Here is a 114860-nt window from a genome sequence, read left to right on the forward strand (position 1 = left end):
AAAATCGTTACAACTCCACGCTTAGGGCTTGGCTTTCAAAAATTGCTATAACTGTCTTGGTTTATTTCTCGTGTTAGATGTATTGAAAATGAAAGAGCCTAAACTTGAGTACAGGGTCTCCATAAGGGCACTCACTTTACCACATGTTGCCTAAACATCTCCGAGTCATAGCATCTTCAAAAAGTGTCAAAATGTTATTATTCATTCACTAAATTTACTTAAGAGTACACTATACACTTCGATAGCTCAAACTTTAGCACCACTGCGGAATCAACAGCACGAACTATGACCAGTCAGATGTAAACGGCGAGGCGGCGGGGTAACGGTGAGCTGCCAGACCCGCCCCGTGTTTACTGACCAGCAGCAGAGACTTGGCTTCACCCTCGAGACTGCATAAATATTCACCATTTATTACATACGCCGTAAGAGTTTCGCCGTGTGTAATTAACTACTTACGAGACCATCTTGTGGTGATGTAAGCTTAGACTGTGTTATTACGTTTACCGTCATCTTAAAGCAGACTGTCGAGGTTTTGTAAGTAAATGATAACACGGAAATCTAATATACCCTCAGCTGATGAAGTAGATGTCTGAAATACACTGATTTACGTAGTATAGTGAAAACCACCTAAAACGAATCCTGAATCAATACAACTCCCATGTCCCGTGATTGATAGTAATACACAACTAGGTAGGTTACAGACAGGATAAAGTAACCCCAAGTAAACAAAATAGTAAAGGATCATATATGGCTCATTCCTAGTCGATTTAGTTAGACGTGAACCTGGATTGATACTGTGTACTGAGCACCTAAATTTAACCTGTAGAACAAATGGGCTTCCAAACTACTATTCTTAAATCTTGTCCGTCTAGAACCGAATTGTAAAGTACCTCATGTTATCCTAACCCTTCTTCCTCCTTTGGTAAACAAACTATTTACCACTAGACATGTTTACAGGTGGGGGGGGGGTTGTAGCTTATAGTCATCATTGAGGTCGTTAGAGTATTGCTTGCGTCCTCACCCCACGTCGCCTCATCTAGAATTGGTTGTGGTTTAATAATACTGATTCACCCGATCGTCCAGATTGATATTGATTTTATTCAATGAAAAAAGGAAGAGAGAACGCGCCCCTCGGACAAGGCCATCAAGGCGACACTACCACGAATTATATCGGGAAGGACACCCTCAAGGACACGGTGTGCAAGGGTCAGTTTCTCTACACAGGCGAGCGACTCGTGGATCTTAGAAGGGAGATTCCTGCGAACTGTAGAATACGTCAGGGTGTACAGCGCAACATCACAGAGGTCATCAGGGGTGAGGGGAAGGCGGTGTGTCTCGGGAGATAAGGTGGCGTGAGGGAGGGGCAGGTGACGTATGCCTGGGTTATCCACTCCTTCTTCACCACCACACTCACCGCCTACACTTACACACAATAACTCACATCAGTAATTGATTGACCATGATCATCTTGCACTTGGCTAAGAAAATAAAACCAGGTAAGAACGTCTTCAAACTTACCTATAAATCAGCTCTTGTGAAGTAAATGTATGAATAAATAAATGTTAATAATCTATTATAGAAATATATCAACGTCATGTAAGTTTAGATTGTGAAATATAAATGCGAATTATATCATGCAATAATTTTTTTTATATAATCTTAGAATTATCCCGCGTCAACCCTTTAGGTAAATAACACGTTTTAATAGAGTAATTGAGTGAAAACTCTTCTTACCAAGGTGAGCGTTCTTATCAGTTAATGACAGTTCCGTGTTTTGGGAAGTAATGTTACCACAACACCTGTACCAGTGTCAATCGTGGCAGGTAGAGGTGTTCCAACATGATGTACAGGTGTGTTCTGTGACCACGTACTACAGTAGAACCGCAGCACATGTAGAGGTGTAGCAGGGGACCACCAACATGGTCATCCCGCCTCTAGCCATCTGGTAAATGAACGTGTAGAACGAACAGTTTTTGATTTCATCGTGTAAATGACAGATAGCTCCAGTTTTTGCGGGTAGTTGTATCATATTCTGGCATAGGGGTGTGGTCATGGCCAGGAGGCTGACGTCACACCAGGATTCAGTTGCTGTCATCTGACCGGCCTGAAGATAAAGTCTGTCTCTGTGCAATAATTTTACTAACTTAAGCATTTCCTCTTGACTCCACCCGTCAACAAAGTCAAATACTAACGTCATAGAGGAAGTATCTCTGTTTGATCATGTTGTTATGGAGAGAGAGAGAGAGAGAGAGAGAGAGAGAGAGAGAGAGAGAGAGAGAGAGGGGTATATCCTAAGCTATATTTTTATTTAAGGCCCTGTGCAAACTCTTTCCTCCTCTCTTTAGCATCAATACAGAGTCAGTTATGTATCAATTTCAGTAGACTGTGGAAGAATTGTGCACACCCTTTATTGGTCAATCACAGTCAGGTGTTATTTAATTACTTCTGCACAGGAATTAATATACACACCTCAATGTACCTGAAAATTTATTTTATTTTGTACAGTGATTTAATGTATAAATTCACATTTAACATTTTTGGGATTACATACGAAGGAACGTTTACAGTAAATAATTTATATATATAAAATAAATTGGAAAAAAACAAAGAAAAAATGGAAAGGTTTGAACACGCTAAAGGCTATGTCGTGTGGAGGAGAGAAGTATGTACATAGAGACGAACACTACGGCACCACGGCTGACACACCCAGTGGAGGTCACATCCATCTACAGCCAGGGGAACACCACCAGCTACAGTCTACAGCCAGGGGAACACCACCAGCTACAGTCTACAGCCAGGGGAACACCACCAGCTATAGTCTACAGCCACGGGAACACCACCAGCTACAGTCTATAGCCACGGGAACACCACCAGCTACAGTCTACAGCCACGGGAACACCACCAGCTACAGTCTACAGCCAGGGGAACACCACCAGCTACAGACAGCCAGGAACACCACCAGCTACAGTCTACAGCCACGGGAACACCACCAGCTACAGTCTACATCCACGGGAACACCACCAGCTACAGTCTACAGCCAGGGTAACACCACCAGCTACAGTCTACAGCCACGGGAACACCACCAGCTACAGTCTACAGCCACGGGAACACCACCAGCTACAGTCTATAGCCACGGGAACACCACCAGCTACAGTCTACATCCACGGGAACACCACCAGCTACAGTCTACAGCCAGGGTAACACCACCAGCTACAGTCTACAGCCACGGGAACACCATCAGCTACAGTCTACAGCCAGGGTAACACCACTAGCTACAGTCTACAGCCTGGGGAACACCACCAGCTACAGTCTACAGCCAGGGGAACACCATCAGCTACAGTCTACAGCCAGGGGAACACCACAAGCATCTGTCATCACTTGGGAACCATCATTTTAACTACCAGTAGAGAGACAAGGTTTGAGCTATCTGTGGACGGGCGGTTTTATTTTATATTATATGAAAGTAGAAGTTGTGGGCGTCCGTGAGAGATAGAAAGAAAGGAATTGACAGCAGACCAACTTATAATCGTTCATCTGACAGTCTCTTCTGGCCAGGTATTCACTGTAGGGTAAGCTATCAGTGTATAGAGCACAGGGTATTGTCCAAAGTTTACTATCATCACAACAGGGTTCAAGCTTCCTTACTTTGATGATATCGCCAGGGATCTTGAATAGCCTCAAGAGACAGAGCTAAGAAGAGTTCAACACCATCGTATGAGATAATACAGAAAAAAAAGATAGATTAACTTTTTTAGGTAGATAAGAAAAAAAAAACTGGCTCACTTATATATACTGTACAGTAATTGATATTCCGAAGAGAGTTGCGTTGTGAAGTTTATTACGTACATTTTCTATGGCATATCTACAGAGGCATGAGCTTTTGAGACTATAATTTCGTATTGGTGATTTAAATGTGGTGGTGAAGGAAGATTGGAGGGAAGAAACACAGAGAGACCAAACTCTGGTATTGTGAGTGGCTGATGAGGGCGCCTGACGCTCACACTTGAGGTGGTGTTGACGGGGTCTGAGTATAATCCTGGGATTTTTTCTCAAGTGTGGCGACAGTTGACCTCACCAGGAAGATACAAACACTGGGAACATTATATAATACATAAACATCTTGTAATATGTACTGTATACAAAATTATGCACCGAGAAAATTTTTATTATAAAATATTTTCATACAAAATGGAAACTTAATTGTTAAGAAGAGTAACTATACATAGGTCTATATACATTTAACGAACATTCTAAGACCTTGAGAACACGAGAGCTCAAGAGAGTAGGTTATTGGAGGTGGGGTTGCCTGACCGAACTGGATTTCCAGTCATACACGGCCCTTGGGTTAACACTGGCCACTGATGGTTGCTGCAGCCATCACTTCTGTTCCCTCTGCTGGCCTGCAAGGTACTGACTGGATGTAGGTATCCCAGGCAGCCTTGAAGTGGCTGTGTTAGGAAGCCCCGAAGTGGCCTTCCCGGGAAAATAGATGAGGCTGTACACTAACACTATATAAATCACCACAAGCTGGACGCTTCCAGTTTGTACTTGAAGTTTATTTATGATAGAAAACATCTACAGTACATTGGCTTTTTCATTTTCTGTTATTGAACAGATCAAATATTGTTCATAAATTGTACGTCAGAATATTTACTATAATAAGTTTATAAAAATGTTTGTGTTTATTATGTCATTTATTGATTTTTATTTTAGTTGCCTGATAGTTGTTATGATGTCACCACTTGCACAGACTCACGTTAACTTATATTTTTTTCTTATCATAAGCAACAACACATACGAGTTTCTTCTCAGGTATCGTGAACTCGCCCCGAGAAATTTTATTACAAGTATTCACTCACAAAGATTTTCTTGAAGTCGGGTTCTTGGCGTGGCGCGGGAACAGGGAGTGGCGAGTGTGTACGGTCGCCAGAGTCCGTGTAAGGAACAGCTGGTTTGGATGATGCTCGGTCAAGCACACGGAACAGCTCCTCTACAGACAACACTGACGGGTCTTGGATGGTGATTATTCCGTTTCTCCTTCGTGTTTTATCCATAACAGCCACTTGCATGCCGTTAGTGCCTGTTCCGCTGTTTACCACTGTGCCGCTGTGGTTGCTTAGGGTGGCGGGAGTAACTGTTGGGTTCTTCCTGGCCCTCTGTTGCATTCCCTTGGCACGCTGGATCTTGTGTTGGCGTTTGACTCTGCTACCCGTTGTTTCTGGTGCTCGCCGTTTCTGGTAAACTTCGTGCAAGGCGCTTTCGCTCTTGCCTTCGCCTACCCCACCGTTCTCGACGGCTGCCAGAACTGATAAGTCGCCCTCAGATCGCGACACTTCTACAGAGTAATGGAGACTGGTACCGGCCTCGTCCTCAGCCAGGTAGAGGCGGTATAGACTCAGCATGGATTCACTCTTAACAGGAAGAATGAACATCATTTCTTCTTCCTTTTCTGGGTTGGGATCAAGTCGGTCTAAGTCATTCATAGACAGCGAAGAGGAACGATGCTTGCGAGAGAGAGTTCCGTCACCTGTCTTCTCTGTGTCTTCCTTGCTCAAGCGAAGATCCAAGCTGTCTACCGGGCCACGATCTCGGAAGTAATCTTTTTTTAATTCCAGTGTGTCGCATTCGAATCCAGTGTTGTAAAACCCAATTTCAGGCGAGTCTTCATTGTCATCTTTCTTGCTGTCTTTACTGTTGTTAGCGTTATTCTCGACAGTAGCGGTGACCTGGGAACATGAGGATCTAAAGGATGAGGCCGTAGAGTAGGTCGTCGAGGATTCTGTGTTGGTAGAGAAATGGTAAGCGTCCTCGGGGGCGGAAAGGTGGGCCTCGGGCGGCAACTGTGCTGGCGGTCGGTTAGCAACTGACATAGAGCAGGAGTCTACCATGGTGTTACTCTCAGTCGTGTAGCGCACGGGTTCAGGTGTGACGGTGGCTCGAGGGTCGTGGAACTCGAAGTCATCGTTGGCCACAGTGGTGACAGAAGAGCAGCGCTGGTCATCTCCGAGGAAGCCATCGCTGAGGGATGACATTGAGCCAAAAGTTTCAGAGAGTGTGGCGTAGATGTGGTCTTCCTTCAGGGAACTGTCCACACTACCGACCTGTGGAGAAGGAGGTATTCCTTGATTAACGTTAGCGCGTTTATAGGTAAATAGGAAACAAAACCTGACGACCACTGAAGGTGATATACAGTATATTGTACCGCTAGGGTTTCTATGTCACACAAAGGCCATAACCGTGGCACATGTTTACTTGCAAAAATGTAAATGATGAAAAGTTTTAAAAAAGTTCTTAAAATTACAGTTGGTACATGGTGTCACTGTTGGTCCCCATTGAAATTGGCGGTGCATATTTTTGTTTCAAAATTGCTTGAATATTATGGCAGGTTTGACTATGTGAACACTATGACTGTGCCTAAAACAAGTAAATCTTAAGAACTAGCAGATGGGTGGTACCTTAGAGAGCGGGTCGGAGTAGATGGGGTCCTGGCTGCTTGTGGCAGCCGAACCCAGGGACTCTGTAGGTTCCCGCGGGAAGTATGGCGGGCCGTAAGGGTCCCTCATGCGTGCCGGCGCCCCTGTCCCCACAAGGCCGCGGATCTCTTGCGATGATACCCCCATCTTCAGTCCCACTCCACCACCTGTATGCCAGGAAGAGATACACAGATTAGATAACAGCAGAAAAGAAGAGCGTACCTAATACACCATTACTGTATAAAGCCGCCGTAGTATGTCATCTTTGCTCCAAGACAAATGAGGTTTTGTAAGCCATGTATTGCAGCAGCACTGTCTGGACCCAGCAATAAGTGACCATGATAGAGGCTGGGATGTTTACTGCCTGGTGCCCCTTTGCTGCCTGACCCCGGCCTCCGGGCCACCACTGATTGTGACCAAGCTGAAGCAACAGTCAGTCAATTACGTGACACTGCCGTGGCTAAATCATACTCCTTTTAACGTTGCGTTCTCTTCGCATTACATCACCGTCTAATTATCACAAGATAATATCATTCCTGGTCCTAAATTTCTGACAAGGTATAAGCAAGAGAAATAACAATTTACTTTCTCACTCGTGCGGTAATTGCATTAGATTTTACTTATTATTGTAAATAAACACTGAGTTTACATATGAACCGCTACCCAGGGGCTTCAGGGATGCTGTCTGAGGTTAAGGGTGGAGCGGTAGGGTCGAGGAAGTAAGTCAGGGTTTGTGCACCAAGTGGCCCCTCAGTTTACTTTCTCCAAAGTGTCAAGTGACATTGTAATATGTGTGATGGAGCTTGAAAACCCCACACTACGGTGCCAGAATATTTCTTAATGCATGTTATCACATCATTTTTACAGATGTAGTTGCCATAACAACATCAACACAAATAATTTAATAAGCGACCTTAATTTAAGCATGACCTGGCCTCCCGTGACTTCCGTAAGCATGACCTGGCCTCACGTGACTTAGTTAAGCATGACCTGGCCTCCAGTCACTTCCTTAAGCATGACCTGGCCTCCCGTGACTTCTTTAAGCATGACCTGGCCTCCCGTGACTTCTCTGAGCATGACCTGGCCTCCCGTGACTTCTCTGAGCATGACCTGGCCTCCCGTCACTTCCCTAAGCAGGACTTGGCCTCCCATGAAGGGCACGAGAACTCTGGACTGACCTCGCCGGTAGGAGGGCAGGATCTGGGAAGGGTTGTCGACGTTCATGTTAAGCAGAGAGGAGAAGAGCGAGCCGTTCGTCAGGGGGAACGACTTGACTTCCTCCTTCGGGAACAATCGGAAGGGACCATCGCCGTCTGTAGGAGGCAAGAAAGTAACGTTAGTGGACAGGGGCGTGGGAACAGTGAAGGAATGTGAAGTAGACAATGTTGAGTATATGTAAGAATTAACTAAATATTAAGCAAAAAGTAAAATAATAACTAGAATGATCTTGAAAATTTGAAATATAATTGGTAATGAAAATTGAAATATCTAAAAAATATACAACAAATCATAAAAATAATGGAAATTGGATAAGAAAATACTAATTAAAATAACAGGTATAATACATGGTAGCTATTAATAGTATTGTATAATTACGTCAAGATGTGAACTACGAAAAAAAAAAAGATAATTGTAATGGCAACAAAAACTGTCTCCTGGGAATCATGGCTCGTGGTTGTAAAAAAGAGTGACAGGAATGAAACGTGTACAGAAACATGTTAATTTTGAGGAAGAAGGTGAGGAATATGAGAGGAAGATGGTGAGGAATATGAGAGGAAAATGGTGAGGAATATGAGAGGAAGATGGTGAGGAATATGGGAAGAAGATGGTGAGGAATATGAGAGGAAGATGGTGAGGAATATGAGAGGAAGATGGTGAGGAATATGAGAGGAAGATGGTGAGGAATATGAGAGGAAGATGGTGAGGAATATGGGAAGAAGATGACTGGCGAACAATATGAGGGAAGCTTATCTGAGGTTATCAATGTCACCTGTATCTCTCTCGACCAATCAGAAACCAGCAAAAGGCATTAAATCACCAGACCGTATCCATATGCTAATCACTTTTGAGGAATCATGTGACGAGTCTCGATGTCAAATTTGAAGTCAGTTGGGTAAGAGAGTCAGTTGAATATTCCTGACTGGACGGTTGAATTCTTGTACAGGTACCTATACGGCCCTCTCTCTCTTGCTCTACTGACCCAGGATGATAAGAATGACGTATAATGGACACACCGGTTAAAGACATTTGCGAAGCGTAAATAAAAACGAGTAACACAAACAATAATAATAAGTAATTCGTAGGTATTGAAAAGTATAGTGGACTTTTAAAGATGAAACACAAACGATACATTTCAGTACTTTTAAAATCGTGTATAACAATGGAGATTACACAGAATAATTCCTTCATTAACTAGTTTTGGATTTTAGGTTCCAGTCTCACTTACCTACAGTACAAGACTCAAAAAGATGCCACAAGTGCCCAGGATATGTTTTTTTTTTCTTCTTCTTCAGTACCTGTAAATCAATCCGCCAATTCAGATGCCTCTCTCATGTCTGGGACTCTAGTGGAATTTCCTCTTTGTTTCGTCATATTGTTTCAAATTATTCTATTTCTCTCATATCACTATTTTTCCGAACTCTCTCTCTCTCTGCTTCTACGTTACTTAACACATTTTCTCTACTTGACAAAACAAGATTAAGTAAATTAGTCGCTTGGTATAGGTTCATATATATATATATACTATAATGTATTTGAGGAATCAGCTTCAAAGTTTTTCTAATAAACTCTCCTGGTTCTAAAATTCCTGCTAGATTTGTCCACATTCTTTTATTGAAGTTTGTCACCTCTGCAATGCGAAGTTTCTGTATGTAGTTACCTTAATGATCTCAACATCCCTAAATAAGTGTCACCTGTCGTCCACACCTATCTGATTGTTGACGACTTGTATTACTAGTACCTCCAGCGTTACAGACAGACAGACAGACACAGACAGACAGACAGACAGACAGACTTTTTTATGCATTATTTTAACTATACATCCCTCCTTACGTAACACATGAATGCGTTCACCATTTTACAATAGGTCATGGTCACTCCTTTACCACCTTCCCACTTTGACTTACCTTCTGTGGTGATATTGTTGCACCACAAACCCCCCCCCTCAATACTCCTCCATGTGGCTTACCTCACACCGCACCAACACAACCCCTCACTCGCCAGTAGATAAAATCATTGCCCTCCACCCCCCTTCCATCCCTCCTTCGTGCCCTCCACCCCACTCTCCATCCCTCCTACGTGCCCTCCTCGCCCCACTCCATCCCTCATACGTGTCCTCCTCCCCCCTCTCCATCCCTCATACGTGTCCTCCTCCCCCCTCTCCATCCCTCCTTCGTGCCCTCCACTCCCTCTCCATCCCTCCTACGTGCCCTCCTCCCCTCCTTCCATCCCTCCTACGTGCCCTCCACTCCCTCTCCATCCCCCCCTCCATTCCTCCTACATGCCCTCTAACATCTGGGAGGGTCATGCCCAGAACTTAGCGTAACGACTAAACAAGTTACATGCTAAATGATGTCGACCAGAAACACCCGTAGAATACCAAGCAGCAGCGAGTGACAGTTTGATGTGTGGTTGACTGTCGCTACCACCTGTACTGTACCGCCAGCCTGGGAAGACACCTTTAGTCTTTTATTTTTCTTTCTTTTTTTTCGCGTCACACCAGCACCACATCCCTTATCACACCAGCTCCACATCCCTTATCACACCAGCTCCACATCCCTTATCACACACCAGCTCCACATCCCTTATTACACACCAGCTCCACATCCCTTATCACACCAGCACCACATCCCTGACAGTGGTACTATCTTGCCACATCAGTTTCACCGTGTATACCAACAGCGCACGTTACCAATAGAACCAAGTCCCACAGAATCTTGAATTGTATGCATATATTTACTTCCTACATGACGAGCTAAGAGAGAACTCACTCAGTCTGAACCTCTGAAGCTGAATACAAAAGTTGGAGATCGATTTTTGTTGATTGCCAAGTCAGGTAGTTTAGTTAAGCTTGTGCTACATTACTGGACTGTCTCAATCTATTACCGTAATGTGTGTGTGTGTGTGTGTGTGTGTTCGGGAGGGGGGGGTGGCGGGTGTGGGGTAGGAGTGGGGGCAGATAGGGGTGAGGGGGGAGGGGTGGGCCAGCAGTTTCGCCGCCTCATCTTGCACAACTTCTCCACTAGACCAGATGCCAGTGTTCCTGCTGCCCGAACAACGCCAGTCTCACGAGGGCCGCTCACGACACCAACAGTAATGACAGGTTTTCGCTGCCGGTGTACCAGGTCAAAAATCCGCCGAGGAAACCCGACAGGAAGAGAATGTACAGACAGACAGACGGACGGAGGTGGACGGTGAAGGGGGAAGAATGTTGGAAGAGGTTGCTGTGCTAATTTGATAATGACAGTACAGCAACGAATGATGATCAATACGATAACCATAACAACCACGATAACGACCGTAAAAGTTACAATATTCTACAGGAGTTGGAGGATTGGCAATGTCAAGTGTACTTAGTATGGGGAAGGAAGGTGATGTTGGTGGGAAGGGAGAGAATAATGATGATGGGACGGGGAAAATAATAAGTGGGGAGGGAATATAGTGCTTGCAGAGGGAAGGAATAAGGTGATGGAATGGAGAAATGGTGTTGGGAAAGAGGAAGGAAGGTATCTAGGGCTGGGAAAGGGAGGTTACAGTAATGGGAGAGGGGAGGGAAGGAGGAGTAGGAAAGGCTTGTAATGTTGACGGAATGGAAGGTGCACGTAAGGAGTAGCAGCTTGAGAGAAGGAGGGAAGGAAGGCTGCGACACGTTAGAAGGTTAGCGTGTGGTGGTGTCAGAGAGGCGCCCCGTGGTAAAGGGAAGTCTTAGCAGTGGCCTCTTTTTATTTCGGGTGTGGTGGGCGGTTGGGAGTGAGAGTTGGAGGGGGGGGGGAATAGGGAGAGGTTGTGTGAAGGCGAGGGAGGGTGGGAGGGGGGGTATTGGAGTGACATGATTGGAAGTTGGAGTGACTTGGAGTGTGGCTGGGAGTCACCACCACTTCGGTAATACCTGAAGGATGCCGCTCGTGGTTCATCCCCCCCCCTCCCCCCATACGTAACAGATGAAAGAACATTTGAATATTCTTGGAAATATTCACAAATTCTTCCTTCATTTGGTATAGTGTATTTGAAATCTTCTTTTATGCACAACTTTATCGTTTTATTGAACTTGCCGTGGCTAAATTTTTTCTTATACCAAATCTTCCAACATCTTATTTGTTTTACGTATTCCGATTTTTTTTTTCGTACAATTTTGCTACTTTTGAAGTGTGCTCTGTTAATGTTTACATACATATTATTTATTCTTTACACTCTTCACTGACCATTGTGGGACAAGGTTACTCATTTTACTAATGCTATTTTTAAAAGAATTTACGTAAAAGTGTTTAATATGGAATCTAAATAAAACTTTACGAGTTAACGCAGTGCTGCAGTGTTTATTAATGGAAACTCATTAAACCTGATATAGCTGTATGGTACTCAGGAGTGCGGTATGTAATAAGATATTAATATTATCAGCAGCAAGCCCTAACGAGGCACACTGGTGATCCAGCCGTGAGGTTACCAACAGTGTGATCTATGTAGCCGACCCGCGTGCATGTAGCATGTTAATGGGCAGCACTCAGGCAGGTGAAGGTGAACTGCCCACTCAATACCTTCCTGATTTTGAATTCCTGAGCTACAGCGTCGCAGCAGGAAGCCGGCCGCCTCCCTGACTTCCAGGATGGGAGTACACGGAGACTGGAACCGTCCAGGCGAGGCTATCCTTGCCCCGCCATGCCGCCTACTGCTGGGGCCACTCTCCTTCGTAAGCCATATTTCATCGACATAATTATGTTGATCGTATATCATTGCTACTCTGTCACCGCTTGGCATAATAATGAGTATATAAACTAAAACTGCAATATCATAGGACTGGAAAATATTGTTGCCGCTTTGAGAATATCTTCAGTACAGAAAACAATACTGAACTGTTTAACAGACCCGACCAACTTTTGCCTTCAGTCTTCAATAAAGTGATGAGATTAAATGTGTTTAACCGTTTATTAGATGGTCTGTGGCTAAAGAAAAGTATTATTCATAAAACAAAACTAAACAACGTATCCATCTTGAACCACAACCGCTGCTGGGACATAAAATATGGTTATTGTGTTCTCGACCAGCGTACAGTATATACGGAGACGCGGGCCAACAGTCACACTATCTACATTAATCACACATTTCACTTCTTTAAAAAAAAATCCCTCCAGATGAGATGCGTCATGGTGGAACAATAGAGAATAATCTGTGTTACGAGACGAGCCGCGGCGGGGCCCAAGGTGAGGAGGGTGTGCTGGGAGTGGTCATTCTTGTTGGGCTATATGGCTGGCCCGGGCGTTACGCGTTAGGGTATGGTTGGTTGGTAACACATTCTTCAGTGCTCTTGCTCGTGGCCATTACACTCTGGGGAACTGGGGTAAGACTTGGTAATAATAAGGGCTAGTCTACAGTTGAGTTTTTCGTAATAATAATAATAATGAATAAATACCTTTTTCTCAGGAACATATAATTTATGGTCATACCCCAGGTATCCATAGATCGAGTAATGCGATGATGGTGACTCACTAATTTACACCGAGTATTGTATCAAGTGTATTAGAAAGTTACCAGAAGCACTAACGACCATTAACACTTATATGGCCAAGACAGTATTGCCAGCTAGTCAAGTGTCAGTGTTGCCAGGGTAAACAGTCCCCTCAGTCAGCCATAGTGTACAGGACGAGGGTGTAGCCGCTGTCTCGTCTTTCCCGAATGTTATTTAAAATGCATGATACATATTATGTTTGCCTATTTTTGCTTTAGCTCAGGTTGACCTCGGAGTAAACACACACACACACACACACACACACACACACACACACATATATATATCTCTGACATCTAGCCACGTGGGAGGTAGTCAATAATATGCTTATCATGTCTCAGTCAGCTGTCATGTAAACAATGCGAGATCCATTACATTTAGTGTGTGTACATATACTACTGGGCTTATGTGTAGGTATATTAGTGCTTTTATGTGTGTGTGTGTGTGTGTGTGTGTGTGTGTGTTGTAGGAGCAGCACATACCAGCCACACCTCCCGGACACACTCCCCGCCCAGCACCCATGAGGCGCCACACTGGGGCTCTCCATCCTTTCTTGGCTCCTTCATCCCTCCTTCCCTTCCTGGCTCCTTCATCCTTCCTTCCCTTCCTGGCTCCTTCATCCCTCCTTCCCTTCCTGGCTCCTTCATCCCTCCTTCCCTTCCTGGCTCCTTCATCCCTCCTTCCCTTCCTGGCTCCTTCATCCCCTTCCCTTCCTGGCTCCTTCATCCCTCCTTCCCTTCCTGGCTCCTTCATCCCTCCTTCCCTTCCTGGCTCCTTCATCCCTCCTTCCCTTCCTGGCTCCTTCATCCCTCCTTCCCTTCCTGGCGCCTTTATGAATTTAGGGAAAAAAAAATCACACGGAAAAAAGTCAAAGTATTAACTGGAGACAGGTTGGTCTCTGGTCTTGCTAAAAAAACACATTCAAAACCTAATCTAACCCAACTTAACGTAACCCAACCTAACCCAGCCCAACCTAACCTAACCTAACTTGTGGGGTAATTAAATTAGGGTGACTTTTTTTTTTACGAGATGATATTGTAATTGTTTTCTGGGACTTTATTTCCATTCACCTCCTTTCTTGTCTTACCTCCCCCTCCTCCCTCGTTCTTATTTTGGTTTCATTTTTTTCCTGCCTCCCAGTTCTCTCTCTTATCTCTACCTCCCGCCTCTTCTTCCCACCTCTCCGTCCCATCTCTCCCCCTCGCCCCTCCCTCCCGCCTCTCCCTATCAGTGTCACCAGACAACACACCATCAATGTCACCATCACCAGACAATGGCCACATCTTCGCTCTAAAGAACCGAGGCAAAAATGTGGGCCACACGACGTGCTTGTTTGTGCGAGGGATCAGTGATGTTTTTTATTTATTTTTTATTTATCCTGAAAAATAAATGAGTGGTGCAATGGGAGTTAATGGCATTATAGTTTTGGATATACTGACCGTCATACTTGTGGGGTAGAGGCTTGTCTCTGGAGCAGGAGGAGCCGGCCGCTTCGCTGAAGGTGGCGTCGACGAGGCCCAACACTATCGGGAGAAGGAGGCCCTCGGCCAGGGAGAGCCAGAGAGCTATGTTCTCGATGGGCCAACTCGGTAGAAACGACGACAGAAACGTCCCCACCACCGTCAGCCCCTGCGGCAGAAAGAATTTTTTTTGTAATAATTGGTAATTTATTGTTAGATTATATACAGGTATGGATTACAAGTACAGTACACAAGTCCATATAAGAGGATACTTGGTTTATCAAGCTCAGTATTATAAGGCATCAGGAAATAGCTGTACAGTACCATTTCGGTTACTTTACACGTCACAGACTGACAAAGTTTTATTTCACAGTATATTTGATATGGGTATAAATAAAAACACATTGTAACTTATTTTTACAAATGTTTATTCATTGTCTGACTAGAAATTAGCCAAACATATAAAATTTCCGTAATTTCCGTATTTCCGGAAGATTGACGTCACGGCGTCCGTAAACGTCATCAGCAGACGACGTAGAAGACGAATTTCCTTAAAACGGTAGCCCTGGTGTGAGCCCAGGAGCCGAGGAGTGTAGTATACAACGCGAGTGTAAGCACAAAACGCCGTGAGTCAGAGACCCTCGAGTGTGCTTAATTACTGTACAAGACCAACCCAAAGTGATTATTCGCTTATCAGTGTCAGTCAACAGCTGGTGTGCTCACGGTAAACAAACATTCTCACTTAACTCACAAACTTTTAAAAAAAATTCTCCGATCGGTTAGAGTGAGGAAACTTCATTGGTAGACTCCAGGGGGCTATTATATATTTGAAACCCGTTGGACCATTAAACATTAAATAATATAAGTATCGGTATATTGTTCTGAAATCATCAAGAGTGTCCATGATAGGTATAACTCACCATGAGACAGTGTAGGTGTTGATGAAGGAGCTTATATTATTAACCATTGTGGCAGAGTGTACAGTGGTGTTGAATTCTGTTGTATCTCCCACGACTTGTTTTGATTTGAAGGCAGCAAGTTGTGGGCACGATGGGGTGAGTACAGAGTAGTCGTGTCCTCACCTCCTGTACCCATTATAATGACGTCAACGAACACATTAACTCTAAATTACTCTAGTCAGTGTTGGTATAGCCGCTCAGGTAGTCCCCATATTAAGCCACTGCTGCCCCACCCGATAACCCAACACCTTCCTTGTCCCCCCCTCCCTCTCCCAGTCTCTTCCCCCTCCCGCCCGCCACTAGCTCTGGAACCCTCACTCACCACCCTGTTACTTCTCTTTATTTTCCTATAGACAATATAATACCTCACTAGACCCACTGCCATAACGTTTAAGATTACCAGTATCGCGTTAACACACCAAATTCACTGTCGCGAAGTCTGGTGAAACGACAACCGAATTCCCATCAGGCAACAGAGCTACAGCCAAAGTAAATAGAACCTTTAGAGTCCCAACCACGATTGCTAGGCCTGCCAGAATCGCAGCCTTGGTTTGCCCAGTACCACCAAACTCACACACTTAGCAGCCAGGACAGTGGGAGTAGCAGGTGAAGTAACCAGAGCTAACCGAGACAAAACCACGTTACAATAATTTTCAAAGCCTAATTACTAGGAAAGGTATCATTGTTGTCGAAGTAGCTAGGGGCACCAAAGCCGCAACCGCAGTAGCCAGGGGCGCCACAGCCGCAGCCTCAGCAGCTATGGGCACCAAAGCCGTAACCTCAGTAGTTAGGGGCACCAGAGCCGCAGCTACAGTAGCCAGGGGAACCACAACCGAAGTTACAGTAGCTAGGAGCACCAGAACCGCATACCACGAGTTAGGACCCACCATGATGTATCGCCTCCAATTTAATTTATTCAAGAGCCTGACAATGAGTTCTAATGAAGAACCATTTTAGGCTCAAGTATGTGATCACCTGGGGAGGAGGAGGTGATAGCGAGAGAACGTACCAAGGGGATAAAGGAAGCAGAGTAAAAAGGGAATATAGATATGAAATTTAGGTGGTGAATTATCCTATATATACACTTACTTAATATTATCGTGCTAGTACATGTGATATTACCAATGTTTATATATAAATTAACCCTGTGTAAGTTTCATATAGTCATAACCTAAACTAATGTATATTTTTATGGAAGTGATTAATTAGCACTTCAACCCACCCTGACTCCATGTTACCTGCCGTGTTCCCAGTGCTCCCGTCTTCCCTCGAAGGCGTTGAGGTGTGTTAGGCTATCACGAAGGTGTGCTTGGCCGAGAGCGGTGTTAATTTAATGTGGTAACGTTCTAACACTATTTACAGGTGGTCTGTCACTGGTGGCCGCGACCAGCCCAGCCCACTGCCTCACCCACCTACTTGTCCAACGCCCAGATACAACTTTGAACTCAACTTGTCGCCCCCTCCTACACGTCATCGTTAACCAGGTGAGAACAGATAGAATGTGACGAGCTAATAGGGTTGATAGGTGTAATCTTTTAGTATTCCTGATAGAGTTTTAATGCGGAGGTGTGGATTAACATTATCTACGCCCTATTAGTAAAGGCTGTGAATTAATGATGAAGGATGAACTACTCACCGCGCAGTGCTGGTTAACTAGGTCTTGATGTGTCTGGTGGCCAGTGCTGTTCTCCCGACACACACACACACACACACACGCTGTCGGGACGCGCAGTTGCTATTGTACCGTAAAGGGGAATTACTCAAGATGACTGACGACATTCCCATGATTACCTTCCTGCGTGCATTATTACCACCCAACCTTTAAAACTAATATGATTATCAACCTTCTCGAACCCGTGATGTGGTATAGCTCCGTTCTCCCGCGAGTCCTGAGTAATCTTGTGATAGTAAAATGTGTCTTGGTTGAATATTAATGGAGCGTCGCCTCGGGTGGGAAGTGATATAATTTTTTTTTTAGGTGTTTGTGTGTACCCCAGTCTGCTATGTTGACCAGCCGTTACCATGGTCCAGTATAGTCCGCTGAACCTCTCCTCGACAGTCTACAAATTGTTGACCACCTGATGCAAGATGTTTATAAGCTGTGGAGTCATTAGTTACCGTGTCTCGAGGTTCCCAACACTCGATTAACAGATATCACAACAGCCCCGACTCTCACCTGAGCTTCTCTTGTAAACAGTTGTTGTGTTTGAAATTGATTGAAGTGATTCTATTTATTTAAGTTAATTTTGGGCAATCAATAATGACAGTTGTGGTTTAATGTGAATTCAGGAAAAAAAGTAAGTTTTTAACGACGCTTCTAAGGTCGACCAGGAAAAAACAGCATCTGGTGATAATATTTCATGATAAGAGTAATACTTGAGGTTAAATATTTTACTAAATATTACTTGAAGTTGTTGTAACATGTTGCAAAGTAACTGAAAGCCTTTATTAATAACCTGAAGGACGTAATCAGTCCTAAAATTAATTGATTCTCCTTTTTTTCAAATATTCTTTTGCTTAACGTCAGTCACAGACACACACAATATACTCAGGAATAAAGTTGATCTCCTTATAGGTCTTCTACCACGAGACACAAGTCAGGGTGAAAAGCTGAAAGTCTCCTGTTATTTATTTTCGAGGGATGCTAAAATAATTTCCCGAGAAGTTGTCAAAATCTAACGCTAGTCACAGTGGAAATGTCCTCCCCCTTCACTCTATCAGTTGACCCCACAGCCCGGGATTCCCAAACTATCAGCCATGACATGACGATCTCTGAGCTACTGGTGGCAGGGTAGTGGAGGAGCGGCGGCGGCACGTAAAAATTGCAATGCATTTCCTGGTGAACGTGAGGTCATGAGGGTCTTGTCTTGGGGTGAGGTGGCGACGCCCCACACACCCAGCATGAGCAGGGTCACCACACCACAACACAACACTACATTAATTACGTGGTGGTTTTGTTGGTGGTTGTGTTGGTGGCTTGCCGGGGGTTAGGACTCAGGCGGAAAGTCCATGTTAACACTTAGGCCATCGCAGTGTTGTTGAATGTAAGATGTTTTGTCGGCAGACGCCTTAATCTATGAAGCTTCAGTCCCGGTCCTTTTAACATGAATGCTTCTAAATCTAATATATATCCTGGCCCATTAAGGTAAAGCACCCGGAGGCGTGACGTCTGGTGGACTGTCATACTGAGGTTGGTGAGCCCGAGTCTTGAACCAAATGTTAAATGGGAGGAGAAGCTGTTGGTGTGAGGGCCAACACGTGCTGTACGATATACTGTACATGTACTGAAAGATGCAGCACACACGAACAAGCTCACACCTACAGTAAGCACAGTTATAAAGTACAAGAAATCTTAATAATACTGCTCAGCATTATGATGTCAGGCGACAAAAATGAGAAATTATGAGCATTAAAATGTCCACCAGATGTAGGTGTATTGTGGATTACTCCATAATTATGGTGTATTAAGAAGTGCAGCCCGGAAGACTTAACTGTTATTATGACGTCTTTCCCTCTTTGTGCTGTCGTGCTGCAGTTTTCTCCCCGAAGTGGTAACCGGAGCGGGAGTCTATATTGCCAAGATCCAAATTGCAGGTACGAGTATTCCCAAATAGTAGTTTAGGAAGGCTAGATTGAGTTGTTTCGAGTGTTGAGGTTGGGGGAATTAAATCCTTTTTTAATGATTAATTCCAAACGTTTAGACAAAGTGTTTAAAGTAGAGACGTGAAGACATTTTAGTTGAATCTAGCTAATATCTTTTTCTGTTTCTTCTTGTGTTAAAAAGTTCTGTTTGGCAAAGATTCGAGATGAGTGACTAATGATCTGTCCATGGTGGCTACAGTACTTTTATCACATCACTGTATGGTCTCTGCCGTGTCGTCTGATATGAGATAGAGTTGTTGTGGTGGAAGGTCAGACGCCCCAGCTAGCACTATACAACGAGCACCACAACTTTGCATTCTGGGGGAGTAACTATAGGCCCATTCACCCAAGAAGGTCACAGCCGCCCATGCCTTACCGCCCACGCCATGACTGTTCAGCGAGGTGTATACTCAACACGTGTATTAACACCCAACTTACACCACCACCGTGACAACTTTTACATTCTTGCGGCCTCGTGAACCACTAGTCTCGAGTCGTACTTATCATAAGGCTCGAGACATTAGGAAAACCTGCTCGATCCTCAGCCTCCTGTATAATCACTGGTTTATTATCATTGTAATTTTGCCAAGAATTCACCGTTTATGTTCCAGGAATTTAGGTTACACGCGATTTTTGTAGGAGTATTCAAGGGATGATTACCTGGTGGAGCAAGAGGGTGGTGTGGGGAGGCCCTGGTTGACCTACAGTACCACAAGAGGAAGGAACAACACACAAACTAGAACCCGAGAGAATATAAAACGGTAATGTTTCCTTGTTACCGTGTGTATGGTTGTGTCCTTAACTTTCTCACAACATAGGAATTGTTAGAAGAGAAATGATGATACTGCCGTTATTTTTTGTTAATGGAAGTTACCACATTAGTTCCTGTTAAAGTGGGCGATACACGTTAAGAAAAATCAAAACGTTATGTATACTACCAGAGTAGGAATCGTCGTCAGCCAGTCTTCCGTTTATATATTAAAAAGAATTAAGTTATTTTTGAGTTGAGGATAAAAAGATACACTTACTTATATAATGTTGTCTTCACGCTACTAACTGCTGGTGTTTTGGGCATATTAAACTAATACTATAAATTCCTCCTCCCGCTCCCCCAGCCAGGTCATCCCCCCCCCTCCCTACGTCACCCAACTCTACACCCCTTGTGAGAACACTATGGCAGCCATTAGCATTACACTCACCCCCCACCCCCCCAGACCCACGACGTGCTCACCAACACATCAAAAGGGACACAAACTGAATGAAGAATTCCCTTTGAGAAATATTTTCCTTTTGTATGACTTAAATGTTTGAGTTCTACTGAGTTTTCTTGGTAGTTAATCGTTTGTTTAACCACGCTCTAAATACCCTGGGAAGGTTATGATATGATCCTCGTTCAAGTGAAATTTAAAATTCTCATGACGAGGCCTACCATGATGGACATCCTGGGGGGGGGGCTCATTATATATTCCTTAATCAAAAAATCAAAATAAAAGTAACTATCTCAGCCGCCGACCGAGGTCCACACACACGCTAGGAGTGTCTGTGACCCCAAGAATTGCGTACATTTACCAACATAATCGTTGCTAAATTGCTTGACTGTGGTGCACTGATTACTTTAATTACAGCACAATTTGTGGTATACCTTGTATCACTTTATCAGTGTAACTATGCTCCACCACCTCCCTGACCACCCTTCACGAGCGTCCCTCCTTAACTACCTCCAGGCTCCAGTCATTCACACAGACGCCCGAGCACCGTGGCCCTCCCTCTCACGCCACACCCGCCCTTCCTCACCCAGGCGATAAGGTCCATTCTGCCGGTGCTGCCAGGGGTGGAGGCTGTAATGGATCCCTGGCCGCAGACACTATCATATTCTGTCACGGTGTTTCTTGTGGTTCCCCAACCCTCATGGAAGCCGCTGGGTGTGGGTGGCTGAGGTTGTGGGGGGGGGGGTTGTGAGGAGGTGTAGGGAGGAGGGGTTTAGGAGCTGGAATTGTTGTAGGTAGTTAAAGAGTGAGGGCGGGCACGGGGTAAGTGACTGTTTGATGGTTATGCACAGTACATAGAAGACGGCTTTGTGAACTTGGAGTAATATTATGGGGAGACGGTCACGAGGAAGGGGGTGGGGGAGAGAATCGTAAATAATGTTGGTGAATAATGGGTAGTAAACAATAGATGGGGTTTGGGAAGGGAGGTGGTGAGAGGAGTTGCCGAAAAAGAGAGTAGTATCGATGGCAGTTAATGTGGAACGGGTTATGGTGAGGAAGGCTCAGGTTTAGGGGTGGTTGGAGAGGGTGGAGGTAATGAAAAGGGAGTGCTGTGGGTGGGTGGGTGGGTGGGTGGGAGGGAGAGGGAGGCTACGTGAAAGAGCAGGTTTTTCTGGACAGGAGGTGGCTGTGTAGGAGACAGTAAGACGCGTGGAGAATATGGGTGTGCTAAGTCCAGAGGATGTTGTATTTTGTGACTGAGGGGCGTCGAGGACAATTAGTTTCAGTATAGGTCGTGTTGGGTCGTTGGCTCTGTGGCAATATGAACAAGTACTGACTGTTTTAATTTTCTTGGTAGATTGATGCATTAACGTGTTTCCATTTTGTTATCTTTCTTTTTTTTTGTCTTTTTACCATCCTGGGTCTTGGTGGCCATCTTGGATTCAGCATCTTAAATATCACCCTTTCATCAGCTTGTGAAGGATTCTTATGATTTGGAGGTTAAAGTATTTCCAAGGTAGATAATTTTCTTATTACATCAATATTATTAATTTTATCTAAGCTGGCCGCCATAGAGGATACAGAGCACCCAACATAAGTGTTATTTACTGACAAAGATAATCTGTTGGATTATTTTCCGAGAATATATTCCTGTCTCTCAGCCACTGTTGATGCCTCACGTCGACATTGTGGTTTTATCACAGTAATTCTACTGGAGTCGAAAAATAACCAGCGTGACTTAACTGGTTCATTGAACTTCATAGATGACGATGACGGGATGTTGATTGATAATCCTTTTTCTGATGAGTCAGTTTATATATAATAGATGTGATCTGAATGGCAACCTGAAGATGTGAAGAAAACTGGTGTGTAATGTTTCCATGAGGACTGGTGAACAATATCTTCACTCTCGGGAGATAAACTTGGGGACTGCCCGCGTGGTACTTGTTGGGTGGAGACATTTACTTGTTAAACATCTCCAGGAAAAGAAAGAAAATTATCCACGCTATGAACAAACCTCATTAGTATCCCCGAGAATGTATGATTTATTTAATACAATAACCGAATAAGATAGTGACGATGTATAAAGCTTATATGGAGGTGTTGGTGGAGCAGTGAACATTGTGGCAGCCAGTGGAGGATCAGGGCCGAGGCTGCTTGATCCACCAGAGCGTGGATGGTCAAACCGGTCTTGGCTAAGGATCCGCCAGTTCCTGAAGAGGTTGTAAACCTGAATACAGTAAATGTGGTGGTGGCAGCAGCCGCCGGAGAGACGCTCCAAGAAAAGCCGACAATATTGTTGTGCCCTAAAGCTAGTCAGTGAGAAGCAACCAACAACTTCTTCGGTAGAGCGGTAGAGTAGAATTATTTATTACGAAAAATAACGAAACTGGAGAACGTCCCAGCTGATGAAGATTTTAAGCAGCTTGTAGTGTTGAAGCCGACAATCACTCCCTATTAATAATGTCCTCGAATTTTATTTTTATCACTAAATATTGTCTTATATGAAAAATCCAAATATTCACTAACAATAAAACAGGAATTAAAGTGGATTTCTTATAATATAATCAGACAAAAGGCAGAAATTAAACCTTTGTCGTTAACATTGTGGACCATGTGACACTTGTGACAGTGACCGCCATTGATGACCTCACTGTTCACTGTTATGAATTATGCTCTCCTCATCGCTCATACACACCATGTTACCTGGCCTAGACCTGCTCCCACACTTAATCTTACCATAATCAGCTCAGGTGGTCAATATTTATGTGCGTGTTTGAGCATCAGTAGAGTTAACAAGCGTACTGCACTGCCAATTACTTCAGAATAGCAACCTTATTAATTTTATGGTTATTTTTAGGCGTGAGATTGTTGGGGAGGGAAGATCAGGTAATGACTCTTGGTAATGATGACAAATGGTATGGCATGGGCGGCTACACACACACACACACACACACACACACACACACACACACACACACACACACACACCATATCTTTTATCTGCTATAAATTTGTCTCAGTCTGGTGGAGGAGTGTGTGTCCTCGTGGTCTCCTTCCTGGGTAGTGAGCGGGTCATGTCAGCTGTACCGGTAATCACACCCAAACAGTTACCTTAATGATGCACTCCCACACTCACTCTGTATGACTGCATTAAATTTTGGCATAAAGGAGAGTAAAAAGAGAAGATTCATTATATTTAAGGGTTTATGTTTATGAGTTATATAAATAATATTATTAGTAGAACACATCATCAGCAAGAATAGCGTTACAGTATTCTATCTTTTTATAATTCTGTCTATGATATTTTCTATACCATCTAGCACGTTTGGATAGAGATAAGAATGAATACAGTGAAGGGTGACGCTCTGGAGCTTCACGTATGGTTTAGTTCACTCTTGACATGATCGTAAAGTACAGACACGGAGAACACTTCACTCTGGTGGCTGTGATGTAGTGGTGAATGTGAGGTTCAGCAGACATGCAATAGAGGGAGGGAATAAAAACATAATTCAAAGGGACTTAACTGCTGGAGCAACATATGAGAACTGTAGTCGCTGTCAACCAACACATATAGGAACAAGAGAACGTTACTGTGGGGAGGTTTTACACGAGCTACCGGAGTCACACAGTAAATGGGAGAGAGCTGCCTGCCATGACGCCCTACCCCAGCCTTCATATGCTTCGAGGGCTATTTTTTGTGTACCTTTTTCTGGCAGTATAATCACCACCTCATAATATATATATACTCTTGTAGATTGACTGGATAAATAAGGTTCCCAAAGACGGGTTCTGAAATTAGTTGAAGAGGAAGTGAAAGGAGGTGATGGGGACAGGAGAGAGACAACAGGTGGTGCTCACGTCGTAAGGTGATACTACTCTGAGGATCACGCTATTGAAGGTTAGGTTAAGTTAGTTCTTTATCTGAATGTTACAGCAGTACTATGTTGGCTGGCCCAGATCACCGACTATTTGCACAACTCTTCGCTTACTGTCTCTGTGTTAAAGTGAGTCACTGGGATCAGGGAGTAGAAGTGTTAGTATTTCTAGTTGAGGTAGCGCGTTGTGGGCAATAACAGCGTCATCACCAACTAAGTCTACTGGCACTATTGCAAGATAAAATGGGCGGGAGGCCTTAAACCAGTAAGGGAGAGCAACCCACGGCTTTCTATATAGGCTTCGAGTTGATCAAACTTCTCGGCAGCTGCTGTTGTATGGCCTCGCACGTCAAATTTAATCATCCGTATTTATGGGTTCCGTGAGCGACCCATCAGACTCTCTATACAATCAGTGGCTCAGTCATTCAACTTGGTCTTTGTTGATTAAAAAAAACACGCCTGATTTTTCTCGGTAACACCACACCACACCATACCATATATTTACGGCACTTGGAAAGGTTTTAAATGGGCGTTTGATGTTGTAATGTTATTTTAATGAGGTTATTGTAGGTGTGCTGGTGGCGTGACCCAGTGGTTCAGGAGTCAGGGTGGAGACCTCATGGATTCCGGGATATACTATACACGCCCTCCATCACCGCCTATATATATATTATGGTCATCTCGTCCTCCCAGTCATACACTCTTCTGCGCCACTCTACAAAGATCACTCCATATCCAGCCTAAGAAATAACATTGTTTGTCTGTATAACTTGACAAGATGGTTCAAATTTGATTCTTAAAAAAAAATCCTTAAGAAACTTGATAGTAAAGTCAGTTTGGGTAGTAACTGTATGCCTATAGTGTGTTGTGTAGAGCCATGAGTTACAGTCCCTACTCTGGCACTGTCATAGACTAGAGGAACCCATGATGGATTTCATATGTCATGATAAATATCCGGCGAGTTTGACAGAGATGACATACACACTAACGACAAATAGTATACGTCCAATAATGGGAAAAATGATAAGTGAATTAGGCAGGGAGGAGAGAAACTTGTGCGTGTACCCCGGGTCATCACCACCAGGAGGGAAGGTTGTTGGTGGCTGTGTTTACTGTATGGGAGAGATGCATCGCCCTACACCGTGAGAGTGAAAAGCAGATCTGGTGAAACTGAAGTGCCTTAGAAGGGCATCGTGTGGAGTGTTGATCTTGAGGACCCACGTACCCAAGCGGGCAGGCCCGGGATAAGGTCAAGGGGTTCTCTGTGCACCCAGATGAGCTCGAAGTATGGTTCACCCAGCTCAAGTGGTGGGTGGATGGCGGCAGGGAAGTGGATGGCAAGGCCTGACAGAGTATTGGGTGATGGGTGGGCTCAGTAATGAAGAGGAAGCAGTAGATGGAGGTGGTGCCTGCGGCTTCACGCCCACACTCTCTCATACTTATCGTTAACTCGACTTTCTCAGTGTTACTCGGTGGTTAAAACGTTCTACTTTATGACTCCCACTGAATTAATTAGCCGCTCACTCCACTGACAAGGGTCGTGCTTGGCGATGAAGAGGCCAATAAGTCGCCACATCTGTCTGTCTGGCTATAAGTCGACGCTTGTTTGGTTCGTGGTGGAGTGACGATTGTATTCCAGTTAACAAAAGTTAGTATCACAAAGAACAAAACCTCCTGTCATTTCCAGAGTCACCACCTCACTCCTACCAACACTAGACGACAGTAGCAACCTGCCAACAATATATACCGTACTCTGGGCTTATCATCACTAAACACAGCATCCACCCCTGCCAACACTGGTCACGGCACCCTATCCTCTGCAAACTTTTCTCACAAGGCCATGTCCACCCTGTGCGCGGCCCCCTCAGTAAGGCTGGACAATTTTACACCTGGAGAAGAACGACAGGGTAAACCTTGTCTACAACAACAACCAGACAACACTCTGACACCTGAACACTCCCCCCCTCTCCTCCTCCTCCGTCCACCACACACACTGTCACAGTGCCTCGCTCTGTATGGCCGCTGGCAAACTCTGAAACCCGTATCCGTATGTATGTTTATATAAACGAGTTTTCTTATTGCGAGAAAAAGATGTTGGAGGTGAGATGCACAAGGTTATCGGGTCTCGACTCTTGCTCTCACTGCTTCACCCCACTCCACCCTTCCTCACCCTCCTACACGCTGGTGCTTTCATCGCTCTCTGACGCGGTGTTTACACTCTTGTCGATGTCATCACGTGCCACACCTATTGTGATCATTACCACCATCACCACAGATGTTGTTACTGTTCTCCTCCTCCTCACCATCACCACCACATGCTCACCACCTAAACACAGCTCTTGTCACTGTCATCACCACCACCATCATCTTCACCACCACATTTTCACCATAGCTCTTACCACTGTCACCACCACCACCACTACCGCAGCCCCAACAAAGAAGGAGCATTCCACAGGAAACATGACCCAAGAGCCTTCACGTAGCGGCCAGGTTTCTCTTCCTATCTCCAGTCACAACATACGCACCACCACCGTCACCATTATCATCATCACCACCACCACATCCTCACCACTTAAACACAGCTCTTGTCGTTTTCACCACCACCATCACCCCAGTCCCCCACCTCCACCCCCACTCATGCTTCTATCCTCCATTTTACACACACACACACACACACACACACACACACACACACACACACACTACCAACCCTACCACCACCTGTGCCCCCGTGGAGATAATATACCTGGATGCCTCAGTGCCACACCTCGACACTGAGAGCTAAAACACCACTTCTCTCGCCTGGGATCCTTAAGTGGCATGGAGTCTTTACGCTAATAGTCGCGAGTCTTTTGTTGTGGAGTGATTAGCAGCTGATTCGAAGATGTTAGTGAAACAGCCATTAAACTGATAATAACTTATTGTGTGATCATATTACCTAATGTTAACTCCGCCGCAGATTGTGTTGTTGGAGTCACGCCCTCCCATTATGTTGTTGGTGTGAGACTAACATCTTCTACCACTGTTGCTTCAGGCTCCATGCCCTCCACCACCCTGTTGCTTCAGGCTCCATGCCCTCCACCACCCTGTTGCTTCAGGCTCCATGCCCTCCACCACCCTGTTGCTTCAGGCTCCATGCCCTCCACCACCCTGTTGCTTCAAGCTCCTTGCCCTCCACCACCCTGTTGCTTCAGGCTCCATGCCCTCCACCACCCTGTTGCTTCAGGCTCCATGCCCTCCACCACCCTGTTGCTTCAGGCTCTACGCCTCGGGCCAGACAACCCTCGCTTCCGTAGCCAGTAACAAAGACTTAATTGTAAGCAAGTGTGGTGCCTCAGGGCCCCGCCGTCTGTCGCCCCCTGAGCTGCAGGAGCCCGCCTGGCCCACCACGGGTCTGTGTTAGTGGGTCGTTCATCCCGATGGGGTACACCTCTGAGTGTAGCTTACTGCGCTGTGGGTCCTGAGCATGACCACACGAGGTCCTGGGTATAAGCATGACCACATGGAGTCCTGGATGTAAGACTGATCACACGGGGTCCTGGGTGTACGCAATGCTTAAAAGGGACTTTCTGTAGGTGGGAGCACGGTGGGTGGGGCCCAGGCAAGACGTGCTAGGTTACCTGGCAGTGGGCGGCGATGGGCGTACGACAACCACAAAGGGAGTGGAAGGGACTGCTTTCTCTGATAGGTCTGGGGTTCCCCTAGGTGCAGGCGGCAGGTACCCACCCACAGTGTTCATCTATACAAACATGCATGTGACCTTTACCATTCATTTTATGCTCGACGAGATGTGATCACGACCATTTTATATGTAGCGCTACATATATCTGAGGTCAACTTGTTAGCTAGTGACCGCTTGGGCTCGGCGAATCGCCAGACACCTAAAGTAATCCCTCTTAGGGTGGTCCACTACACTTTCTGTTTGTGGTGTAAAAGAGGGAACTGATTCTTAGATGCAGGTCTAGTTTCTCATTAAATCCTATAATTATCAACGGTAGCGACCATACTTTGACGTTTGTCCCTGTGTCCGTCCTACTCATTGAGTTTTGAGGGATACGTTCAAAGTGTTAACACCTCATTATTTCCAAATTTGGTGTCGTGTTCCTTTCACTTGGGGATGTGGTACAGACATGCCCGGTATGATATGGTCAAGTCTCTTCACCCTAGCTGTAGATAGTCTGTCTGTGGGCATACAGTATGTAGGTGGGTTGACTATGTTCTCTGTCAGCAACGTCACGTTTTAAATGAGGGCCGTATTGTTTTTATGGTCTTTTATCGTCTATTCAATTCAAGTTGGCAACAAAAATAGGTTCATTGTCATGCTAGCAGATCCCTTTCCGTTATCATGACAATAGGGCTGACCTGGAGGATATTGTACAGGTCGATAAGGATGGGTGTGATATATCTACCTCTCACTTCACAGTTACACAACAAAGACTTAACTTTGCCTCTCCCTTAGATAAATGTTCAAACTCTGGAAAACAATCACATTCCTGTATAATTGACGTATATCTTCTTGCAATTAATATTCTCGATAATGTAAACTGTAATTAATAAAGTGATTTCACCCGACTGGAGATTATTTTAAGACCGTCACGCATGACTAGACCAGTTAGAATGTTCCTTGTGCAATTCCTCCTCAACAGCTGGGTGGTTGTCGGCTGCCCCACCTTCAGCTTTTAACTGCTCCATCTGGTGTGAGTACTCATTTAGGTCTTGTATTTTTACTCTTAATGCTCTTTAAATTTTCCGTAAGTTATCTTCACACCAGAACTATAACGAATCTAAACCACCAGAGGACAGTCTTTTGGCAACACCCCGGATGATATTAAAACAAAAAAAGTCACACGGGATTAATAAAAACATGGCCAAAGGACTTCACCCCACACACAGCCATCACCGTGTATCGTGGAGGACGGCGCTGGCTGCCTCTAGCAAACAACACACTTCATGTCTTATCACGAGATGAAAAAATACTATAATCTTGACTGAGAGGCCGCACTTACCGCCGATGGACCACCGCATCAAACAACACTAGATTGCCCGCTATCACCGCCGCCGCTGTGATGGCTCCCTCCGTGGCGAAGAGATGCAATCACCCGGTATTATTTCTAATTACTCTGATATTCCCCGGGGCAGCTGAGTCAAACACTGCTGGGACTTGATTCAGAAAGGGAAGTGTGAAGCAGCGGCCAGTAGAGCGGGGAGGTGTGTGTGTGTGTGTGTGTTAGTGTGTGTGTGTGTGTGTGTGTGTGTGTGTGTGTGTGTGTGTGTGTGTGTGTAATGAGGGTGTGTGTGTGTGTGTGTGTGTGTGTGTGTGTGTGTGTGTGTGTGTGTGTACGAGTGTGGTGTGTACTGAGGGTGTGTGTGTGTGTGTACTGAGGGTGTGGGTAGAGACTGGTGGTGGTAGCGACTGTGTTCGTCGCTCACTCGATGACTGCCTTATTTTGTTAGACTGTGTAACTGGCGCTAACTACCAATTATCAATCAAAATTACAGACAATTGAAGCTAGTGTGTGGAGGTGGAGAGAGCGTTCATCCATGGGGGTGTGGTGGTAATGGGAGGGTGTGGTGGTAATGGGGGTGTGGTGTGGGGGTGTGGTGTGCTGGGGTTATCACCAGCCTCGAGACGATTACACCACAGATATTAGACAGCTGGGAAGCTCAAACACATAAGTCTTGATATTATTGGTTGAGTATTGTTTCCTCCCGGTGCAGTCAGTCCTTCATAGCGTATGGCATCTGACGAAATGTATTTTTACTTTAACGACTAACACGTGACACAGCCCCCATGTGTACGGTAGCCATCACAGATTGGACACACGCATGATACTCTGTACACGAGGACGTGTAGGGCTTGCGTGTCCAAGAGTATTGTGAGGTGGACTGATTCCATTACAATGTGCAGAAGATTTTGATTGAACTTTTTTTTTTATTTGAAGCTAGTGTTAACCACGTCAGAGACATCAAGAACGTCACCAAATATACTGCTTGCTGGATGCACGAAACACTTCGGGTACGCCAAACACTCCAGGTACGCCAAACACTCCAGGTGCGCCAAACACTTCAGGTTCGGCAAACACACTGGGTATAATCAAACACTCCAGGTACAGAAAGTATCCCACGCACATTAAGTACCTTGGGTATACCAAATACACAAGGTACACCAGCTGTAGCACACCAGCACGAGAGGCACACTAGGAGCATCAACTACACCAGGAAGTTCGTACAGGTGAGAGGCAGAGGAGGAGGGGGGATGGTGGAGTCATTAACGCCGTAAGTTGCACCGTAACACCTGAGACGAGGGGTCCCGGATGAACGCTTTCGGGGAGAAAGGAAGTAAGTACCGGGGAGAAAGTCAAGGTCAGCTCGGGTACCTCGGGTCACGCCCCAACTGGGTCACCGTCGCCCCTCACCACCAACAACACTTTCTACACCACTGGTCCGTCTTATGGGCGGTGAGACTGAAGGTAGTGGTGGTGGAAGTGGAGGTGGTCTGTTTGGTGGTATTTTAAATCCTTATTTCTTTAGGTAATTAAGGATAATTCTATGGTTGTAAATAATATGAAATGAGGTTCCGTGAGCGTTGGGTGTTGTGGACTTGTATTTTGATGGTTTTTGGTAGGGTGATGTTGGTGGCAGTGTGAGGGAGGTGAGGCTGGTGTGGAAGAGGACATGAGGGCGCCGTAAAAGATGCGGTTGTCCGCCGCTGCCAACACAATAGCTTCCATCATAGACCAAGATGCTCACCTGGTCAGTTTTTACCCTGGGATCTTTCTGGCGATTCTGTGTAAATCTCGATCTACCGGGTGCACTGTCTCTCCTTGTGTCGCCATCTTCTCCGGGAATACATATGCCAGTTTAAAGATTCCTTGCCTGTGACGTTTAGCTTTAGCATGTTCAATTATAGAAAAGATGTTTCTTCTTAAAAATCTTTATTTTCGTTAGAGTAATCGATGGATTGTCGATCTGTTTGTTAGTTGGCTTCATTTACCTCTTAGAACCTCACAACGTAGTAGTCACATCCATTACATGTATATAGCATTACTTGTACATAACCGCAGTTGTTGGTTCAAGTAAACAAAGAGAGTTATAAGATATGTCGACTTTTGCACAGAATCTTCAGAAGGCTGGCACGTGAAAAATTGGTCAACTGCACACTCCTCTACACACCCACGACAACACAGGTGGTGGGTAACAGACGTGTGTAGGAGCCGCTGATGCGTGTCCCCGTCTGTACTGGAAAATACCGTCTATATAGTGAAATAAAACCAGGAACGATTTTTTTTTTTGCGGGATTGGGAGGGGTCGAAATTTGTGTGTGATTTAGTGGCAAAATCTGGTTCTGGTTGTGTAGGAGAGATTGTGGGTCTGGTCCCTTAGAGTTGTTGTAGGTCCATAGACACCGGTGACCCTTGCTGGAAACTAAGTCGTAGTGTCTTGTGTATAGAATAAAGTGTTTAGTCACGAAAATAAAGCTGTGGCTGGTTTTCTATAAACAAACATAAATTAAAGAAAGAAAGGGAGCAAAAACCTGCATTAAGTTAGTGTAGAGAACAAAGGGTCGCCCGGTGTGGCCACAAACAGCAGCTCGTTCAGTGGGAGAAAGGGGCAATATAGTTTAAACAACAAACACAAAGTTTACACAGAAAACATTTAACTTGGTGTGATGGACCAGGTAGATAAGCCACTGTTGATACGCGTGAAGGGAGTGGAAATAAAAAGGGAGTCGTGTAGGAAGAAGACGAAGATGATAACAACAACAGCGATAAAAAACGACAAGGAGGCAACGAGGAGGACAACACCTTGTTAGTGGCCGGTGTGTCCGGGTCATTGTTAGGTGGCCCTCAGGCTCCAGCAGGGCGGTGGTCCCGGGATGGGCGGGTGCAGGACAGCCTCCTGGCGATGGAATGTGACTTGTGGAAATACACAACACGTGTGAGCGGCTGTCTTAGAGCCTGTTATCCTTCGCGAACTAAGTAAATAAACACGGAGTGTTTAACACTCCAATGTTACAGGCACAGCTAAAAAATACTTCCCCTACACCCTCATCTTCCTTCTGCTGTCTGTGTTGTGACTATCAAGAAGGAGCTGTCTATAAGGATGACTATGCGGTTGTTTACCTGAGCTATAACCCGCCCCTGACACACCCACTGCTGCCCACGCTCAAGTACTTACTAAATGACAAGTATGACAACATAAGCTGGCATGCACACTTCCTGGCACCTACTGACCATCTGCCTTACACCACAGATTTTTAGTGCAGCGAATGTTTCCTCACCTGACTCGAGAGTTTTAAAACATTTTATTACCACACTTCCCCACCAACAGCGAGGTATTGTATATGGTTGTTGCAGAGATACCCCCCCCCCCCTCCCTTCCGCACTCCGTCATAAACCCGAGGACTGAATGTTTGGTAGTTGAGGCAGGGTGCGGCGTGACCATCCAAGGAGAGGTGGAGTCCCGTGGTAAACAAGGTCTCACCCCCTACCCTGATACACTAGTTACGGCTACACCTACAGTAGACGGATATTTCACTAGTGTTCTTATATCTGGAGCATAAAATAATCTGAGTAGCTTTGATGAAGTCTATCAAGATCATTCATAATATATCATCTGTTGAGTTTGTGTTTGACCGATCGCCACAGAAATTGCTATCGAAGTGGCACTACACCGACAGTGAAGTAAACTTGTGCGAAGTCTCCACAGAAGTTTGGGACTGTTGCTGCTAGAACGAGAAAACGATATAAATCTCACCGTGCTTTTGGTGCGGCACTGTCGAATTAGGGCCTAGCAGGCAGCGTGGCGCCCACTCCACCACCCCTCCTACATTACATCTGACAGGTATCACGTCGCCTAATTTATTGTTGGCATTTGGCATCCCGTGTGTCGACATCTGCCAGCCAATGAATGTGTGAGGCAGCACAATGATATGGTAACGGGTTGGTGGGTCGGCTGTTGCTCCCTGTACCAGCACCATTAACAACGTAACAACTAAATTTATGAACGAGCCAAGATATCCTTGGGATAGGTTGACGCCTCATCACTGACGTTGTAAAAACTACTTAATGAGCTGTATCACTACTGGCTGAGCGTCGACTTCTTGTGTGACTGAGACGTCAAGCCGATTTAATCCTCTGAACCTATCTTAAGTATGTAAGACGTGCAGTGTGGCCCTCAGACTGGTTGTTGTATCATATAACAGCCATGTCAGACGAGCTATCGGGTAACAATACACAACTTGCTGATACGTCCCGCACACATAACAAAATAAAGATGAATGAACCGTGTTTAAATAGATATGCTGTATAGGAATTAAGGCAGCCACAGAAGCATCGAGTTGCGTAATCTTCATACTATTCGTCGCTCGTATACAGTTGACGTGAGGTGTATAGAAATGGGTTTTGCCAGTCCGTCCGAATTTTTGTTTCGAAGTACAACTAAGAATGTTTTTCAAATATAATAATAAAAATTTGTACACAGATTAAGTAATTGGTTAGAAGATGCGTTTCGTTTTTAAGGATTTAAAGTCTAAGTTCAGTAGTATTTATATATATAACTCAGGTAGGAGGATATACAGTATATGATTATGTCTTCCTATATGCTGAGGATATGTGTTATAGCCATGGTCGTTATATCACCGAATTCAGTCCATTGCGTTAATTTCAGTCCAAGTCGCAGCAGACATCATTCTTCTTCATACCATTCTTATTGAGTGCAAGTTTCATTTAGTTTAACAGGTGTGGGTGTAGGATGCAGGTGGGAGTGTGGGACAGGTGTGGGGGTGGAGCCAGCCAGGTCTTACAGTTAGTTTGGGCGGCAGAAAGGTAAATGACATGATGGGTGCTAGTGAGGAGCCTCTTGTGCTGCTACACCCGATCACTAATTGCTGCACTAAAGTACTAACTCTGCTGTAATGATAGTTACGTAGCGTAAGTAGAGTTAATAGTTTAGTAAAAGAAGTAGCAGATGACCACCAGTAACATCAGTGGATCAGCAGTGGCAAGTCCGTCAGAAGGACAGCTGATTAATCTAAATATAACGACGTAGCAGCTGCGTCACAAAAAAGTAAATTGTATCAACAACAGCGACCAAGACAACAACAGCACGAGTCACTACAGTATCATCGGCATCAGTACGACCACAAACCAGCTCTGGCAACATCACGTTCTTAACGGCTCTCAGTTTCCATGCTCTCGGAGAACTTTGTCAGGACGGAGAACCTGTAGGTGAGGGTCGGTTAGTCGGGGTGCCGGAGGAGTAGTGAGGGGGTAACTGGTGTGAGGGTCGTTGTAGTAGGTAGTGACAAGTGATGCTAGGCTGTGTGGGAGGTGGTGGGGGCGGTGAAGTCCTAGCACATACCAGCTGGAGCACTAGACGTTGCCCACCTTCCTCCTGGTCCACCTTCCTCCTGGTCCACCTTCCTCCTGGTCCACCTTCCTCCTGGTCCATCTCCATCTATTCCACCTTCCTCCTGACTCATCTGGCCCACCATCCTCCTATCCACCTACCACCTGGCCAACTCCTACCTGGCCTACCTACCAACTGGCCAACTCCTACCTGGTCCGCCTACCAACTGGCCAACTCCTACCTGGTCCACCTACCACCTGGTCCACCTTACACCTTTGGCACACGCACTGGCTTGAGGAACCGGTTAATTCACTCCAGGTGAGTAAGTGTGTGTTTGTGAGGGGGCAGGGTACCAGTGTTGTGTGTGTGTGTGTGTGTGTGTGTGTGTGTGTGTGAAGTGGAGTTAAGAGTTGAGGGAAGAGGGTAGGGTATGGGTAGGAGATAGGGTATAGGGTAGGGGTAAAGGGAGACGTGACAGGGTAGGAGATGAAGTTAAGGGGTAAGGGTAGGAGATGGATTTAAGGGAAAGGGGGACACATGAACTTGGCACAGGGTAGGAAGCTTTCTACTTCCCACCCACACAGCCGACCGTTCACCTCACTCAATCAGCTGCTCAACTCGCGCCGCTCCGCTTCCACTTGGCCCAGTCCACCTCCACCTGGCCCCGTCCACCTCCACCTGGCCCCGTCCACCTCCACCTGACCCCGTCCACCTCCAACCTGGCCCCCTTCACCTCCACCCTGCCCCCCCCCCCTCCACCCTGCCCCGTCACTCCAACCTGGCCCATCCACCCCTGGCCCCATCCACCTCCAACCTGGCCCCATCCACCTCCAACCTGGCCCCATCCACCTCGACCTGGCCCCGTCCGCCTCTCCCCCTCCACCTAACCAGCTCCGCCTCCACCTGGATCGGGTCACCTTCACTCCACCCATTCTATTTTAACTCCACCCCTTTACCCAGCCTAATCCACTAAACCTGACCCAGTCCATTTCCACCTCTCCACCCGGTCACGCCTGTTTCCATCCACTCAGTCATCCACCTATCCCTACCTGGCATTAAAGAATTGGAGAAGAAAGTGGAGGGTAACTGGCAGTGAGTGTGAAGAAAATCGTGAGTGACCAACAGAAGAAAAAAATGAGAATAAGTCGGAGAGGTAAAGTTCGTGTAGAAGAAAAGAACCATTGTATTTACGTCAGGAGGAGGAAGAGACTGAAATGAAGGAAGAGGACATAGTAAAAGAAGAGAATTCAGTGGAGGAGAAGGTTGTGTTGGAGAGTGAAGAGAATAAAGTGTATAGGAAGCGACAAGAGGAGTGACGCTAGAGAACCAAACAGCGTGAAGGCGGGTGTGACAGTAATCTTCACCGTCCGGGATACTAAACCAGATTTGTTGTGGCAGTACAACACCCCCTCCCTTGGCTAGTGGCGCCTCTCTCGTCACCACAATACTCCTGGGACACCGCTGCTACCCAAGGACAGCTGTACCCCTTGACCCTCTCTACTCCACACTCCTGGGACACCGCTGCTACCCAAGGACAGCTGTACCCCTCCACCCTCCTTACTCCACACTCCAGGGACACCGCTGCTACCCAAGGACAGCTGTACCCCTTGACCCTCTCTACTCCACACTTCTGGGACACCGCTGCTACCCAAGTACAGCTGTACCCCTCCACCCTCCCTACTCCACACTCCAGGGACACCACCTACACACAAGGAAAGGTTCGCATATTCATAAAGGTGATACAAATGAGCTCGCCTCAACACGGCACAACGATAGTAATCACGAGAGCCATATATGTGTCAGGGGAGTCGAGGCACAAGGATGACCCTATACCTTCCGCACCCTCCTCCTCTACCGTACTGGGAGCAACACAGTAAGCTCGGACGACTGATGGGTGGAAAAGGAAATTAGAGATGGATAGTAAACAAATAAAGAAATATTATAGAACATGTTATAGACGTGGGTGAAGATAAACGAGGCCACAAGTTTATGTTGCTTCAGGTAAGATATACAGCTTCAGGGAATAATAATAATAATAATAATAATAATAATAATAATAAAAGCAGCAGAAGCAGTGAGAATGTGAGGAATGAGGAGAAGGAAGCAGCCAGAACACACAAGGAAGAAGGAAGAACATAGAAGCGAACAACAACAAGAACACAATACCAGGAGGGGGCAGGAAGACGCCACCACACCCCATAAAAGAAGTTCACCAACAATATATTTATATATAAGTAAAAACAGACAACAAAAGGCTGTTGTGGGCTGCGCTGACTTTATTCACCGGCCATAAAGAGCCAGAGAGTCACGCGGAGGTCAACACGGCCCTGGAGGTGCTTGTGGCCCTCCTTGTTTATTTTATTGTGGGGGAGGGGGGGTGGGGTCATCCTCCTTTCTACTAGGTCATTTCTCCTCTTTTTTTGGGTCACTATTCCTCTGTTTCTTTGGTTGTTATTTTTTATTCTCCTACTGGTGTTCTCACAGTCGGGAAAATCCTATAGGTCACCACGCCATCGATCTTTCTCATAGGTCACCACGCCCCTCGACCTTTCTCGTAGGTCACCACGCCCCTCGACCCCTCTCCTAGGTCACCATGCCCTCGACCCCTCTCCTAGGTCACCACGCCCTCATCCCTCTCCTAGGTCACCCGCCCCTCATCCCTCTCCTAGGTCACCCGCCCTCTCATCTCCCTAGGTCACCACGCCCCTCATCCTCTCCTAGGTCACCCCCTCGACCCCCTCTCCTTAGGTCACCACGCCCCTCATCCCTCTCCCCTAGGTCACCACGCCCCTCGACCCCCCCCTCTCATAGGTCACCATGCCCCTCATCACTCTCATGGGTCACCATGCCCTTCATCCCTCTCCCTAGGTCACCATGCCCCTCATCCCTCTCCTGGGTCACCACGCCCCTCGACCCCTCTCATGGGTCACCATGCCCCTCACCCCTCCTGGGTCACCACGCCCCCCTATCAGTGTCACACCTCCACCCCACCCCCCCTTTAGACCTACCAAGCGCACGACTCCTATTGTGTTATTCTTCACAACTTCCCCCACCCCCCCTCGTCTTTCCTCCATTATTCGTCTCCCCCACCGCACCCATTCATACTCCCCATTCCCCCACCCACCTCCTCTTTTCCCCTCTCCAAGACCTACTGGCTCCAATCCTTATAAACCCCTACCCAATCCCTCCCACACAACCCCTACCATCATACCCCTCCCATCCCCTCCATATAACCCTACCCACCCTAACCCCTACCCCCCCTCCATATAACCCTACCCATCCCTCCATATAACCCCTACCCACCCCCTTACCCTGGCCTAGGCTCTGTTATTGCAACAAAGATACTCTTAGCAAGGCTACTTTCTCTCCCTACCCAGAATAACGACCTACCTTCTCTCACGACTGATCTCACGCCCTCCCTTACGACTTGCCTCCCACGCCACCTCTCTAACTTACCTATCTTAACCCTAATAATCCTAACCTATTCAATTATATGTACTAACTTAACCTAACTCAGCTTGACCTTATCCACGGTTTCAGTAAGTAAACTCAAGGGCCAGTTCAGGTTCAGTTAGGGAATTTGACCCATATGTATACGCCTGATCACGATTGACTACAACACAACCCGTTTTTATTGAGCATTATCTTGACATTAAGGCACCATTAACCCATAAAGGATTAACTTCTTTGTCAACAACACCTTATCTGTTTATTGAGTTACGCCATCTGATAATTACACTTTACGTTAAGCAATCTCTCGCTCACACCTTCTCTGGTCAGAAAGGTGTGGTATGGGCGTGCAGGAACGTGTACGTATTCAGGGCGTTTAAAGATGTTTACATACTCGGGGCATGGGGAGGTGTGTACGTACCCAGGTCGTGCGTAGCTGGTGAGGGGAAGAGGGTTAAACTGAGGGAGGGGCACGGGGATGGAAATTCCCTAGCTCAGTGGTGTACTGGCCAAGGCCTCTCTACTCACGCCCTTCCCCCACCTCTTCCCCCCTTCCCATGACCCATTACCCACCACCTTCCCATTCCCCCGTGACCCTTTACCCATTACTACCACTCACCAACCAACAGTCATCACAACCAGTTTCAATATACAGTCAAGATAAGAATCCACAATCAGGCTAAATAGAGTGAGTATAAGCAGCCCTAGTTTAATTTGTATGTGGTCAGGTCAGTATCTATGCAGTCAAGGGAGAACTCACAGTCAAATTTCAATATTCAGTACAGAGCTAAATAACACCAGCCACTGAGCAGCCGTAGTCAGTCTTAGTTCACACTCAAAATTTAGGAGCCACAGTCACCCAGTCATAACTAGGTTACCACAGTCATCCACTTTAACAGGGCTGTCACACTCACCTACTGTTAATCACTTAGCCACATTTGCCCACTGTCACCTACAAGGACAGAGAGTCTCGGCCACTATGACTCGGCAGGGAAGTGTGGTCCTTGCACCAGGTGACATGCCAGCTATTGTGACCCGTGTTGTGGTTGGCTGCAGCCACAACAACCACAAAGGGTTGAGTCCTTCACCAGTTAATGGCACCACCAAATAATCTTGTTGCTTGTTAGTGCTGGGAAATACCACACCAGATCTATTTATGGCGGTTGAAGTTTGATTATTGCGTTACATAATGCTTGTTTTGCTGTGGTTATCTGAGTGATGACTGTAAGTGTTCCACCTTCAAGATGTCCGCGACGCTTGACAATAATTTGATTAGATTTTTATTCGCCCACACCTGGAGGAGAGGTGATGACGTTCGTTGTCCGTCCGTCCATATTTTCCTGTATCTCTTAACTCCTCAAGAACCAGACAGGCTCCCCTCACCAAACTTGGTAATCCTAATCATCAGCAAGTGGAGGTTGTGTTGTGGTCAAGAGATATTATTTTGGTTCAATTTTGTTATAGTTATGATCTCTTTTCTTTATCTAGTTAAAAAGTGTAACATCTTTTATACTCTTGTGTTAGGTATATAAAAATCAGTTAGATTTATTAGTTCTATACTCAAGAGAAATGATCATTGACAGGGAGTGTAGGTGCGGTGAGGGTATTATACATCTTGTCGCGTACGGTAGTGTTAAATGTTCTCAAAAATCAACAAATAAACTTCATGTATTATATTTTTAAGACATAAGGAAAAATACAATCGATTTGCTTATGATATACAGTATAAAGTGTTGTACAAAAATTATCGTGTATCTTTCATAAACAAACATTTAGCAGAGGGGCGTATGTTAACCTTGTAAAGCGGCACTCTTGATATGTAAATAATGTATGCTAATTTCATCAACATTATTTGTTTGTATAAATTCTCCAACGAGCACCCCAGCAAGCAGACTGTGGCCACGAGTGTTCGCCCTGGGCTGTGTGGGTGTTGGGGTGACGTCGTAATTAGGCGATTCACTAATGATAGGTTGTAGGCGTGGGTGGACGGTGGAGCTGATTACAGGTATTGGCGACAGGTGAGGGCAGACTTGGCGTGGTTCAAGTTTTTGGGTTTAGGAGCTTGGAGAGAGGCAGAAACTGGAGACTCACCAACGCTCCAGCATAACGCCTCCTCTCCCTCCCTCATCACCACCACACCTCTCCCTCCCTCATCACCACCACACCTCTCCCTCATCACCACACCTCCAACACCAACTTCCCAGATTGTTATCATGGCGACAAAGTGACGCCACGAGTTCGCTAAACGAGAATTATAAGCTGGGGAGGAATTTCTCTCGATTTGCGACACTTCTTCGGTGACCATAACGTTGACGACATGGTGATTCAACCTCGCTCTACCATTATCTCTCGCTCTCGCTCTCGTCCTCTATTTTCACACATCATCTCTCGCTATACTTCTTTCGGTGGCACTCTTCTGGTTGCACGCCTATTGGCACTCTCCTTCAGGCACTCTCCTCGCCTTGTGGTACCGAGTGTTGGCTCCACCCTCAGAACTCCTCTGGTGTAACTCATGGTCAGATTCATCGTGCGTATCATTGAACTTGATATAAACTCTTAAACTTTTTTTTTTACAATTAAAGATATGAATGACCCCGAAGTAGGAGATAACCACCATGACAGTCATAAGAAGATGATAATAAACTTTGATGGTCAGCCTCAGGAATAGAATAAGTGAGTTTGGTGGCAGGGATTAGACCATGGCAGTAGTGCATGACAGTAGATGACGCCCACCACACAACAAGCATTTCCTACCTCATATCACCTCCCGGGACACCGAACACGCCATCTTGACTACCTTCCTCACTCACCTGCAAAGAAATAATACCAATGTGATCTATCACAATATATCTGGGAATTTTGAATATGTATATATGCAAAGCAGAAAATATAAACAAGTATCATACGGCGCATAGTTTGTGTGGCAGATGTTGGAAGGCGACAGTTGAGGCCTCCAGCCCTGCGGCACAGCATCAAGACAGCCAAGTAGTGGCCTCCTCCCCCACCCCCGACAGTGAGGTACTACTTCAGAAGATCGACTAGGTCACATCCTCTACTAAATCCCCTTCCCTTCCACTACCATCAGTACTCCGCCCTCCCCTTATACACGCCGCCCTGGCACCTCACCCAACTCCCCTACCCCGCCTTCACCTCTCACTCTCTTCTGCCCTCCCACCTACCTTCTCCGGCACCCTCACTTTTTTTTTACCACCCTTCCTTTACTGCCACCCTCAGTGCCGTGTTTCATCCCTTCTCCAGTTCCCTTGTTTGACCATTACCCTCTCGTAACCTCTTTCTCAGATCTCCTCGTCCTAATGCACATGGTAATGTCGCCTTACCCTCCCAGGCCAACTCCTCTGTCTGTAGAGCTTGACAGATGATCGCGGCGCGTTACGACAGATTGTATCCTGACTAGGGATGACGTGGACAGGAGGAGGGAGACAAGAGGTAGACTGTGGTTAACGAGTACAGACGATGCAGGATAACAAAATTAAACTGGGCAGGGGAGGTTAGGTATACTTGCTGCAGAAATGTCTGGTTGTTTAAGTCATAACAGAAGTCGACCTTGAGCGACAACCTTCATACCAACCACTAATGAGACGCCTTTGTAATAATTACTTCTCCCAGTTCCCCGCCATCACCGCACCTGCGTCAGCTACAGCAGTCAGGTGTTTTGTTGCTCTTCCAGGAGGAGAGGGTGAGGGTGAGACACTGTCAAGATAACGTGTTCTCGTGTGAGTGGCCGTGACCTGATGTTGAGGGCACAAGCTGGTGGGATTCTTGCCAGAACTTGGTAATCAAAGCAGCAAGAGACGTGGAAGGACAAGTTAAGGTCATACAGTTAAATGTTTCAAGGTTAGCATGATAAGAAGCTGCCATCTGTGTCGTATTATTTCTACAGCATTCCTAAGGGGCACTGTTTATAATGCTACCAGGAGGGGGGGGGGAACTAATCCATCACACATATTCTGGAAAGACCAACTCCCAGCGTTATCGTTTTTGTTAATTAACTTGGCGTATCACAAGTTACTGCAGTCTCTCGCCGCAGTACCGCAGTTACCGTATAGGAGGCGTCGGGTGGCGGCGCAGGAATACGTGATGTGTATAGCAAGTGGCGAGTGTCAGATGAATGTGCAGGAGGAGGGGCGACGTGGGTATACAAGTGGATCCTAGGAACATAAACGTCAAACTTGTCCATAACCAGGTCTAGCGAGCGGCGGGTGCAGGGTGAGGGAGGCGCCACATAAGGGGATGCTTGAGAGAACCAGCAGGACCACAAAATGTGTCGCATCTGGCCATCACCGGCAGGAGCGGGGTCTCCAGTCAGTGTCATCTCCTGCATAATGGTGGGGAGATGCTCGCCACATTCCAGTGTTGCAACATTAATGCAGAACAAGTCGGGGTGAGGTTGTGTAATGCCCACCGTCACTTATCACAGCATACAATAATTCTCATCAGTTGTTCTATATTTCTTATCAATAGTGAAGAACGTGTTAGTTGTTACTTAAGAATGTACGCGTGTTATATTAGGAACAAAAAGATGAGAGAGAGAGAGAGGTTATTATAATATTGCAACATAAAATAATAGCTGAGGAGAGTAAAGGGAAGGGGATGGGGAGAAAGGAAAGAAAACAATGTGGAAGATGGAGGAAAAGGGAACTAGAAGTTAGGGGAAATAAACAGGAAGAAGAAGGATAGGGAGGGAGATAGAGAGTATCAGATGAGTAGGGTAGGGAGAGATGAGGGAGGTGGTGTCATCCCTCTCCCCACTTGGTAAGGCTGGGTGTGTTGCCACCATGTAAGGTTGGTGTTCGTTAAACGTGGTGCGGCGGGTACTGTGGTCGGTACCTACCAGTACCCCACACCTGGTCTACCTGCCAGTACCTCACACCTGGTCTACCTGCCAGTACCTCACACCTGGTCTACCTGCCAGTACCTCACACCTGGTCTACCTGCCAGTAATCCACACCTGCTCTACCTGCCAGTACCCATACCTGGTCTACCTGCCAGTACCTATACCTGGCCTACCTGCCAGTACCCACACCTGGTCTACCTGCCAGTACCCCTACCTGGTCTACCTGCCAGTACCCATACCTGGTCTACCTGCCAGTACCTATACCTGGTCTACCTGCCAGTACCCCACACCTGCTGCACCCGCCAGTACCTCACACCTGCTGTACCCGCCAGTACCCCTCACCTTTTACCTCACGACAGTCACCAGCCTCCCACCCTCCCCCGCCAACACCACCATTCACAACAAGTGGAGAACCCAGCCAACCAACACCTTCATTCAGCTCACGCCAAAGAATGCTGACTCGAAGCGTTTTTCTTATCATTTTTTCTGCATCATGACTACTCAGCCACTAATCTTGCGCCGAGTTAATCTCCCGTGAATTTGTGTTTGCAGGAAGAACATTGAGAGAAGATTTTATTGTTTCATTCATCGTGATTATTGTGCAATTTTTGTGAGTAATGACCATGACTTGATTTACCTGGAACGGCACATCTTTGGTAAACTTGCGTGCTTGGTGAGTTGTGTATGAGCCAAGTTAACTTACTGCCTGGGTTGTGCGTTGATGTTGTAAGGAGGTTGTGGTGTGTAGTTACGTAAACAAGAAATGATTGAGAGAGCGGGTAAAGGGTGGCCAGTCATGCTCGGTCACCTTTGTGTCACAGTTTACCCAGCTGGCTCCCTTCACTCCATGTATGGGAGGGAGGTCAACTTGAGAGGCCATGAACCTCCATGCCGAAGTATTCACTGTACAAAATAACCATCTGACATATACGACGAGGAAGAGCAGCACGCGGCGAGACCCTCACGGGCTGGTCGTCCCTGGCCAGATGGTTAACAGAAGTGCGTCTGCGGCAGCGGCCGAGTTCACATTCCAGCAGCAAAATGCCAGTTGTCGGATATGGGCAACGCAGACCCGCGTATTCTCAACTGACATCACGTCTTACGCTCCCCGAGGGAGTCTTCCCCGGCCCGGCTATAGCCTAGCCCTTAAGGTACACGCACACAAATGTGACTCTTGCCTGCCCTCCCTTCCCACTTCCCTAAAGGAATTCCCGATTATAATCACCCTTACCTTCCCGGGACAGAGGGACTAATTTCCCAATGAGTGAGGGCAGTAAGGACCTTGAAGATCCTTGGGGGCCACGGAGAACAGGTTTTGTGATTCTAGTGATTTTTATCTCCTCTCTCCACCCACCCATTCCTCATGATCTCCCGGTCTCCGCTCCTATAATGAGGGCCATAACAGGGGTGCCATCTACACCTTTCTCAACACTACCAGCACAAAGCAACTGGTCAGAAATAATCATCCACTGCTCTAACGGACGCTACTATACACCACCAATCTGCCGCAGTCTACAGAATAGTCGAAAAAAATGCATCTACGGAGAACAGCGACGTCAGCTTGATCGTATTGTCTGATAAAAGAAAACATTTATATGACAACTTTTAATTCCTCCAGATTTTTTTTTTATGTGTAGTGAAACTAAAGTTGAATAGTTAAATTTCTTTCTAATTTTTTCAAAGGGTCAAAGATGCACCTTGTTTATTAGTGATGTTTATATATTTATCTCATACTTTACTACTTCTTGAGAAACTATACATTAGCTCTCCTCAGCTATGGTAATTTATCTATACTCAGCAGCACTTTATTCAGACCACTTCAGCAGAGAGATGAAGTGACAATAACTACATCAGTTGAGGGTGTGAAGACCATCCGTTATTTAGAATCTGTAATCACTTCACTACACACATAGTAAAGGTTACACTACATATCATAAAAAAACTCATTATTTTTTACTTCCTGCTTCAGCCCCACACACCATTTTACTGTGTGTGAGCACGAGTTATGGCGCTCCAGTGATGACAGAATGGCGTTATGTGGGTGTGACAGTAGGCCATTACCACACCTCCCCACCCTGGCCACCTCCCTCATTACCACATAAGTCACAAGTGTAGCCATCCCTCTTGGTCACACCTCTGTTTCAGTCCCCTGGGTGAACCTACACATATGAGAACAAATATTGCCACTTCCTGCGGACAAAGCTGACAGTTATGTTTTTATATCACACTGTATCACAAAGGAAAATGACGATGTTATATTTAATGGAATTTGTGTAATGTGAGAGAGCATCGTTTGCTGTGTATCCGAAGTAAACCATATTAAATTGTCTTCACTAGGCCCGTGGTAGATACAAACAAGAATTCATCTGCCATAGTTCATTATCTGGCGCGAGACTTTCATCATTAAGCTGTTATCACCTCGCTTATCGCTGAGGCGTTTTCGACTCCGGTAATCCTCGCACCATCACTAACTGCTGCTGACACCACGCATCACCACCACCACCACCGCTACCACACTCTCTGGCGTCCCTGACAGTAGGACAATAGCGGTATATACTGTAAAGTGGTAGAGTGTATATGGACGTGGTAGTTAGTATAGCTTAAGTTCACCAGCCTTCCTATGCTAACAGAACGGAACATATCAAACATACAGAGACACCCAGTGCCTCTCTCAACGTAGGTAAACATGAAGATGGCTGTTGGTGGTAATCAATAAAGGTCCGTCTCCACATCTTGCAGGCGCACCTCAGTATGGATAACAAGTCGTGGGAGATCATTCACCTGCCGTGGCGTGGCGGTATAATAGGTGGGTAGGCGCGGAGGATTGTTAGGCACGCCTCATACCCAGAATCCTCTACTCCACGCTTCAGAAAGGTGCCTCAAAATCATTACCTTCTGTTAGTTATTTTGCAGTCTGTACATCAATACCCGTGTTCATCAGACTTTTCTGCCTTGTAACCTGTGCTTAGGATACTGTAGCTCCTATCCTGTGTCCCAGATATTCTCCCCCATATTTTGAACCCCGTACGGCGAATCCGAACCCGTGCTCAAAACCCTCTACAGTTACTGGCAGTATTCTAGAGCAAATGTGTGCTCAGGCGTGTGATCTTACCGTACACTGTACAGTTCCGACTTCCGTTTTGACAGAGGTTCAGGAGAGTCGCTTTGCTCTTATGAACTTAGTATGACACCCGTATCCCCTACCTCCACCCCTTCCTATGTTCCCCTTCACAATTCATCTTGTATTCTATGGCTGCCTACATGAATAATGCAGTAGGATGGGTCCTTCCTCACACCTTGGCATAGCCTCGCCGGACCACACAATAGACCTAGTGTTTAGATTACCATAACCTGCTGCCGACGCCCCCCTTCACTACTAGCCTTAATATTACTATGGTAAATACTGTAATAGTGTTCCGCCCACTGACATCACCTCTACACTGCCTGCTCGCCCACCACCACTACACCACACACAAACACGAGGATTAAGTATATCATAAAACAGGAGGCCATTGATGATTATATACGTAACAGCTGATTTTTACTTATTTCAAGTTTTTCTTATTTGAAAATATGTCAAAATAAAAGACTAATATAGCTACTAAGATCAATACAAGATAAAGTAACCAGGATTCTCTCAAACAGTATCATGAGTGGCTCGAGGCTTCAAGGTCCATTCACCACAGGTCTTGAGTCAATCTACATGAGTGTGTTAAAGAGGGTGAAAGCTGTGGGAGGACGGGCAGCTAGTCTCCTAAAATCTTCCCTGGGCAACACTTCCTGGCTGACACACGGGCCACACTCCAACTTTCCCTCACCTGTCACTCCACTTCTCGGTGGCCGTTGGTGTTCCCCACACTTTCGCTCACGTGTGTCGTTCACACACCTCACAACAAAATATTGCTTTATGATGTAGACCACAAAAATTCTCTGTAAATATCACAGTTCCCTAGACTGTACCGTGAGCGTCAGACAGGCTACAGTACTTCTGTTGGCCTGACCAGATCTTGTTACCTTACCCAAATTTCCTTTTTCTCAAACCTGGCCACTCTTTTTCCTTGGCTCGTGTTCCATTTTCTCAGACAAGATCCTCATGTTTTCCTGACTAAATTTCCGTATTTTCCGGAACAAAAATATTCAATGTTCCTGATTAAACGCCTAAAATTACCAACACGTACAGTTCAACACAGAAATTCGTGGTACACTGGAGGTGAAGGATGCACAGCCCGTCCCACCCTTACTTAACGGCGGGTCACTGTCCTGACCCACCCATCGCACAACGTTGAATCTGGCATAATAAAAAAAAAAAATATTGATTGTGCAAACAGCAGGACATCAAATAAATGTTTTTACCCCCTTTATGATGAGGGTAATCCTTGAATTGATTACATAACAAACTGTAGGATTCCTCGCCAGGGTTATAGCTGTGGTCAACATGCCGTTACGTCAGTAGCACACGAGTTCCTCCAACGTGTTGTCACCACCACCGCCGCTGAGAGTGACCGTAAACTCCACCGACCAAGTATGAATCGGAGAGACGATAACATGGTACTTAAGAGGTTGTATTATCATCCTTCGCGACAGTGGCTTCTCCATACAGGCCATCGCACGTGACCTTGGTTTGTTCCCCACTTTGTTTATATTGTGAGTTAGATGGGTAACCGACGACTCATTTACCGTAGCATGTTGTTAAGTTATCACACTTGCTTATTGTATTATGAGACATAAACGGAAGCCCTCTATATAGGGTTTGGTTCATCTCGTATACAGGATAGCAACATCACTCATCTTCTTCATCCATCAGTAGACACATCGCTCCCTAGTAACACTCCAGTCCATTTGCCGAGTCTAAACTGACATAAACAATTGTTAAACTGCTCCAGGTAGTTGGTGTGTTGGGGTCGTAGGCCAGACACTGACCCGCCGACCGGCTTTGCATCCTCCACCTTGGGTGTACCACGATCTTCTGTGTCAAACTGTGCACTCACAATTTAACACTGTCACACAGTATTTACAAAACAGAAAATACAATGCATGCTTTCACATGTGACAGTTTGGGGCCACTGCTGATAGTGGAGGAAGATACACTACCAGGGCTCAGTGCAGGAGGTCAGTTGGCAGCAGCATCTAACCAGCAAACATTCTTGACCTTCGCCCACTGACACCCCTGTAAAAGGTTTTCCTTCTCTGCTCATGACTTGTCGGGACTCAGGCTGCGCACATACTCTGGTGTGGCTCCTGATCGGGTGTCAAGGCGGATGGCTACTGGAGCACTGCTTTATAAGAAACTAGTCGAGTTTCCCGTAGAGTACTGCCGTGTGGCCTGTGAGTGTTGGCGCGGGCATGAAAAAAGAGGGGCAGGCAGCGCCCGGCAGGATTCTTGGCGAGAAAGTTGTTTAGTGCGGCTGCGCCTCCTGCTGGTGCTTCACCCACGCGGAACACCCACCCGTATGCCCAGTACATCCTTATTGCCTCACTCTAGACAAAGCTGCAGTTACCTCGTCTTAAGCCACACTGAGAAAAATCTCAACACAACAGACGTCCTCACTTCTAACAGTAATGCTAAATATGCAAATTGAATGTGACAAAAGTCTTGGGGTCACCGCCGTAAGTATATCACGCGATGCGAAAAACTTGTTGCATATGTAGCTGGGCGGAGAGAAAGCTGAGCGTAGGTCAGGCCATGAAGGACAAGAGCAACAGCCGCCTGACCCCGACAACTCTCACAAGAAGAAATTCGCCCCAGAGATTGGCCTCTGGCCTAAATGGGTCCCTCGCCCGGAACAGAAGCCAGCCCATGGGAACCTACCACCTGTTCGTCCCACGACATTGGGGTCGAACACCGTCTTAATCACCAGACTGGCGGGATGAGTCGTCGCTGGGTTCCGGAGAGAGACTTATTATTACCCTCGGCACCAGCTAACGTGTTTTACCAACCACAAAAGACTCCGGTGATTCCTGTACATGCTAATGGCCAACTGAACTGAACCAGTCCAATATAATGCAGTCACTGGCTTGATGGGTAAAAAGACAAAACGTAAACAATTCACATTTGCGAGAGAAAGTAGTTCCGTTGTGAGGGAAAGATGTAGGGGTGAACATCATGTGGGTGTGCATGACGGTGTAGGGGTGAACATCATGTGGGTGTGCATGACGGTGTAGGGGTGAACATCATGTGGGTGTGCATGACGGTGTAGGGGTGACCATCATGTGTAGTGCATGATGTAGGGGTGACCATCATGTGGGTGTGACGGTGCAGGAGGTGAATATCATGTTGGTGTGACGGTGTAGGTGTAGTAAGCATCATGTGGATGTGACGGTGTAGGGGTAAGCATCATGTGGGTGTGACGGTGTAGGGGTAGGGATGTAGGGGTAAGCATCATGTGGGTGTGACGGTGTAGGGGTAAGCATCATGTGGATGTGGCGGTGTAGGGGTAAGCATCATGTGGGTGTGGTGGTGTAGGGGTAAGCATCATGTGGGTGTGGTGGTGGCATTACATAGCACCAGGGAGAATTTTCACTACTCATCCGTCACAACATGAGGGGGGATTTTACTGCTGGAGAGGAGAGGGAGGGAAGCATTCGGTAACACGACTTCTGTAGAAGAATATGACCTTTCGGTAACCTGGTGATTGGGGTGGAGGGCCTTGGCTCTACCGGGGTCGTAGGGCAACTTGGTGGGAATTCCTGACGAAGGTTGTTGAACGACGTTGTGGTATCAGGAGGCGGGAGGGTAGGGGGATGTAATGGTACCAGGAGGGTAGGGGGATGTAATGGTACCAGGAGGTAGAGGGAGGTAATGGTACCAGGAGGTAGAGGGAGGTAATGGTAGGGGTGATCTGGGGGACTAGACATAATTGGGCTGGGGAGGGAGAGGGACTTAGTGGGACCCGGAGAGAGAGGTTGACTGGGACAAGATAGAATCGAGACGTCGCTCGCACGGATGGTATACAGTGAGGCTGAGGTGGTCTGGACGGAACCAGGACAGGGCGGTGCTGGGAGACTGGGTGCACACTTTCCCATCTCCGAGCCGCCACCCACGACCTTCACGGTAAAAAACAAGACAAATTCAACGTGAACGTGCAAAGTGGGACTAAATAGCCTTATGTCCTCCAGCTGCTAATCATGTAAGCAACCGAGAAGGATGGTGGATCAGAGGCCACTTTATTGACTCTCCGTGTGTGTGTGTGTGTGTGTGTGTGTGTGTGTGTGTGTGTGTGTGTGTGTGTGTGTGTGTGTGTGTGTGTGTGTGTGTGTGTGTGTGTGTGTGTGTGTGTGTGTGTGTGTGTGTGTGTGTGTGTGTGTGTGTGTGTGTGTGTGTGTGTGTGTGTGTGTGTGTGTGTGTGTGTGTGTGTGTGTGTGTGTGTGTGTGTGTGTGTGTGTGTGTGTGTGTGTGTGTGTGTGTGTGTGTGTGTGTGTGTGTGTGTGTGTGTGTGTGTGTGTGTGTGTGTGTGTGTGTGTGTGTGTGTGTGTGTGTGTGTGTGTGTGTGTGTGTGTGTGTGTGTGTGTGTGTGTGTGTGTGTGTGTGTGTGTGTGTGTGTGTGTGTGTGTGTGTGTGTGTGTGTGTGTGTGTGTGTGTGTGTGTGTGTGTGTGTGTGTGTGTGTGTGTGTGTGTGTGTGTGTGTGTGTGTGTGTGTGTGTGTGTGTGTGTGTGTGTGTGTGTGTGTGTGTGTGTGTGTGTGTGTGTGTGTGTGTGTGTGTGTGTGTGTGTGTGTGTGTGTGTGTGTGTGTGTGTGTGTGTGTGTGTGTGTGTGTGTGTGTGTGTGTGTGTGTGTGTGTGTGTGTGTGTGTGTGTGTGTGTGTGTGTGTGTGTGTGTGTGTGTGTGTGTGTGTGTGTGTGTGTGTGTGTGTGTGTGTGTGTGTGTGTGTGTGTGTGTGTGTGTGTGTGTGTGTGTGTGTGTGTGTGTGTGTGTGTGTGTGTGTGTGTGTGTGTGTGTGTGTGTGTGTGTGTGTGTGTGTGTGTGTGTGTGTGTGTGTGTGTGTGTGTGTGTGTGTGTGTGTGTGTGTGTGTGTGTGTGTGAAGAAATTCGTATATGTTTTTCTGTCTTGCCTTCAGTTCATTAATCACTGATCAACACCATTGGCAACACACCAGTATTGTGGCCCCGTCATCCTTGGGCCCGCAAGCCATGCTACAAAACAAAGACTTCAGGTAATTTCATGGCTCTTATCCTGAGAGAGGGAGTTGACGTGGCTCATATCACGTGACGTGTTAACAGGCAGTTACAAGATCTGAATTTGTTTAGAACAGAAAATTCTGAATAAAGTTCTTAAAATTTATGAATGTCTGAAAACCAGTTATTCAAATTGCATTTTGGGAAATTGCCTACTTAAGTCTCAGGATTCTTTCTTATGTGTTTACGGAAGCTAAGTGTCTGTTCTGACCCTTATTAAGTAAACTTGAAGAGGTCTGCCTCAACGCTACTGATAATTGTGTCTTCGCCAAGAAAAGAGGAAAAAAAGGAAACGAATTGTGTGTGTAATAGTAAAACCTTTTATTTTACTGAAGTGAGGTCCTGAAGGTTACTCTACAACACCAGAAGATTGTTTTTTATCATATTCGGTTAATTCTTCAGTTCTAAAATCTTCCTCACACAGAAAGTTGACAAGAAACTGTGCCCAGTATAACGACCACGACTGACGTCTCGTCTCAGTTGCGTGTTGAGAGGCCATGTCCTGCCAGCGGGCGGTGCTTTGGTGCACTTAATGTGTGCAGGTGACTAGACCCTGTAAGACCTAGCGCCAAGTGGTCTGGTGTTTTTTCAACGTCCAGGGACTTTAGATAGGAGTTCCTCTAGTACAGGAGACAGTCTCGTATAGGTACACCAGGTGGCGTCCTCAGCAGAAGAAGGGACAGTTTACCGTCCAGGGAGGTGCGTTTCGTGCTCAAAACAAATTGATGGTGGAATAGCCAAGCTTAGGTGCACGAGGTACAAGAACCAACTGGCCAATTACAGGTTTGTGTGTCGTGTTCTTGCCATCAGAATTTTAAATTCAGTTTGTGTAGACTCCCGTACCACTGCCACTACTCTTCTACCCTCACACAGTACACACACACACACACACACACACACCTGTGTCAGAGACACCAAATCGAGTTTAACCCTCCCATGATAGCCTATAGCCATGATTTGCCAGACTTCTCTTCCTGATTTATAAACTTCCTTTATAAAATTTGTAGAGCGATATCTTATAAATGCCGACTGCAACATCACCATCTGCATGACCTACCTGCTTCAATATCACCACCTGCAGTAACAGGTCATGGTCACATAACAAGAGTGGAGGCTACAGAGGCCACACCAATTCACCTTTCTACTGTCGAAGTCCAGCTGGCGGGCGTCAGAGTTGGCCACCATCATACCAGCCTTGGCACCTCACGTACACCGCGGTTCCTCTCTAAGTCATTCCCCATCTCGTTATTATCTTTCCATTTATAGTTAATAACCAAGATTTTTTTTCTTTCATTGTCGGGGAAGCTCTGTCAGTCAGCGTCTCCATTGCCCCCCTGTCATTATCTCGCTGTAGGTGTGACTGTTTGTAACCCTGTTGTTGTGTTTCTCCCCCTCAGGCAACCAATGAACTCCTAAGCTTGTGGTGTTTACCTTGACCATAAGACGACTGTGTTTTATCATAATCGTAAATACACGACACGGGCCATGCATTGTGGGAGCTGCACCGCCCTCCTATGATTATCACTCAACTCCAACCAGCACTCGAAACTTGTATGACCATTACAGATAAACAACTTTCGACCTGAAGCTAGAACTAACGCCGCCAGCAGAACCCATTAGGTTACAGCAGAAGGAATGTTACCGTGAGAACGTGAACCATGACTGGTTAAGAGACATTCCACGGCTTGGTATGTTGATAGCGTCGTATTGGAAATGTATAATAACATTAATGATAATAACTAACAGTAATAATGATGATGGGAGGTTGTTTCTGAAGCTTGGGGGTCGTATATCATTGGATCTCAGGTCACATTGTAAAATGTACACCTGTTAGTTTGTTACTCTATGCAACACACGTACTGTTATACGTGACTCACATTCCAGGGGTGTTGAGTAGGTAGGTATGTACTGTATCACCCCGAACAGACGCCAGCATGAACCACGACCACCACGATACCTCCCTCTCTCTCTCTCTCTCTCTCTTACCTCAACCACTACCACCTTCACGCGTGTTTCTACTCTCTCTCTCTTCCCCTACTCCTCACCTTCATTTATTTGTCTTTACTTCTTCCACCATTTATCTCACGTTTCCTCCATTACTATTTGATTTGATTTACTGACTCCTTATTGATACCGTCTTGGTAGTGTATTGGTTAACAAGTCAGTGTGCTGCTCTTTTGTCCTGTGTTCGATACCATGGAACACCATTAACACACCATCACATACTACAACTATCACCACATAGTATACCTCATGTCCACCTACCACCCACCACCACGTCCCTTTTTTACTGTCTTCCACCGCCATCAACATTTCACGTGTCTTTCTTTCGCCTCCTTCCCCACCACTGATTTAAATTCCGGCACCAAGCCATTAGTAAGACAGTGTACAGCACCGACCTTCACGTATCATAACATCAAAAAATTTTCTCCGCAGCAACACACGGTAAAAACACTTGATGGGGAGGTGGTGGTGGGGGGGGGAGAGAGATATGGCGGCACGGATATTTACAAAACACCACAGCTACTAGTGTCAGTGACCAGGAAAACTATATATCTTGAGGTGTCGTGAAAATTACAGGTGTGAGGGAAGTTGTGGTGTTTACCTGTGTAGTGTGGAGCGCGGCGCGGCTAGTCTTCCTCAGCTGCTCATCACGCCAGCGGCCACAAGATGGTTCTCATCAACTCCTCGCTGATTGCTGAGCTTATCACACAGTATCTAGATATTATTTATAATCTGTATTCTTAACTGAGATATTTGTATTGTGTTGAAGCTTAGTAAAACATCTTAGCACAACATGGAAAAAGAAGAAGAAAATTTTGGCAAGAGAAATCTCACTATTCCGACGGCCTTGTCCCCTCCCGGAGATCCACCACGGCGCCTAACGTTCGTTATTACAATAGACGGATGGAGTAGCTGAAGCGATGTAAGAGATAGCGGGAGACGCAGACTTGCGAGCAGCTGTCGACATAACTAAATCACCCCCATCGTCGCTGGCCAACTAGTGGCACAATCCCGCCCAATGAAACACCACTTAACCTTGACTTCGTGACGGCCCACACCACTGACTCTGAATTATTTATCGGTGTCTACGTACACTTTCTCTCGGTGGTGCTGTGATTCTCTCCATCACCCATGTACATACACCTTCCCCACCCCTTGAGACCATAGTGGTGGTACCATAAACATGACTTTGGTGCGAGGTAAAGGGTTTTCAGCTCACATTTCCCAACTTATGGCATTAACGGTAGTGGTACTTGGCCCATGACAGCAGCTAGTGTCAGTAGAGTCTTGGAGGGCAGGTTGGGGTATGTGTTGTGGGTACATAGTTAACTTCGGGAAGCAACCCAATCTGATCACCATCCCTGACACTCTGCTGAAATAACTGAACTACCTTGCTCAATTATCTTACTCCAGGTCCCAGTATTATTGTAACTGTCGAGTGTTTAGGTGTCATTATATACAGAAAAATTCTCACTGTATAGCGTCAAGGTAATGTATGAAGTAGGAAATGAAAGAACGGATAATGAAGAGATCAGTGAAAGAAAGGAAAGACCTGAGGATGAGACAGCATTCATTGGAGGTTAAAGTCCCGGTCGTCGAAAGTACGTGTTAACAATAATTATCAAACCACAGAACACAATAAAGGAAATGGCGAACTATAAGAGGCGTAGGATGGGGTACAATATATTCCTTATCACCATCAACATCACCTGTACACCCTGGCGGTCTTCAGTCATGTGAAGAAGTTGTCGTGACGCTGCGAGGTCATCTGTCAACCTCTCAAGGCCAAAATGGTGGTCAACGATGGTCAGTAAAGATAACGTTGTCAACATATATTTCCCTCAATGTTATTTCTCTCAATGTGAAAAAAGAAAGTGTTGGTAGAACTCTTTAAATGAGGTTTGGGGGTAAAGAAACAAGATTAAGAGAGTTCTGGGCTGAGTGGAGGCGTCTTAAAACTGTTGAGGAAGAAGAGATCAAGCTTACCAGGACGAGGAATACAAAATTAACTCGTGAATGGAGAAAATTTGAATCGATGACAAGAAAACAAAAGACTAACAACAGCTGATTCCCTAAAAAAAGAAAAGAAAAGAAGATTGAGGCGTTCCTGAGACAATGAGGGAAAATTTAGAGTTAATGATGAGAAATTGGAACGAAGAAAAGGAGGAGACAGCAACGGACATTAGCGGTGCCTGAAGTCAAACACTTGGTGGTCTGGAAGTTAGGCTGGAGGGAGCGTGTGTGGATACGGTCTTGGGGTATTGGGGGAGAAGATGGGAGGAGCCTGGAGCATGAAACGGAGAAAAGTCGAGTAAATATATTATTGGGTCTTGAGGCTTAAAATGGAGGAAACGTAGACTGAGGTACGTGACGGCTGTAACATGAAACACAAAGCTAATGAGTGGTGGAGGGGAAACATGGCAGAAAGAGTGGAGTAAATAATATATTTTTGAGTCGTGGGTTGAGACGTGAAAGTATTTGTACTGTATATGGTCTGGAACATAGCGCGCTGGGCCGTTAAGGTGGGGGTAGAGAGTTCCTTAAGAGATTAACTACAGCTAAACAAGAGATGAAAACCTTATAATAAAGAAAATAATGAAGAGACAAGACTCAAGGTGAAAGGTCGAAACTAGTGCCAAGACTGAATGAGTCAGAATAAAACGAAAATGTATATAAACACGAGGAAGGAGATTCAGGACAAGGAATACAAGGCTTGGGATTGTTGTTGTGGACACGGGGAAGCAAGTTATACGCCAGGTGTGTGTGTGTGTGGGGAGGTGAGGGTCGCTCAGGACGGCACTCCACCCCTCGCGTGACAAGGGTGAGGCCTGTGCTGTCTTACAAGGTTATGGTCAAAGTGTTACCTCGTTGCAGCCTCTTGACAACTCTGCCTACCCTCACTTTTTTATCATTCGATGTACCAAACAACTAATAGTTTTAAGGAACAGATTCGTATGTGTCTCATTATAAGTTATGCCCCAAACACCCTCAGAAAGCTAACACCTTGCATTTCTTATAGATAGTATGAAATGTCCCCCGTGTCATATTGAACGTGTAGTCCTCGCTAACACTATATTATACAAGTATAACTTCAAAATATCAGCCTCAAAATAAGTGTTTTTGTTAGTGTTAAGAGCAGTAAATTTATCATCGGTAGATACAAACACATAGACACTCAAGATGATCAACATCACACCAGTAAGCCCAGGTACTCACAGACGTAGAGCCCGGTACTGTACAACTCACCTGTGAGGGAGAGAAAACACGGGTCATTAGTTTGACGTGAGCGCGGCGGAAGTGAAAGTTAAGCTTCACAAACTGATCCTCGGCGTTAGATGATGACCAAGGCAGGAGATGTAAGAACCACACGTCATCCCTCTCTCCTGATCTAACACTGTTAATCATTACGGGTAAATTAACAAATAAAAAGATCAGATTTCAGGAAACAGAACACCAGGTGATTAAATCTCAATTACTTTCTTTTGAAGTTGAATGACAAAGCATATAATTTGGCAATATTAATTGGGCGAGTTAGTATTATTTGTCCAACTGCCTGGATTCTCCAGGCTCTATTAAGCTGCCTGTACTCTCTCAGCTTACCAATGTGAAGAAAACATCCACAGCGGCTCGACGGATCATGAACACCGGCAGGTTTTTGACAATTACCTGACGAGTTTCCGAGACCAGTCTCAGGTCCTGTATCAACCCGACGGATACACTACGTCAGTCCACTAGGTCGTACACCAGCCCGACGGAAGCACTACGTCAGTCCACCAGATCCTACAGGAGTTCGGCGAATATTCTCACTGTTGGTACCAGCCCGACGAGTTATCATCAACAGTCTCGATAACTCGCCAACTTGAACCCGACGGGTTTTCAACATCTGCCCGATCGATCTCCGTCAGCCACCCAACAAACCCTCAAGTTGGATATCCAGAACAGGTTTGGTGGATCTTCAGCGCCTCACAGTGATGAAATTGTTGCACCGGCCTCGACGGCTCCCTGGCATTTGCGTGACGGTTATCTAGTTAGTACTTAACGGCTGTTTAGTAACGACCAGACCTCACTGTGGTTAAAGCCACCAGGCCAGCCGCCTCCACCAGGGCAGCCCCGGGAAGAGCGTGATCCTAAGGTAAACTTACACGTCTGACAGGTCCTTCAGGCAAGCCTCAGGTAAACAGGGGTTGGGAACGTGAGCCCAAGTCTCACCCCTTGGAACTGCACATTGCCCCGAGCTAATTTACTTATCCTGATGAGGGAGCAAGGAATCCCCCTGGCCAAACACACGCCTGCCACTGCTTTGTCCGACAAGTCTTCGTTCTCTTTGATAAATTTTAAGTTTTACAGCAACCACTGCTCCATCACTGCCTCACAGATTCCTCCATCACCACTGGGAGGGAACACCGCCACCATTATCAAGACCAAAACTGGTATGCTCATCTCCAGAGTCAACCAGACGATCTTCCGTAATGTCCATTACCCGCACCCATCCTGTCAGTCTACCCGCTAAACTCATCCTCCGAGACCGGTCTTACGGATTTCTGGTACACTTAGCTCTCTCGCTCACCGTCAACCTCGAGAAACTACCCTTCATCTCAATTACCATGTCACACCCTCCACCCCCCCCTCATCAGTAACTTCGTCATTAACAGCCTTCAGACGTCGGCGATATCTGATGAAATAACTCAGATGGCCGCCAGTGTGTCACGATAATCTTCTCCATTCCCGCCACTGATAAAAAAAAAGTAATGATGAACTTTCGCTGTTTGGGGACGTGTCACCATCGTCTTAAATTACCGGGAATGTCACATTATTCTGGTCGTTATTATATACGCCGTAACTTGAACTACCAGCGTCATCATATTTACCCACTGCCACCATCATCGTCGTCAGCCTTTGTTATCATCGTCATCCATCTTGAGTTTTTGAGTATCTTTATGATAGAGGTATAGTCTTTATAACAGCTGTATACTATAATCACCAATCTCCTTAAGATAATTATAGCCACAGGCATTATATCATTAACGCACTTAATAACTTTTAATAGACCTATCAGCGATCACGGATAAATCATCTATGGACGTCAACCAATGATTACCGGGCTATAGGGGTCGGAACCAATGACTGAGGAGTTAATAGATTCCTCAGCTATGATTGGAGCATTCTCGATATCTCATCCAATGACGGAGGAGCTTACAGTTGACCATCTCAGCTAATGACTGGGACGCTGATTGAGTTACAGCCAATAACTGGTGGGGGTAACATCACCTTCATCAGCGACTAATGTACAGATGGTATAACCTAACTGTTCACGAACCTTCAAGGGTTATCAAATACAGCATATACATTAACTGTGTATGTATAAAGAATATATATATCAAGTGTACCAAGTATAATTGACTTTGCGTGTGGGGGACCATGTATGTGTGTGTGAATGTGTATGAATGTGCGTGTAACTGAGTGTATTTTTGTGTGTGAATGAGTGTGTGTATTACTGTGATTGAGAGTCTGCGTTTCTTGAGTTGGATTGTATATATTTGTGCATTCATGCCGTGTACAGGGAAGATCTGAAGTCACCCAACAAGTGAACTAAAAAATAAATGAGGGTTGTTGCTCTACTTTTTGTTCTCACTGTGTAGAGTGTACAGGTGTGTTGGATCACTGTGGAGGATACAGGTGTGTAGAATGTACAGGTGTGTTGGATCACTGTGTAGGATACAGGTGTGTAGAGTGTACAGGTGTGTTGGATCACTGTGTAGGATACAGGTGTGTAGAGTGTACAGGTGTGTTGGATCAGGGTTTCATAGGCTGTACATAGTGTCGCTTTATATCGTTCCGGATAAACATGGATGTTTTCCCCGCCTGTAAGTGCACTGTAGCCACCACACAACATAGCAGGGGGGCACTAGACACAACATAGTAGCAGGGGCGGCCAGGGGCGTGAAAGCGGAGGAAGTGATGGCACCATTCCCGTGTACTGGGGAAACTCTGGTACTCGTCTCCGTTTTTAGGGAGGAGGTCCGCCCTAAATGGGTTCTTGAACCTTGGCAGAAAGGTGGGCGGGTAATGACGGGGCTCCTGCTGGTGGGATTTTCTGCAGGAGGGTCGGCGGGTCGTGCTACAGGGCGGGTTAATGCCACACACACACACACACACACACACACAGATAACACCTGCGCTGGACTGTTACCGAGATAGCGTGAACACATGAGGTCATAATAACCTTTGTACCAAGGTTGTACCGGGTTGTTACATGAAGTTAAGAAAGAAAATGTTAACACACGTTAATATTTGTATCTGGGAAAAACAACAACATGAGCTAAGATAACACACATGTGCTTGACTGTAACCTGCACCAAACACGTGATATCTTAGTAACGTACATGTGTGTGTGTGAGAGAGGTTGTACTACCACACGAGAGGGGCAGATGAGAAAGCCACGAGACATACCCGGGTGTAAGATGATCCATGACGTGTAGATGTGGCAGGACTGGTGTCTCGGGTGTGTTACTGACGTGGCCTACGAACACTCTGGGGTTCGCTTGGTCCACCTCATCACACACAGGTTCCTCTAAGCTACGTTTTGGTTGGCTGTATGAAAACTAGTGTACAGGAACGACGTTTATATACAGTGTTTTACTACGGTTAACCTGGAGAGTAACACACAGGGTAAGGAGAAAGTTTGGGAACGTGTTTGATTTCTTTTTCTCTAAATCCCTGAAGCTCTTCCTCTTGGACAGGTAGATCCAGGTTCTCAAAACATGAATTAGACTTTTCCCTGTAAGTGGAGGTGAGAGAGCCAGTGGACGACTCACTTGGCACACAGTACAAGATGGCGGCTACTGTACTTACGACAATATATTAACGCTGGTTGCGTCCTTTGGTCCTCATTTTGGCGAGACATAATTTTTATACGAATCTTGGTGACTCACGACTCTTGTATTGACTTGTGACTGATTATGGCGGAAACGTTATTGTATTACAGTCAGGGAAGTGAAGGAACTCGAGGGTAGTGCCGGCCATGATGACTCTTGGCTTAAGAAAAAAGGCATTGTTTATAGTGTGTGTAGCCACTTTGCCCCTAAAGGGTTGTCAGACATCTGGGACCCACTTCCACTTCTTAACTGTAGTGAACACAAGAACTAAAGCGTTATCCACCAACCTAAAATAAATGACAAAGTTACTTTGAACATAAAAGACCAAGCGGTGTTTACAGACACTCGATCCTCGTAATATAAAATAAAAACGTGTATTTTGGAGACGAGTGTTTCCTTACTGAATAGATTTCGTGTAGGTTACCTCACCTTCTCTCCTCTCACAGCTGGTTATGAGGTATGGTCTACAAATATAATAATAATGGTAATAGTAATAAATATTAATATTATTTTATTTATACGTTTATCAGACTCCACTGAAAGGTAACATGTCCTCACACAATACGAGGACAAAGTGCACTAAGTTATATCTTTTATGAATAATGAAATTATTTTTTGTGTATAAATTGTTATGATTACATTTTTTAAACCAATATATTCCGGCATCACTTTATAACAAAAGATATACCGGAGAAAGTTATTTCTACAGAGTCGTATTAAATGACGAGTACAGTATTTCAATATCCACACCTTAGATTATAGCTCAGGACACGGTGAACATAAGGACCAGAGGAAAGAAACCCTTCAGACATAACCTTTTATCTTCCCCAGCACGACTTACTCTGGCTTGTTCCTGGTGATGAATTACACCCACAGATATAATCTCTTAAAGTTTTTTGACGCGTACGAGTTCCCTCCGGCAGCAGGCAGGACACTCCTCCCTTCTGCCGTTTATAATGAGCACTCGGCTTATAAGTTGGTCGGTGAGCACCATTTTGGTCTCCAGAAAAAAGCCACAGCTGTTTGGTGTGACGGTCCCCGGACAGCGGCTGTCATCGAGGCTGGGATTGAGCTTCAAAAAGTGAGGCGATTGTTATCAAGGTATGTGACCGATATGATGCGCCCCGCCGCCCGCTCTTTTACCTCAGGCCGCTAGCTGGGGGTAAATACTCACTAGTTTTAACGGTATGCAGCTAAATGGTGCGTGGCTTCATCGTTCTGTGTGTGTGTGTAGGAGGTAGGCAAGAAGGCGTGTGGAGGATGAGATAAGTATTCTGAGGGTAAAGAAGCGCGTGCAGGGCGTGGGAGGGCCTGTGGGGGATAAGTGGCAGGTATGCCGCGGGCACGAGGGCGGGCGTGCGTGCGGTGTGGGCGGCACACTGCGTGGCCTTGGGATTAAAAGATCTGCGCAGAAGGTTTCCGGAGAAGAATGAAAGATAGAGAGACGGCAAGTAATGATGGTGAACAAGAAATAATGTCAGAGGCGGAGACTGTGGGGTTGAGAGGGGGCGGCTGGGTCCATCACGTGTGAATCGACAAAACTTGTCATCACGCCCAAATGTGGGGACGGCGCCGCCCACGCCAACTTTCACTAGACTAAAGACGAGGAAGAAATTCTAGAGACGGCACCATCTTCCGGGATTACCATTGGTCCGCCAGTTTTATGGGTGGGAATATTTTGGGGCAGCAAATAGTGTGTCAGTAATACTAATAGTTTGGGTTTATTATTAAGAAAGAAAACCAAGGAAGGCAAAACAAACCTTCGTTGAGAAACAATTTATCGTTGTAAAACAAAAAATAATACTAAGACTTACATCAATCAGCTTTATCTCAGCATATGGTAACATAGTTTCCTTACGAAAACGTTGTAGTAATTCTAAATATACATGACCACACACTGACACCTCCTATTAACCAAATCGTATATCACAAAATATTATCTTCCCCTCCCTCGTAAAATCCGCGACCAACAAATTATTTACAACCTGGAGAAAAGATAATTTGCATTGCGTACCAGTTTCCGTCAAAATTACATACTGTACAGTGTATATGTAAAAAAAGTCATGTACAGGCGTGTTAGTCCTCGTTCACCTGCCGCCAGCCAGAAGCACCCAGGTGACGCGGTACTACAGACCTTGTTATGTGTACAGAGGTAAACACGAGAGGACCATGGCCGTGTTGGTGCTCCAGAAGGTCACTTGAAGCAGCGGGTACATCCCACACAGTAGACCACGAGGACGACAAGAGACATATCAATAATTTATACAAACTCTGAGAAACAGAACAGGATTATTATGTAAGAATAAGAAAAAGAAGAAAACTGGAAGAGGAAAGGTTAATTGACGTGTGGTTGATGGTCCAGCATACTGCCCCGATCACAGCAGAGGACCACAACCACTACCACTACACCTTATACAAGATCTGGTACGCTCAGCCTGGGGATAAGACCAACCTTTTACACCGTGCATTCGACCACCTCAGTATAGCGGTAAAAGGAACATTATCAGCAGCAGGAACAGCAGTAGATCAGAGGCGGGGATACGCTACAGACAGAATAAGCGACATTAGCTTCCGGCCGAGACGAACTAGACGACGCTAACCCCCCCTTGAACGGTTTGGTCACGTTACGCTTCTACGGTGACACTAGCCACCTCTACTACCTCGCTGTCTGTTACTGTCACCGTGTCATCTTCCGTATGTCATCTTTAACTTCTAAGAATACCGTAATAGTAAGATCTACCTGTATAATTATCTGGCTCACTCTGACCTCCCGAGATGATCGTTTTTATTTATTTATTTTTTAATCTTTCAAGTCTCTTCAGTTCTTTCTTCAGAATTACAGTGCTGGACTTGAATCACATCTTGAAGTGCATCATATTTTTTTTTTTTTCAAATTATTATTTAGTTTAGTTTCCTATTTTACCTTAAGTTTTATTACGTTTTTAGTCTTAAAGTTTATTTTTCCTCGGGACTGTATTATGAAGACTGTTACTAACAGGATCATGAACTGGACTACAATGTTGTCCTCTGTCTTAGGGCGGTGAGGGTGAGGCTCGTTACGCCACTTCCTCTTACTTCAGGACCACTGCCAGTCACTCATGCCCCCCCACCACATAAATAACTGACTGTACATATACACACATACGTCTACACACCCGTACATACCCTGATATAAAGATAACCCCCATCTTCACACACACACACACACACACACACACACACACACACACACACATCAGAACTCACGTTATAGCTGCCACGATTTATCAACACGACTATGACTGTGTACCGCTAGAACCACACACACTGTGATGAGTGGTCCCCCTCACCACCACCACCACCACTCACAACACATTTCAATAGTATGTATCACTTACAACACACCAGTCACCTCACCAGTCATTTCACCAGTCTTCTCACCATATATGTATCCAGTCATAAAATACAAACGCCATCCATCACAACACTTGCCCCCACCTCAGCAACACACTGCCGTTTGCTCCCCCATTTTTGACCAATCTGGACCGGAGGCGTCAGCTGTTGTGTGTGATAGCGAGAATGCAGCTCACGTCAAGGAAGGCAGTTATTTATACGGGTAACCGGCAGACATCAACACATTCCAGAGACCAGTGTTTGGCGATGTTAAGCCATGATTTGTGAGACAGCCTCGAAGGAAGTGTTGTTTTTTTTCTTCTTGGGACACCTGCTGGCATGTGGACATTTGTGAAGATTTGTTGCTGATGAAGACCTGTTTGTAGCGCAGAAATATTGCCGATGAAAGGTTTGTCTTAAGACTTAATGCGTCGTCAAGTGTCATTTATCAAGAGAGTACTGTAGTCTTCCGCCATCAACAGCACATCGTCAATGCTACTGACAACCTCATGCTATTGCTAGTTAACAACACCGCTGGCTAGTGACAACACCTCAAACCACTGACAACACCACCAGGCGGATACACTCTTGGTCAAACTTTACACTAGCAGGAATTCCCAGTCGGGCAGCGCGACACAACGCCACCAGCATTAAGGGCTAGTTCCCCCTTTGGTGAACCTGGAAGCCACAGCTTAACCGACGCTATAGCACACACACCTGTATTGACCACACCAGTACCAAATGGACCACCATCAGCCTACATGACTTTGAATTTACGGAAACGGGAGAAAATGGTCCCTCAAACTATGTGGCCAGAGGGTCGGACGCTACCTTGTGTCCCGGGAAGATATGATCCTTAATGACTTATTGCGGTAAAGTCGTAGTGGTGATAATGCATCCACGTAAATCGGAAGCCCTGTAGTATCCCTGGGTAATTTTAGGCTTTGTCTTGTGTTTGGGGGTAAGTGAAGGTATGAGGAGGGAGAGGGGGGCCACCTGTGTCCCCCAAAGCTGGGTGACCATAAGCTGTGGTGTGGGTTATCCGGGAGTAATGTCATCATGTCTATTTGGTAATGAAGGTGAGAACAAAATATTAAACTTGGTGAAGAAAGTGAGGCGAAAAATATTAAAGAAAGTGAAGAAAATATTAAACATGACGAGTAAAGAAGGTGAAGATGAAAGATTATGTGTCGAGAGGTGGTGAGAGGTCAAGTGGGGAAACTGTTTCGAGTTTATGCATGAGAGAAGAAAGCATTGAGGCAGAGCAAAGACGTCAAGCATTACTCAGCAAGGCCAGAGGAGGAGGAGGAGGAGGAGGTAAATGACAGATAAGAAGAACCAGTGAATGGAACAAGGTGTGGCAGCTGGCGTCCTGGGGGTGCGAAACGGCTTTGAGATTTCCCTGTCTGGGCATCTTGTCTCGTTAGCTTAAAAAAAAAAAGAACTTCCAATTCTTCCTACGTAAAGTAAATCGAATGTTAGTTAATGATTGTAAATTAGGGAGTGAAGATGATTAGTAGTTTTTTAGTAGTTTTTAATGACATGGGATGAAATATTAAGAGATTGAACCATATCATTTATTCAGTGTGTGTGTGTGTGTGTGTGTGTGTCCCCAGCTGCTGTTGTGGATGGTGTTTTTAATTACTGTGATTTTTAGTCTATTTTTCATAATAAAGTAGGATTTTCTCCATCATCATCATCATCATCATCATCAGTGCTCTCATTATTATTATCATCATCATTAATAGAATCTCCCTTTACGACCGCCATTCAGTTACTTTGATACACTTAATCACTGCTATCATAGGTGTTATTATCATCATGAATACTACCATCATTATCATCATTAACACCAACACCATCATTATCACCCTACTATCACCACCCCATCCAGCCCACCCCGCCTACACCTTTATCGCAGGAATGAGGTGGAGGAACACTGCCACTCACCCACTCACTCACTCGCCCCCTGGCTGAGCGAGTGTACAGGTGTTGGGGTGACAAGGGCTGGAGGTACACTCAAGCCACCTACAAATTATCAAGTTCCGGTAATTCTTTTTTTTCCCCTTTAGAATCTGTCGACCTTTTCACCTTTTACGAGTAACCAAGTTGCCCAAGTGACTTCAGGAGATGTTCGCTGGCAAGACACACACACACACTCACACACAAACACGTCAACAAGCAAGCAAGTCGCCAAACATTTCCAGGTTCCAGTGATTCCAGTCTTTTATGTTAACCTCAACGTTGTCAAAGGACCTTCAAACATTCCAATGGACACGAAAGTCTCCAGTATAACCCCAAACGTTTCCCAGTAAACACAAAACTTCTAATGGAACCCAAAGTTTTCGGTGAAACCTCAAAAGTTTCATGTGAACCTCAAAAGTTTTCGGTGAAACCTCAAAAGTTTCATGTGAACCTCAAAAGTTTTCGGTGAAACCTCAAAAGTTTCATGTGAACCTCAAAAGTTTTCGGTGAAACCTCAAAAGTTTCATGTGGACCTCAAAAGTTTCATGTGGACCTCAAAAGTTTCACGTGGACCTCAACTTTCTCAATGTACGAAAACTTTCCCAGGGCAATTGAACGTTGTAATTAAAAGGACATTCTCTCAGTTAATACAAAATATTCCACTTTACTCAGTGTTGTGGCCGAAGATTGAGATTTCAGTTGACAGTAATGTTTCAAGTAGAGATTAAAGTTTCCATTGAATGTTAACGATTGAACAAGACGCTCGTATTTACATTGGACGTCAGCGGCTCAACCAAACGATTTAGTACACACTAAAGTTAATAATGACTTGATGTTTTCAGATGATACTTGTGGTTTAACTTGACCCTAATATTTACGAAGGATACAAACGTCTTTAAGTGGTACCAACATATCAAAGAACAGAAACGTTTCTTAGGACAACACGGCCCATATACGCTTGACCGACATTTGCAGATGGCAGCTTCTTCCACATGTTACACCAGCGTTGACGGTAAACTTTAGTGGCGTTAACAGTGAATTTTAGTGGCGTTAACGGTAAACTATAGTGGCGGTAGCAGTGAATCTTAGTGGCGTTAACGGTGAACTTTAGTGGCGTTAACGGTGAACTTTAGTGTAACCGCAGGACAAAAACAAGTGTATATGATCTTGCCTTTAAATGTTGTACACGTTTACGAGATCCGGATTATAATGGCGATAATATTGTAGGTGCTTCGTAGAGCACTGCTTCTAGGTTTCATAAGTCGCTGTATTATGTATCCTGTGTCAAGTGTGAGAAGAGCTTTTGGCATTGACCACTATGATGTTCAGCTCCATTTGTATCTACAGAGCCTCGTGGAGTAACCTAACCTAACCTAACCTAACCTAACCTAACCTAACCTTGTAGCAGACACCACCCGGAACAGCACAAGGCCATAGACTCTAAACAATACGGTAAAAACATCACCAGTCATTATAATAACATTGACAATAATAACAATAATAACAGTATAATAATAATGTTAATCTAATGAATGACAACACCAAGTTATTTCGACCAGGTATTGTAAGAGGTGGTGTCATTATATTACATTATCTTGGAAGGATTAAAACTCACAGCAAAACATGTATAGCTTCAGGTATGATAAAAGCTTTGAAGCAGAGGAACATAACAGGTTGTGTAATAATTGAATATCTAGCCAGGAGGTTAAACAGACTGGGAATATAATAAATGTAAAATAAATGACTTTGAAATATTAAGGTAAAAATCTTTGTGTTGTTCTTATAAATGTGAATGAACGATATTTAATTATAACTTCTTCCTCGAGAGAATTAGAATGTTAGGAAATAAATGGTAAAAAGTAAAGGTATTCTGTCAGATAGGAAACTTTGCAGGTAATGGGGAAAATCGTCAGCCTTGTATCAAAGAATGAAGGAACGAGTTGGATGACAATGGCAGCCAGAGATCACACCGCCAAGGTCAAGAGCACGAGAGAGAGAGAGAGAGAGAGAGAGAGAGAGAGAGAGAGAGAGAGAGAGAGAGACTCTTTCCCTGTCCCCCTGCCCTTTTCTATACCCATTTCCACACCCATCCAACCTACCCAACAATCCTCTCCCACTACCCTTCCATTCCATCCATCCACACGACCCTATCCACAAGGGTTATTCCACTCTTACCATTACCTCTTGCACTATTCAAATCCAATGACTCCTCCTTTCTCCTGTTCGTTTCTTCTCTCCTTCTCGCCTGATTGGTTTCTTCTCTCTCACTCTCTCATCTTTCTCTGTTCTTCACCTTCTCAAGTCACATCCATTTATCCTCGCATGACCTCTGCTCCTTCCTCTTCCCCGTCACAACTTTTCCTCCTCCCATCCCTACTCCCATCCTGTGGAGCTCTTAATACTAATTCTTTCTCTTTTATTTTCTCTCCACCTCACACGCCCTCACAGTATATGGTTTAGGAAGGTCACCGACATTGTTATGGTTCACGGTAGGTATTGTGGCTGTCTTGCCCCTAACCTCAATGTAAAAGTCAGATTTTTTTATTAGTCTTTTTTTTTTATTATTATTATACTTCTGAGTATTAAAGACACCTCGTTGGACTTTGTGAGTTAGAAATTCCTATACACTGCTCTATGTAACATGTAATTGCTTTTAACTGCTTTGTTTTAGTTTGAGATTCTGACAGCCCGGTTCTCCCCCAAAATAATAATAATAATAATAATAATAAACGTACATTAAGAACATGGCTGACTAATTTACCGATGCGAAATTACAACAACTCACTAGTCAAATACTACGACTTATAACAGCAGTTGCTAAGAAAGTCAATTGTGGGTGGCGCATATTGGATGCTTAGTGCACTGTAAGGGATTGTATTCAGGCTGCCCTATTGTGCTTTGTTACCAGGGAGTGTCAGAAACCTGGTGCGTGGGTGATGAGGTATACACTGTGGACACACCGAGAGTAATGTGTGAGGAGAGAGAGAGAGAGAGAGAGAGAGAGAGAGAGAGAGAGAGAGAGAGAGAGAGAGAGAGAGAGGAATTGCTGGGAAGTGGGTAGTGAGCGCCTGGACTGATAGATTCCCCGGTCATCCAATTAACGTTTACACGGGAGCCTCACACTGGTGGTGGAGCCTCACACTGGTGGTAGAGTGACATACAGGAGCCTCACACTCAGCAGTATCACTCAGAGGAGGACCGCCAAGTGCAGTCAGTCAGTAATCTCCGGCTACCCCGTCGTGTTATATTTTCATCACCCTTCATGATCCTGGACCAAACCCCATTTGTTATGTGGGGGAAAACCGGTGTAATGACCATGAATGTTCCTTTTTTTTCCGGCGTCAGTTTCCGTGTTAGTAAGTGTGGGTCATTGATCAGTAAATTGTGGTGTGGGTTCTTCCCCCGTCAGGTCCACCAGTGAAGGGGCGGACTGGTCACCCGCCTGCAGTGGTGAAGCATGATGACCTTCCTCTCGTTTGTGTGTGTGTGTGTGTAGGTTTATCATATAGTACTACCTAATCTGATCCTCTTCTTGACGTCACCAAATATAACCATCCATCTGATATCTTCACCTGATGCATTAATCCACGTCCCCCCCCCCACTCAAATCTCAGTCCCGTATATGTAAATAATATTCACCTTCTTTACAGATACACCTACAGAGGAAGTAGTTGCTCTCGGGACTAGACCACCAAACTATCAATGCTGTACTGTTGGTTCCTCACTCCCAGGTAGGTGAACTGTTTCTCCTTAATGGTTGTTGTAGTACATTATTATAAGGCGTATGTTTTTGTCATTTCTTTTCGTGATATCGTAAACTGAGAGAGAGAGAGAGAGAGAGAGAGAGAGAGATGCCGCGCGTCGTTTTAGTCAGGCAGGTAGGTAAGTAATACTCAGGTACTCTGGCCCATTCTTAAGAAGTATCACCATTAACCTATGTAGGGAAAAAAAGGGGCATTTAAAGAGTGGTAACCATTATGTTTTTCCGGTAATTAACACACTTTGTACGGTGTTTTATGGTAACAACTGTGTTAACTTTGGTGTTGTTAAAATAAGTTCAAGGTGGAGCTGACCATTTGTAAACAGAAACTCGTGAATAAAGATGAAATTCTCAACAGCCTGTACCAATATAATATTTATTTATTTGTTTATTTATTTATTTATTTATTTATACGAGCTGTCTAAACGTTTATCAATATAGGAAGGGATTAAAAACTATGTAAAGGTGAAAGATATTTATGTCGTGTATGATTTTTTTTAACAGTTATTTACACATCCTTCAATATATAGGTTAGGTTATGTTAGGTTAGGTCTTGACACACCGCCATCATCGTCTTGACACACACACCTCCCCGCCATCACCGTCTTGACACACACACCTCCCCGCCATCATCGTCTTGACACACACCTCCTCGCCATCACCGTTTTGACACACACCCTCCCCGCCATCACCGTCTTGACACACACCTCCCCCGCCACACCACCGTCTTGACACACACCTCCCCCGCCATCGTCTTGACACACAACCTCCCGCCACCACCGTCTTGACAATAACACCTCCCCGCCATCATCGTCTTGACACACACCTCCCCGCCACCACCGTCTTGACACACACACCTCCCCGCCACCACCGTCTTGACACATACCTCCCCGCCACCGTCTTGACACACACCTCCCCGCCACCACCGTCTTGACACACACCTCCCCGCCACCACCGTCTTGACACACACCTCCCCGCCATCACCGTCTTGACACACCTCTTCCACACTATTTGAAGTATCCAAAGACAGCCATTAAAGCCACTTCCATCTTGGAGAAGCTATTACGTTCTTTGTATTCTGAAGAAGTTCATTCCATCTTATCCAATGCAGGAAATTATCCTCGAGTATCCCGGAGCTTTGCCTGGCGGTGGTGGTGGTGGGTGTGGCCCTGGTGTGGTGGTAGGGGTGTCTGTGGTGGTGGTGGCGGCGGTGTTGGTGGTGGTGGACGTGGGGAGGAGTGTTGGGTTCGTTGCTCCGGTAGCAGTGTGTGGCGTGGCGCAGGGCCTCAGGCTCTGCTATTACGCCGGGGCCACGCTTACCCTGTCCGCGCGGGCTGTCGGGGCAGCACGACGGACGGGCAGCCGTTGGAGCAGCAGGAAGGACGGGTAGCGGTCGGGGCAGCAGGAGGGACGGACTGTACTTGGGGCAGCAGGAGAGACGGACAGTAGTTGGGGCAGCAGGAGGGACGGACAGTAGTTGGGGCAGCAGGAGGGACGGACAGTAGTTGGGGCAGCAGGAGGGACGGACAGTAGATGGGGCAGCAGAAAGTCCGTCAAACATATCGGGGTTGTTAAAATCACTTACAAAATAACGTCAGGAACTCACAAGACACTTGACACGTCTGGCCCAGAGTGATGCCGAACATAAACACTAAGAACACTGAAACCTCTCCAAGCTTAATCTGTGGAGGCATCACGAGTGAGCAACACCAGATGGCGGTTCTATACATCGTAACCTTAAAATAAAAGAAGATAACGTTACGATATCGGTACATTAACGAGATTGAGACAGAGATAAAATTCCACTACTAATGGTATTTCAACCTCATCGCCATTACGTTCCCATATCGTAAAGTTTAATCAGATTTTTTTTGGTAGCAGATAACTGTACCAGACCGGAACACTAAGGACGCTTCTTCCCTAATGTTATCCTCATGTCCCAAGGAGCCAGGAAAGGCGATATGTTTATTCATGTAGTGAACTTCAACCCGGCAGTAGGTAGTGATCACACCTATAAGGGTGGAGAAGGAGAGAGAAAGATGGTGAGGAAAAGGAAAGGAGGATGATTACGAAGATAGAGAAACGAACAAAAAGATAATATGGATAGGGAGGGTGAAGAGGAAGAAGGAGGAGGAGGAGGAGGAGGAGGAAGAGAGTAATAGGGAGGAGCAACAGAAAAGAAAAATCCCGGTGATTTAGAATTTTTAACATTGTTGTATTTTTCGTTCACAGATCTTATGGAAATTTACATAGAACACATCAATCATCCTGCACTTGAGATATCCATAGGGAGGTCTTACATACATACATACATACATACATACATACATACATACATACATACATACACGGCGTTACTGGATGAGGTAACCCAAGTCATTTGTGTGAGTGGTGGAAACAATTCATCACCTCCCTAGTGACAAGGGGTCCATCTGTCACCTGTCTACACTTCAGGTCTAAATGTAGTAACGTCATCAACTTGCTTTGTGTGTGTGTGTGTGTGTGTGTGTGTGTGTGTGTGTGTGTGTGTGTGTGTGTGTGTGTGTGTGTGTTCTACTACATCAACACAAAGGTTCCCACGATTACTGCATCTTAATTGCACCAAGTACTTCCTCCTAACTACTGCCTGTGTTCGCCTCTTAGTAACTGACTGACATATTTTTTTCACTGATCTTTAATTTTTTTTCTGTCAAAATATCATTATAGACGAAAGCAACAGTAGTAACGTTTGTATCAGACCAGCTGCGGTACCCGGCGTTGGTCAGATTTGTTTATAAGCAGTAATAGTTCATACCTTATCCCTAACTACACTATATGATACATTACATTCACTATACACTACAGTCACTATACAATCTACACTACATCCACTACCCTATTACCTACATCCACTTCACTACAGATACTTCCTCTACATTACATCCTCTACACTACATCAACTACACTATACTTTTGGTGAGAGTCTCCCCCCATTTAAGACCTGTTTTTAATGAGGGGGCTCACCTTTAAGGAGTAGGGGCCGACCACTAAGGTCAATCTCCCCAAATTTCACCTTTAGGACACTTCTAGAGCCCATCCTAATTTCAGCTCTCCATCTACAAACAGTAGCCACACACACACACACACACACACACACTCACATCACACACACACACACACACACACACACACACACACACACACACACACACACACACACACACACACACACACACACACACATACACACACACACACACACACACGCTGCTTTATATTTTTTAACAGTAGTCAGGAGTACACCAACATGTGGTTTAACACTATCATCATTCTAGTTTGTCAGTGAGGGTTTAAACTGTTACTAAGAAAGTTAAGTTTACATCAATACATTACAAGTCAACAATGTGTGTCTTATAAGGAGATGGTTCAGTGTGTTTAGATGACTCACTACTAAAAGGTTACCATCCTAAACATGAGTGCAAAGTACACTGGTAGTCAGTATGTATATATGCTTGTGTTTACCGTCCACTGACCTTTAGATTACTCTGTGTGTGTGTGTGTGTGTGTGTGTGTGTGTGTGTGTGTGTGTGTGTGTGTGTGTGTGTGTGTGTGTGTGTGTGTGTGTGTGTGTGTGTGTGATGATGTGTGTGTGTGTGTGTGTGTGTGTGTGTGTGTGTGTGTGTGTGTGTGTGTGTGTGTGTGTGTGTGTGTGTGTGTGTCACAATTCATCATTCTGGTTCATAGGTGGCTCTGGCCTATAACCTACAGGCTTAGGTTCTGCCAGGGTTCATAACTTCTGAGGCTTTGTGTGATATACCTGTAGCTGGTCTTGGATCGATCACCTGTGGCAAGTTTGTAAATTCGATTGAAAAAGATACCCGAAGTGAGACTGCCCGAAAAACAATATTTTGTTTCCTTTTCTTCGAATGGTGGGCAGAATGGGAGGGTGGGCGGCGTGGGTGTGTGGGCGGCGTGGTCGGTGTGTCGGGCGTAACCGAGCTCACCCAGCCAGCCAGCCAGGATCTGCCAGGGTGGAGGCTCCGCCACATGTATAATCTCCACAAATTATGGAATATCTTATTTACTGCTCGACACCCTAGACACACACACACACACACACACACACACACACACACACACACACACAAACATATACAACACATACTCACTCTCTCATTTACACACACACACATATAATCTCTCACTGCATACACATACTCTCACTCACTCCTACACCCCCTCCTTCGTCTCCCTCATCACGGTTCAGACAAACTCCTACACTCAGTAAACGATACAGATCAAATAACACACAACTCATCCAGCTCAAACACCCCCACCAAGGTTAAGGCATTAGTGTGTACATGAGAAGGATTTTGATCATAACTTGGAGAGCTGTGTCGATCGTCGGGGGGAAATTTATGACAGGAGAAACAAGAGAGAGTGGATACCGTGTTGGCAATAATGTCGAGCATACAGAGACCACAAGCTTCTCGACGCCCAAGGTTTGTCGCTTATATGGCAACGCTGCGATTTATTGCACGCAAGTTGTAAAGAATATATTATACTTTGTTCTTTAGTTATTTACAAACGGGAGAAAATATTGGGTCTTGCGTTCACGACGGGAGAGGGAGGGAGGGAGTGTCAGGGAGGGAGTGTCAGGGAGGGGTGGTGAGGGGCAACAAACTAAGTAGAGGGTTCAGGTAAGGTGAGGCAGGTGAGGGAGAGGCTGGTGACGTGTGTGTGGATGATTGTGGTGATGAGGAGGCAACCCTGCACCACGCACTGGCCTCACTCTTCCTTCTCCATTCACTGGCCACTCTCCTCCCTTCACTACCCACTGGCCACTTTCCTCCCTTCACCACCCACTGGCCACTTTCCTCCCTTCACCACCCACTGGCCACTCTCCTCCCTTCACCACCCACTGGCCACTTTCCTCCCTTCACCACCCACTGGCCACTCCTCCCTTCACTACCCACTGGCCACTCTCCTCCCTTCAACACCCACTGGCCACTTTCCTCCCCCTTCCCTTCACCACCCACTGGCCACTCTCCTCCCTTCACCACCACTGGCCACCACCACCCTTTCTTGTTCACCACTCTACGGCCACTCCCTTCACCACCCACTGGCCACAGTTCACACTCTCACCTCCCCAGACCTACTAACCACACCCTCCCTTTTCCACTCACTAGCCACACCCTCGCCTCCCCTACTGTCGTGGTTCAGCTTACTAGCCACGCCTCTCCCTTCACCTACTAGCCAACAATGCCATGACCCCTTGTTCTTATAAGTTTGTGGTGTGCCCAGGTCTGGTGGCAATTATGGAGTGGTTGGCTGTCTGGTGACCTTCCGTGACCTCTCCTGACCCCGTTAGTAACCACACAATAATCTTTCGTATCTTCCCGTGACCCTCATTAGTGACCCTTCGTGACCACAACACCTGTGACTCGTGACAGTCGCCACCTGCTCTGGTACTTATGTACTTTTGTGTACTAACTCTATAATCTGTATAGTGAGGACAGTATATATAACACAGTTGGTCTTGGGTAATTGTCTGCACCACCTGCCCTTGTGAGTTGGTTCTGACAGGTGTAACAATCACCCCACAGGTGTAACAATCAATATAACACCTGTGTGCCAGCTAATGTTGTAAACAGGTGTAACAATCACAATACAACACCTGTGTACCAGCTAATGTTGTAAACAGGTGTAACAATCACAATACAACACCTGTGTACCAGCTAATGTTGTAAACAGGTGTAACAATCACAATACAACACCTGTGTACCAGCTAATGTTGTAAACAGGTGTAACAATCACAATACAACACCTGTGTACCAGCTAATGTTGTAAACAGGTGTAACAATCACAATACAACACCTGTGTACCCAGTATGAGACTGTCAACTGTCATAACCAACACACACACACACGCGTAATGGAGATTATATAACTGTTTTCATCTCTACATATTTTGGCAATGAAGTTTTCCGGCATATCTCTTAATACATTAACAGTATAACATAAACAAGAGTGTAGCGCATTCGACCGTGACTCAGCAGTGCGGTACTTCTAAGTAAAACAGAACTTGAGTGAGAAAAATTTAAAAACAAATAATCAGACCTTGTTCATAGGGGGCCTGGAGATTATTATTATTATTATTATTATTATTATTATTATTATTATTATTATTATTATTATTATTATTATTATTACTATTATTACTATTATTATTATTATTATTATTATTATTATTATTATTATTATTGAATCTGTTTCTAATGTTATAGACCTGAAATTTAAACCCAAGAAATTTCATGGTATAGCAATATACTGAATACTTGTACACGTAATATAAGTACTACTGGACTAATGTTATCTCCACCCCCTCCCCCTCACCACCCGGCCCATCTTCATTACCTTCACCTATAATATTATGATATATTCCTCCCCCCATCCACCCTCCCGCCCATCCTCTCGCCCATCCTCCCGCCCATCCGCTCCTCTTAAGACAGACCCGATAGAGGGACAGAGACAGATGAGGTGGGGGTGAGAGGGAGCTTACGCATATGTATAAGTCCACTACTTTAATCATCTTACACAAAGGGATTAGAAATGCTAATTCACAGAGACTCGGATGGGGACTGGCTAATATGGTAGTGTGCGCAATGTAGTGTGTCAGTGGTGCGCAGTGTAGTGTGTCAGTGGTGCGCAGTGTAGTGTGAGGCGCCTGAATCAACTATATGTCTTCTTAGTTTTAAATTGTTCTAACGTCTTATATTTCTATTGTTAGTTTTCGTTTATTTAGTTTGTTAATTTTGCGGGGTGCGTGTGTGTGTGGGGTGTTATAGCAGTGCCCCCTCTGGCCGACCCTGACACGGGGCGCTGGTGGGGCTGCAAATGTGGCCTTTCTCTCGAGTCGCGGTTGAGCACGGAGGTCTTACACTGACCCACACCCTGCGTTCCCACGATGCTCTGCCACGCCTCCACCACGCCCACACACTTGGTACTCACACACACACACACACACACACGCACACACACTTATACTCGCTTATAATATACATGTATAGATAATTAATGAATATACATACAGCCTCTCTCTCTCTCTCTCTCTCTCTCTCTCTCTCTCTCTCTGTCTTTTGTGATGTTTATATTCATAGAAATATGATGGAGGTTATAACTTACCGAAGATGGCAAACTCCTTTTCTGGCAATCACCCCCATGAACCCAAAGACACGTGTAGGCCTACCCCACCACCTCCCCCATTACCACCTAAGATACTTGTAGGCCTACCATACCACTACCCTTCCCACGACCCCCGAGATATGTACAGGCCTGACCTACGCCCCTCCCAGTCCCCTTTCATCTGCTCACAGGCCAGAGATGTGTGTGTAGGCCTAGTCAACCCTCCCAGCTCTCATGGTGTGGGTGACAAACACAGGTGTACATCATGTCCTTTGATCCGTAGGCCTACTCTGACCGTCACGAGAACACGAGGGTCCTGACCTGCGTGATGTACCAACACACACACACACACACGTACACGTACACAAAACACACACACACACACACACACACACACACACACACTGACACACACCAGGTGATTCAGGACGGGCTACTTTATATGCATGTTTGATTAGCGGTCAGCTGTAAATAGTGGGAGCGTCCCGTGTGGGGGTCAGCGTGTGCCAGACACGGGTCATGGGGTGGAGGAGTGTGTGTGGTGCATCAGGGCAATTAAAACATGAGTTAAAGGCTAAAAATGCCGAGGTGTGGGGACAGAGGAGGAAGAGTGAATACGGGGAGGATAGAAAATGTAAAAAAAGCTACAATGTGGGTGAGAGAGGTGGCGGGGGTGTCGACAGAGGCAGCAAGGGGGAGGCGGGGTACCATGGGGTGTGGCTTAGAGACAGCGAAGTGGGAGGGTGAGGGACGATTGAGTGGGGGACTATAAAGGCAGGTGTTACTATGAGAGTCATCTACCTCACTCATACAGGACAATGAAGCTTTTAGCGAATTCTTAGCTCCTTCCATCCTCGGAGCATGAGACATTCTCCAGGCCGTATTAAGAGACGTATGACTGAGCATGGGAGAGGACTCGGCCTGGAGGTGTGGGCTGTGTGATGTTACAGGCCGTATTGCTGTTGGAACTCAGTGTGTATTGATCAGCCTGTGTGTGTCAAGAGACCTCAGCTCAGGGAACAGGTTGGTAGACGGCAACTGGTGTACGTGCGTTGGATGGTATTCATTTTATGGGTGAGGCATTATCAGTGATGGTCATAAGACAGCCTCACCTAATAGACAACAACATTATAGTTCATCGGAATCCAGGCGGTAGTCTAGACCGCCAGAAGACAGCCTCGACCACCAGATGGCAACCAAACCGGCTGGACGACAGGCAGACAAGAGCCCCGATGATCAGACAAAATTCAAGACAGATCAAAGATTCGACAGCCATGATGTCTAGACGACAGCCAAGATGATCATACAACAACCACGTCATCTACAAAACTGATGTCAATAAACGCCTGAACAGAGGGAGGGAGGAAACACTGAGTGAGGGAAGTGGTCAGCGGAGACAGAGAATAATAACCTATAAAGTCTGCACAATTCTTGAGCGGTGAGTCAGCACCACCTACAGCGGCCCCGGTGGCCAGCCAGCCGGGGACGGAGGGCAGGAGGTAGTCAGGCAGTGACGGAGGGCAGGAGGTAGCCAGGCAGTGACGGAGGGCAGGAGGTAGTCAGGCAGTGACGGAGGGCAGGAGGTAGTCAGGCAGTGACGGAGGGCAGGAGGTAGCAAGGCAGTGAGAGCAGGAGGTAGCAAGGCAGGCATGGGAAGGGAAGGAATACCAATGATAAGAAGAGGGGGGGTGGGTGTTTTGGTTCAGGGAAGCAACAGAGTGAGGCGAGTTAGAAGGTGTGAAAGGTGAGGGAACGTAATTCGAGGACAGTCAAGCGCTGGACTATTGTGGGAATCAGCGACGGATACTAATGGTGGGGTAATAGATGGTAAGGAAGAAGTAATAGGAGATTTCCTTGAATAGAACCCCAGAACATGACCATTGTACAATCATCCTTGGGATATAAACTCGTAGCTACACAGGACAGATCACCACTGGCCAGCTTACCTAAGGTCACTACATCATCAGACGTGTCAACCTTACCATATAGAATTGACATAACAACAGAGAGTTGGACACCTCAGAGTGTTAAATCATCGTCCTCAGAGGGTACTGGGTGGAGAGGGTGTGAGGGTGGAGCAGTAGCGGGAGGAGAGGAAGTGAAGATGGAGCAGTACTGGGTGGAGAGGGTGTGAGGGTGGAGCAGTAGCGGGTGGAGAGGAAGTGAAGATGGAGCAGTACTGGGTGGAGAGGGTGTGAGGGTGGAGCAGTAGCGGGTGGAGAGGGTGTGAAGATGGAGCAGTGCTGGGTGGAGAGGGTGTGAGGGTGGAGCAGTAGCGGGTGGAGAGGGTGTGAAGATGGAGCAGTATTGGGTGGAGAGGGTAGTAGCTGGGTGGAGAGGGTGTGAGGGTGGAGCAGTAGCGGGTGGAGAGGGAGTGAAGATGGAGCAGTATTGGGTGGAGAGGGTAGTAACATAGTGGCGGGAAGTTCACCTTTGACATTATGCAGATGACCAAGTTTACAAGACACATGAGTACTGGACCCACCGTGACCAAGTGTCCTGTTGCTCTGCCTCTTGTGGTGCTTTCTCTCCGGTCTATTTTCTCTGGCACTTGGCTGACCCCGCTGTGTGTGTTTGTGTGTATGGCAGGGAGGGGAAGGAAGGAAGTGAAGGGAGGTAGACACAGTTTCCTCTTGACTCAAAAGACGACATTGAGGGTGACAGGAGATCCGACAGGTCCAGGCTAGGGTATATAGAGTCATCTGCCTGCTGTGGGGATCCTCGCCTACTGTGAACTAGATAATCATATGGATAAATATAATCCTCTGTAATATAAAGTTAAATATACAAAGTAATTTACAAATTAACCCATGAAAAAAAATTCTGATGTTAATTACCCAGTCAGTTGCTCTTGGTAATCGGAAAAGAAAAACAGTAAAGTTGAAGTGGTGTGGAAACTAGTGGCGTGGTAGGCTGGTAGCCAAGGGCGGCACAGTGGCCTGGTGGGCAGGTGGGAGTCACATGCACGAGAGGGAGGAGGGAGAAGAGACAGGTGAAGCAACTCAGGGAAGAATGATGTGTGGAGACTGAGAGAATGTGTACTACAACAATCCACATTGTTAGGAGAGAGGAGTAGGCAGAGAAGAGCGGGTCATTATCATGTTGAGTGAAAAAAAAGCAGCAGAAGGCCCTGCACGCTATGGCCAGCATCAACAAGCACTACAGGAGTGACTGGCGAAGTTTTTATCAATGTGGTGGAGTGCACATGTACTGTTACCTCAAGGATTGGCCAAGCTACGGGCTGCTGCTGCCCCGGGAATATTGACCATGTTCACTACCCTGTCACACACACTAAGTAAATACTAAACACAGTGCCGCTGATGGCCGTTGAGTCATCCTAGTCTTCATCGGTTATTTTTATCATGTCCAAATCACCTTGATGTATGTGTGGATAATACGAGACGGTAAATTAGTTGATACTGATGAGACAATTATATATATATATATATATATATATATATATATATATATATATATATATATATATATATATATATATATATATATATATATATATATATATATATATATGACACATTGTGCACCTAAGACTACTGTGTTAGAGTAATAAGTACAGCAGATGTCCCACTTGATCCATCGGTGACAGGCAGTGTACAGCGGCTCCTCTTGCGTGGTGCAGCCAGTGAAACACGCCGTCAAATAATGTGGTCAGGGAGAAAGTCAGCCACAAATTACTGCTAGCAGAAACTTGTAGGTTTGATTTAATATATAAGAGCCCTAGCTGGTGTGGGAAGCCAAGGTGCTGCAGTGTTAGTCCACTACACTATGATATTAAGTGTTGTCTCTCAAAAGACTAAGTAATTGACAAGTGCAACAACACTATCACCATCTCTCTCGAAATAAAGGGCTTTCTCGTAAGTGTCCATACTAAGAACTCGATATAGCCGATAACATCCATACATCCTTTAATATATATATATATATATATAATATACCACTGTAATAAAACCGAGACAAACCAGTCTGGTTTTGACCTGTGTGTCGTAAACAGTATCCTTATGCTATAATTATATAGATGGCGCTGTGAACTAAATTTGACTTGTGATGATAATCTTTTAAGTTATGCTTATCCGCCTGCGTGGCCTCACGACATGATATCTTAGTTCATAAGACATGGGGAGGCAGGTGCTGAGGTGTGCACCTTCTGTTGAACGTGGGCATTATATATACGGCGCCTGTCAGTGAATAAAACCGTGTAAAACTGAGTGTATACGAGGTAATGTGTAAGAGAATTACTGTAAGAGCTATGTGCCCGGTGCTCACTATACTGTGTGTATACTACAACTATACAAAAATGTTAAGTTTAATGGTAGACACGAGGTTGATGCAGGCAGAGGTACTTACCATGTATGGGAAGTGGTTGACGAGAAAGCACAGGGCCGCCACAGCCAGAGTTGTCCCCCAGCGGAAGTCTGAGGCAGGCGTGCGAGGCACCCCACTGGGCTTGTTGACGCCCACACCCTTGTGTGTCCTGCCGGGCAGCGCGGGTGGCGGCCTGTGGGGCGGTGGCGGGGGCACTAGGTCCGAAGTGGAGGATGCGGCGTGCATAGCTCCATGCACGCCGCCCATCCGTCCTGACGACGCATTGGATGATGTGGTGGATGCAGACGAGGCCGCCGCATGGAGAGCTGTACCCTGGCGTCCACCACTGGAGGAACTGGTAGAGGAGGTGGTGGTGGCAGCGATGGGTGCCATGTCTGAGTGTGCAGGAGAGGGCTCGTTACACCCTCGCCCTGCCTGCACTACCCCCACACTCACCCCGCCAGCCACCACCAGCAGCCCGTACACACTCAGCACGAATAGGGAGAGGCGTACATGCAGGGCGTGCGGCAGGAAGGTACAGTGCTCGAACGTGTCCAGCGCGTCAGACGGCCGAGCCAATATGGCGGCCACGCCCACCAGGGCAGCGATGGTGGCCAACACTGCCAGGTGGTAACGGATCTGGTGGCGACGGACACTGAACCGGTACTTGTAAGGCCACTGGCTGGTCAGCGCGCGGTCCACCAGCAGCGACGCAACCGTGGCCGCCTGTAGGGTCCGCGTGGCACTCAGACTCCACACGAAAGCACCACACGCAGCCGAAGACTCGGGCCTCATGAGGCTCAGGAGAGCATAAGCGAACACTTGCAGCGCCATCAGCAGCTCTTGCACGAACACTGCCAGCAGGAAGAGATCTACTGAGCGCCACTGGCGGCGGTAAGAGTGGAAGACCCCCAGCACCCAGGCGCACATGAGGAAGATGAGGGGCGCGGCCGCCGACAGCCCGATCCAGCTGTATGTGAGGGCCCGCATGGTGAGGGTCAAGCTGGGTCAGCGCGGGTCAGCTGTGGCCCCGCCCCGCTGCTCTACCGGCCCGACACAGCTCATCGACACCACCATCTTAGTCGGTGGTCCATGGTGAGGCAGGACTGGTTCACCCTCACACGGGCCATCACTCACGGCACGACGCCTGGCCGGGTACTGTGCTGCCCCTACTGACGTTGTCTTGTAACATCCACCGCAGCAAGTCAGGTCCTCACTAGCACGTTCCTCTCTGAAACAAACATCAACTGAATATTAATACATGCACAGTAAGTCTCGTCCACCCAGCACTCTGGAATATAACTGTCGCATAACATAGAGTATCAACATAGTACTTTGTATGACTGCTAGAATTTCACCTGACACTTTGTGACGTCCAAGGAGAGCTACACATCGTTATGTAGTATCAGTACAAGTAACATAAGGGCTTCAGTATTATTGTGACGACATGATTATGACCCTCACTCAGATAAAAATAATACAATTAACATCCAGATGTTACTTGCGTGGCCAGTTCTACTTATTATATAATCCATTAAGATTAATTGACGTAATGTTTTTTGCTATTCAGTAAAGATTTTTTTTCGTGTTTTAGTGATGATTTTACAATGTCGTGTCGCCACATTTACTCTACCAAAGGTTCATACTAACATTTATTTTGTTAATGGCGTCCAAAGCGAACTCAAATTGGCGCAAATTAATTATCTAATTTATAGGATTCATTACTGTGCTTCGTAAGAGCTTAATGATGTGGTTCAGAGTACAGGTGCAGGTGTCCCATGCACGTTAACGCCTTTGGCTTCATGACAAAAAAGGTGAAATTTTATGAAGATCAGTGTCGCGGCCACAGAGTGAATGAAGCTGAACTCATCCAATTCCAGTATATAATTGTCAATAACTTTGGTATTCTAAATTTCACAACATAACTATTTAGGAATGTATTTTAGTTAATGTTAAGTAATGTCTGGTGAGGGAAGGTGGGTTTTATTTCGCTTGATTTAGACAACATGATGCCTCAGCCGCCATAATAGACATGAACGGCAATACTCACTTTTATGATTATGTATAAAAATCTAGTTGTCACTGTAAATATCATTTCATAACAAATTCATTGCAAAAGCGGAAATGTTACACAAACTCGAGTAAAATTGTTGCCATTATCTGCCACACCGTACAGGAGTGCAGGTTCTGTAATAAAAAATATAATATAGGCCTCCTAGGATTTCTTAACTTCCCTAACATGAGATAAATTAGCTACTCCGTGTACCGCCCGTCGTTAGGAGGGAGAGGAGGATTACGTGCAGGAACCCGTGCACACCAGCGCCTCCAGTCAACAGCACCAGTGCGAGAAATCGTAAGAGAAGCCTTTTTGCTAAAGGCGTATAGCTTTTGGAGACACGATAGATCCTAGAGATTTATACGAGAAATCTCTTTGTGACTCCCGCCCCTATGAGCATCTTCACCCACGTACCGTTTTCTAAATGCCAGGGTGACCCCTGACTGGTGGGTGGCAGCGCCTACGCTATCCACACACGTGCCCAGCAAACTAGACCCCGTGCAGGGCAAATTAAAAAAATTCTCTGCCTACCACTTCAGGACGGCTCACTCATGATAAGGTAGAGGGAAAAAACTTTACGCTTCAGTGAATAATGAAGAGAGACTTAAAATCAGTCAAGTTGACGGCAGACAAACATAAAACGGAAGGTTTTTATTTCCTGTAAAAAGAAAACTGGTTTTACTTTTGAGAAATAATGTAAATATTATATTATTAAGTGTTGTGTGTGGAGGGTACAGGGTACAGTACACCATGACAGCTCAAAATTCTGCCAAGATGACGACGACCCGGCCGGGCGGGCTGCCGGCTGAACCATTGCACGCACAATACTGTATTATACCAAGATTTTACGATCCTTAAGTTAATATTGATCTTGACGAGTAAGTTGAAGTTTGTGAGTTAAGTTGGTATTATTGCCGACTTCTGCTTAGCTTCCCACTGTCACCATCAAGGCTTACATCATTATGTTCTCCGTGGTGGTGACTCTTGGCACACTTAACAGAGTAGGACCTCCCTCTCTCGATTACCATAACACCCCTTTAATGGTCTCGCCGCACTCCTCACCCACCTAAGACCATCACACGAGGGAGAGCGGCAGTCAACACGAAGAAAAGGAAAACCGGAAATAAGAACCAAGGAGTAGAAAAGACAAAATTGTTGTGAAAAAGAGAATATAAAACGATTGCTGAAGTTATTAATCTATTGAGTCGATGGAAAGTTATTGCGTAGAAACCAAATCCAAGTCACTATCGAGCAGACAGATGGGTAAATTCTATATCCCCCGAACTGTGTATTTGGGAATGAAAAGGAAAATAAAAAAAAAGAAAAAAGAAAGATGCAGGAAGAAAAACGAACAGTAAAACACAGATGCGGTAAGAGCTATAAGGTTATTTGGACTTGGTTTTGCAAACTAATCTTATCTGGCAGAGAACACAACACAAGTATTCTTTCTTTTGTAATTGTCATACTGATGAGAAAGAGGCTATGGGGTGTATTGTGTAGGTGAGGAGGGAGTGTGCCACGGACTCTCCTCTAGGTAGTGAGATGGCGGGTTTTCTCGTGGCCGCAGGCAGTATAGGAAGATCAATATTGGTTTAGTTGTTGGCACTGTAACACAAACATGGGAGGTTTCCGCTAACACCACCCTCACTCACAGCCTGCGATCGTCGCCCGAACTAACTGTCGCTACACACTTGCTTCTCCACTTATTTAACAGTGTAAACCGAGTAAGTGCCTTCAGGAGGACTTGTAGCACGTGACACCGGGTTGTAGAGCAAGACCTGGAGCAGAAGGTCTTTTAAGATGAGCAGACAGGTGTGACCAGTGGCAGGAAGGTTACAAGAAAAGGAGAAGAGCTTGAATACGGTGATGAGAAGTTGAAGTAGAGATGGAGGAGGGATAGAAGGTGATGAGAGGTAGAGAAAGGAGAGAAGAGGTGGAAGGTGAACTGTTGGATGATAGAGGAAGATGAGGAGTGAGGTAAAGTATGAAGGAGGAGGTCTGAGTAAACATACCCGTCCTCTAGACTACAGAGTAGGAAGCACACAGCCACACTCCACCGCCAACACTGCACCGATAAAAAAGACAGTTTATAAATGTAGCAATAAAACCCTTCATGCCTAGAGAACAATGGGGCCATGGGAGCAACACACAGCGCTGATGATGGTGTTGACGACAGGGGAACACTTCCTCGCTCTAGCGGTAGTCAGCTGGGCTCCTAATTATTGTTATGACATACAGTGACAGAGGTGGGCAGGTTGGTGGTGAACTATAGGTAGTAGGAGTGAGGAATAGTACTCTTGGTGAGATAGGTGAGGAGACAGGCAGCCTAGATGGCAGGTAGTAAACAAAGCAGCAAAGGTGACCATTATCACCAGCATTACCTGAGAGCTGGGGTGAGAGAGAGGGTAGCTGACTGTGACACAAGGTACCACAGTGTTTTGTTAGATAAAGCATATAAATGCATGTGGTAATTCATATGAACCAATTCTGGGAGAGACCTTTAACGGCCGAGTAGGTCTTTGTCGACAAAAGTTTTTACTAATGTCCTTATCGTCGGTGTTAATTGTTTCTAGTTTTATAGGTCAGCATATAAGGAGTCTGTAAGTTTAATTTGAGCGTTTATTTTACCTGACCTAACTTAGAGGAGTAAGAATAACACGTTGGTAACCCAGTGCTTGTAACAACAATGGTCCCAAGGTTGATTTAGATAATATTCCTAGTTTTTATTCAGGGTTTACATCCCTGCACTGAGGGCCTTAGGCAGTCCATTGTTCCATCAGCTGTCACACCAAAGAGCCTGTGCGTCACAATGCTCGTCGCACCCCCCTCCCCTCCATCTCATCTAGGGAAGGTAGAAGGTACCTACTAGATTCCCTCACGTCCTTCACAACACACGGGTCTTGTGGAGGACGACTACGTGTGGTGACAAAGAGTAAAAAGGTTACTTGAGTCATCATTGTCACTTTGTTAAGCACTCTGGCTGTAACCTTTTTACTCCTCCTCTTGGGGCGATTGACCAACGATTCCTTTCACCTTGTCTCTCATAAGCTTGTGTACATTTCTTAACTAACCACTTCTTGCAAATCGTTCCTTGAAGTTGAATACCACAGAGCTTGCAAATGATTAGCATAACTCAACAATTTTACTGCAAATACACTTCTTGAAGGCAGTCGGCTGACTGATGTAAACATTGTGTTATATCCTCTCTCTCTCTCTCTCTCTCTCTCTCTCTCTCTCTCTCTCTCTCTCTCTCTCTCTCTCTCTCTCTCTCTCTCTCTCTCTCTCTCTCTCTCTCTCTCTCTCTCTCTCTCTCACGCCACACACGGCCAGCTCCTGAGTGTCATAAACCTTCTGTCGATTCAACAGTACCGTAATAAAAGTTCGACCTTGAGCCCCAAATTCTTGTGGTAGAAAGGTTTAGGCTACTGGACGTCTGTCTGGCAACAAGAAATACCTCTTGAGTGGTCGGTGGAAAGACTGACCTTTCGCCAAAATCGCCCGGAACTTTGTCATTAACCTCAAAGGTGAAGCCCCCAGGTCCCTGACGGTCGAAACCCACCCACCACAGGCTCCAGTAATTGTTGCCACCGAAGTCACAAAGGCAGTATAATACAAAGGATTTTCTTTTTTACACAATACAGTATAAAAAGTTGTAATAAGTTCTAGCACTTGATACATTCCGCCTTATTAGTGATACCGCATGACTAGACGACCAGCGTGTATGATAGGAGCGTTTAATTGAATTCATTGTAATGGTCAGCTCACACCTTTAAATATTATGCATTTAGACAGGTATTACAGGAGCAAAAAAGAGGTCATTATCAGATACAGCAAGCAGGGAAAGAAGGCAGTGTCGAGCCAGAGAATGTTATTATCTTCTGTAAGTCGGATATAAAATGACTGACGAGTTACAGGAAAGTGATAGTTGTGTTAATGTTGTTGTGTGTAGCGTCAGTCCACTCGTGAATTAGAAAGTTTGAGTACAGTAGCAGCTGTCCACTCCTCACCAGCACCTGCCACTCCTCACCAGCACCAGCCACTCCTCACCAGCACCTGCCACTCCTCACCAGCACCAGCCACTCCTCACCAGCACCTGCCACTCCTCACCAGCACCAGCCACTCCTCACCAGCACCAGCCACTCCTCACCAGCACCAGCCACTCCTCACCAGCACCAGCCACTCCTCACCAGCACCAGCCACTCCTCACCAGCACCTGCCACTCCTCACCAGCACCAGCCACTCACCAACAAGTGGTCCTCATCAGCCTCACCATAAACCTGATCGACGGAGTTGTTCTTGTTATTCACGATGTAACGTTCAGTAATCTAGAGAGTTCTCGAGATAAGGATGTGGTGGCAGTGAAGCATAAGTAGGTACGCACTTCCTGGCTGTTCACCCTGATAACTCCTCTTTTCAATCGAGTAGGGAGAGAGGAAGGAGCGATTACGTTACCACCATTCACATGAGAACACCTTCACTACACACCTTGCCACTCTCCTCGGATATCACCTGAATGACGAAGAGCCACGACATAGAGTACAGATGAGAATATAACGGTAGTGTTCCCATCCTACTGTGGTGTCATCTATTGTGTCGGCTAGAGCGTGGGAGCGTCTCCAGGTAGTGTCGTGACACCTGGCCATGTTTAGGGTTACACTATTGTTGTGCACACGTACTGTACAGGGCAGCTTACTGCTACCTCTCTGGTGGTGATTCTGAAGGTAATTGACTTAACTTTATGAGTGAATAGTAATGAGAATCTGTAGGGGTATTATTATTATTATTATTATTATTATTATTATTATTATTATTATTATTATTATTATTATTATTATTATTATTATTATTATTATTATTATTATTATTCCTACTTTGACTGGCCACATGGGTATCTTTGAATGTATTGAATTAAATAGATTGTAGGTACTTCTTAGCTGCACCTTAACTGACAGCAGCTGATTTCATTACTAAGAGCCTCTAGGTATAATTCTATATGGAGTGATGATAAACAACAGCGATTCAACAACAAGAGGAGGAATCGGCGGGACGTTGGGGCAGTACCTCGTGAGCCTCTGACTACAACACACGCACGGTCTTTTTCTTATATATCTACTGTGTATTCACAATGTTTTCGATATATGTGAGAATTTAAGTGCAATCACATATCACTTCCGACTCTCTAGTTTTCCTGTGATGTAATAACAGTGACATGAATTATATTAACTCTAAAATGGACGTAAAACTAATCATGGCGCTTTTGTAGTTTTACAGTTAACTCCTAACCACGACCCATTAATAACCGATATACTGTTATGGGTCAATAAAAAAATTGATCATTTTCTTTGTCATATGTCTTTGGCTAAATGTCTGGCGCTACAGTTTGGGTGATTAGAGATTTCAGGGCATTTAACTACGTCACTATTAAAAGGTAAAAAGTAAATGATAAGGCGTGAGTATAATACAACCTACCCAGGTGACCGGATAAATGGATCGTTAATAAGACTTTCCTTTAGATAGAATATACCTGTGTGCCCCAAACAAACAGTTAGATAAACTTATGAGGTAATTATAGTGGTCAAGGTCGGCGTGGGGTTGTAAAGGGAAGGAGGGAAGGCAGGACAACTAACGGTGGCTACTAGGGAAGGGAACCCATGGTGGTGGGCGGGGACCCAGGCGAGCAATGGCGGGGAACCGGACGGCGGGGACCTCGGGCGACGGGGACCGTATTAAACAGACCACTACCTACCATGGGCCTCTCCTGGTGCTGGTGGTGAGGCGTGAAGTGCTGTAGGGTTCATCACACACACACACACACACACTTGACCTGTCGTGTTAGCCTACAGCCTCCCGTAGTGGTAGGTGTGTGGCTCACCTGTCCAGTCTAATTCTTATACGGTCAGGAAAACCTGTAGCTGACCTTTAGATTACTGACTCTTAATGTTTTCTTGTTATTCAAACTTGCTGAAACAACTCCAAGAGAGACACGTTATGTCCGCTGGGTCCATAATATCATGGTACAGTCGTGAGGGTTGGACCGGGGAGTGCCAGTTACGTGGTGCTACAGGGCCAGTGACTGAGTCCCGCCACCACTACTGACAGTAAGTTCCCAAAATGGTGCTCTAGGGAAGTACTCGACTGCAGAAGATACTTTAACCAATAGTGGACGTGGAATCAACATTTCAAGAGAGTAATTTAAATTGCTCCTCCCCCCCCCAAAAAAAAAAAATTATTTAACCTTTTCTTACGTTTAGGGAAAAAAATCAAGATGATGCAGAAGATCGGTGATGGAAAGTGGAAATTAGATCACCAAGAAGATCTGTTAACAAAACATTGTGACAGACGGTGAGTGGTCAGTTTCTCCCAGTCTGTCAACCATAACACAGCAATTGGTGGGAACAGACAACAGTGGTAGTGCTGAGAACTAGAGCATTGATCTCCCTCTCTTGGCTACCAGTCTGTGTTTGTTGTTGATGCATTACTCATCCAGGCAATTTAGGTTATTATCTTTACGTCTATGATTGTTGACTACGCTAGACAATATGATCTGAGCACCCAAATAAATATCCCTACACGGTATAAAACGATCGACGCGATTCAGTGGAACAACGAAAAGAATATGTCGAGTATAACAAATCAAAGGAACGGAATTTGAATACCGTGCAGCTGAAGTATGAAGTCGGCGTATTCTTTTTCCCAAAATACGCTCGTACATCATAACCAAAGAGGAAAGAAACATCTAAAGCAGTAACTCTTGAGTGACCACACAACCGAGAGTAACGAGATGGTTGAGCATAATGTTGGGGACCACGAACCGTAAATAAGGCAGGAGACAGGTGGCCCACGTGTTCTGAGAGGCTGGTCTGATAACTACACAACTACAATAATAAAAAGGATACCATAACTACGGGAGTGAACTAAGCTATCCATTATCAGAAGAGTGAATTAGAGTAACACACGACCAGCAGCGTTATATAAAGTATCACAATACGGAGCATTATACCAAGGAACACTCGACCAAGTAATTTTAAGCAACACAAACAGAGGGCAATGTGAAATAATCCAAACACCAGCAGTACACACTGGTGAGTAGCACAGTGTCTGGGGAAGCAGTAACATCCGGCCAGTAGTACCAGGATGATGGCCACGAGACCTTGGTGTGAAGGGCGTGCCGTGTCCCCACAGCCCTCTGGCACCTCCTGACACGGGCTCCTCCTCAGTCACCACATTATCACAGCCACTCGGGGGTTCTAACACTGAAGAGTCATGCATCAAGGACTGAGGATGTAGGTATTAGGATTAACCCAAGACCCTTAAAACCTGTGGCTTGAGGTCAGGGGCGAGAGGAAGGTCGTGTAGCTATACTTTTGTCACAGAAATATTATGAGGTGCTGTGAGCCAGGTGGTAAGTCACTGTTACACCTATCAGACGATGTTTTGTTTTTTGTTCTATCATTTAGTTTACTTTGTCTTCGAGGGTAGACTGCAGGAAATTTCTCTTAAATGCTTCAGACTCACACGCATTAAATTTCTGAAGCCGCCTCATAGATTTAAGACCATTTACGTCGTGTCTTAATTGACGGATATTAAAATTTGTTTATCATCATTTTGATTTCTGATTAAGTTATGGAAAGAGACAGTGGTGGAGACTTACCCAGGGGCATCATGAGACAGTAGTGGTAAAGTGAGGGAAAGTGTCCACACCCACGGTCATTTATCACCAACATTATTTTTTAACACTTCTGTACGATACGATTATTTACTCACTAATATACACTTTCTTTCCTACAACTTCTACTGGTCTTTGTTATTTAATCAAGTCACCCTAACCTAACCTAACCTCAGTATATCTCCAGAACTTATGATGAAATTTATTACAGTTGACAAGAAAATCATCGTCAATTTCCCCTGCCTTAGTGACCCCCTCCTCCTCCCCTCCCCACCCCACCCCCACCACACGTTCTTCTTAATGATGTAAAACTTCCCACACCATTTACTTTTCTCTGTGTCTACACCATTTGTCTGCGGTGTAAGGTGGTGTCTGGTGAGAGATTCTGGTTAACCACACATGGGATCCTTCTTCCTTACCCAGGACTCCACAACCTTGGCCCATCAGCTGGTAAACTATAGGAACGTGTAAACAAAGGGGACTTACTCATCAAGGTGAATGACAAAGATAGTTCAAGGAGAGAGATGGTTGGGTCAAGGTGAGTTGCCTGCCTTGAAGTATATAGACGCAGTGTTTATTTGTCTTTGAGAATACCGCTTCTAATGCCGATGATTTAAACCCTTGAGTACTGTGACTTTACCCCCTTGAATACGATGATTTAACCACTCACATCAACGTTGATTCTCCTGCATCACCATTACACCGCCCACACCAACACTACACCAACACTATAACCCCACCTTAAGATCTCCAACACCACCACTACTACTACAATGCCCGAACTAATACCATTTCACTCACGCTACCACCGTCACACCAGCACCGCCCACACACTTGACGACAGTGTCACCTTGGCAAGTGGGGCTGCGACTAGAGCTCCCTCCCACAGTGTGTCACCTCAGCCTCCACCGCCGGGATCCACAAGCACACTCACTGCTGCGTCATGTTGTGTACCCCAACTCTTCTCTGATATAAAGATACTCGTGTCAACTTGCTTAGGTATACCATATGTAAATCAGTCCATATGGGAAATGTTATAGTTTTCTAGTTATATATCCTTTATCTGTGTGTGTGCATATGTCTCGTAGCTAGCACTGAGAACTCCGCATTAGGGTGCCAAACAATTGATGATGAGAATGACTGAACTGAGGGAAGAGGAATACACCAGCTGGTACAGGTATGGAAGGTGTTAGCTAATTGGACAGGTGTGGGAAGTTTGGGAGAGGTGTGGAGGGTTTAGAACAGGTTTGGGAGATGTACATTAGATAAGGCAGGTGTGGGCAAGATGTGCGTGGTATGTAAGATGGAGGCAGAGCTGGAGGCTGGCTGGCTGGGTCTCACGGCACACTATCAGCTCAAGCAAGTGGTCGGGTCACTAAGTGTGGGTCACGGCTGACTTCCAGCTGCTACTCAATTAGTTAAGATTGATTCTCGTTCCATTACCGTCTCTCCCCCCCCTCCCTTCCCTCCTCCCCCCCTCCCTCCCCTCCTCCCTCCCTCCCCTCCCTCCCTCCCCCCTCCCCTCCCCTCCCCTCCCCTTCCTCCCTCCCCCCCCCCTCTCCTTTTTTTTCTCTCTCTCTGAACGCAAAAACATCGAGAACCGACACAAACCCATACAGAAAACCCCCATTCCTCCCCGCGTGTCTGTTGGGCGCGTGGAATACCTCTTGGTACAATGTGATAGAACTTGTGCTGAGCTGACGGCCATCAACCTTTCATCCATTCATCTATTTACATTTTGTGTCTCAGGATCATTGTGGATAATAATAAGAAGAAGCAGGAAGGAGGGAGGGAGGGAGGGAGGGAGGAAGGAGTCACAGGGGATATTAGCGGTCATGACACGCACAAGTTTGAGAGAGAGACAGACGACGTGGTTGTCTTGTGCACTCTCTCGTGGGTTGTATCTGACGTAAACACTGGTGGCGGATGTGACTTCGACCTGGCTAGACTGGTTTTATACTCCATTAGGTCTTGTCATGTGACTTGATCTACCGCTTGGTGATGTAGATGATCTCCAGCCCCACAACGCCATTCCACCAGGTCAACTTAATGTCTCGCCCCACCACTAGGTCAACTTGAAGCACCGCCCCACCACCAGGTCAGGTCACGTCTCCGTACTAAGTGAAAAGAAGAGCTCGGGAGATGAAGCAATGTTGACTGTGTGGCCATCACGACCCCTGCCTCTCACCGTCTGGTTCTCTCAGGCGTACACCCTTCACCTCCCTCCCTCCCTCCCTCCCTCCACCCTTTTCCTCTCTCCCTCCACCTCCTTCCTCCTTTCCTCCACACCCTTCCTACCTCCAGTCTTTCCTTACGCTCTCTTACTCAAATCTTCTTAGTTTTGTACCTGACTTAATATCTCTCTCTCTCTCTCTCTCATAAAACTTATCTTTTAGTAACACCGACCGCCCCCCCTGCCGCTCACCTCGCCCCTCCCACAACTCACGACTCAATCCATTCACAAGTGGCCAGATGACGAGCCCCTCCCGCCCTTACTTGTGTCTCACCCTCACTCACTCATATTTTTGTTGTGTGTGAAGGGGTTCGTTTCACTGGTCCTACTTGACCCACATCCGGGGTATCATTAAGTTATGATTGACCTCAGACGTGATTACCTGGGTCATAATTGGAGGCCAGACTGGTCACGCCCTACGATTAATACACCATCGTAATCTCCCTCTAAAACCTCAGCCTTGTGTCCACTATCGAGTTGTAGTCATTAAGGGTAAGGCTACGGCAGGTTGAGCCATCAGGCCCTCAATGGTTCCCGTGTTTGATAGTCCACGAAGGCCAGCAGTCAAGCACACAAGACGCCGACAGTAGAAAGTCAGTCACGACTCTCTACTGGTCTCACCTCATTTCGGTCTGTTAACGACGGCAGGAAAAACTGTAATTACTAATAAGGTAGAGTGGTGTGGCTAAATGAACTCATCAAAAGAATCATTATCTACGTACCTTCACCAGACTCACTCGTGATGATGATGATGAATACCTCTTACTCACTGACATCTACCACAGCTTTGTCAGGAATCTTTCTCTCAGCTGTAGCAAACTAACTTATATTTTCCCAAGTTCTCACCGTGGTTGACATCCCTCGCCCTACTTCTCTCCGTAGTCGTTTATCTGGATTGTATGGATGTAGTCAGAGTGTTATGAGATGAATTAGTGGTCAATATATTGTCTCAAGAGGCCTTAACAACTGTAAAATTTTGATCATATGTGGTAAATATAAGTGAAAATCAATCTGTATGAAATAATTACTTGGAATTGCTGTACACACACACACACACACACACACACACACACACACACACACACACACACACACACACACACACACACACACACACACACACACACACACACACACACACACACACACACACACACACACACACACACACACACCTCTCTCTCTCTCTCTCTCTCTCTCTCTCTCTCTCTCTCTCTCTCTCTCTCTCTCTCTCTCTCTCTCTCTCTCTCTCTCTCTCTCTCTCTCTCTCTCTCTCTCTCCTTTGGTCCCAGCATCACCCTCCTATCAAACAAGAGATGAACACCTAGCTCATTCCTGCCCATCCATCTTACACTTGCCAACATTCACCCTCTGACGACATTTGAAAACAGGTTGGGCATAAGATTATAGGGAACTGAAACATTTGCAGGAACGGTTTCGCTAACAAGATGTACAGTGTGTAGCGCTAAAGAAACACTACGATACCTGGTTTGTGTTCTGACTCGGGAAGGTTTGAGTAATGTATAGACAACAAGCTTGGGGCTGTGAGAGAATAGTCTTGGATTAAAACATTGGAGTTCATTATCAACATTCCTTGAGGGTGTCCACGAGTGTATAAGACAAACTGTAATAATAGTTTCCTCGTGGTTGTTCTGTGTACCTGGACTTACTTGCATATAAAATACATCTTTCACAGTTACCCAATGTGTAAAGACGTCATACGTGAGCAGCTTCGTTGTGGGATCAGTAGTTAAGTGGTGTGTTGGTGCCAGTCTCTACCAAACGGCGTCATTACTTGGCAACCTTCTTGAGTGAAGAAACTATTACGACTCATTAACGCGTGACAACATCATGTCAGACCTACATTCATGATTACATTAATGTTGGCAATTTCTAAAACGTGTTAGTTTAGCCTACATGTGATCTTTTAAACTACATTGAATCTTTAGAGTTAATCGAGACTGTAACACTTCCTAGTTGTCGAAAGTAGTCGTGTTAGAACGAAGCAATCTTTTCATTATGAAATTATGAGGAAACAATCCTGTAATGTAGTAATTAAGGCAGATTTACCCAGCAGAAAATCTGTGGTGACGCAGCAGTGACGCTCAGGCATCGATCATATTTCCCAGTGATGAAACTTGGTTGTCCGGATATTGTATGATGTTTACATTTGTCATGACTGTTTTTACCCACAGATAAGAAATTGTGTAAAATTATAGTGGACTTGGGAGATCTGGCTTTTAATTCGTGTAGGAATATGACTCCGTTTTCCTCTCCGAGTCCGGGGGCGGTCGTTGGTGGCGCCTCGCTCTTGGTGTCAGATTCCCCACCTAGTATTTTTATTCATCAACGCGAATTCTTTAGGAGAAATTCAAGACGATGAAGGTATCCAGTAACACATATTTTTTTTATTATTATTAAATCACCAGTGACCTTAACGTTCTTTAAGACTACAGAAAGACACTACCACAACCCCTGCTTGACTCTGGCCTCATCATGCAACTCTCAACAAACCTTCCACCGAGATGCCAACACGCCAGAGAAAATAGAATTACACAAGAAAGGTTCAAGAAATGCTAACTAGGCAAAATATTTGAAAGTCTGGGAGTGGGGGATCATTTACATAGCTGGTCCCACCTCGCTCCAATGGTCAACCCAGTCAAGCGTGTACAGCCGCGTCTGCCCCTCCTCGACCCTACACCTCTGCCTTCCCTAGTAGATGGTTGGGTGAGGATGGGTATGGGGGTTTGGTGAAGGCTTAAGCGTGTAGGTGTATATAGACATTAAGTTTGCCGCAGGTGGTTGTGGGCAGGTGTATACTGTGGGTGTAAGGGTGTGGACGATTGATGATAGAAATGTTCACGTACATTTTATGTTACTTCATTAATTGCCTTTTAATAATTCCAAGCACGAAAATGAACTCAAGGATTAAGATTAAAAAGTCCAGGTATTCCTTCCTGTTCATATGCTAAATAGAACGTTGTGTGCTGTATATATACATTAACTTAAACCACTTTTGGGTCCACATCTACTATCTTCACATAAATGGTACAAGAAATAAGAAGAGAAATATCATTGTGGATTTTGTATGTACTGCAGACAACAAAACTCGAGGGGTCACCTGAAAACTGCCCTCCTCCTCCCTCCTGGGTGGGTTAAAGTTGCTATTAGGTTAGTGTTAGGTTAGGTTAGGTTAGTGTTAGGTTACGTTAGGTTAGTGTTAGGTTAGGTTAGGTTAGTGTTAGGTTAGGTTAGTGTTAGGTTAGTGTTAGGTTAGGTTAGTGTTAGGGTGATTAGTGTTTGGGTGATTAGTGTTTAGGAGAAATTAGTCAGAATCGTTTAATCTTCAGGTAATCCGACTCATTATTTAGTAACCGTCTAGTGTAAGGTGTTCTGTTTTCTCATCCTGGATAATCTTTTCAGGTAAAACTTAAGGGAGGCGAGTGAAGAAGATATGGTGGTGAATGAGGAGTAATGAGACGTGGGAGAGTGAGTGAGTAAGGGGGAGGGGGGAGTGAGGAAAGACGAGGACGAGGCTGGAGTAGTGTGTCGGGTGGGTCCATAACACGTGGGGTAATCTGTCACAATAACTTACTCGGGAATGTACACACACACACACACACGCACTATTGTTGTGGCTCAGGTGCTGCACATCCCCTACCCCTCCCCCCCACCTTCCCTTCACACCACACACCATTGCAACACCCACAACATCACTGCCCTGGGCATGGCAATACCTTACAGAGGTTGCCAAACGTTGCCCATTTCCAGGAGCCCGTAAATGTTATCGGAAAGTGATGGCTGATAGTGGTAACAATAACAAAGGTGAACATAAATCTGATTTTTACAATACCTCTTCATGGGATTCTCAGCCACACACACAGGCGATAATTCGGGGGATTGAAATAAGTGAATTTAGGACAATATTCCCGTATTTAGGTGGAGAGAGGGTTAGTTGAATCAGCAATCAGAGATATTAACAAGGAGTAACACCTTCTGGCGAAACAGCGGCTGGGTGAGACGATGCTGTCAGATCAAAGAGTTGCATTAGTCTATCAGACCATTCACAAACAATAATGCCACTTCATCGTCACAAAGACCTGGTTGGAGAAGGAGGAGGGGCGGGGGAGGATACTATCAAACAATAGGAACTCTAGGGGTGGTGTCAGGGATGGGGGGGGGTGGCTGTTTGCGTTATGTTGTGGCGCCTGGGAAGGTGGTATCAAGAGGGTGTGTGGCATTAGGAGGGTAGTATCAAAGGGTGTAGCGTGAGGAGGGTAGTATCAAGGTGTGGCGTGAGGAGGGTGAAGTATCAAAGGGTGTGGCGTGAGGAGAATTGCATCAAGGGGTGTGGCGTGAGGGTAGTATAAAGTTTGTAGTGAGGTAGTATCAAAGGGTGTAGCGTGAGGAGGTAGTATCAAGGGTGTAGCGTGAGGTGATGTCAAGGGTGTGTGTGTGGAGTATTGTCAAGGGTGTAGCGTGAGGAGGTAGCATCAGGGGGTGTAGCGTGAGGAGGGTAGTATCAAAGATTGTGGCGTGAGGAGGGTAGTATCAAGGGTGTGGCGTGAGGGTAGCATCAAGGGGTGTGTGGCGTGAGATGTATCAAAGGGTGTGGCGTGAGAAGTGAGCATCAAGGGGTGTGGCGTGAGGAGGGGGTTGGCGTCAAGGGGTGTGGCGTGAGGAGGAGGGTAGTATCGAGAAGATGGTGATCCAAGTTACAATTAATATCTCATGGTGTTGGAAGAGACAGAAATATGCAATGTACAATAGTCACAGAACGCTTGAGCAACAGATAAGGCAAAACAAATATAATTTCTATTGTTCATGCACTCTTTCCTCCTGTGAACACTTAAAGCACGCATCATGCACATGTACACACACACACACACACGCATCATACACACGCACGACTGACACATGTATACAGGAATTGCAGGAGAAATGCGTTATTTGTAACACTTCCAGACATCCGGGATGCTGTAGTGCAAACAATGATTCCACTCCACTTGTTCCACATGCCAGTTATAAATTCTGTTATTTCTGTAAATATCTCTTGCCTCTTAAGCCGGGTAACTCACCTAGTGCTCTACAAGTGATAGTACACAGGCTTGGGATGGTGCTAAGGAGTCTGTGTACGGACGGTCGATCATACAGCAGCCTGTTCCTTACTGTGGGGGATCAGGGTGTCGAGTGAGTGCTTGAGGCTAGAGCAGGTACTTATAAGCCTCTGAAGCAGTGAAGGCTACAGTGACCTGCCTCAATTCTCCCTACCTGCCTACCTCTGTCTGGTTATATTGGGGGAATTATTGTGCTATTTAATTTTCATCATTTTGAGTTTGTTGCTGTTATTATCGGTAATTATGAAATAGTAGAATGGTAATAGATATAATAGTATCAGTAATTATAGTTGTATCGTAATTAATCATATTTTAGTAATGTCCTTATCAATAATGACATAATATTGTTAATAATATTATAACGATGATTATTTTTTACACCTTCACACTCACCTCCACACACACCTACACACTCACCTCCACACTCACCTTCACACCCACCTAGAAACTCACCTTCACACTCACCTTCACACTCACCTACACACTCACCTACACACTCCACTTACACACTGATTGGTCTGTTGATCACTTGACGTAGTAAACAGTTTCTCCCTCTCACCACAATAATGAACGCAACACCTCGCTCTACATTCGCTGATATTGTTAATTCTTGTCGACTCATAGCTATTGATAAACTGCTTCTCTCGATACAAGAAAAAAAAAGATCACATTTGTTTGTCATTCTTTACTTAACAAAACACGATTTTTTCCTTTCACTCACTACAACTATTGCTGACGTTGTTATTGCTGACTTTTGTAAATATTGTCTCGTCCTTAACCATCTTGCTATACAGTTCTCGTTCTTCACACATCAATATTATTACCTCGTGGATTTTAAACATAGTTATACCCTCAGTCATCTCTTTTGTGTGTGTGTGTGTGTGTGTGTGTGTGTGTGTGTGTGTGTGTGTGTGTGTGTGTGTCGGTCGGTCGGTCGGTCTCATGAACACGTTTTGATTTCCTGTCTCTCCTATTCACATTTGCCCTTTCACGCTCGGGTCACCTCGCCTGCTATACTGTAGACCGTGTATCAGGGAAGGTGTGGGGGATGGTGGTACCTTGTTATATTATTGTTTATCATCATCCTGTCATTCATGTGTGGAACAAGTTGAATTTCTCGTGTTTAGGGACTTATTGCCGTCATCTTGGGGTAGTAGGAGAATACTGGTTTGTGTGTGTTGGTATAAATCTATGTGTGTGTGTTGTTGTTGTTGCTTCTAATGCATTGGGAGCAACGGCGTCCTTGGTGTGGGGAGAACAGGAAGTACGGGGCTGTGGATGCCTGTGGTGATTAGCGCTTTGTTCCTCCCTGCTTCAGCATCAGTCATCATTAACTCCAGCATCACCACCACAATCACCACTCGACCCACCAACCAGTGTTATCCATCAGTCACCACTCACATCACCACCCGACTCCCTCAATTATCATCACCATCACCACAACCATGTCAACACCAAAATGTATTACTCGGGGGTTCACTTAGTCCAAGGTTGAGAGGACGTACCTAATAAATTTATCTATCCAGGTAAATAAATACCTTTTCTACGACGCCCGCAAGAAAAATGTTGAAGGCATGGAAAAGTAATCTTGAAGTTGTGTCCGTTTGTGTGTGTGTTTGTGTATGTTAGGGGGGGGGGGGTAGGTGTTGTTATTGGGCGACAAGGGAGTATGCTGTGACCTTGTTTGTTTAACGAAGAAGTGAGATTAATGCTTTCCAGAGTGTAAACAAACCGAACTTGCCTCTGGGTTAGATGGGAGATAAGAGTAGCTTAGTTCTGGTGTTTGATTGAACGTCTGGTAACACGAGGACTTGATGAAGTGTTGGGATAATCTGAATAGACAACGAGAGTGAAACTGACTGAGGTGATAAACGACTTGGAAGGCAAGGGTTAGATAAATAGTGTAGTGCCGTACGTTCATACAGTGATATACAGATTTTAGACAGTACACACACACACACACACACACAAAATGATGTATGGCTTTAAGCATTAACATGATTTTAAAGAAGAAAGCTTAAACCAGGAAGAACCTTTACTGATTATACGTTTAAAGGTGAGACTCCCTGGAGGAGGGTAAGTTTAACCAGGTAGCGGAGATGAGTAGAGAGATGAGGGAAAGTCAGAGGTGGGACCGCATATCTCGCCAGGGGGCACCACCATCCACCATCTTTGGCTGTACAACACACGCTAGTTGAGGCTAAAGAGGTTATACCACGTGATGTTTGAGGACGTAGCAGGTGCCACTTGAGGTTATATCAGGTGCCACTTGAGGTTATATCAGGTGCCACTTGAGGTTATAACAGGTGCCACTTGAGGTTATAACAAACATTAATTAGGGTTATAGTAGACATTATTATCTGTTAAATAACAACCCTCCACCACAGCCTGCACACTACACACCTTTCTATTTTGTTGATGGTCCAGGTAATTGTAAATAGACAATAGAAACGAAATAGTAATGAATACCTGTGATTCTATTTTGCACTTTAGAGTTTGTAGGGACACACACACACACACACACACACACACACACACACACACACACACAACACACACACACACACACACACACACACACACACGTAAACACCCACAAAGTATTGCAGTATACCCGTAATAAGATGCTGTTAAGGATGTTGCGATAGAAGACATTGTACTGATGATTGCGTTATGTACCCACTGCCGAAATGAAACAAAGGCAACTTGATGTATATACTCAGGCTAAAATGACCTTGATAGTAGTTGGTTAATAGCAGTTAACTAGTGGGGATCCTGTCTGACCTCTGACCTGTGGTAAACCCGAGGATCATGGACAGTTCCCTCACATCTCCTGCACACCCTCCTCCTCCTCCTCCCTCACCTATCATCATGCCTTCCTCCTCCTCCTCCCTCACCTATCATCATGCCTTCCTCCTCCTCCTCCCTCACCTATCATCATGCCTTCCTCCTCCTCCCTCACCTACCATCATAACTTCCTTCTCATCCTCCTCCTCCATCACCTACCACCATACCCCCTTACCTAGCACCATACCTCCTCCTCCCTTACCTACCACCATACTTTCTTCACCTAGCCGCCGCTACCCACGCTGAAAAAAAAATATGTGTAATTGTAAAAGAGAAAAGGGGCCGCTGGATACAATCATCATGGTCAGCCTCTGCACGGCCTGACTGCCTTGTTCTCTCAGCCTTAATCCACGAATAAGTCCAGAAAAGCCACGAACTTTTAACATAAGTATCTAGTTTTATCGTTTTCAGCCTCCCGAGTTTTTCAGTAAGGGAGTACAGTATATAGTGTCAACCTCGACCGTTTTAAATTTGATGTGTAGTAGATTTGTATGGCTGACGTCTTGGTTAGGTTAGGTTAGGTTAGGTTAGGTTAGGTTAGGTTAGGTTAGGTTAGGTTAGGTTAGGTTAGGTTAGGTTAGGTTAGGTTAGGTCAGGTCAGGTTAGGTTAGGTTAGGTTAGGTTAGGTTAGGTTGGGTTGATTGTCAATAGTTTCCGTATATGTTTGTCACCGTTATGGCTTCTGGGTGTTTGGTAAATTTTGTCAGGGGAGTAATTGACAGGTGGTTGTTGTCTACTTATATGAATAATTACAAATACTGAGATAATAGGAAAATACGTAGTGTCCTCTCTACTTACATCAGTGTATGCTTAACACTCACCATATGGGTTTTATTTGCAAGTGTGTGTGTGTTAAAACCGCATTTTTTACAACACAGCTTAATATAATTTATAGCTGAATTTCAAAGTTACGAACGAATTTATCTAATAACAAAGGACCATCTGAGGTGACGTCATAGATTTTTTGGAATCTTTAGGTACTGTTATAGGGACCAAAGCCACCTATTGTTTCCCTCAGTAAAGGTAAAATTCTTCAAAAATAGAAAAGGATAATGAGATGTAAATGAGACAAGTGACGTGATGTGTCTGCCTTTACTTAACAACCATTACTGAACATGGAGAGAAAATATGCATAAAAGCCAGCCAAGACATCTTTCCATTAGAGTGTTGTGTACATTTACATGAACAGAAAACGGCCATCTTCTTCTCTCAGGTTTAATGGCACTGACCTTCCACGGCCAGTGTGTGATGGGGCACCTTGAGTCTCACGGAGGCACGCCAGGCTGGGAGCACACTGCTCTGTCCATGTCACCATACGCCCACCTCACTACCTGCCCTAACACGCCCACCTCACTCACTACCCGCCCTAACACGCCCACCTCACTACCCGCCCTAACACGCCCACCTCACTACCCCTCCCTAACACGCCCACCTCCAGCACAACCTTGACGCAGCATCCTTTGGCAGGATGCTCTTCTACTCACACACACACACTGGCGGAAGCAGGGGCTGGTGTAATGACTTAGTGGGTACCACAAGTTATTTATCCCCTGATATCCCAGACTTAACATCCTGGTCTCAGGCGGTAACGTTAACGTTATAGGTAGTAGGCAGCTACCAAACAGGGAGGTACTACCGCCTGGGAAGATAATGGAAGCATAATGTGTTGTTTAATGGTAGACCCTGCTGCCATATGGCATCACAAAAATTGTGACCAAGTCCCAGGTTGCTGATCTGTCTTTCTGCCTCATTTACACATAATTGCAGGGTCTGAATTGTTTCTCTTACTTTTGACACCACAACATACTTATATTGTTTCTCACTCTTGATTTTTTTGTATCTCTTTATTATTATTATTATTATTATTATTATTGTTATTATCGTTATTATTGTTATTATTGTTATTATTATTATTATTATTATTATTATTATTATTATTATTATTATTATTATTATTATTATTATTATTATTATTATTATTATTATTATTATTATTACTACTACATTTTCGCCCCCCAGGCCCCGATGTGAGTCAGTGACCTGTGCCTGGGTGGACTCATCCCAGTAAAAAAAAAAAAATCATTGTCTTTGTTATTATTGTCGTGTATTTATAAATTCATTTCATTACATCAGCACAAGTCGTCTTTAGTTTTGTTGGAATATGTACTGAATTCGGGTAAAATATTATCTCCGTGGGAACTATAATGTACAGCATTAAAATGAGATATTACCAAAAACACTAATGTGATTTGTTGAAAACGACAGCCAAGGCTTTAATCTGGTGGTGTGAGTGGGTGAGTCGGCCTCACACAGCCCCCGGCACCAGTCTCTCCCTCAGGCCAAATTTTAGTTATGATAATCAGTAATTATAGCGGGGGAGAGAAGCAAGGGAGGGAGGTGTATCTACAGGATGGAGGGAGAGAATGCAGGGGTTGAAGGAGATGCAAGTGGCAAGGGTGGGGTAACCTGGGGGAGGCAGCAGCACTCCCACAAGGTCACCCGGCCGGACACAATCGGGCCGCACCTTTGTTTTGCTATTGCCAAGTTGTTGTTGATTATCCTGGTTGGTCCAGGTGCTGCCACCACTGTGCTTTACACACACACACACACACGTGTGTAACAACAAAGCAACAACTTATATGAATTTATACAGGATTTTTTTATCAACTTGATCAGCTGCAGGATAAATCTAATCTGGTCCCAGCTGTCCTACCCCCCTTCCCTCCCCTCACCAGTACCACCTCATCCCCCGCCCCCCTCATCTTAAGAGATCATCAAGGACCCATTAGCATCAAGGACAAGGCGCGATGTCTCCTCCTCACCCTCCTCCGCCTCCACTCCAAGATCATCGTTCGTAATTGCTCTGTGTAGTATTTCCTTACATAATTTAGGAAGTTTATGAGAAAAAAAACTATGGCAGGTCTTATTATAACTGTTAGAATAATATTTCCTGTTTTATTTTTATCACCCGTTGAATTAGTAACTGTCTATGGAAATTAAAATGTGTTAGATTATAAAAAGAAATTCAATAATGAGTTCGTGTCATAAGACTCATGAAATCAACCGTTTATAGTTGTATTAATGAAGGATGTCCTGCTGGTGAATGACGTCAGGCTGTCACGCTGTGGTCGAGGCGTTCATTACTACCGTGACAACAACGATGCTCACTTGTCACTCCCTCTTCCAGGCTGTTGTTGACGTACTAGTTAATGCCATAACAACAGATACCCACTGACGTCATTACCTAGCCCGGCTGTCATCCCTGCTGTAATAACGGAACACGTGATGTCATTAAACTCTTTTGGTCCATGATAGTGATGGTTGAAACGCGCGTTACCGACATGACATCATCAGTGATAACAATGTCCAGTGACGTCATCTTTTCGTCCGGTTGTAATTAACGCGCCTGTTATTGGCACGACGGCAACTAGTGACATCATTCCTCTCCTACGACGACGCTTACTGACACATTTTCACCACGGAGGAACAGAGAGAAGTGAACAAGTGATGAACAGAAAGGAAGGAAGAACAACAAAGACTAAAGTAATGGAAGAGGAGAAAGAGGAATAAATTGAACAAAGAATGAATGAAGAGGAGAGCGAGTCAGTGAGAAATATTGGGTGATTGAATGTAAGTAATGAATGTAAGAGAAAGAATGAGAGAGGAAGAACACGGAGGGGAAGAATAACTCGAGTGAAAAATATGAAAGTGAACTGGATAAATATGAGAGATATAAAGGAAAAATGTGAATAACAGGTGAGTAAATAAGGTGAATCGTAGGTGAGTAAAACCAAGAATATTGAATGAGTGACAGGTGGTTGACACAGGGGTGAGAAAAACACACGGATGTATAAACCAACACCATCATAGCATCACCATAACATCACCATAACATCACCATAACACCACCATAACATCACCATAACATCACCATAACACCACCATAACATCACCATAACATCACCATAACATCACCTTTTAACGTATAATTCACCACAAGACACTCTCACCGCCCTCAATAACGCCATTACAGAAGTCATTCCTCCACTATAAACTTACTTTGTATCTCCAATGGCGCAAACTGCTGTTGTCTCTATGTTCTGGTTTTTCCTTGGAGTTAGCTATCGCGAGGTAAACCATAATGGAATAATGAGTGTCTCGCGAGGAACGACGAGATAGAGCCATAAAGCGAGACCTCATAGAGAAACGAGACTTGAGCGAGATACTAGATCACTGTTGAGCAATAAAACAATTTTGGTTGAAACTTTTCTCAGACATCTGTTCATAAAGTGGCCTATTTTCGACAACAACAGAAGTTAGTGTTTTTTTTTTCATCAACAATAACAAAAGTGTCAATTTAAACCAAAGTTAATGACGATTTTTTTTTAACAATAAAACTTAAAGGTTCACCTGAAGAATCTGCACCCCAGGTTAAGTTAGGTTAGTGTTCGGGTGATTAATCTTTGGTGGGATGCAAATTCTTCAGGTGATCTAACTTAAATCCGACTTTTTTTGAGGAATAGAAGCGACAATTTTTTTTAGCAACAATAGCGACAAAAGTTAGCGACGATATTTATTTTTTACGGGACACTAACACAAATTAAGTGATAATTTTTAACATTTTGAACCACGACAGAAGTCAATTGGGATATCGTTTAGTATACGTCTGTCTCCCATCAACACTGGGTCGGATCTACACTCACCTGGATGTTATATTGGTATACAGGTATATGAAAGCCACATTAAAAGATGAAAAACTTGCGCCTCAGCACCACAGTTAAGATGTCTACTGATATCCCGTTCTGATGTGCCTACAAGAAACCAAACTGAAGAGAGGAGGTCAGTGAGCTAGGAAGTTACTGTTGGTGAGAGAGATGGTTCTATTTTGTAATGTGGATTTTGTGTATATCTTTAGTAAACTTATATGTGTTATATAGTTCAGTGAAGATGCATGAAAATGGGAAAAAATGAACTTAATAGATAAATAAATAAATAATAGATACGTTTTTTAACATATTGATTTTCTTTGGCATTTGTTTACCTCTAACAAACCACAACCCACAGCGATACGTGTCAACAAGATGGATGATGACGCTACCAAATTTTTGCGGACAAGAGATGATGAAGCCACACCCGTTTTCTCACTCTCGATACTTCTCCATCTATATGTATTGAAATTAAAGTTCTGAATAGGGTGTAATCCTCTCATTCGGGTTGTATAGTATATGGTGGTACACGGGGCGCTCCGGGGCTGATGAACTTTACCCCGCTGTCTTTAGGGTTTGTTGAGGAAGCCGCCAGATGTAGGGTTTGATCTTCTTCAACCTAAATGGGACTTTGAACCGAATTATATTAGTTTTGTTGGGGAAGTCATGGGTGATATTATAGTTCGCAGTCTACCGGTATATTTACACTATAGTCCATTAACCTTACCTAGATTAAGTCGTTATCTCAATCTAGGCACTTATTTTCGAGGCGACTGAGGTATACATGTTAATGCTAAACATGTCAGGAGAAACAAGGTTAAGGCGTCACAATATTTAGAGCTGTAGTAATGAGTTAGGCTGTCACTACTGTATGCTCATGTTTTCAGTTTTATAGTTATGATATTTTTCAGGTGAGATAAAAGTTTGTTATAAATTGAATGACTAAATAATCATGACTTGTATATCAGTGTGTTTCAGAACCTGTTGTATACATTATGAAGTAGTGTGGACTTATTTTGAGAAGTATACCGATGTTTATTGACGATCTAAATAATACTGCGTGTGTGTCCCGAGGCTGCCGGTACGTCCTCTTAACACCTGGGTACTGTACACCGCACCAGGTCAAGACGTTACCGAGCATGTCAACAACCTTCGTCCAGCAGCAGGTTGTGTGGCCTATTTTTGTACGTAATGCAAAAACACCCTCAGAACAGAACAGTACAGTACAGTGACAGTGTACCACAGCTCTGCCTCTCACATGACTCCCCGCATTTGATATCAGTAGGTTCCATCACTGTATAATATTTACTTAAAGAGAAATTTCAACGCGTAAACAAGAAGTGACCCAGGTAGCTGCCCACTGCTCTCTCTCTCCCTCCACGTTGCTGCCCCTGCCTCACACACACACACACACACACTTATTGATATCTACTTGCGCTGACTTACCCTCAGCAGAAGCATTGCCAGGATGACAGTCACGAGCAATATTGTAAATCATCAATATTCAACTCGGATAAACACAGAAGTTATAAATCTGATCCCTAAACTTGTATCGTTAAACATACTTTTTTTTTTTTTTAGTTTTCATGATTGTAAAACACACACACACACACATCACTGGACATGTAGTTGTCCCTCTGGTAGGCTGAGTGTCCCAGGCGGTGTGGTAATATAGGTTACGTTGTGGTGGACATCTAGTCAACTTACCTTTCAGCCAGCCTCACGGTCCACGGGCTTTTTCTTGCTATTTTTAATTGATATCCTCAGCAGAAGTTATTCCTCACTGGCAATATACGATAAGAGATACACGGAATTCACTAGTATGGAGTTGTACTAATGTCATCACTCTTAACACACTGGAGGAGTTTAAAACAGGATAAAATGACTGCTCCTCACAACGTCTGCGACACCCTCACTCGACCACAGTTTCAAACGCACTACCCATGTTGGTGTTTGAGTGGCTCCAGGACTTTCTCGCTAAGGCGCCTCCTTCTCTCGCCAACCACCAGCGCCATCTCTTGTCAGTCCTAACAACCCTATACACAACATCTTATACATTTTTTTCATTTATTTCCTCTCGCTAATCCTACTGTTTAACGTGATATGATCCTTCACTAATATAAACGATATTCTTCACAATGATACAATTAACTTACAAGGATAACCTAATTAGAACGTATGGTCTAGGGAAGGAATTCCAGTAACGCCTGCGATTAGTCTCTCGAGTGACAGAAATCTTTTAATTGCCCATAAGTTCTGAACCAAGAAGACAAAATTCCTGGACTTGTCGTTCCTCGCATACCGGTGAGGCTGTCTAGCTTGGTGTCCGTTAGATGGCTCTTCTGATAACAAGTTGAAGCTTCCAGTACTTGTTATGACCTGCTGATGCTCCCTCTTGACCTGCTGAAGCTTATACTACGTTTTATGACCTGCTGATGCTACCTGCTGAAGCTTCCACTATTTATGGCCTGCTGATGCTGCTTTCTGACCTGCTGAAGCTGCCACCTACTTGCTATGACCTGCTGATGCTGCCTCCTGACCTGCTGAAGCTGCCGCTACTTGATATGACCTGCTGAAGCTGCCTCTTGACCTGAAGCTGCCACTACCTATGACCTGCTGATGCTGCCTGCTGACCTGCTGAAGCTTCCACGACTCGTTATGACCTGCTGAAGCGTCCACGACTTGTTTTGACCTGCTGATGCTGCCTGCTGACCTGCTGAAGCTTCCACTTCTTATGACCTGCTGAAGCGTCCACTACTTGTTATGACCTGCTGATGCTTCCTGCTGAAGCTTCCACTACTTTTCGTTACCTGCTGATGGTGCCTGCTGACGTCCTGAAGTTTCCATTACTTGTTATGACCTACTAGTGCTGCCTGCTGACCTGCTGAAGGTTCCACTAGTTATGACCTGCTACTACTATCAGCACTATGACTACAATGCAACATCAGCACAACAGAAAAGAAGCAACAGGAGCAAGAGCACACAGCAGCGAGTGCCGTAGAAGCATCATCATTATCAGGAGAGTGGAGGGAGGGAGAGTGAGGGCAGGTGAGCGTGTGGGCGGGGCCAAGCGTGACGCCGCACTGATTGCCTCCACCACCACTCTTCCTGCTCCCTCTCCCAACGCCTCCCTGTTTTTATAACATACCACTGGAAAAAAAATAGATAGTTGAACAATTATATGGTCCCTAAGGCGCTTATACTGATAGTTATGAACCACAGCCAGTATATTCACTTCATTTATAAGATAAACTAATTTTTTTTTTTTTGGGGGGTGAGGGCTACGTTAAAATGTATGCGCCAAAGAAGACATTTAAAGACGACTTATAAAAAATACAGTATTCATATAACTTCTTATGAGGAGGCCTTCAGACTTGTGTATACAGATCCCAGTTTTGATCGTGGAAGATCCAGTGTTAGTTCAGGAGGAAGCTGTTGTCCCTAGAGAAAACCTGACATTTTCGGTAAGGTGACGCAGGACAGCACCCTTCTCACGTCCGACCCAAACGGAAAACGAGTTTGAGTTACAATTATAAGAGGGAAACACACTACCACAGTGCCAACAACATCCGCACTTACACCTGGGCGCACCTGTACAGACCTGTTGACACACCTGGGCCCCGTCTAGGAGTCTCGTAAATCAGTGGCTTTGGGTGGTGACATTCGTTGGTAATTGATGACACGATGAGAGACAACATTATTACCTGCTATTCACTCGTCCTTAGTACTACATACATACATACATACATACATGCATACATACATACATACATACATACATACATACATACATACATACATACATACATACATACATACATACATACATACACCTTTCACATAAACCACTTGGAGAAAAAATTATAAACTTTCATCGGCTTTGTAGAGGTAGACGTAATTATACTGTAGTAAGGCCAGGCGTCCCTCCGTTACACCTCGATAATTGCTACTCACTCCGTCGACTTGATCCCAGAGGTTAGGTTAGGCCATGTGAATTAGTGTCTGGTGGGCAGCGGTGAACGAGCCACCAGGTATAACTGTGTTGTTCACTGCCCATGGGTGGGTGTGTGTGTGTGTGTGTGTATGTATGTATGTATGTATGTATGTATGTATGTATGTGTGTGTGTGTGTGTGTGTGTGTGTAGTGAGCCAACATATAAAAAAGTTAATGGTGCATTGTGCTCACAGGTCGGTACCACAACCGCCCTCATACATTAACTCTCTCATCCCTCTAACCATACCCGTACTGGTGGCTTGACCTGAATAAATTATACGTGATGCAACGAAGAGAGAGAGAGAGAGAGAGAGAGAGAGAGAGAGAGAGAGTTGTTATGATGGTCAACCTTGAGACAGTAAGGGTGGAAGGTTCTCAAGGGCCCTCGTTACTCTCACCACTACTCACATCCGCTACATCCTTCACCAACAGTCCACTACAGTACATTCTAACGTGTACCCCCCACCAACCATATTATCCTCATCCACACACACACCCTGTGACCCTTACCCCCATACCCTGTCATTATATCACACACCCCTCCCTATCTTATCACACACACCTCCCTGTCCTCTTATCACACACACACTACACACCCTACCACCCTTATCACACACACACACACACACCTACTACACACACCCTGTCACTCTTATCACACACACACTACACCCCTGTCACCCACCACACCCTACACACCCTGTCACCCTTACCACACACACCCTACACTCCCTGCCACCCTTACCACACACACAAAAGAACAAAATCATAATAAAGTAAACAGCAGAATGTCTCTTGGCCTCTACACGTCCTGCTCTTATGTTCACCCAACCCTTGTTACTTGTGTCCATCCTATATTTAAAACTTACAAACCCACTCCCATTATATCATTAGTTAGTAAATACCTATCTTTACCTGTTTCAGTTCTATTGTTAGGAGTTTAGTCTCCATTTGAACTATTGATATCACCATTATTTAACCTTATTTTCCCTCAGTATACGATAATCATGTTGCCCCTCACTCTACGTCTTTTAAGGGAATGTACAGTCAATTTACTTAGTCTTTATACGGATGGTTTGTGATAATTCTTGTGATTAACTTTGTCATCCGTCTGTAAATGTGTCCAAGGGAATTTGTAGTCAGTGTATTGTACGATGGTGAAAACTGTACAGCGTCTTGAGCCAAGGAAGGTCCTCAGGTACACTTTTGATAAATATGTGGAGTGGCGTTTGTAGTTACTTCGTACAAAGGGACATTACAAAGGTACTCAAATTATCCAACCAGGAGCGAACTCGTAACAATGGTTTTAAATTAGACAAATTTAGATTTAGGCTTGAAATAGGTTAACACTGGTTTGGAACAGAGTAGTGGATGAATGGAACAAGTTACCAAATATCATCATTAACTCGAATACGCTGAATTGCTTCAAACATAGGTTGGATGCTCATATATGAGCAATAGGGGTTGGGTGTAAACGGGACTGCCCAGTATGGGCTAATAGGCCAGTGCAGTTTCCTCCATTCTTATGTTCATATCTGTTAATAACGCTCCTGGGATATGGAAACTAACCACCACACACACCCCATCACAACCACCTGATACTTCCCCCCCCATACCTATCACACACACACACCTTGCATCATTCAACCACACACACACACACACACACCCTATCACCTCACACCTCACTACACCCTCATCCTTCACACAGTCCATCAACACTGACCACACCGACCATGAACCCCCCCCCCATCCAGCACTACACCCACCATCTCAACACACACACCTCCGTCATACAGTTTCATGCCCCTAATACACACACTCACACGACCTCCATCACGTTACACCACATCTCCATCACCTCTATCCCTCACTGTGCTCCCGGGAAACACAGAATGGTAATCACTCAATGCCGTCACACTCACATACTCTTTAGGTACCAGACACATCCGACAGCACCCAGCCCACATACAGTCACTACGCCACACCATAGCACCATTACGCACCACTACTACAACACACTAACACTACACCAGTGCCTCACACGTCAAACTCATACACACTACCACCACTACACACCACCACACCAGTACGACACAATTACTCAACTTGCTTTGCACTTTGCATAACTACATACCTCCCCCCACCTTGATGCACCATATGTAGCACACACACTGACACACCAACCACAGCCCTGACACAGTACCAGCATACATATGTCACACTACAAACACACATTAGTATTTCACCACACTTCTCAACATCATCATATAAGCTCACCAGTTTTGTACCACGATTTTCAACGCTCAGAATTTACAAAGAGAAATCTGTACATACAATTTGCTTTAACATTTCAGTTGACAGGTGGCAGTGTGTTGCTCTTTCCCCGTCTGGTGTATTTGGTGGGAGGGGGAGACCCGAGAGGGGGTTAAGGATGGGAGTACCCTCGGCGGCGCCCCGTTGACGCCAGGTAGTGGGAGTGTCGCGCCTGCCTCAGTATGGTCACCCAGTCGTACGCTGCCGACGCCACCACTCACCCTGTAAACACGCGGCGCACCCACCCACGCCCTACCCTGATATAGTAGGCCCCACCCTCCTTCCCTCCCTCTTATAGTAGGCCACTCCTTCTCTCATATTGTGGGCCCCACCCTCTCTCTCTCTCTGCCCTCACCCCCTCCCCTCCGCATATAGTACTGGTATGTCACTCCCTCCTTCATAGATTAAACCCCATTCGCTCCTTCCCTCATAGTCTAATACCCCTTCTATATGGAGCATATATATCGCAATAGCTTACATATATTAGGCTTTAAGTTTATGGGTAGAGGCCATAAAGTACCTGTAAAAGAGAGAGAGTGAAGCAACATTGCGGCGAAGAGAAAGGGAAGAAAGATTGTCAACTAAAGGAGGAGAGTTAATAAGACGAAATGCCTTTGATTCCACCCTATCTAACAGTTGGGCAGAAGAAGAGCCACCCCAGATATGAGAGCAGTATATCAACTATATACTTTTACGTTTATATAATATTTTGTCCTGCTATTTAGTTTTTGGCATCAATAAAAAAAAGATTCCCTTACTTAATAATATTTTTTACCTTCTTCCAGGACCGTGATGGCCTTGTGCAGTTGGTTCCTCGTCACTGTAAAAAATGTGTCCCTCTAATAAGCTACATACGGATGCTGGTAAACGCTCGCGTCGTACACCGCATCAAGGTGAGCAATATCATTTTGTTTCTTTACAGTTTTGTCTTTTTTTTTTTATACATCGGATAGAATAATTGTTTACTGGAAGGACATACACCATAGATAGTTTAGAAGTCGTCCTTTACATAACTTCTTTAGGGGAAAAATTGTTACGGATTTCCTCATCGCTGTGTTCTGTCGCAAGCTACGTCAAAGAGCGTCCTGTATGGCGGGAAGTAAAGTAAACCCGTCCCGGGATCATTGCCTTAAACTGTAAAGTGACTCTAACGGAAACAATAAATGCCAGGACTCCTGTACCACCTTTCTGCCCCCCCCCCCCTTACTGCTAAAACAAGGGGTCGCACCGAACACGTTCTTGGGCGACCTTTACTCCTCGACTTAGATTTTTAAGCCTTCACCTCTACCGTCGGAGATTTTCACTTTTTATCTCCCCGTGCTGGGTAATTTTCAGTCTTGTCGGAACAGATCTATTATGCAAGATGTTTCGAGGGAGAGAGGAGTTCTTTCGTGTGTTTCAAAATGATTTATTTTTGTTGTGTGATAGCTGGAACTTTCGTACATTCATGCACGAAAATATACACAAACACACAAAATGTAAATATATACATACACCGTTATACACAACACACTCACAGTCACAGAAACACTCACCCACCCCCCCCCACACACACACACCAGGATACACTGTGCTACAGAACAAGTTCACGGGAGGTGATAAGAACAGGACAGTAACGAGCGTCAGGACCTACTATAAAATGTTCAACTAGAAATAAATGTGTAAAGAAAGATCGGATATTTAGCTAGGCGTCTGTGGTAAGTAGAGGCACAGTGTGTGTGTGTGTGGGAGGCAGCCCTGTGTGTGTTGTGTGGGAGGCAGCAGTGAGTGTGTGTGTGAAGAGGGGAGAAGTGTGTGTGTGGGAGCAGAGTGTGTAACAGGACAGCAGTGAGTGATGTAGTAGTGGTGTGGAGGAACACAAGCTAACCCACACTCCCTCTGACTATCTCAGTGAATCTTTATGATGTAAGTGAAGGAGCAGGATCCCACTGGCATCACATGTCCCTTATTTATATTGTATGAGAAGACATTGTGCTCTTACTAAGTAACGATGGGCGTCGACACTGACATTTGTTCGATTCCCATTATCTGTTCTGGTTCTTATTTATGTCGTGTGCCCAGGAAGAGTCGTCAGCCCGACTCATAAATACCTCGCAGATTCGTAACTGGAATTTAAAGGATGTACAAGTTTATATTTGATCATCGTATCAAATCACATATCATGGAGATTAATATAGGTTTTGTTTTTGACTGCTAAGCCGACATTTTAAGCCGAGTCAATTCACGATATTCGTCACTGTCACAGACCCAGGGTGCAGAAATATAGTGTTGGCTGTATACGTACATATAGTGCGATTTAAAGTTGTTTTTGTTTTGTCTCAGCTTGGTCTGTAGAGATGTCTTGAACGGCCTCGAAATGTAGTCTGTGGTGTTGTTTTATGCTGTCTAGTTTATGTCATGAATTTTTTAGGGGGACATTCTATGCTTAATCATAAACGTCTCATCATATCCCACCTGCTCTGCTTTACATCGTTGATGGAATTTTCAGCTTACTCAGACGGTCTTTGGAACTCATTTTCTCCAACTAAGGGGCAAATTTCGTTTCCCGTCTGTAAATTCTTACGATTGCGTGGTTGGTTCACACTAAATGTGGGTGAAGTAGGGTCTTGTAAAGCCCCCTGAAGTTTGTTATATCTTGGTATGGATGAGTCTTAAATCTCTTTGTTAAGTTGATATATACTTATATAACAATGACTTAGTACATTTATTGTGGTGTGCTTACAAGTAAAAACACGCCTCAAGGAAACGTAAGTCCAATTTCACGTTAGTATGTTGGCTACTGTACGTGCGCGGTCAAACGGACGCATACGCACACGAAAATTACACACACACAAAACCCACACCCAAATTATGAAAAAAATATATATTTGAATTGAATAACACATAAATGTGTCAGGAAAAATCAATTGTTTTACCATGTCCACCAGGCCGAGAATACTGTGGTGGGGAGGGACGTGATCTCTCTCCCCTCTCTAGAGCCTTGGGACCATCGTCTCCAATAATTCTGCTTCAAGCGAAAAACAAAACAAAAAACAAAACAAGACACAAAAGACAGAACCATTACTAAACACACTAGTTGTCGTTCAAGGTCCACCACAACAACACATAACAACCATCTCTGGAGGCATTACAATACTTTCTCACGGTACAACATGGGTGTAAATCTCAAGTCAGAACACCTACAGGTAACTCTCTCTGACGAAAGATTTCTGTCGGTCCTGCTTCGTCCTTGGTGTTGACGGGCCGATAAAAATGAGTGATTGCTGAAGGTGTTGGATAACCACAATGGAAAA

The 114860-nt window shown here is 45.3% G+C and overlaps 1 protein-coding gene across 1 annotated transcript; it reads right to left on the reverse strand.

The window, feature by feature from the left end:
* Positions 1-2949: 2949 nt before the first annotated feature.
* Positions 2950-107184, reverse strand: LOC121865426. Its single transcript, XM_042364810.1, has 6 exons — positions 106965-107184; positions 80675-81863; positions 14634-14823; positions 7652-7786; positions 6456-6640; positions 2950-6101 (listed from the first exon to the last, which is right to left on the reverse strand). The coding sequence occupies exons 2-6, from the start codon at positions 81620-81622 to the stop codon at positions 4842-4844; spliced, it is 2718 nt and encodes a 905-aa protein (XP_042220744.1). The 5' UTR covers positions 81623-81863; positions 106965-107184; the 3' UTR covers positions 2950-4841.
* Positions 107185-114860: the final 7676 nt, after the last annotated feature.

Source organism: Homarus americanus, unplaced genomic scaffold (genome assembly GCF_018991925.1).
Source record: "Homarus americanus isolate GMGI-L3 unplaced genomic scaffold, GMGI_Hamer_2.0 scaffold25483, whole genome shotgun sequence".
NCBI lineage: Eukaryota > Metazoa > Arthropoda > Malacostraca > Decapoda > Nephropidae > Homarus > Homarus americanus.

Bases quoted from the DNA above. Each gene is read 5' to 3' on its own strand.
- LOC121865426 (XM_042364810.1), bottom strand. From the start codon at position 81,622: ATGCGGGCCCTCACATACAGCTGGATCGGGCTGTCGGCGGCCGCGCCC. The intron at 14,824-80,674 runs GTAAGTACCTCT...TTTCTGCCGCAG, and splicing joins TCAACCACTTCCCATACATG to GGGCTGACGGTGGTGGGGAC. The intron at 7,787-14,633 runs GTCAGTATATCC...TGCCTCCTACAG, and splicing joins TCTACCCCACAAGTATGACG to ACGGCGATGGTCCCTTCCGA.